This window comes from Schistocerca nitens, chromosome 9 (assembly GCF_023898315.1).
Source record: "Schistocerca nitens isolate TAMUIC-IGC-003100 chromosome 9, iqSchNite1.1, whole genome shotgun sequence".
Taxonomy (NCBI): domain Eukaryota; kingdom Metazoa; phylum Arthropoda; class Insecta; order Orthoptera; family Acrididae; genus Schistocerca; species Schistocerca nitens.
In genome coordinates this window covers 34376338-34520516 of record NC_064622.1, presented here as the reverse complement: position 1 = coordinate 34520516, position 144179 = coordinate 34376338, and the positions used below count along the sequence as shown (strand labels likewise).

Here is a 144179-nt window from a genome sequence, read left to right as displayed (position 1 = left end):
TTTTTTATGACTTTCTTAAAGTCTATAGTCTTTCCTGATTACGTTGATATATACATTACAGGGTTTCAAATGAAAATGACCTATATATATATCAAATTTTAAAGTTACGGTCATGTATGCCGCCACGCCCCCATTATTTCTGTTACAGAAACCAGTATTATTTCGAAAAAAGCTGTGAACTTCCTGTTTCCAGCGATTACGCGTATGAAACATTCTATATGTTGGTAACAGTGCAGGTTTTTGTAGTGTCTGTAAATTATTATCTTTGCTAGTATGTACTATTTACTTTTGTTTCGCTGAAGCACTTTGTTCACATACTACTGAATGTTTGTTGCCCAAGTGCTACATGTATTAGTGGAAGTACAGGGCTATTACAAATGATTGAAGCGATTTCATAAATTCACTGTAGCTCCATTCATTGACATATGGTCACGACACACTACAGATACGTAGAAAAACTCATAAAGTTTTGTTCGGCTGAAGCTGCACTCCAGGTTTCTGCCGCCAGAGCGCTCGAGAGCGCAGTGAGACAAAATTGCGACAGGAGCCGAGAAAGCGTATGTCGTGCTTGAAATGCACTCACGTCAGTCAGTCATAACAGTGCAACGACACTTCAGGACGAAGTTCAACAAAGATCCACCAACTGCTAACTCCATTCGGCGATGGTATGCGCAGTTTAAAGCTTCTGGATGCCGCTGTAAGGGGAAATCAACGGGTCGGCCTGCAGTGAGCGAAGAAACGGTTGAACGCGTGCGTGCAAGTTTCACGCGTAGCCCGCGGAAGTCGACGAATAAAGCAAGCAGGGAGCTAAACGTACCACAGCCGACGGTTTGGAAAATCTTACGGAAAAGGCTAAATCAGAAGCCTTACCGTTTACAATTGCTACAAGCCCTGACACCCGATGACAAAGTCAAACGCTTTGAGTTTTCGGCGCGGTTGCAACAGCTCATGGAAGAGCATGCGTTCAGTGCGAAACTTGTTTTCAGTGATGAAGCAACATTTTTTCTTAATGGTGAAGTGAACAGACACAATGTGCGAATCTGGGCGGTAGAGAATCCTCACGCATTCGTGCAGCAAATTCGCAATTCACCAAAAGTTAACGTGTTTTGTGCAATCTCACGGTTTAAAGTTTACGGCCACTTTTTCTTCTGCGAAAAAAACGTTACAGGACACGTGTATCTGGACATGCTGGAAAATTGGCTCATGCCACAACTGGAGACCGACAGCGCCGACTTCATCTTTCAACAGGATGGTGCTCCACCGCATTTCCATCATGATGTTCGGCATTTCTTAAACAGGAGATTGGAAAACCGATGGATCGGTCGTGGTGGAGATCATGATCAGCAATTCATGTCATGGCCTCCACGCTCTCCCGACTTAACCCCATGCGATTTCTTTCTGTGGGGTTATGTGAAAGATTCAGTGTTTAAACCTCCTCTACCAAGAAACGTACCAGAATTGCGAGCTCGCATCAACGATGCTTTCGAACTCATTGATGGGGACATGCTGCGCCGAGTGTGGGAGGAACTTGATTATCGGCTTGATGTCTGCCGAATCACTAAAGGGGCACATATCGAACATTTGTGAATGCCTAAAAAACTTTTTGAGTTTTTGTATGTGTGTGCAAAGCATTGTGAAAATATCTCAAATAATAAAGTTATTGTAGAGCTGTGAAATCGCTTCAATCATTTGTAATAACCCTGTACATATCCTTTAGTGTGCAATAAATACGAACTATGCCACGCATCAAGAAATTCAATAAAAGGAAATTCCGTGGTAACCAGTTCACAAACAAAGCATGCTACACTGTTGAAAGTAACCTACGTATCAGTTCTTCAGGGAAGAAACTCCCATATGGCACGCCTCCTGGTGATTCAAATTTTTGTGTTAACAATGACGCTGTTTGTAGTGGATTTGTTGTTGCTGATGTGGGCATCTAACCTTCTTTGATAAAGGAAGTGGCGAAAAGTAAACAATGTGATGGTGTAGGCTGTCTGGAAATAACTGAAGAACAAAGTAGCAGGAAGGGTTTAGCGTCAAAATTACTTGCTCTAGGTAGATCCTGCAATAAATCTACCTCAAAAATCACTTAGAAAATTGGGCATAGTTCATATAATGTGAATTTGAAGTTAAGAGTATCCAATGCGTGCAACAGGAAAGGTATAAAAAGGCTGCTCAAATGTTTTGTGGTTTGATGGACCTTTCTCCTCCTCCCAGTAGGTTCAGAAGATACATACAAATACTTTTAGGTGTCTTGACAGTTGTGTCTAAAGCATCTATGAAACGTGCTATAGATCAAACTGTAAATATTAGTGGAACCAGGGACATTGCTGTTGCACTTAATGTGACATAGCAACGTCGAGGACATTGTTCCTTGAATGGTGTTGTAAGTGCTACTTCTCTGGAGAATGATAAAGTTGTTGATGTTGAGTGCTTATCCAAGTACTGCCACACCTGTCATGGTAACACTGAAGGGCATACTGAACATCAGTTTTTCAAGAATTATGATGGTTGCAGTAAAAGTATGGAATGTGATTGAGCTCTAAAAATATTTCAGAGGTCTATGACGTTAGATATACGAAGTACCTAGGTGATGGAGACTCTAAAGCTTTCAATAAAATTAATGAGTTCAATGTTTATGGTGATACCTGGGTAACAAAACTGGAGTGTTGTGGACATGTGCTAGATTGAGGAAGCTACGAAGAAAAATAAAAGGAAAGTTGCCATTTGATGTAAAATATCTGCCTGGCGAGGCAGATTGACAGAAACTGGAACAGACCTTCTTCAGATTTATTATGGACTGGCCATTAGACGAACTACGCCTCTGAATGATGTTACAGCAATGAGAAAAGCTGTATGGGCCACCTACTTTCATAAGTTGTCCACAGATGACCACCCTCATCACGGACTTTGCCCTAAAGGAGCAGATTCTTGGTATGGTTACCAAAACGCAAAAGAAAGTGGTCAAATATACCATCATAAGCATTCTCTTCCTGATTGTGTTATGAATGAAATAAAACCAATTTTTAGAGACCTGAATGACCCTATTTTGCTTAGGCCGGTATTACACTATCAAATTTCTTTGTCAAAGATTTGATCAAAGATGTGATCCAATATTCCGTCAAATATATTGGACAAAGATCTTTGACGTAGCGCTAGACGGGGTATTACACTGTCATCAAAGTTTTTGTCAAAATTCAAGATGGCTGACAAATACAAATTGTTATTTACCGCAGCAGTTGCTGCTTGTGCCACAATTGCTGTGTGTGCACATGTGATACAGAAGCGGGGGAAAAAAGGAAACGTACCTGGGTGAAGCCGTGGGTTTCACGACGAGACGAAAAAAGCATTCAGCAAAACTTGTTACGTGAGCTAATAGTGGAAGACGTCAAGTCATACATCAATTTCTTGCGAATGGATGAGCATACTTTTCAGTATGTTCTCAGTGAAGTGATTCCTCATGTCTCAAAACAGAATACTCACCTAAGAACTGCTATATCTGCAGAAGACAGTCTCACTGTACACTTCGATTCCTTGCTACAGGAGAAAGTTACTCTAGCTTACAGTACAGCACTCGAATTCCACAATGCACATTAAGTAAAATAATACCTGAAAAGTGTGAAGCAATTTATAAAGCACTAAAGGACCATTGTCTGAAGGTAAATAAATGTTCGATATACTTTATGTTCATGAAGATAAATTGTTATTATTTTATTTATTTTATTTTATTTACATAGAAAATTTCAATTGATGTGTGATACCACAAAATTAATAGAGATGTATGAAGCTGATGAGACGCTTTACAATATGAGGCACCCTGATTATAAAAATAGATTACGAAGATTGGAGAGATACAAAAATTATATACATATATATTTATAGAATTGAATCCTCTTCTTCTATTCCAGCCTGCTGCAAGGCAGCCTGGATATATCCAGAGGTGGACGGTTGTGCACGGGCTGTCGCATGCAGCAAATCCCACCTGTCCATTAATGTCCGCTCCAGACTGTGCATAGTGGCAGTGGTGTATTCCCTGCCGCCCACTTTTTCCATTTCACGCAATTCTGCTGCGATGTGGGCGCCAAGGGTACTGTAGCGGTCTTCATGGACAGGCATGGTTCTGGCAGTGTCCTGCTGGCCTCCACCACGACGTTTGTTGCCACGTCTGGCGTGACTTTCCTCCTTTTAGTGGGAGGCCGCTCTTGACGCAGGGGCTGGGGCTGTGGCTGTGCCTCGCTACATGCGACAGGCTCTTGCATCTCATGCTATAAAATAAAAGATAAAAGCCATTAGTTACGTACTTCCTTGCACATACATAAATCTTATTTATTTACAGGTACCCACAAGCAGAGGAGGGTGGGAGTAAATTGCAGAGGATTTCGAGAAGAAGTTGAACTGTTATAACACTATAGGAGCAATGGACGGAAAGCACATTCGTATTAAATGTCCACAAGCTAGTGGATCTCACTTTTTCAATTATAAATCCTTCAACAGTATCATTTTATTTGCCATGGTAGATGCTTCCTACAAATTTTTGTATGTAGATGTAGGAACTAATGGGCGTGTTGGTGATGCTGGAGATTTTTCAAAAAGCAAACTACATGTCTCATTGACCGATCTATGCTCAATATTCCTGAAGGCAGGAGGCTTGGGAACACAAACATTACAACTCCAATGGTAGTTCTGGCAGATGACGCTTTTCCTCTGAGTTATAACATTATGAAGATGATGCTGGAGATTTTTCAAAAAGCAAACTACATGTCTCATTGACCGATCTATGCTCAATATTCCTGAAGGCAGGAGGCTTGGGAACACAAACATTACAACTCCAATGGTAGTTCTGGCAGATGACGCTTTTCCTCTGAGTTATAACATTATGAAGATGATGCTGGAGATTTTTCAAAAAGCAAACTACATGTCTCATTGACCGATCTATGCTCAATATTCCTGAAGGCAGGAGGCTTGGGAACACAAACATTACAACTCCAATGGTAGTTCTGGCAGATGACGCTTTTCCTCTGAGTTACAACTTAAAAGGAATCACAAAAGAAGAAAAGGTTTTCAATTACCGACTGTCACGAGGTAGAAGATTAGTGGAGAGCAGCTTTGGCATTCTTGCAAGTCGTTTCAGGATTTTTCTTACTACCAGTAATCTGCCTCCTGAAAAAGTTAGCCAGCCGCGGTGGTCTCGCGGTTCTAGGCGCGCAGTCTGGAACCGTGGGACTGCTACGGTCGCAGGTTCGAATCCTGCCTCGGGCATGGATGTGTGTGATGTCCTTAGGTTAGTTAGGTTTAAGTAGTTCTAAGTTCTAGGGGACTGATAACCACAGCAGTTGAGTCCCATAGTGCTCAGAGCCATTTGAACCATTTTTGAAAAAGTTACCACAATAACACTGGCTGCCTGCACATTGCACAACTTGTTAACTGAGAGAAGAAAACACTTGTACACTCGTCAGGAAACAGTGTCTGCCGTAGTAGGAGACTGCACTTCTCTTGAGACACAAAGCACTGAGGACCTACGGCGAATGGGACCAATAGCTTGCCAAGCTGCTTCTGGACGTCCAGTACACGGGAGAGCAGTCAGGGAATACTTTAAGACATTTTACAATGGCGCTGGGAAAGTGCCCTGGCAAGATAATCACATTTAGTAACGTAAAATGTAAACAAATGTACATACCTCAAACATTTCCTCAAACGTCGGTGTGGCACGTTCACTTCCAGTTTCACTTTCCGTGCTCTCCATATTGCACACACTCTCGTCCGCCTCTGTTGCCTGGTCGAGAAATTTGAGCATTTGGAACCAGTACACTTGTGGTGTATACGCCGCCTGTGCACTGGCTCCACTTTTGCTTTTATGCATCTGCAGTATTAGTAATTAAAATAATTTAAACTACTTGTAGGTTACGTAAACATTATTGTATGCTTCAAGTCGCTGCAGTGAACAAATTAATGCTTTACTTGCATAAATAAATATAAATGAATATGTCAATACGTACTTTTGCTTTCTCGTACGAGTAGCTATTGCGGAGGCCATTTATCTTTCTCTTGATATCCTCGGCCGTACATCCAGGCCGTATGTCACGGCTAATAATTTCTGCTATATTTCTATAACTCTCCAATCTTCTTAATCTATTTTTATCATCAGGGTGCCTCACGTTGTAAAGCGCCTCGTCCGCTTCATACATTTCAATTAATTTTGTGGTAGACGCCACACCAATTGTATTTTGCAGCCATGTTTACAAACACAAAAGATGACAGAACGCTCCAGCGATGCTGGCTCTCCACGTGGTAACATATCGCATTGCAGTGAACAGAAGACAAGCGATTTCTTTGATCAAATCTACGGCCTCGCCCTAGATTTGTCAAAGCTCCCTATTACACTATCAAATATGTTTGACAAAGATATTGGACAAAGATATTGGACAAAGAAATTTGATAGTGTAATACCAGCCTTAGTAAATGTCTTCATGGGGGCACTCAGAATACAAATGAAATTTCAACCATTGCATGCGGGAAAGATTACCCAAGAATGTTATTGTAGGACTAAATAATACATTAAAAGTTGGTGTACTAGATGCAGTGATATGTTTCAATGATGCATTAATCGGAAGGTTGGAAGTCCTGAGAAATTTAGGCATAAAATGTGGCTTTAATATGGGAGATCAATTGCTTGCGTGCGACAGACAACGGATGCATGAAGCTGAAAGATTCGCTCTTCAAGTTACCAATGAAGCATGAACTGCTAAAAGGAATGCCAAGAGGAAGCTTGAAGATGAAGAAATGCTGCAGGATGAAGACTATGCTTCAGGAATGTTCTGAGGCACAGTTTAATTGGACTCAAGTTGTATTTTTCAGAATTTTCTAAAGTTTATAAAGCATTGCTCTAATTTTTTTCTATAACTTGCAATAGTCCATACTTATGTAGTATATCTAAGCTTTGTTGCAGAATCAACTAAATTATACAAAAAATAACATTTTTATTAGGAAAAAAATTAAAAAGTAAGATGTGACTTTTTTGTCCTTGTATATACATAATAGGTGGAATTAAATAAGTCTAGTACCTCAGCCATCATGTCATCCATATCTGATAAAAATTTGATCTCCTTCAAATGTATAACTTTGGATTAATTGGTACCTCAATTTGAGGAAGCATTTTTGAAAAAAATTGCATAAATTTCTTTGTAATCTTTTTAATAACGCTGAGTAGGTTCAAAAATATTCAAAATACTTCTAATTTGTTTAGAAAGTGTGCTGCATTACCTGATATCAACAAAAAACTCTGTGAAACATATACATTATAAACAGTGCCTGAAATAAATAGGTGTTGATTTTTACATAATATTGAGCCGGAAAAGTACCCTGTATCCTTAAATCTTTAACGTGTTCCCATCAGGGCAATGAATATCTGAAGATGCTGTAGTCTGAAGAGAGAAACTAGTAATGGAACAAAAACTTTCGCGATGTGAGGTGGTTTCTCTGTACATTAAAGCACAAAACTGCGCAAGCAGCAGTGTGTCCAGCATGCGTCGTATTTGTGTACCAGAGGTTGTAGGTTTGGCTGAAAAATTTTGTGAGCACGTTCTAGGTGGAAGTCACAATCTAGTCTGGCTTCTCGCAAGTCGTCATACGAAGGGCAGGTACTAAAACTGTTGGAGCAGAGCTGCCTGGATTCCAACATCGTGCTTCGTCCCGTGCCCGCATAGTAACAGCGTAAGACAGGCCACCTAAAATATATGCATAACGAGTAAATACATTGAGACGTGTGTTTCGTGAAGCTATAGAGGGCAGTGTACTGAGTTATCTAACGTACAAAAGTAATTTTTGACGTTTACATCTGCTATATTATAGCACCGATATTTTTTATAAATGGAACTATATCATTTTCCTGTGGCTTTCTCGTCGGAGTCTTCTGTTATATAACAAGTGTGGAACTTTGCCAGATAGAAGCAAGACAAGAGCACTGCAGATTATTGTCTCGCTGTCAGGAGTGGAGGCCCATCAAATTTCTGCTACCTTACTATACCAAAGGTAACCATACTTAGATACAATTCGTGTGGTTTTCTCTGTGCTTGAAGCCTATTAGTCTGTGCTCTGCTGTCGTAGCTATCAGTAAACCTCGGATTTTAGGTAAAAACCTAAAAAAGACTAACCAAGAAACAATTGCTCACTTTGTTAATAAAGCCCTCAAATTACTTTTCCCCAACACTCCAGATGAAAATAAAGTACTTGTAATCTACACTGATGCAGCCGGATACATGATAGCTGCTGTTAAATTGTTGCAAGTATTTTACCAAGCCTTGCTCCATATCACATGTCTTGCTCATGTCATGAATCGTATAGCTGAGGCGATACGTCTCGAATTTCGACATGTAAATAACATAGTTTCAACCATCAGAAATGTTTTTATTGAAGCACGTACAAGAATCCAGTTACTTCGAGAGGAATTTCCCAACGTACCACTTCCGCCAGAACCCGTACTTACTCGCTGGCGAACGTGGCTAGAGGCTGTAGAATATTACAGCGAGCATATTGAAGACATTAAGAACATTATTCTTAAATTGAGGGAGGAGGCAGCGAGCATTAATTCAGCTAAAGATCTTCTAAAGGACCCAACGATTTCTAACGACATTGCATACATAAAATCTTATTATGGATTTTGGCCCCTATTATTAAAGCTGTAGAGTGTTCAGGAAAACCAGTCTACACGCAACTGCAATTGATAGTAGAGGTGACAGAAAAAATCAACTTGGTCCTAGGTTCTGTTGGTATGAAAGTAAGTGAGAAACTGAAGAGAGTGCCGCAAAAATACCAGGTCTGACCAACCTCTGCACTGTTGCTGACATGTTATCAGGCAAATGAACAGAACACGAGTGTGCGCTCCCATTGTGCCTAATACGCTCCGGCGACATCGGTTGACGTGGAACGCTCATTCGCGGCATATAAGAAGACAATAGATGCAGCTTCTCAACGCAAAATCTGGAGAAAGTACTACTTATATATTGTGACTGTAATTATGGACATGGACAGTGATATAATGTGGATTTTTGTCAGTCTATTTATGTTTCTAGACAATAAAATGTCAGATTTTGGACACCTATGTTACGGTTTTTATAATCTATTTTTGTAAGTGGTAGAACCTATATTAGGTACCTAATTTATGATTTTTAGAACGTCCGTGGTCTAGTTGTCAGACAACTTGCTCGTAAAGTTGTTCACAGTTTCAAAAAATGGTTCAAGTAGCTCTAAGCACTATGGGACTTAATAATCTGAGGTCATCGGTCCCCTAGACTTAGAACTACTGAAACCTAACTAACCTAAGGACATCACACACATCCATGCCCGAGGCAGGATTCGAACCTGCGACCGTAGCAGCAGCGCGGTTCCGGACTGAAGCGCTTAGAATCGCTCGGTCATAGCGGCCGGCTCACAGTTTCACGGTGTATAAGACAAACTATTAGAGGAGCAATGGTGTTGTCGCTGCAAGGTAGCCTGACCGTACCAAGGCCTCAAGGTGTGCCTAACTGCCTCTATATTAAGGCACTCATACAGTTAACCTTTCCCATTCTCTAGTTGGAAATACTGGTGAGCGTTATCGCATAACAGAGAAATTCGAATATCAAGAGAATAAAAGTGGACACAGATTTCACAGACAAGGATTAGCCCTTCAGTACTTTATACAGCCAGAGACAAATTGGCTGACTTTATTTATCACTGTAATTCATCACTGAATAACATAATTAGTAGACTGAATCGACCGTCCAGCTGTGTTTTTTCTCTGGCTGTGGAATTACATCTTCTCCTAATAGGAAAATTACGCGCCGCTTAGCAGTTTGTTTACGAGAGTAGCTCGTTTAATCCGTATCTACTGTGTTTATAAACAACAGACTGCACTGAGAGTGTGTTTGCAAAATAAACAAAGGAAATCTGTCGCGCTCGATGTGAAAATAAATCATGCTTTGAGCATAGTGGGGCTAACCAAAGATATGAACTGAATTTTTATATTCGTCACTCCAAGGAAATAAGTAAACTGTAGAATACGCCAGGAGTAACTTCCCTTATATTTAGGTTCCAGTAAACTCTCGATTCTTTTAAGATCCAAATCCTATGCATAAAACAGCTTCTAACGTCTGATTACTTTACAAATCAGTTAATGTGTTTAATATTTGACTTTAAACATGTAAGCCGGCCGCTGGTGGCCGAGCGGTTCTGGCGCTACAGTCTGGAACCGCGCGACCGCTACGGTCGCAGGTTCGAATCCTACCTCGGGCATGGATGTGTGTGTTGTCCTTAGGTTAGTTAGGTTTAAGTAGTTCTAGGGGACTTATGACCTCAGCAGTTGAGTCCCATAGTGCTCAGAGCCATTTTTTTTTTTAAACATGTAAGCGAGATTACTGTTAGAAGAGTTTTGAAATTATGCTTAAATCGTGTTGAAAATCACCACGTGCTTTTTCTATGAAATGTTGGATGAATATAGTATGGGTAATTTTAAGCAAAAGCTAGATTTTCACGCATCTAAATGTTCAAGATGTTATATCACATGACGTATGTGTCGCACAATAATATAATTTTGCAGGTACATTCAGCGGTACATGATCATACTGTCTACAAACTGTTTTGCGAATAAAGTCGCTAGTAAAGATGCAAACGTCATGCCTGATGCTGAATATTGGCTTCTTCAGCAGCGAAAATTTAGTGAAGGATAAGTTTTATTTTCATCGTTTTGTGGGGTGTGTCAGCGCGAAAAAGTTTCGTAAAGGTTGGAATTTACGTGTCAAGTTTGTTGTACATCGCGAAGTGGTCTCACTCTCAAATAATGTATGAGTAATGTCCGGCTATCTGCACGCGGTCAGTTACACTGTCCCAAGACAAACGCACAGTTTCTAACTGTAATACTTGTCTTACTGTGTTAAACTTTTAACCTAAGATTATAGCCCCTAATGAGTAGTATACGACGGCCTTTTAAAGTTTTAAATTCGGTCAGTAATTACGCAAAATATTGAAAATCAAAAATTTTTGTTGCCCCTGCAAGCGGTTTGTAGGCAACCTGCTACTGGTTCTGTGTTCCAGTTTCCGGGATGATGGTTCAGTAATACCAGCGAAAAATACTGCCATTGGAACACAAAAAGGGCGAATATGCTGATGTTTAAAAGAGCTTGAATGGCAATTTGAACACCAGCTGCCTCATTCTGCCTTTCTCGATAACTTTAAAAATTTTCCCAAAATATTTGGAATGCGAAAGTATTCTCGCAAATTTTAAGATGCAACTCATCTCCCACTTCCAAAAGCTCCCCTAACAGTAACTCGCTCACATTCACTTGTCCACCGCTGTAAGTCACTCATACCCGTTCGCTCCTAAGTGCCCATTCTCACTCAGTCATTCAGCCCAACTCTTTATCACTATCTCTTTATTCCTGTCTAATTGTCAAATTCTCCTGTCTGCCACAATCTCCTTCGTTCTGTCCTCCTAATACTATCTCCTCGCATTGTCTCCCTCTTGCTCTCTGTTACTGCTACCATCTCATTCATTCCTTTCACTGCTGCTGTCTCTTCTCACTGTGTCTTCCTCTATCTTCCTCTTTGTCATTGTCATGGACTCCGTCTCTCATTATCACTGTCTTTTACCCACTTCCAATTTCTCCTCCCCTTTATTCCTCTTCCACTGGCACTGTCTCTTTGACTCTTTACCTAGCACTGTTCTGTTTCCTTTAGCTTCGTTCCACTGCCACCGTCTCCCTCTCTTTCCCTCACTCTGCCATTGTCTCCCTCCCTACTCGCTATTTCTATACCACAACCACCGTTTACTTCAGTGGTCGTCAAAGAGCGGTCCGCCGGCTGCAGGCGGCCCGATTGAAGTATTCATTCGTCCCACGGTTCTCAGACGTATTTTATAGTAAGATACATCTAGCAACTAACAGCCGAATCCAAAGACGTCAATAAGAGAATGAGAGCATATTTGTAGTTCTCATGCTCAGCAACAATCAAAGATACAGAGACAGTACGTCAAGATGTGGTGAATTTTACTTTACACCGGTTAATCCACCAAGGACTGAATAAAGTTGGCCGCTTAACTCAGGGACTGACGGATGAGTAACACATCATCTGCAGTGATTGAGGGTATGGCAAGGGGGGAATGTTTTGTTGTTTTTCTTCCAGTACTAACAAGTCACGGACGTGCGCTAACGTGCCAAGAAGCTGCTATGACATAAAAAGACCAGTCAGATTAAAGTGACCACCTTTCAGAATCCTGAATAACGAAGCTAGTGAGTGAGGTTCTGGCAGGTACCGACAGGGCTGCTGAGCCACGTCGTCCCCACTGCCGGGGCCAGCTGCGCTGTTTCTCGGTTGAGCACCCATCAAGTGAACATTCCATCATGGTGCTCCCACAGATTCTAGAATGGGTTTAAATCCGGAGAGTATGGTTGTCAGGGGAGTACGGTAAATACATCACGGTGCTCTTCAAACAACGCACGTACACTACGAGTTGTCTGACACGTTGCATTGGTTCAAATGGTTCAAATGGCTCTGAGCACTATGGGACTTTAACATCTGAGGTCATCAGTCCCCTAGAACTTACAACTACTTAAACCTAACTAACCTAAGAACATCACACACATCCATGCCTGAGGCAGGATTCGAACCTGCGACCGTAGCAGTGGCGCGGTTGCGGACTGAAGCACCTAGAAACGCTCGGCCACCGCGGCTGACACTTTGCATTGTCCAGCTAGTACATGCTACAGTGTCGAGGGAAAAGAATTGTGTGTTGAGGTAGATACGTCCTCCAAGGATAGATACATACTTGCGTTCATCCACTGTGCGTTCCAGAATGCCGAGATCACCCACGAAATGCCACGAAAACATTCGCCAGACGATAACACCCCCTCCTCCGGCCTGGACACTTCTGACGTTTGTTTCACGGCCTACAACCCTACCTCTACTATTGTAATTTAGAATGCTTTTACCTAAATGGCAGAAAAACGTTTGTCTGTGTTGTCACGTATACTATACCCCAACAGAACAAATAGTCATGTTACGGGAAAAGCCATGTATAATCCTCTTAATATAATTTAATTTAGTTCCCAACTAAAGTACACTATCGGAGGACAGTCCTGTTAATAAGAAAAGCTGATCAATAGAGTTACCCTTTCCACAGGATTTGACCGTGTGTTGTGTCTAATGGATAAGTGAACCAGACTATTCAATTTTTTCCCTAAGATTTATCCAGCGGTTAAATAGAAACGCAATATGAGTAATATTATACTGAAGCTGGGACAACTCAGTTCCAACTTCATTTAGCGGTTTGCCGCCCGGGATTAGCCGAGCGGTCTATGCCGCTGCAGTCATGGACTGTGCGGCTGATCCCGGCGGAGGTTCGAGTCCTCCCTCGGGCATGGGTGTGTGTGTTTGTCCTTAGGATAATTTAGGTTCAGTAGAGTGTAAGCTTAGGGACTGATGACCTTAGCAGTTAAGTCCCATAAGATTTCACACACATTTGAACATTTGATTTAGTGGTTTAAAACATGTACTAATGGTCGCCAGCCTATCCAGATAATAGTGAAGTATGGGAAAAGTAGAAGTATGAGTTTTTGCCCACTTTCTTCCTACTGTTTAATTTTGTTCTTCAAATTAATATTAATCGACGTAAACAATGTTAGTGCCGACACTGGAATTTCCTTTTGACTACTACACCCTTATATATTACGTTTTAAAAAGAGATAAAGCACATGTAGATAACTTCAGGGAAGCTTAAAAAAATTTGGCCACGGAGGATATACAGAAAATCATTTACTATAATAAACGTACTTAAATACTAGAATACTTAGACACTAAAGCACACACTTTTTATACTCATGATTTCACTTCAAGAAAACATCTTTCTTACTGGAATTTACTTTCAAAAGCTATTAGTTCAAAGAATAACTCAGTATCGTCATTTATCAGATTCTAGTAACTTGGCCTCACTCTGAATTTTAAGTAAGCAAACTTTTACTATAACGATTTGCAATAGTCCAGAAACGATGAATACAATATAATTGGTGCCTCTGTATATTAACTTGGCACTTCATAAGTGTGTAAAACAGGATAATCGGATTAGTCAAACACCAGGAAGGAACCCTATATAGGTGTATGATCAGGATGAAATAACAGGGTGAACCAGTTTATTTAAAGTTCAAGAATGACTATTAAAACACAGTTTAAATTAATGGTTCACGCTGTACAAAAGCAAATTTACTATTAAAAAAATCTTATCTGGTGGCTGCTTGGGTGTGGCAAACAATTATGGCAGCTACACTATTCTCAGTACGGCCTGCAAGTCTCTTGCAGTATGGGCTCAATTTCTCTTCTTGGTGTCAGTCAGTTCTACATACAGTGGCCCAACAACCTGCAGCTATGCCGTAAGCCGTTACAGTCTCCATCCGAGGCATGTTGTGCGAATTTACAGGCAAAGCTTCTCCTGCTCCACAAAGGTGTTGCCCCAGTCACTGCTGCCTACAGACTCTGCGCCATACTTCCAGGTAGCGCGCCAATTCGCCCTTGCCACCTCTTCCACTCCCAAAGGCCACTTTCGTTTTAAACAAAAGCACACTGGCTTTTACATATCACCTATTTCTTATATCTTTTCTAAGCGTGACGATTTCTTAAATTATCAAATTTACATCGACATGAACAATTTATGCACACAAAATTTTTAAATACGGAAGGTCATCAGAAAATTAGTCAACGTAATAAACAATTTAAATAGTATTTTACATACAGTCCGCACGTACAGTGCAAAGAACTTCAGTCTCCAGTATAGTACACTTTACATACACAAAAAATATGCGAAAATTTTAAAGCAAAAAAAAAAATAATGAAAATTTGAATGAATCATAAATAAGTATTGTTGTTGGCCATACTGCCAACGGCCATCCTATGGAGCGTGAAACGTGATGCGTCTGAAAAGGCCAGCTGTCACTACTCAGTGGACGTCGAGATGCGGTACCGGCTTGCAAATACCAGCCTCCGTCCCCGATGAAGAGCAGTCAGCACGAGTGCATGAGCCACGCGTCTCCTGCTCCGGAGACCGAGACGCAGCAACGTTCCCTGAACGCTCGTTGCGGAGACACTGTTGGTGGCCCCTTGATCCATCTAGGCTGTCAGTTGCTCAACAGCTGCTGGTCTCTTCGCCCGTACACACCTCTGCGCCCGTCGTCCAACTTGTCATGTGTGGCCCTTGGTTAACCACAGTCGCCTTGTCGCCAGTTTTGGATGGTGCCATTCTACCACACACGGTGTGCTGCAACCATGGCAGCACGAGAACAATTTACAAAATAACCATTTCGGAAATGCTTCATAAAATGACTTTTACTTTAATAATATGAATATTTATATATGTGTTTGGAGAGAGAGTGAGAGATTGATTTTTGATTGGGATTTTTACTTTTAAGTCGTAACTGGTACCTGAATTTTGGTTGCTGCCTCCTTGAATGATCAGCTTCTGCACCAGTTGGTGACGTATTCCAATACTGAGGAATTTATTGTTCTTTAAGGCTTAAATACCACTCTGTTAGTTACTTAGCCGTATTGAGGGTATCTTTGAGCCCAAAGTTTTCGTAGCTTTTCATGCCTACGGGACCACTGCTGTAAGTAAATAAGATCAAACAGCAATCTGCTTTTCGTGAGAAAAGGAGTTTGCTTGGCACACAAACTTCCTTCAAACTACACGTCCTGCTACATCAAAATTGGTCAGTGGAGTTCAGCACCATAATATTGTACAAGAACATAATCCAATTACTGTAATTAAGAAATTATGAGAGATTGTTACTTATTGAATGAAAATTATAGAGAATACATTTCTTTTCCTGTATTTTACTGAACTTTGTACACTTACAACTCTGTCGATTGATAGATGGCGACGAAAACGAAGTTCCCCTTCTTTTCCAAAAACAAGATATTTCTATTCTTCATTTCCAGAAAATTCGTATACATAAATGTTTGGCAACTCTTACACACACTGTACTCACTTTTATCACTAAAATATCAATTTTCATTAAATATAACAATACGTTCTGAGCGACGCCCTAACAACACGTTGTCTTTCCACAACATATAGATTAACAGTCCTCTTTTTTTAATAAATCAGTTGTCTTTTTTTTTAAAGTCAATACTCAAAGATTCACAACTACTATCGTTGTGGTGGCCCCCCATGAACCATAGACCTTGCCGTTGGTGGGGAGGCTTGCGTGCCTCAGCGTCACAGATAGCCGTACCGTAGGTGCAAACACAACGGAGGGCTATCTGTTGAGAGGCCAGACAAACGTATGGTTCCCGAAGAGGGGCAGCAGCCTTTTCAGTAGTTGCAGGGGCAACAGTCTGGATGAATGACTGATCTGGCCTTGTAACATTAACCAAAACGGCCTTGCTGTTCTGGTACTGCGAACGGCTGAAAGCAAGGGGAAACTATGGCCGTAATTTTTTCCGAGGGCATGCAGCTTTACTGTATGGATAAATGATGATGGCGTCCTAGTGGGTACAATATTCCGGAGGTAAAATAGTCCCCCATTCGGATCCCCAGGCGGGGACTACTCAAGAGGACATCGTTATCAGGAGAAAGAAAACTGGCGTTATACGGATCGGAGCGTGGAATGTCAGATCCCTTAATCGGGCAGGTAGGTGAGAAAATTTAAAAAGGGAAATGGATGGGTTAAAGTTAGATAGAGTGGGAATAAGTGAAGTTCGGTGGCAGGAGGAACAAGATTTTTGCCCGCATCTCGTGGTCGTGCGGTAGCGTTCTCGCTTCCCACGCCCGGGTTCCCGGGTTCGATTCCCGGCGGGGCCAGAGATTTTCTCTGCCTCGTGATGGCTGGGTGTTGTGTGATGTCCTTAGGTTAGTTAGGTTTAAGTAGTTCTAAGTTCTAGGGGACTGATGACCATAGATGTTAAGTCCCATAGTGCTCAGAGCCATTTGAACCATTTTTGAACAAGATTTTTGGTCAGGCGAATACAGGATCATAAATACAAAATCAAATAAGGGTAATGCAGGAGTAGGTTTAATAATGAATAAAAAAAATAGGAGTTCGGTTAAGCTACTACAAACAACATAGTGAACACATTATTGTGGCCAAGATAGACACGAAGCCCACGCCTACAACAGTAGTGCAAGTTTATATGCCAACTAGCTCTGCAGATGACGAAGAAATTGATGAGATAAAAGAAATTATTCAGGTAGTCAAGGGAGACGAAAATTTAATAGTCATGGGTGATTGGAATTCGAGAGTAGGAAAAGGGAGAGAAGGAAACATAGTAGGTGAATATGGATTGGGGCTAAGAAATGAAAGAGGAAGCCGCCTGGTGGAATTTTGCACCGAGCATTACTTAATCATAGCTAACACTTGAATCAAGAATCATAAAAGAAGGTTGTATACATGGAAGAATCCTGGAGATACTAGAAGATATCAGATAGATTATATAATGGTGAGACACAGATTTAGGAACCAGGTTTTAAATTGTAAGACATTTCCAGGGGCAGATGTGGACTCTGACCACAATCTATTGGTTATGAACTGTAGATTAAAACTGAAGAAACTTCAAAAAGGTGGGAATTTGAGGAGATGGGACCTGGATAAACTGAAAGAACCAGAGGTTGTACAGAGTTTCAGGAAGAGCATAAAGGAACAATTGACAAGAATGGGGGAAAGAAATACAGTAGAAGAAGAATGGATAGCTTTGAGGGATGAAGTGGTGAAGGCAGCAGAGGATCAAGTAGGTAAAAAGACGAGGGCTAGTAGAAATCCTTGGGTGACAGAATAAATACTGAATTTAATTGATGAAAGGAGAAAATATGAAAATGCAGTAAATGAAGCAGGCAAAAAGGAATACAAACGTCTCAAAAATGAGATCGACAGGAAGTACAAAATGGCTAAGCTGGCATGGCTAGAGGATAAATGTAAGGATGTAGAGGCTTACCTCACTAGGGATAAGATAGATACTGCCTACAGGAAAATTAAAGAGACCTTTGGAGAAAAGAGAACCACTTGTATGAATATCAAGGGCTCAGATGGAAACCCAGTTCTAAGCAAAGAAGGGAAAGCAGAAAGGTGGAAGGAGTATATACAGGGATTATACAAGGGCGATGTTCTTGAGGACAATATTATGGAAATGGAAGAGGATGTAGATGAAGATGAAAAGGGAGATATGATACTGCGTGAAGAATTTGATAGAGCACTGAAAGACGTAAGTCGAAACAAGGCCCCGGGAGTAGACAACATTCCATTAGAACTACTGACAGCCTTGGGAGAGCCAGTCCTGACAAAACTCTACCATCTGGTGAGCAAAATGTATGAGACAGGCGAAATACCCTCAGACGTCAAGAAGAATATAATAATTCCTATCCCAAAGAAAGCAGGCGTTGGCAGATGTGCAAATTACCGAACTGTCCGTTTAATAAGTCACGGCTGCAGAATACTAACGCGAATTCTGTACAGACGAATGGAAAAACTGGTAGAAGCCGACCTCGGGGAAGATCAGTTTGGATTCCGTAGAAATATGGGAACACGTGAGGCAATACTGACCCTACGACTTATCTTAGAAGCTAGATTAAGAAAAGGCAAACCTAAGTTTCTAGCATTTGTAGACTTGGAGAAAGCTTTTGACAATGTTGACTGGAATAATCTCTTTCAAATTCTGAAGGTGGCAGGGGTAAAATACAGGGAGCGAAAGGCTATTTACAATTTGTACAGAAACCAGATGGCAGTTATAAGAGTCGAGGGACATGAAAGGGAAGCAGTGGTTGGCAAGGGAGTGAGACAGGGTTGTAGCCTCTCCCCGATGTTATTCAATCTGTATATAGAGAAAACAGTGAAGGAAACAAAAGAAAAATTCGGAGTAGGTATTAAAATTCATGGAGAAGAAATAAAAACTTTAAGGTGCGCCGATGACATTGTAATTCTGTCAGAGACAGCAAAGGACTTGGAAGAGCAGTGGAACGGAATGGACAGTGTCTTGAAGGGAGGATATAAGATGAACATCAACAAAAGCAAAACGAGAATAATGGAATGTAGTCGAATGTAGTTGGGCGATGCTGACGGAATTAGTTTAGGAAATGAGACACTTAAAGTAGTAAAGGAGTTTTGCTACTTGGGGAGCAAAGTAACTGATGATGGTCGAAGTAGAGAAGATATAAAATGTAGACTGGCAATGGCAGGGAAAGCGTTTCTGAAGAAGAGAAATTTGTTAACATCGAGTATAGATTTAAATGTCAGGAAGTAGTTTCTGAAAGTATTTGTATGGAGTGTAGCCAAGTATGGAAGTGAAACATGGACGATAAATAGTTTGGACAAGAAGAGAATAGAAGCCTTTGAAATGTGGTGCTACAGAAGAATGCTGAAGATAAGATGGGTAGATCACGTAACTAATGAGGAAGTATTGAATATGATTGGGGAGAAGAGGAGTTTGTGGCACAACTTGACAAGAAGGGATCGGTTGGTAGGACATGTTCTGAGGCATCAAGGGATCACAAATTTAGTATTGGAGGGCAGCGTGGAGGGTAAAAATCGTAGAGGGAGACCAAGAGATCAATACACTAAGCAGATTCAGAAGGATGTCGGCTGCAGTACGTATTGGGAGATGAAGAAGCTCGCATAGGTTAGAGTAGCATGGAGAGCTGCATCAAACCAGTCTCAGGACTGAAGACCACAACAACAACATCGTTGTGGGGACTGCGTGCTAAAGAGTTTCTTGCTGTCCAGCTACGCTTCACTTCACTTCAAGTACTTTTTGAATTACATTTACATTTACGGTATTTGCGTACATTACTGAGCTTCTCAGAATAAAATCCGGCACAAATTAGTTTAATAAAAGGCCAAAAAGGCTCACATAACATTACAGCTTCCACCCTTGCCCCGAAAATCAATGCTAATGTCCTTGTGGACGGCGGATTAAGCTCTCCGTTTCGCATTACGACAACGACTGCACTGTTTTCCTCATCACCCTGGCAGACTCTGTATACCCTCCGCAGCCAGTGCTGCCAACTGCCGACTGTGAGTGGTTATTGGCTGTTGACATCGAATACAGTCAATGGTCACATTAATGTGACTGGCCCGTGTGAATTTTGACATGGAAGTAAAGTGGGTTCGTGATGCGCATTGTGGAGACGATCATCTTCAAACGCGGAACACATCTCTAGAAAGGTACATGAAAAAAATTAAAGCTGTTATATTACAACGCAATAAACAGAAGAAAAAAGACATTCAGAACATTTATTAACCATTTGTGATCGTGTCTCATATTACATAATGCATGTAACTGCAGCACAGTTTCTGTTATTAATCAATTAACCATCCGCTCACACAGACAACACAACACTTCGTCAGTCAGTTACAGTTTCACCAGTATGAGGTCGCTGAGAATGGGAGCACTCAAACAGAGAACAGACGACATGAACTGTTCTGAATGGTGCCGAGTTTCAACACTCAGTGCTTGGGACTGGCGATCTGCTTATCGGGGCCTTACTACAACTAGTTTTTTGTGGTCTCATAACGTACTAATTTATGTAAGGTACCAGTTAATATAGATCGGCACATATGCTGCGCGGGTAGCCACCCTAAAATGCCAGTTTTGGCTCTTGAGTGAAAAAGTCCGGCGGCCACTGGTCTGCTTCTTTCCAGTATTTAACACTTTTCTGTCTCTTTCCCTCTGCCATCGTCTCCTTCTCTCTTAGGATAGAAAAGCGTGACTATGTTCGCGTGCCGAAATTTTTGGGAAAGTTTTTGAGAGTACTGGGAAAGGTAAAATGAGGCAGCTGGTAGTCCACTTTTCAGTCAGAGTTTTTTAAAACAGGAGTTTATTCGCCTTTATTGTGCTCCGATAGGAGTATTTTTTCGCTAGTTCTTTCTTTTCCCTGCTGCAGCAGGGTATATCATATCCATATGGGTCAGCAAAATTTTGGTAGTTTGCTTAAGTAAAATTGAAATAACACAAAACTAATGTCAGACCCGATTTTACGTGCACAGAAGTTTTGTATTTGCTTCAGTAGTACAACATGGGGTTTCCAGAATCCTTTCGATTATAATGTAGATACTTCACAGTGTATTTCTCACTGCTACGTCTCTCGACAAACTTCGTTTTCGTCTCACACTAGATTTTACGTGCGTATTTTATGTGTACAAGTAGAGTAACTTTGAACCTCTGTATCTCGAAAACGGATTAAGATATCAAGAAAATTTTCAAGGTTTTTCGAGTTCGGGATCTTAGGAATTCATCGTAAAAATTTCATCGATTTGCTGTGCATAGCCTTCTTGCAATCCGCGGTTTGGTTTTGGTAGTCAGAAACCACGTTCTTCGAATGTTTCTCTACAACGGATAAAGACTTTTGAAAACGGGAAGCTGACACTTCTAGATAAATTCTTGGAGAATATACCGATAAAATTTGAGCATTTTCTTCTGTTAGTCATTTAGATATCCGCTGCCGACGACGAAAAACCGATGAAAAACACTTTTTCGGGTTTTCTCACGCACTTCCCGTGGATTAAATAATGCCTCCATAACCTCTTAAAGCACAACGTAGACCACATCTACTGTGGAAGGAACGAACCGATTTGCTCCATGTGCCAAAGCTGCAGGCGTGTGTAATATTCAAATGTTCAAATGTGTGTAAAATCTTATAGGACTTAACTGCTAAGGTCATCAGTCCCTAAGCTTACACACTACTTAACCTAAATTATCCTAAGGACAGACACAGACACCCATGCCCGAGGGAGGACTCGAACCCCCGCCGGGACCAGCCGCACAGTCCATGACTGCAGCGCCTAGACCGCAGGGCTGATCCCGCGCGGCTGTAACATTCAGACTTTGAACCTATCCTGCAGGGCAGTTATAATAAGTAGACCTTTTGCCGGATATGCAGACGGTCCCTAGGCCAATTATATCTAAAACACTTGACTCTACGATTCTATCACCAACAGAACCCGAGATATGAGCCCCGGAAAAATACCGTTTTATAGGCGGCGTTTTGGAACATATTGGTAGCGCATGCTGTCGCATGCGTCTCCATGGATTACAAATGCTTTCAAGTGCGGAATCCAAAAAGTGTCAGAGCAGCGCTTACGACGGTCCTCGTTTAGACTCCCGTCTTCACCGGATTCAGAAACCACGTTTAAAACGTACTTGTGGTCGTTTGTGTATCTTTTTCGCTAATAAATGTGAACTTCGATCTTTTACAACGAATTAAACATTAAAATGTTCCAAAACGACGAATAATGGCTAACGATAAGAGTCTGGACAGCTTCTCATCGCCGTATAAAATTATTAAATCAGACGCTAGAACACGTACATGTTCATGTAACACGAATGACGGGATTTCGCTCCCTGATTACGTAATGGAGTCTTAAACTTATTGAAATAAATTTTTTGTTGATTTTCAGCTAGAGGACGTTAGTGTAACCTCCGCTCAGCAAATGTCGTTGCTACCGCACACTGAATAACGCAGGGCGGTTCTGTGAGTGCAGCTCCAGTCAGCGATGGTGCGCTGGGAGATCTGTGCCGTGCAACAAAAAGATTAGTCTGTTTTGCAGTGTGACAAACTGAAAGAAATGGAAAATGTTATAGCCCGGAGAAAGGCTTCGAACGATTAAGCTTCGAATGGATAATACAATACAAGAGAATTCCTAAGTACAGCAAAATGATCATTTTCAGAGTGAGTAAGGTCTCTCTAAGGTGTACACTTCAATCTTGTGTTACAAGCCCTAAATATTTCGCTTGCATGCCGAAGTTTTATGTCTATATTCCAATAACTACCTTTCAAAACGTGCTTCACAAATGTTCCAATAACTACCTTTCAAAACGTGTTTCATAAATGTTTGCCGCTCGGGCTTTAGCCGAGCGGTCTAGGGCGCTGCAGTCATGGACTGTGCGGCTGGTCCCGGCGGGGGTTCGAGTCCTCCCTCGGGCATGGGTGTGTGTGTTTGTTCTTAGGATAATTTAGGTTAAGTAGTGTGTAAGCTTAGGGACTGATGACCTTAGCAGTTAAGTCCCATGAGATTTCACACATATTTGAACATTTGAACATAAATGTTTCCCGCTGCGTGCCTACAAGACATAGCTCAAGCATGAGTTTAAATACGAGCATATGCTTCCTTCCCCCATGAACCATGGACCTTGCCATTGGTGGGGAGGCTTGTGTGCCTCAGCGATACAGATGGCCGTACCGTAGGTGCAACCACAACGGAGGGGTATCTGTTGCGAGGCCAGACAAACATGTGGTTCCTGAAGAGGGGCAGCAGCCTTTTCAGTAGTTGCAGGGGCAACATTCTGGATGACTGACTGATCTGGCCTTGTAACATTAACCAAAACGGCCTTGCTGTGCTGGTACTGCGAACGGCTGAAAGCAAGGGGAAACTACAGCCGTAATTTTTCCCGAGGACATGCAGCTTTACTGTATGATTAAATGATGATGGCGTCCTCTTGGGTAAAATATTCCGGAGGTAAAATAGTCCCCCATTCGGATCTCCGGGCGGGGACTACTCAAGAGGACGTCGTTATCAGGAGAAAGAAAACTGGCATTCTACGGATCGGAGCGTGGAATGTCAGATCCCTTAATCGGGCAGGTAGGTTAGAAAATTTGAAAAGGGAAATGGATAGGTTAAAGTTAGATATAGTGGGAATTAGTGAAGTTCGGTGGCAGGAGGAACAAGACTTTTGGTCAGGTGATTACAGATTTATAAATACAAAATCAAATAGGGGTAATGCAGGAGTAGGTTTAATAATGAATAAAAAAATAGGAGTGCAGGTTAGCTACTACAAACAACATAGTGAACGCATTATTGTGGCCAAGATAGACACAAAGCCCATGCCTACTACAGTAGTACAAGTTTATATGCCAACTAGCTCTGCAGATGATGAAGAAATTGATGAAATGTATGACGAAATAAAAGAAATGATTCAGGTAGTGAAGGGAGACGAAAATTTAATAGTCATCGGTGACTGGAATTCGTCAGTAGGAAAAGGGAGAGAAGGAAACATAGTAGGTGAATATGGATTGGGGGGAAGAAATGAAAGAGGAAGCCGTCTTGTAGAATTTTGCACCGAGCATAACTTAATCATAGCTAACACTTGGTTCAAGAATCATAAAAGAAGGTTGTATACCTGGAAGAATCCTGGAGATACTAAAAGGTATCAGATAGATTATATAATGGTAAGACAGAGATTTAGGAACCAGGTTTTAAATTGTAAGACATTTCCAGGGGCAGATGTGGATTCATACCACAATCTATTGGTTATGAACTGCAGATTGAAACTGAAGAAATTGCAAAAAGATGGGAATTTAAGGAGATGGGACCTGGATAAACTGAAAGAACCAGAGGTTGTAGAGAGTTTCAGGGAGAGCATAAGGGAACAATTGACAAGAATGGGGAAAGAAATACGGTAGAAGAAGAATGGGTAGCTCTGAGGGATGAAGTAGTGAAGGTAGCAGAGGATCAAGTAGGTAAAAAGACGAGGGCTAATAGAAATCCTTGGGTAACAGAAGAAATATTGAATTTAATTGATGAAAGGAGAAAATATAAAAATGCAGTAAATGAAGCAGGCAAAAAGGAATACAAACGTCTCAAAAATGAGATCGACAGGAAGTGCAAAATGGCTAAGCAGGGATGACTAGAGGACAAATGTAAGGATGTAGAGGCTTGTCTCACTAGGGGTAAGATAGATACTGCCTACAGGAAAATTAGAGAGACCTTTGGAGAGAAGAGAACCACTTGTATGAATATCAAGAGCTCAGATGGCAACCCAGTTCTAAGCAAAGAAGGGAAAGCAGAAAGGTGGAAGGAGTATATAGAGGGTTTATACAAGGGCGATGTACTTGAGGACAATATTATGGAAATGGAAGAGGATGTAGATGAAGATGAAATGGGAGATAAGATACTGCGTGAAGAGTTTGACAGAGCACTGAAAGACCTGAGTCGAAACAAGGCCCCGGGAGTAGACAACATTCCATTAGAACTACTGATGGCCTTGGGAGAGCCAGTCATGACAAAACTCTACCATCTGGTGAGCAAGATGTATGAGACAGGCGAAATACCCACAGACTTCAAGAAGAATATAATAATTCCAATACCAAAGAAAGCAGGTGTTGACAGATGTGAAAATTACCGAACTATCAGTTTAATAAGTCAAGGCTGCAAAATACTAACGCGAATTCTTTACAGACGAATGGAGAAACTGGTAGAAGCGGACCTCGGGGAAGATCAGTTTGGATTCCGTAGAAATGTTGGAACACGTGAGGCAATACTAACCTTACGACTTATCTTAGAAGAAAGATTAAGAAAAGGCAAACCTAAGTTTCTAGCATTTGTAGACTTAGAGAAAGCTTTTGACAAGGTTAACTGGAATACTCTCTCTCAAATTCTGAAGGTGGCAGGGGTAAAATACAAGGAGCGAGCCGGCCGAAGTGGCCGTGCGGTTAAAGGCGCTGCAGTCTGGAACCGCAAGACCGCTACGGTAGCAGGTTCGAATCCTGCCTCGGGCATGGATGTTTGTGATGTCCTTAGGTTAGTTAGGTTTAACTAGTTCTAAGTTCTAGGGGACTAATGACCTCAGCAGTTGAGTCCCATAGTGCTCAGAGCCATTTGAACCATTTTTTACAAGGAGCGAAAGGCTATTTACAATTTGTACAGAAACCAGATGGCAGTTATAAGAGTCGAGGGGCATGAAAGGGAAGCAGTGGTTGGGAAAGGAGTGAGACAGGGTTGTAGCCTCTCCCCGATGTTATTCAATCTGTATATTGAGCAAGCAGTAAAGGAAACAAAAGAAAAATTCAGAGTAGGTATTAAAATTCACGGAGAAGAAGTAAAAACTTTGTGGTTCGCCGATGACATTGTAATTCTGTCAGAGACAGCAAAGGACTTGGAAGAGCAGTTGAACGGAATGGACAGTGTCTTGAAGGGAGGATATAAGATGAACATCAACAAAAGCAAAACGAGGATAATGGAATGTAGTCAAATTAAATCGGGTGATGCTGAGGGGATTAGATTAGGAAATGAGACACTTAAAGTAGTAAAGGAGTTTTGCTATTTAGGGAGTAAAATAACTGATGATGGTCGAAGTAGAGAGGATATAAAATGTAGACTGGCAATGGCAGGGAAATCGTTTCTGAAGAAGAGAAATTTGTTAACATCGAGTATAGATTTAAGTGTCAGGAAGTCGTTTCTGAAAGTATTTGTATGGAGTGTAGCCATGTATGGAAGTGAAACATGGACGATAAATAGTTTGGACAAGAAGAGAATAGAAGCTTTCGAAATGTGGTGCTACAGAAGAATGCTGAAGATAAGGTGGGTAGATCACGTAACTAATGAGGAGGTATTGAATAGGATTGGGGAGAAGAGAAGTTTGTGGCACAACTTGACTAGAAGAAGGGATCGGTTGGTAGGACATGTTCTGAGGCATCAAGGGATCACAAATTTAGCATTGGAGGGCAGCGTGGAGGGTAAAAATCGTAGAGGGAGACCAAGAGATCAATACAATAAGCAGATTCAGAAGGATGTAGGTTGCAGTAGGTACTGGGAGATGAAGAAGCTTGCACAGGATAGAGTAGCATGGAGAGCTGCATGAAACCAGTCTCAGGACTGAAGACCACAACAACAACAACCCGTCCGTGTTTGCAGTTCACTGCTATTCTCCTCCACTTTACGCTACATTACTGCTCTTTCTGGCAATCAGTCCAGATGTAAATTAGTACCCCCATACGGCAAATATTAAGAAACATTTCACTATAGAACTGAGGCAGTTCTTAACGTTTGCAAATTTAATTTTTATACAGCAAGTGATACTTCAAAAGTGTGGTCAGACTCATTAGAATCACAGACAGCGAATACCCTAACTAATCTACAAAATTCACACAGCACTCTTAATAAAAACTAAATATTTATGAATAACAGATTTTGAAAGAATATCTGGACTCCCAGAACACTATGACAATTCGAAGTACCTTTGCTCTCTTCAAGTACGCTAGCGAGATAGTGATTTTGGATTTATTGAAAAGAGCAAGGAATGGAAGAGGTTAGGTGAAAAACCTGGTATTTTGACTTCTATGTCCACATCAAATTAAGTCATCTGAAAGCATGTATTATATTTGATAACTATATTTAAAAAACTTCCCGACCCAACTAGTACTGCAAGTGATATTTTATCGCCAGATAGAAAGGAAAACATCAACCGTTCCTTTCTACCATTTCAACACGTTACAGTGCATACATTTTTGTTCCATATGGATGATCGATGATTAACATGGTCAGTTGATGGATCATAATACACTGCAGCCTCAGTACAAGCCTCCCACGGTCTACATGTAAAAGCACGTCTAGTTCGCCGTACAGCCTTTAAATAACAACGTTCACGTATACCATACTTAAAAATATTACTAATACTCAAAAAGATAATACTATTTTCTGAAGTGACTTATGCTCTTCCTCAAGGTTCAAGCTAGGTCCTTACTAAATTTCATCGAAATCGGTTGAGCGATTTAGTCGTAAAAACGTAAGAGTTACTTTAACACTGATAATATTAGTATAGATGCGCCCTGTGTAAAACCGTTCGAAATAGGGCATAAGTGCCGGCCGATGTGTCCGAGCGGTTGTAGGCGCTTCAGTCTGGAACCCCGCCACTGCTTGTGTCGCAGGTTCGAATCCTGCCTCGGGCATGGATGTGTGTGATGTCCTTAGGTTAGTTAGGTTTGAGTAGTTCTAAGTTCTAGGGGACTGATGACCTCAGGTGTTAAGTCCTATAGTGCTCAGAGCCATTTGAACCAATTTAGGGCATAAGTCAAAACATGTTGTTCCAGGCCTTTAGGATCAAAATAATATAGAGGCGTACTGACATCGCAGTGAAGGTCTTTACATACGAAATAAGCCATGAAGATGAAGCTGTGACTTTGGAATGCACTGTCATCCCCAAAGCATTCAAACGACCTGACTGCGTTTCGGCTGATTGTTATGCAGCGCACAGAAGTAGCTTTCTTGCAGTTCCTCTAATCTCTTTGAGGTACAGTCGTCTGACTACACGAAATTGTTACCACAAGAGACCACGAGAGAGCACTGCTCTTTATGCAGTCCAGATGTAAATTAATACCACCATACAGCAAATGTTAAGAAACATTTCATCAGAGTTGAGATAGTTCTTAACGTTTACAAACGCAATTTTTTTACAATAAGTGATCCTTCAAAAGTGTGGTTAAAATCATTAGAATTTGAGACAGCGAATACCAGTAACTCAGTGACGTAATTCATACTGCACTCTTAACCAAAACTGCATATTTTTATGAATTAGAGAATTTGAAAGAATATCTGGACTCCCAAAGTGCTATGACAATTCGAAGTACTTTTGCTCTCTACAAGGTTCAAATGGCTCTGAGCACTATGGGACTTAACATCTGTGGCCATCAGTCCCCTAGAACCTCGAACTACTTAAACGTAACTAACCTAAGGACAGCACACACATCCATGCCCGAGCAGGATTCGAACCTGCGACCGTAGCGGTCACGCGGTTCCAGACTAAAGCGCCTAGAACCGCACGGCCACACCGGCCGGCTCTATACAAGGGTTTCCCATCGCCTACAAACCGGGGGTAAACGATAACTTTCAGAACCGTCACTGACACACGCACTGATCAGGTGGACTGAAGAAAAGCGAAATCGCTTACGCGCAGTTCAGTCTTTGTTCCGTCTCCTCAGCTTCGGAATGCTGAGACTTACCTTAAGATGAGATGTAACCACTAGTGAAGAAGGGGATTTCCCCACAGCTGCTACATATAGAAGAGAGATTCCCAGGCCTTTAGAAAACCGGAACACGAAAAACGCGAACTGAAAAATGAAATTGTATTAAGTTTTTACCTTTCATTATATACATTTAGTTCATATGCGTTTGAATACTCGAACCTCTTTTCCGAGGTAGTAGGTACATTCTTAATATTACTGTATGGTAGACGTTGCCGAAATCTGATTAATACCTTACAGACTGCACTACATACGTGTATTGCGTACGTTTTTCAGAATTTCGTTCATTATTCTTATCGGAGAGACATCTTCAGATGTAATAGAAACTCACGTCGCAATGCTAGACAATTGTTGTAAAATGCAGGAACACACGAAAAGGATCGATGCTTCGGACAGGAATTGGCAGTTGACCGTCGGCATTAACAAATGTAACTTATTTGGCATAAACAGGCTTGTAGATCCGTTACTGAATGATTACACAATTGTCGAATGAGCACAGGAGGCAGTCAATCTGTTAAATGTCGGGGACAGTGCTTACAGAGCAACTTAAAGTAGAACGACCACATAAACGGCATTACGGGAATGACAGATACCAGACTGAGGTTCACTGAAAAAAATCTTCGGAATGTGAAGGCCACCCACGAAGCAGATAGCTTATAAAACCCTCGTTCGACCCTACATCTCATTTTAGTGTCCTGGAACCTTTACCTGAACGGATAGATAGAGCATTGGAGAAGATCCTAAGAACGGCACCGTAAATCGTGAGCAAACGTGAAGTTGTCGCGCACACGCTCGTCCAACTCCATGGCAGAAGTTGCAAGGGAGGTGTTGTACGTCACGGTCTGGTTGAATGTTAAATTACTGTGAGCGCATCTTCCCAGCACAACCAACACATAGGGGGTATAAGGGCAGGTATTGTGATCATTGATTCCTTAACATTTACCCACTTCTTTGTTTTAGTTGTTTTTTTTTCCCCTCTGCGTCTTGTCACAAACAAATGGTTCAAATGGCTCTGAGCACTATGGAACTTAACTGCTGAGGTCGTCAGTCCCCTAGAACTTAGAACTACTTAAACCTAACTAACCTAAGGACATCACACACATCCATTCCCGAGGCAGGATTCGAACCTGCGACCGCAGCTGTCGCGTAGTTCCAGACTGTAGCGCCTAGAACCGCTCGGCCACTCCCGCCGGCTTGTCACAAACACGTCATATTATTTTCTACCTAATGTTTTCTGTATGGTCGTAACCGCACCACTAAGCGGATTATACCTATAAAAAAAGCCGTTTTGCACCCACGTGTCCACAATTCAACACCTGGCCTGCTGCCCAGTATTTCTACAAGTATTACAGTAACACATTTATTCAATAAAACGAAAACATACGGCATTGGAAACATCGATACAGTGTATCTTATCAGTTCATACCTACCCTTGTGCCACAGACTAATGTTGTTCAGCGAGGCAGCCTATCTTACATAAGAGTCTGTGCCAGTTAAGTGGCGCTAAATGCAATTTTACTTTTCAACTAAAATTCAAATTAATGTCTGCAAATTAAGCATACTGTCATTTAAAAAAATCATCTATAAAAACCTGTACAAATTGAGCATACATTCCTTTTACAAAAAATAACCTAAAAATAATAAAATTAACAATTGTGACGATGAAAACAATTTAACATTTGTGTTGCGGCGCAGTAGAATGAAGTATTATATCTTTGTATGACACTTTTTCTAAGAAAATATTCTTGTTGTTGTGAAAGCAAGCAGCGCGGCTTACCTATTTAGTTGGAGCTATGCTGAATATTTACTGCCGAAATCCAGAGGAGAATCGCCGCAGATGGCACGTGGAAGAATTTCTGCCAGAAACACTCCTGCCTTGGCTAATAAGGGGGAGCAGACACGCAATTACATTCACGCTCGTACAATTGGACTGTTCCACACCTGATACATAATTCGCCATAATCTACTTTTCGAGGAAATGACAATTCCGTTAGAAGTCCATTATTGCTATTAATACTGCTGTGTGAAATTTACTGTCATGGGGTTATTAATAAGGGGAGTTCTCATGACATCACAATCTTGAAGGCGATGTCCGCCATGTGAGTAGTTCCAAACATTAGCTTCTGGTGGAAGTGTATTGATTAAAAAAAGTTTGTATCATTTACAGGTGTACTAGTCATTCTGATTATAGTCCAAAGTACAGACGAATCACATTTCAATCACTATTAGTTTCTCAACATTAATTACTATTTAATTAACTCAAAATAATTTTACACCAAACGCGTTTCGCTTTTAGTTACAGTACATCTTCTGTGATCATTCTGCAGTAACCTTAAGACGAAAAAACCAATAATAATTGATTTCAATAGCTGTTACGAAAGTGGCCAAGCAAACAAAAATAATATGAATCACATTCCATTCGTAAGTGAATTCATTCAAGCGATATTTTCTTTCATAAACATGACTTTTAGTTACACCGTTTACTTTTACTGTAGTGTTTTTATTTCTGTAATTCGACTTTAGATTTGCTATCAATACATCTCGAACAGCGCTCTGGTTGAACGCTGAAGGAAATATTGCAAACCGTCCAGACATAGCGAAATACACTGAAGCGCAAAAAAAAGGAAAAAAACAGTAAAAGTGCGGTGTTTAGGTCGGCAACGCCTATATAAGACAACAAGTGTATGGTGCAGTTCTTAGATCGGTTACTGCTGCTACATTGGCAGGTTATCAAAATTTAAGTGAGTTAGAACGTGGTGTTATAGTCGGCGCACGAGCGATGGGACACAGCATCTCCGAGGTAGCAATGAAGTGGGGATTTTCCCGTACGACCATTCCACGAGTGTGCCGTGAATATCAGGAATCCGATAAAACATCAAATTCCGACATCGCCGCGGCCGGAAAAAGATCCTACAAGAATGGGACCAACGACGACTCAAGCAAATCATTCATTGTGACAGAAGTGCATCTCTTCCGCAAATTGCTGCAGATTTCAGTGCTGGGCCATCAACAAGTGTCAGCGTGCGAGTCATTCAACGAAATGTCATCGATATGGGCTTTCGGAGCCGAAGGCTCACTCGTGTACCCTTCACGACTGCACGACACAAAGCTTTACGCCTTGCCTGAGCCCGTCAACATACACATTGATTTGTTGGTGACTGGAAACATGTTGCCTGGTCGAACGAGTCCAGTTTCAAATTGTATCGAACGGATGGACGTGTGCGGATATGGAGACAACCTCATGAATCCATGGACCCAGCATGTCAGCAGGGGACTGTTCAAGCTGGTGGAGGCTCTGTGATGGTGTGGGGCGTGTGCAGTTAGAGTGATATAGGAGCCCTGATATGCCTAGATACGACTCTGACGGGTGACACGTTCGTAAGCATCCTGTCTGATCACCTGCATCCATTCATGTTCATTATGCATTCCGGCGGACTTGGACAATTCCAGCAGGACAACACGACACGCCACACATCCAGAATTGCTACAGAGTGGCTCCGGGAACACTCTTCTGAGCTTAAACACTTCCGCTGGTGACCAAACTCCCCATACATGAACATTATGAGCATATCTGGAATGCCTTGCAACGTGCTTCGCAGAAGAGATCTCCATCCCCTCATACTCTTACGGATTTATGGACAGCCCTGCAGGATTAATGGTGTCCAGCATTACTTCAAACATTAGTCGAGTCCATGCCACGTCGTGTTGCGGCACTTCTTCGAGCTCGCAAGCGCCCTGCACGAAATTAGGCAGGTGTACCAGTTTCTTTGGCTGTTCAGTGTATGTTCTCAGCATTTTAGCGATGAGAACATAGATGGATCATCAGGTTCGTCATTCCGTGTTAAGGGAAACGCTGGGTTACGAAAGGAGTCTATTCACTGTGTTGTTCACGAAGGCACTGTAATATTTACTATTTAAAATAACTGTTGCGTGGACACGACAGACGTTAAGAACAAGAAGCAGTTGTAAACAGTAGTCTAGTAATATTTAGGGGCTACAAATATGATGACGCCGGCGTTAGAACAATGAAAGCGTAGCGCCGTAGCGCCACCTTCCCTTATTACGCGTCCGTGTTTACTGCAGATCTCGGTGTATTGAAAGTAGGCGTAGCTTGCGTTTGTTATTGTCTCTGGTTGAATTCTGCTGTCTCTGTCGCCAGTATGTTTACTTGCTGCTGCTATAATTTGGATTTATACTTGGCAATCACTGACTTGTCAAAAGATTACTAAGTTCTGATAGTACTGAAGACATCTCAGAAGTTTTTATCACGTTCAGAAAGTAGGCAGAAGCCAGAAGATTAGAATTGGCGACATCGTCCTTATCCAAGAAGACGGCTTTCCGCGACATTAATGGAAAAGGGTGAGGATAAAACACTTACGAACTGGTCGGAACAGAGTTTACTGGAGTGTTATTCTTATTACGCCAGAGCAAAGAAAGTTTAGCAGCCCAGCCAAACCTCACCCTGCTAACCATTGTAGGTTTTCCAGGGTTGGGGAGGGGGGGGGGGGGCATGTCGTGGCGCAGTAGAATTATGCGTTATATCTTTTAATGATTCTTTTTCTCTTTGCGTCAGCAAGTTTCTTGTTGTCAGAGAAAGTAACGCGCCTTATTTATTTGGAGCTACACGAAAGAGTAGCGCTTAAAATAATGCATGGCAGAGCTTGACGTAAATCTTACTTCTACTATACATTATGTAGAGCTGCATTGCAACCATTTTCTTTTTGTAAAGCAGGGACACAAAACATGATTCTATTATTAAAATACACATCGAGGACATTTAAACATTAACGTAAAAAAGGAACTGTAGACTTGGTATTGTCGGCATCTCGCAACTGTCGTGTTAACTTATGGTATTGATGCTGAAAGTGCCGGCATATTTGCCGTGGCCCACGACCAATGTACACACAATGCACGATAGCCAAGCACTGTAATCGGTCCAGCCGGCCCCACTAGCTGCCCCGTTACACTAGTATTTGACAAACTGCCTATTGGCTTCTGTCTCGGGTTCTTCGGCCGACGTTCATCTAATGATTTTTCTGACGTTTCGCCAGCACGAGTGGCTGGCATTGTCAAAGCTTCACCCTCCATTGCCGGTGGTGAACTGGAGCCGAGCTCGCGGGCGCAGACTATATGTACCTGGCGCGCCAACGTCCGAGGGCTTCTCCGCGGTAATTTCCGGTGCGGTTCTCCTCTTGCTACCTGCGACGGTCGTTCGCTGCAGTACGGGAAGCCAGGATCCGTTGACCTTAAGGCTTTCCTCTTTCTTGTTCAAACTGTTCGCGTGTTTTTGTATTTCTACAGCTTCTCTGAACAAGCGCGTGTGATAGTGGTTCTCTACAGCCAGAACTTCCGTGTCGGCGAATTTTATTACGTGGTCGGTCTCATTCAGTGCGTGTTCTGCCACGGCCGATTTCTCCACCTGCCCCAACCTGCAATGTCGCTTATGCTCCTTGATCCTGGTGTTAATGGATCGTCCAGTCATCCCGACATAAACTTTTCCGCATGTGCATGGTATGCGGTATATTCCCGACATTGAAAGTGGGTCTCTTTTCTCCTTCGCCGATCTAAGACACTCTTTGATCTTCCTTGTCGGTTTGAAGATCGTCTTTACGCCATGTTTGCGCAATATACGGCCGATTCTGTCCGTCACTCTGGGAATGTATGGCAGAAAGGCCGTACCCGACATTTCTTTTTCTGGTTCCTTACTTCGCCGAGTGTTTGGCTCAGTTACACTTCTAATATAATTTGTGGAGTACCCATTGCTCCTCAGGACTGTTTCCAGGTGTTGCATTTCTCGTTTGAGGTGTTGCGGCTCACATATTCGTCCTGCTCTCGTTACGAGCGTACTAATCATGCCCCTTTTCTGGCTCTGGTGGTGGTTTGACAGTTTGTGCAGGTATCGGTCCGTGTGAGTCGGTTTTCGATACACGCTGTGTCCCAGGTTTTCGCCGTCCCTTGTGACCAGCACATCTAGAAATGGCAGTTTCTTGTCCTTTTCTACTTCCATGGTAAATGTTATGTTGGCATGGAGGCTGTTTAAGTGTCTTAGGAAGTCACCGAGCTGTTCTTCACCATGGCTCCACACCACGAAAGTATCATCGACGTACCTGTACCACACCTTAGGTTTGCAAGTGGCCGAGTCCAGTGCCTGTGCTTCGAATTGTTCCATGAAGAAGTTGGCCACCACTGGACTGAGAGGACTACCCATGGCGACGCCTTCCAGCTGTTCGTAGAAGTCGCCATTCCACGTGAAATAGCTCGTGGTGAGACATGCATGGAAGAGCTTTCTGATGTCTAGCGGGAAAATGGAACCGATGTGCTCCAGAGCGTCACTGAGTGGCATTTTCGTAAATAACGAAACAACATCAAAGCTGACCAGGATGTCGTTTGGTGCAAGTTTCAGTTTCTTCAGCTTCTCAATGAAATGTCCTGAGTCCTTAATGTATGTGTCGGTCTTCCCCACGTGTGGTTGGAGCAGAGAGGCCAAGTGTTTTGCCAGCTGGCGAAACGTCAGAAAAATCATTAGATGAACGTCGGCCGAAGAACCCGAGACAGAAGCCAATAGGCAGTTTGTCAACAAGTGGCCACGAAAGCCTCAACAATTTTTTACACTAGTATTTCTTAGAAGCCCAATTTAACTTGAAATTGTTTTCTTCGTCAAGCAGGCATTGTTCTTCTCCTATGCCGCGAACACAGATTTCCTTTTCTTATAGTAAAATTTCTAAATTATCTTTCACACGACCTGTTTTATGGTTATCAGTGTTCAGATGATTTTATGCCATTTATAAACAAAATCAGAGAGGTTTCAGCTCACACAGATTCTACCCCAACAATCGTTCTTACCTCGCTCTACTCGCGACTGCAACAGGTACGGAGTCAACATCTATGTGATCACTCTGCACTTCACACGTAATGCCTGGCAGAGGGTTCATCGGAGCGAAGTGACAGTGGTGCACAAAGTAGCCTCCGCCACGCATCATACGGGATATGGATGTGGGTGTCTATGCAGGTCTGGCTGTAGTCCACAATCTGTTATCACATCCATCCTTAAATATGATTATCTCGAAAAACTAGTGTCAGACGCCTCTGTTCTTTGTCTAATGGCGTGATAGCAGTATGTCTACATTTTTTTAAATTGCCATTAATCCGTGTAGAACTGGGAATGACTAACGAACCTTGGGGGTTCCCTAAATAGCTTCAAGCTTACACTGGTACAGTTCCATTTAAAAGACAACGATCGCTTCTCTTCTCATTTTTGATCAATATGAACTTGAACTGGTTCACTCTTCGGAAAAAGGGATGGAGGAATTTTGGAGTTTAATGTCTCCCCCCCTCCCCCCCCCCCCCAATCCTCCCTCCCGGCCCTTCTATATTGAGGTGATTGGTAGTTAAGAGTCGGAAGCCACAAGCGCCAATTAGAGAAGGTAATAGGCCGCGTCGCTTTAAAAGGAAGGCCGGCCGGGATGGCCGTGCGGTTCTAGGCGCTATAGTCTGGAACCGCGTGACCGCTACGGTCGCAGGTTCGAATCCTGCCTCGGGCATGTATGTATGTGATGTCCTTAGGTTAGTTAGGTTTAAGTAGTTCTAAGTTCTAGGGGACTGATGACTTCAGATGTTAAGTCCCATAGTGCTCAGAGCCATTTGAACCATTTGAACTGATGACCTTAGAAGTTAAGTCCCATAGTACTCAGAGCCATTTGAACCATTTTTTAAAAGGAAAATCAGGTCAGTGTTTACTTTAAGTGATTTAATGATACCATGGAATACATAAATGTGGACAGTCGGAAGAGGATTTGAACCACTGGCCTCCCAAATACGAGTCCATACCCACCACCTTGGTCGACCTGTCGCACTACAGGCCCCACTGTCGCTGGGACGTTTCCAGACTGAAGCTTGTGTAAAGGAACAGGCAACAATAGTTGGTTAAATTACCAGTACCGATTCGACAGGCCATGGAAGGTGCCATCGGCTAAGACGGCTTATGCTCCTCTGCTGCAAAATATGTACCACTATACTAAAAATTCAAGACACGTAACTCAAAAGACGTAATTAACAGTGACATAAATTATGACTAAACAGATAAATAAACCAATTAAGGAAATTGGCAAAACTATAAGGGACATACCGACGTACTACAGATAAGCAAACCATACACAGCAAAATCTAGAAATGAACATAAAAAATCAACACTAAAATGTAGTAACCATCGACAGAATCAGAAGAGACAGACAGAAAAGAACTAACGCTTCAAAAAACGCTTAAGTTCGGCAGAACTGAGTAAAATGAGTTTAGATAAGAAGTGCGTGTTCAAAGGTGTAATCTCTTTACCTAGTGATAATCTCTTCAGAATTGTCTTGACACTATGTTTCTAATTGTTTCAGCTTTGCGTAATAATGTTAACTGGAGATTCTAAAATAAAAGCTACAATTTCATATCAACTAAATATAGAGACCAAGTGAGGTTTATCCAAACTTGTGCTCCGTTCTAATGCTCACACAGACGACGGGACGTTAATCTCTAATCTTCTATCCTTTCCTGTATAAACAGGGCTTGAGTGAAACAAATATTACAAAAACGAATATAAGTTTTATTTTCGTTAATAATGTTGAGAGGAACGCCTCCGAAATTCGTGGTAATAGTTTTCTTATTAATACAGGATTGATCAAAGAACAAACCATTCCTTAATTGCTGTGCTTCAGGGAATGAAATTACATTTGTGACAAAGAAAAGTAACTTGCCATAAAAATTTTGGTTCAATGTATTAACAAAGTTTAATTTCTGTGACCAACACCTCGAACTTCTTTTGTTGGTCGTTAATATTAAAGTAAACAAATAAATTTAAAAAGTACATTTATTTTTTTAAGTAAATAACAATATGACTTAAACCATCACTATAAATTTCACTAATAAGTTTTTATAAGGAGCACATATTTTTGAGCGTTTTTCCATGTCTTTTCTGAGTGTATTCGATTGTTTGTATGCATATGTATAAGTTTTGAAGTAGTTCCTTATACGCAGTCTCTTGCAAACGTACTTTGACCAGACAGAGACCAACGTATTCATTTTTCGTAATTGTTATTTGGAAAGCAATTGGGGACATTTTATGAAAATCCAGTCTCCACTTGAGAATATAAATAGTTCTCTGAGATTTGATAAAGGAATCGTGACACAAGTTTACTAAACGGACAGAGAACTATGAAAACACTTTTCTAAAATTAGTGTAGCAGTGTGCATTTCAAATATAGCACTTCCACGGGATACAAGTTTGCGACTATGTCTCCTTAATGTTGAACGAATTTTAATATTTCCTATCATAAGTAATTCAAAACCGATATTAGAGTGAATTTTATCCAAAATGGATGCAGCTGAACTCTGAGACTGTTGCTTTGTAGAATGTAGAATAGTAACTCCAGTACAGCACTCGTGCCTGCCGCATCGCGGTCGCGTTGTGGAGTCGAGGCAGTGCCAGATAAGTTTTACAGTCTGACGATAATTTATGGATTTGTAGTTTTAGCTTGACGATGTCCACTATGGACAAACGATAGATACTGTTATTCTGAAGAAGGTTGGGTTATCCCGACTGAAACCTAGGTAAATTCTAGGTAAACGGTGCAACTGAGGCTGTTCATTATTGAAAATTAAAATTAATATTTATACAGTTGCTGACAGGGCCGCAAAATGTTGAAGATATTTAAATCACCTTGTGGATTGATTGTACTTCCCCTGTATTCTGCCATTAAACCGAATTCTTCCACCTGCTGTACCAACGATTGACCCTATGTGATCATTCCATTTCACATCCCTACAAAGTGTTACACCCAGGTATTTGTATGAGCTGGCCGATTCCAAAAGCGAGTCATTGATGTCAAAGTCATAGGATACTGCATTTTTCCACACAATACTGTGCTCCAGACGTATGCTATAAAAAATTTCATGCTCAAATTAACACCTGTGTTTGATGCCAGTCAACTTCTTTTGCTGGCAAATGATCTCTTCGCTTTGCTGGTCTACTTCTTGCTTCCTTGCTTCACCATTCCTACTTTACTTTCCTTCCCAGACTTTAGAATTCTTTAACTTGGTCTGCTATGTGGTCACAAATTTTGATATTTAGTTTGTGGCTAACTTCAGATCGCACTACTCTCGTACATGTATTCTCAATCCATAAGTATTGGAGCAAGCAGGTTCTGAGCCACTCTACATTGTTACCAGATGTATGCAAGATGGCGGCGATGACATCATCCAAGATGGTGGCGTGTAGACTTGCCAAAGTGCATGATGTGATCCAAGATGGCGTCTGTGACGTCATCCAAGATGGCGGCTTTTGGTGGGAAAGTGCCACGCCCCCCCTCCCCCCCCCCTTCTCCAGAAAAATGGCGGGTTGTTCCAATTCCAACAGGACAATGAATGATACCACAGTTATCTCTACTGACCTAACAAACTCGCGGGAAGATAGGTCACTTGGGCTACCTCCACTAACCGAACTCATCCAACTGCCACCTCTTCCTAGGAACTGGCGCCAAGTTTGAATTTTGGTAGTAAAGAAAGTTACCCTGGGGTGTCTCTACCAAGCTAAGAAAATTGCGGGAAACAAAGCTCACCTCCACTAACCTAAGCAGCTGACTGCCACCTCTTCCTAGGGATTGGTGGGAAAAGGATTCAGCCTGCACTGGGCTGGTGGAGAGAGGAAGGAGTGTACTTTATTTATTTTGTAACAATTTATTTAGGGCTGGAGTATATTTATCACAGTGATACAGAACACATGCTCTGACATGCCACACAGCAAACTACTCGTAAATAGCTCATGTACAATGATCTGCACACGCGCCTGCTAATTGTAAACTGTCAAAATAACACATTGCACAGCCTACAGACCTGCAAACCACTCGAATAAACAATGCAATACATTTATGTCCAGAGAGCCAAATAACTTCTAAGTTGTCAAAATAATAATCCATCTAAAAGACTCTGCAAACGTGCTTGCTACTCGTCAACTCTCGAAATCATGCACCAGTCTTTATTTAAACAATTAGAGGCAACACCACCATCCAGTGTGTTCGCCATAAGGTCTGGACTCCAACTGACCCAGTACGCAGTACCACCACTAGAGGACACTCGTCCATTCCATGACATAATCCAAGATGGCAGCCATGATGTCAGCTGATGATGCAAGTATCGTTATCCAAGATGGCGGCAAACAGTGTGTTCACAATGAGGTCTGGACCTAGTAGACAGTACCACAACAAGAGAGTGCTGTCGTCCGTTTTCGTAATGTAATCCAGGATGGTGGGGGGAAATGGCACGAACACAACTCTGCCTGTGCTGAACATAAGTTTTTATTTTGCAGGCAGTGTCTCCACCACAAGATCTAGACTCCAACTGATCTAGTACACAATACAGCCACCAGAGGGTGATGTCATCCCTCCTATGACATAATCCAAGATGGAGATATGGAGGGGGAAAAATGGCGCGAAAATGACTCAGCCCACACTGCACTGCTGGAGAGAGTATGGAAGGTGTGTACTTTATTTATTTTGGAACAATTTATTTAGAGAACGATTTTGAGAGATAGTATATGTGGTGTCACCGCCAGACACCACACTTGCTAGGTGGTAGCTTAAATCGGCCGCGGTCCATTAGTACATGTCAGACCCGCGTGTCGCCACTGAGTGATCGCAGACCGAGCGCCACCACAAGGCAGGTCTGGAGAGACGTACGAGCACTCGCCCCAGTTGTACGACGACGTTGCTAGCGACTACACTGACGAAGCCTTTCTCTCATTTGCCGAGAGACAGTTACAATAGCCTTCAGCTAAGTTAATGGCTACGATCTAGCAAGGCGCCATTAACCATTTGTAACGTTGCATGTACCTCAAGATAGAGTCTCACTTGTATCATCCAGAATGCTGTATACCAAAGGACAATATAAAAGTTAAGTGTTCTAGTAGCTACGTTCTTTTCTTTATCACATTCATTACGAATCCTGTTCCAGACTTAACGCCAGACGGCGTGAGTTGACGCGTGCCCTTTCGGCTACTTCACTGTGGACTGGCTGCCTTAACAGTCCACAACAGTATATTTATCACACTGACACAAAACACATGCTTGGTGTCACACCACACCACCCACAGACCTGTAAACTACTCCTAAATAACGCTTTGCAGACACTCAAACAACTCCTAACTTACCGAAATAATTTCAGTACAGACCTGCAAACTGCTCCTAAATAATGCAGCACAGTGATGTGTAGACATGCTGAGTATTCCTAAACTGTCCAAATAGCGCATAGCACAGTCTACAGACCCATCACAAACTAATGCAATCAACACGCACAAGCACCATCCGCCACCCCCTCTGCACTAGAGCGCACAGGAGGCTACTTGCAGAGCCGCAAAGTGACTCGGCTGTCAGCTGTCAAACTACACACAGGTGACCTCAAGCATGAGGTGACGACATCCCTTTCATACTTGATACCTGAGAAATTCCTCTCGAAATATGTGTTCACCTAGACACTGTTGCTGACGTGACCACGCAGGAGCACAGGCCCTCCAGGGGCACGTGGGACATCACAGACGTGAGCCACTGCCGGACACAGGCGAAAGGTGCCTCTATTTTTGTGTATACAATCAGTGTGATACTGACATCACAGAACTCCAAGGTGCACTCACACCAGTCTCATACGCGAGACGCTTCTGGACAGCACGTGTCTTTACAGTTGATGACAGAGTAGCACAGAGTGCATTGTTCCTACCTGGACTTGAGAGACATGTCTAACCATGCTTAACTGCCCAGCGTGACTGACGCAACGCCATGAAGTGCGAACGCATAGCTACAAACCATCGGAAGTGCATCTAACAAGGTTCTCAATCTTATACTGATGTCACATGGCTAAGTAAAATCAGAAACAAGTCGACCTCTTGGAAATTGTATAGTGTCCCAGAAATAGTTAATGCTCGCTTTCTTGATATCTCAGTTTATATGCACGGAAATTCTTGTTCTAATAGGACCTGTTTACGAAAATAATGCAGAATAATATAGTTTGCAGTTTTCCCCACAGGCCTAATGTGGTACCCCATCTATCATGTGCTACCCTTCCTGCTTTCAGCATACACAAAAGCTCCCTCTGCTATGTCAACACTCCTATATCCCAGCACAAAAGACCATATTGTGAATGAATCGAGCCTTTCAGCGAGAAAAAACTATTTTACACAGATAGGCATATTGCATCGACAATTAAGCCCTGCAAAGTATCCTACATATCGTCAAGTATGGGAAGACTCATTTCCCCTTTACACTACTCTCCCACCAAGGACAGGAGCTTGAATATTAGAACATAAAACTGATCTTTGACCCATCAATATATCACCGTGTACTGTGTCAATGTAATAAATATACAAAATCACCCCTTTTACATCATTCATACATATACCGCGAAGACAGACATCACAGTAAGTATTCTCGCGGCACTAGGGCATCCACACCAGACGAATGGCCACAGCACCCTCAGTGCATCGAAGTCACTCCCAGAACTGTTGTGCAAAGATTGACTCGTTTCTCCCTCTGTACAAATGCGCTACTGTTTCTGGTCTGTACCTGGGTGCTTGCTTGCATTTCTACACCCATCTCCAGCCTCTGCGATTATGCAAACACAAGTATTTCCATGTCATTTGCCATAATATTATACCATTTTCGCTGTACTTCTAGATATCAAGCACACAGCAGTATTCTACCGATCGCTCGCGCAACATAATTCTGAAGATATAGACAGGAAATTATTGCTCAACAAACCCCTAACTTTAGCGAGGTGCGGCATGCTGTAAACCACTGAGTAACTAGAGACAAACAGAGGAAACTGATACTTCCACTCTTGAATACCGATGTCGGTGACGTAACAGATTCCAAATCATACCTATAATTTACAAGGCCAACTAAGATCTTTCTCGTGTCTAGAAAACAGGCAAATGTGTCCTCCATGTGCTAGATGCACACACCACAATCGATCTTCTCTCAACTAAATAAAGGCGCGAAATGTGCAGAATTCGTTCACATATATATTTTATTCCTGTACTTACAACTAGATGTTACCATTGCAGTCTCAGTTTAATGACACTCTTCAATGAGCGAAGTATTGGAAATACACCCTGCTGACGGCTGTGACTCTGGAAATAGAAATATCTGTACCCATTCTTATGACTTGACATACTCTTCCTTCTGCTATCACAGTATTCCACAGCCATCTCCTTTGCACATGTCAGAACACAAACACATACTTTACCAACCTGATGCTCAAATGCGAACATATCATGCACCCAATATTACTACTAAGTACAATACTTCGTCAATAACTGATCGCTGGCGGTACGTAATAGTACTGACATAAAATCAGTCAAGGGTGGACATGTCTCATAAGGTTTTCCTGTGAGTGATACCACCGTGCCCTACACAGACATGCAGAAAACAGAGCAAACGCTCTCCAAATGTGTAGGTGACTGGATACAGTCACGCACAGTACTATACTACACCTCCTGATCAGTGCAATTGGGCTATGTGTTGGCGTCTTTGCTACATTTACAAACAATTAATTTCAAACACAGGGACATTATAGAGAAACACGGGTATGCTGCCGCATCCACCAGTGATGGAACGTGACAATTTCTTGTTCAGCAGCAGGTGGGAAGAATCAGACGTCATTGCGTTATTTCCTGCCACATCTATGTCATTAAGACCACCTGCAATAGCTCATTAACAGCCAGTCGTTGCCTCAGCAGTAAACCTTCACGCTTCCCAGACGCAGGCGCATCGACTTTACATCAGTGGTGTTAGCCGTAATTTGTGTTGATCTTAATAAGTGAGTGTTAGCTGAAACGTAACCGTCTCTGTCATATTTCCGAGCAGTTGAACTTACAAGTTCCTGTGTTTAAACTGATTTTGCCTGGTGCTGAAGGTACATTGACTGCTTGTTTTCACATGTCAGCTTTTCTCTACGACTATAGTATTAATGTAGTACAGGTTGCAACGTTACTTTCGCGTTCTCCTCAACACGGTATCAGAATGTTTAAGTTCTACTTCGGAATGTCAGAACTGTGTAGTAAGTAGCGGCAAGAACACCACCACAAAATCACACAGCACTAACACTCCAAACCATCGACTCTCGGAGAGAGATTTTAACCGTGTTCTACCTAATGCTAAAGTATCGAACTATTTTTCTCCGAATCATACAGTGTGTGGGAAAAGCAGTGACAACAATTACTTTTGGAAACCTTTTATCAGACAAAGCCTGTTATAACAATAAACTGTTTCGCTTAATAAATCGGCCGCCAGCTCAAATCGGGCACAGTGTCTACACAAAACAATGAAGTCAATTTTCGACACTGAATAAATAACTACTTTCACTTACTACGTAATTTAAACACAACAACTTAATTTCCATTTACTACGGTCACTTGGCAGTAAGTACTATTAATTCCACTTTCTGTTACTTATGGAATTTATCACTATACTTCAGTAATTATTTAAAGAAGACACACATATGTTTCAACAAGGATACAAAAAGAATATTAAACTTATAGCTATCATTCATATGACGAAAACTGTTATTTAACATGACTAAATTTCATTTCTTTAGGACTGTTATTTGTTAATGTTTTACTAACACCAATATTTGTCTGGCTTTCTTTGACATGGAGAAGCAACACGAACAATTACTGTTAAGATTGTTGCAGTTAAACAATTATGTTACTTTACTTTCAGAAACGCTATTGAAAACTTATCCTCATGGTCACGCAAAGTGGTGGCCCTCAAACTGATACATGCAAACTTTAGTATTTAAGAATGATTTTCAGAATTTACTACCAAAACAGTACTATTGCCAGTAATTTACTATTATTCAAGCTTCAATAAACATCAGGATACTCGGAATAACTTCGTTTAGGTAAGGACCCTACTGAGGTAAATGAAATAGGAAAATTACGATTATACACAAAGTTACATTTAACACTTATATTCCACTGATTGAAGATGGATGGTTCATACTGTGATACACTTCGAAATAAAGTATTTTGCCTGTTATTGATGTCGAAGGTGGCGTGAGGCGGTGCTGCGTAGTAACATTGCGCAGGTACGGCTCTTGATGTACATAGCTCTGTCTTCCTCTTGGTGGCGAGAATAAAATTGCAAATTTGTGAGCTATTAATTTATTACCGTACTGCGCCAATCATGTAGAACATGTCCGAGGCCAAAACCCAGTCTTCAAGGTAAATTCGGTGCCTCTAGTGCTTGACCAATGTAATGCGTGTTCACCACTTGCAAGACAACTACCGACTGTGTGTGTCACTTGCGCGTAAATTCTCACTCGCGCGCCCCACCATCGTTTCCATTCCACCACAGAACGGAGTTCCGTTCTACCTATGATCCCTACACCTTTTCAATTTACACTTCTGCTTACAAAAACCCTAAGTATGAACCATCTACAATTGCATGACAGCATATACATACAAAATTGACATAATAAATTACAGTTGTACTTGAAATATTACATAATTATTTGCAAAACATGTTTTAATACATTTATTCCACCTACATCAAAGAGGTTATTTTAAACAGATAAACAACACTTAGCAAAAGCTTACTCTTGTTATGGTACTTGCTTAATTTTTCAAAATAATTACAGAACAAAAAAATGTTTAAAATATACAGATTAATGGTAGTATTATATTTACAATAGCATTACAAGGTGTATTGCTAAAGAGGTATTTTTAAATTTTCAGAAATGCCACGTCGTCGTGGATGTCGATATAAGCCACACTACTTCTGCTATATCTGTGCGACGTTCACCTTTTTCAGAAATAGAAAGAAAATTTGAACAGTCATAAAGAAGGCATGTAAACATTACTTTGGAGTAGATGTAGGAGACCAAGGTAAAGAATGGGCAACCCATTTCTGTTGTGCTACATGTTACTGCAAACTAATTCGATGGTGGAAAGCTAAAGAGAATGTGATGTTGTTCGCTGTGCCCATGGTGCAGAGACAGCCCAAAGACCACATTACTGATTGTTATTTCTGTCTAACAGAAATTCAGGGTTTTTATAAACAAAAAATCGAAGAGGCACATTGTTTACCCAGATCTGCCTTCAGCGAGAATGCCAGTGCAGCATTCTGACAGCTTTCCAGTACCTTCAATAGCTCCAGTTCAAATTCGGAGGGACTGATGACCTTCGCTGTTTAGTCCCCCTTAAACATCCCAACCTCAAATTCGGAGTGACTGTGAAGTAAGTAGTACTGAAGAAATCACAGATGATGATTGCCGTATTTGTTAACACAAGCAGATTTAAATGATTTAGTATGTGATCTAGGACTAAGTAAATAAAAAGCGAAGCTGCTTGGTTCAAGATTACAAGTGCATAAACTACTCCACCACAGTACTAAAATCAGTGTGTTCAGACACAGAGAACATGCCTTTATTTCCCATTTTGCAGCTGATGGAGCACTGACGTTTTGCAATGACGTTGCTGGCCTAATGAAAATGCTGAACTTCACCTATATTTCACAGAAGTGGAGACTTTTCATAGATGCTTCGAAAACAAGTCTCAAGGGTGTTTTGCTACATAACGGAAATAAAATACCTTCTGTTCCAGTAGCTTACGCCAGCTTGACTGAAGAGCATTACGAATTCGTACAAATAATGTTAAATTCACCACAATACAATGAATAGAAATGGAAAATATGGGCAGATTTCGAAGTAATTGGTATGGTACTGGGAATGCAACAAGGCTACACGAAGTATGTCTGTTTTCTTTGCGAGTGGGATAGTCGAGACAGAAATTTTCACTATGCAAAAAAGAAATGGCCTAGGTGGAGACGGAAAGTGGGCAGAAAGAATGTACAACGTGATAGTCTGGTAGCTCCTGAAGATATACTATTACCTCCACTTCACATCAAACTTGGCCTAATGAAACAATTAGTAAAGGTCATGGATCCAACAGGCAGTGGGTTTGCATATCTAGTTATCACTTTCTCTTTGCAAAAATAACACTTTCACAGAAGGATAACAAGATACCTTTACTAATAATATTTACATCGTTTGCTTATATATACATATATATTCCTAATTTAATGGTCACGTCCGGTACAGAACTGCTGTCGATCATTATCTTTATGGCTCTCTCTAGCTTACCAGTTAAAATTTACGTCTTCCACTTAAGACTATTTTTCAATCTCCTCTTATAAACTCAGCTACCAGTTTCATTTATTATTTACCGTCAAATGCTTATTAGATTTTTTAATTGTCTCAAAGACAAACTAATTGACTTCCTCTTTGAGAATACGCCCCTTTTTATTACTCTTTTCACTTATGTGTCCATTAATTTGTGTTTACTGCGTTATTTAAATTGAGGACAGCCTCCAGACAGAGACTGTCTCCTTTTCCATGCGGAATACTATTCGCTTAAAAATGTACGGGCGATGACAAACTAATCACGCGTTACAAAGACAACAGACTCATTTGCATGCCAAACAAGTGGCTTGACTCTAATGGGCTTCAATAGGCAAAACTTAACTGTTCTCGCGAACCTACACGCTTTTCATATGAGTCGCTTCGCTCAGACAGTACAAGTAAATCTCTACGAGCTGATCCTTGGAACAGGATGTTTGAAAGATTATCAGGGGTCGGTATCTTGGATAAGATTTTATAAAGGAACACAAAAATCAGCATTTAAATAATCTGCACATTATGAAAATTATCATACTAAACACGAAACGTTTATATGCGAGCGCTTATGCTGGTGCAATTGCGTTTTGCGTGTCATTCACTTAGAAAATATAATTGATTCACTTACATACCTCCATGCATGTGCTTGTTTGACAATTATGCTCTGTAGCCTTCTACAAGAAGCTGTCATCAATATTTTTTTTTTTTTTCGGACTCCTGTTCTTAATCGCTACATTTAGTCTTGCGGCTGGCATTTTCTAAGTATAATATTTCCATGGAACTTATAATATAGCGTTATCTCTACCTCTTCTTTTACTTGCTACACCTTCGAATTTGCGTCAGCATAACTTATCTGCCATAGACTTTAAAACTCTATTCCTAATGAAGTTTTCCATATACACTACTTCTTCTAAGCATCAGATCTTACACATGTTCTTTAGTATATTATAATTTACTCCTTTTTTAGGTTATTTGTTGCTCTCATTACGATATCCTCTGTTATTCTTTGATTCTAGTCACGAAAAGTTATGACCCTTTATTTTACACAGGACTACAACTTGTCCTCCGAGAGACTTTAAATTATTCATTATAAGACTGAGAGAAGGGCACTGATCACTCCTTCCTCTTTGATTTATACATCTCGGGAGCTGATTACCACACGAGCATCGTATACTTATATACTAACTTAAAACTAGTACTAAGTTCTCTCTTTTCCATTTTCCTTTACCTGTAGTCAGTTAACAGATCGGTACAAACTTTCCTCATACAGTCAGCACTGTATGATGACCTCCAGACGTATTAACTGCTGGCTTGTCATTTTTCTTGAGTTATCATTCGACGTCGACGACTTAACTTGTTCTCTGGTGATGCTTTGTAATTGCCTGGTACTATTAACACTTGTAAATTTCTTATGTTACCATTGTGGAATTTTCTTAAGTCACTATGTTGGAACAGACCTCCTGTGTGCGGCTTCTGACAATAACATATGGGCCTTCATAAACGCGCTGCCACCTACGATTTTTCTTTCGTAGCTTCGATGGTTTGAAATGAGTCCTTAGTAAGATTCTCTCACCTTCTCTATATTCAATAACCTTATTTACCTTTTTGTCAAATGCTTTCTTACGAGGTTTGCATACGTTGTCAGTGAAATCAACGACTGCCTGATTTTGGTGTCAGCTTCTTGTGAAGGCTAAAAAAATGCTGTTTCTAGTTTTCCTGATCGTGGTGGTTCTCCCTACCGGATATCGCCCTTAACGTCTCCCCCGTTTCGTGTTGGTGTTGTGACTGTGTCACGAAGGGTGGTGAATAAGGATCTTGTCCCGTGTACGATCCACTTTGTGCATAAAAGATTTGTGTAGTCCTTTGCCGTTTCGGCTTCGGATTTCCTGCATAATCATTTGAGTGACCGGAAAAATTTATATTTGTCAAGAGGTCGGAGTGTATTCTGGGCCATGTAGTGTAATGTGTTGTCATTATTAGCAAAATGTTGTTGTCCTCCACTTGTCCCATGCCATTTATGTGATTTCCACTCACGCGTCCTGTTGAACGCTGCTCCGCTCTGATAATTTCCTTGCTGTAGTGGTTTGTTTCCGTACTGATTTTGTGGATAATTGTGTGTTGAGTTTCCGTACTGTGGCCGTTGTGTACTATCCATTGGATTGCACGGTTGTTTACTATCATTTTTCGGTCGAAACTGTCCATTTCCGTACGACACCTGTTGATTTTTGTAGCCGCCGGACTGTTGGTAGTAAGCGTCGCTACCGCGCGCTCTTCTCTAATTGCCATTGTTGACCGCGTAACCTCCACTGTTTCGCCTGCTCACTTCATTCCGAGCGCTACCAACATTTGCTACAGCGTATTCGCGAATCAAATCCAATGAGTCCAATATGGAAAGTAATGCTTCGGTATCGTCCTCGGAAACATTAACTAATTTCTCCCTTATAGAGAAGGGCAATTTAGTTTTCAAAATCATGATCGCGTCTTTATTTGTAATTGGCGAGTCCCAGAATTTAATTTTTGCTTAATATTTTTCGAAATATCTTCTGAGACTGCCGTGTTTCGAATTTAACATTTCGGCATTGAACACTTATTTTCTTAAGCGCTGCTGAACACCATCACTCCAAAATTTGTTCAGAAACATCCGCTCGAATTCATTATAGGTCCTGCACTTGTCTGTCATTTCTATTCCCCATAAGCCGGCATCTCCTGTTATATGCTCCGTTACAAACTGTATTCTTTGCTAGTCTGTCAAACTGTTCAGAAATACTCCAAAGAAGTTTCCCAAAAATACGATCGGGTGTATGTCACGTTTTTGCGGGTGAAAGGTTGGAAATGTTTTGTGTTTCAGTACACTTTCTTCCTACATTTGGGTTATGAGTGTTGGTGGGCTGTTCACTTCAGTGTGGTTATGCACTGTGGTATGACGTGTGATCAAGTGGAGTGCTGTAATGAATTTGCTTATTGTCATTTCAGGATGAGGAGTGATTCCATTCGCTATCCATCGGATGTGAGGGACTTTCCACTTTGTTCTTTAGTGTCTGCACCTCTTCAATGAGGAAGGTCTTGTGCCAAAGTTCGCCTTATCTGTCCTAGCTCAGATAACACGGTGTCTCCCGATTTTCCTGGTTCCGCCAAAAGATCATAAGTAACTTCCCTTACTACTTCCTTCAGTTCTCTCTTTACCTTTTTTTCCATCAGATGGTCTTCGGTTTTTATTCACTCTGTGTAGTGATCGGATAACGCGTGAGCGTGAGCCTTTACCGTAATTTTTACCTGCTCCTCCATGTCAAGTGATTCTACTTGTTTCATCAAATCATCTATCTCCTTTCCCATATTATTGACAATCAGTTTCTCGGCGCTGACCTCCTTTGACTTGGTATCACAATTACCCCTTATATGCTACAGTTTCGTTATGGTATGCTTCTACCGTGGCATTAATTTCACCCTTGGCAGCTCCTAGTGCTGCATCAAATTTACTAGTTACCTGCTTGATCTCAGCCTCAACCTGTTACCGAGCGAGGTGGCGCAGTGGTTAGCACACTGGACTCGCATTCGGGAGGACGACGGTCCAATCCCGCGTCCGGCCATCCTGATTTAGGTTTTCCGTGATTTCCCTAAATCGCACCAGGCAAATGCCGTGATGGTTCCTTTCAAAGGGCACGGCCGACTTCCTTCCCCATCCGCCCCTAATCCGATGAGACCGATGACCTCGCTGTCTGGTCTCCTACCCCAAAAACCAACCAACCAACCTCAACCTGTTTACGGATCTCAGCTTTTACTGCCTCGATTTGACCATTTATTTCCGACTTGACCTCGCCCAATTGGGTATTCAGAACGGTAGTTATTTCAGCACTTCAAATTTTTCATTTAAATCGGTAAAAGCTCGCATTAGTTCTTTTTTGTTTTCCTCCTCTCGTTCAGCTCTCTCTCTTGCTTTTCGTTACTTTTCCCTATCATTATTTGCGATCCAATTTCGGATTTGAAGGACCATTGCATTCGTATCTACAATTGGGTTGCTACCTGCGGGATCGTTTGAATTGTTTGGTCTGTGTCAGTCATATCACCGGTGTTAGCCTCCGCCTCCACTCGCATGCTAATTGCATGTGAGCGCAACGAATATTGAGTGCTGTTCATATCGTCACTGTCACCTGCTGTCGGGATTAATTTCTGTTTACCCTCCGCCATCTCGCGGTGTCTGTTAGTCAAAAGTATTACGTCAGCTACACTTGGTTTCCTATGCAGTTCGTGACGTTAGGTCACGTGCTGTCTGCCAAGTATGGGAGTTGCACTCGCCTAACAAACGATTGCAAGGATGGCTAGAGGACAAATGTAAGGATGTAGAGGCTTATCTCTCACGAGGGGTAAGATAGATACTGCCTACAGGAAAATTAAAGAGACCTTTGGAGAAAAGAGGACCACTTGCATGAATATCAAGAGCTCAGATGGAAACCCAGTTCTAAGCAAAGAAGGGAAAGCAGAAAGGTGGAAGGAGTATATAGAGGGTCTATACAGGGGCGATGTTCTTGAGGACAATATTATGGAAGTGGAAGAGGGGGTAGACGAAGATGAAATGGGAGATATGATACTGCGTGAAGAGTTTGACAGAGCACTGAAAGACCTGAGTCGAAACAAGGCCCCCGGAGTAGACAACATTCCATTAGAACTACTGACAGCCTTGGGAGAGCCAGGCCTAACAAGACTCTACCACCGGATGAGCAAGATGTATGAGACAGGCGAAATTGCCTCAGACTTCAAGAAGAATATAATAATTCCAATCCCAAAGAAAGCAGGTGTTGACAGATGTGAAAATTACCGAACTATCAGTTTAATAAGTTACAGCTGCAAAATACTAATGCGAATTCTTTACAAACGAACGGAAAAACTGGTAGAAGCCGACCTTGGGGAAGATCAGTTTGGATTCAGTGGAAATATTGGTACACGTGAGGCAATACTGACCCTACGACTTACCTTAGAAGAAAGATTAAGGAAAGACAAACCTACGTTTCTAGCATTCTATGGATGTGAAACATGGACTTAGAAAAAGCTTTTGACAATGTTGACTGGAATACTCTCTTTCAAATTCTGAAGGTGGCAGGGGTAAAATACAGGGAGCGAAAGGCTATTTACAATTTGTACAGAAACCAGATGGCAGTTGTAAGAGTCGAGGGACATGAAAGGGAAGCAGTGGTTGGAAAGGGAGTGAGACAGGGTTGTAGCCTCTCCCCGATGCTATTCAATCTGTATATTGAGCAAGCAGTAAAGGAAACAAAAGAAAAGTTCGGAATATGTATTAAAATCCATGAAGAAGAAATAAAAACTTTGAGGTTCGCCTATGACATTGTAATTCTGTCAGAAACAGCAAAGGACGTGGAAGAGCAGTTGAACGGAATGGTCAGTGTCTTGAAAGGAGGGTATAAGATAAACATCAACAAAAGCAAAACAAGGATAATGGAATGTAGTCGAATTAAGTCGGTTGATGCTGAGGGAATTAGATTAGGAAATGAGACACTTAAAGTAGTAAAGGAGTTTTGCTATTTGGCCAGCAAAATAACTGATGATGGTCGAAGTAGAGAGGATATAAAATTTTGACTGGCAATGGAAAGGAAAGCGTTTCTGAAGAAGAGAAATTTGTTAACATCGAGTATAGATTTAAGTGTTAGGAAGTCGTTTCTGAAAGTATTTGTATGGAGTATAGCCATGTATGAATGTGAAACATGGACGATAAATAGTTTAGACAAGAAGAGGATAGAAGCTTTCGAAATGTGGTGCTACAGAAGAATGCTGAAGATTAGATGGGTATATCACATAACTAATGAGGAGGTATTGAATAGAATTGGCGAGAAGAGGAGTTTGTGGCTCAACTTGACAAGAAGAAGGGATCGGTTGGTAGGACATGTTCTGAGGCATCAAAGGATCACCAATTTAGTACTGGAGGGCAGCGTGGAGGGTAAAAATCGTAGACGGAGACCAAGAGATGAATACACTAAGCAGATCCATACAATATTTATTGTTCCATGGATAAATAAATAAATAAAAAGATTCACAAGGATGTAGGCTGCAGTAGGTACTGGGAGATGAAGAAGCTGGCACAGGATAGAGTAGCATGGAGAGCTGCATCAAACCAGTCTCAGGACTTAAGACCACAACAACAACAACAAACGACTGTGATCTGAAACGCAGAAGACAAGATGGAAGACGGGCACACTGAACAACTGAATTAGCACACAGCGCTAGGATTTTACATTTAACACGACACTGAAACCAAGACTCAACGAAGGGATCTAGACACTACGTTGTAAATCCTACCAAATTTTGACTTAATAAAAATAATTTTAAGCTGATTTTTTAAAATGTGCAGAAGGAAATAAAAGGAAGAATGGTAATGTAGCTCGAAAGACAACTGTACTACTGAAGCGTCACAACTGCATATGAAATTTTTTCGTAACTTACGTTTGGTGTCTTGAAGATCGGCAACTGGATATAAAATTTCTCCGTTTCCCGCCGTCGGCTCGTCTTTCCTCTTTGAAATTTTCGTCCACAATTTTTTAAGCGCGTAGCGTGCACATGAAAAATAAATGTATTGTTAGATACTGGTACATCTATATTAGCAGCAAACACAAGAGGACTTATTTTCGTGATTTAAGTCACGTCCCTGTTCAGTCGCCAAGTGTGGTGTATTTCTTTTTTTAAAAAAGATATTTATATTTTGATCAAATTATTATTCTCTTGTGAAGATTCAGAAATCTGTTGCGAGTTTTGCACCACTTCTTGGCGGGAAGAGCAAAGATTTTCAAAAAACTTAAGTACCGGTACTGTAAGTGATAGTATATATTTCACCTGAAATCGTTTGCAGAAGGCGTAGCGTTCTCAAGATTAAGAACACGGTTCGCATTGCCACTTAATTTATTTGTGTCGTGATCATGTTCGATCACGACTGGATATGAGACATAGCAACTACGAACTGAGAAACCTAAGGGACCAGACAGAGCTGGAAATTTTCTTTGCTATACAACGCCACACATTAAAAGAAACTGGATTTAAATCACGAACAAGGTAAATAGCAATGCACCTTCTGCCTTAACTACGACGTTTGCCGACATGCAGTCGGTTCCTGGTAGCTGTATGAAAACTATAAAAACACCGTTATTTCTGTTGCTATTAATAGGAGATGGATAGCATAGAAATACTTTAAGTAATAAGCAGACACTACAGCATTTGAGAGCACAATAACCAGTTTAATTACCTTAGTCAGTATTGCTAACAGTAGGCTCCGTACATTTCAATTTTATATCTTGCTGGCTGTTTCTTTGAATAAAGTCCATTAACATTTTCGACATTTCATCTTAGCTGCACACATAAATTCTTACATAGCACTGCACAATAGTAATATTTTATAATAAGTAATTAGTGATAGCGAACCACGCTATACACGCGTCCGCCGTCTTAAAAAATATCACGACTGTGGTAACAGAAGAGGATTACAATTCTTCAGCTCTTAAAAAAAAAAAAAAAATAAGAAACACAAAATATCTCTTTCGTAACAATTTATGAACAGTTAGTATTCTGCGCCGTGGCGCGTAAGGTATTCTTTGAAATATCAGGTGGTCGCTGCTCAGTGACGAACTAAGAAATTTTTACACAAATTTTATGGCTTTTATGGTTAGATTATCGAATGTAATTTTATTTAAGCTATCGAAACAGATACTAATATTACAAGTAGCATACTGAAGCTTGTAAGATAATACCCCATCTTTGCATTTGTCATCATGAAACACAGCCCGTAATAGCTGTAACTTGTATGGTTTCATAACCAACCTACATCTCAAAACACACCAAATTGTTTTTGCAGACAGCTGTAACTCTCAAATGGCTTCATAAGTTGCTTTTGTAGGATTACATTGGAAAGCAGTTTGAATTCATGTGACATTACTCTTCCTCTATGTACACATACTGCTTCTACAAACTGTTGATATCATCTGCAAATGTTCCATCCATTCAGAGGATCAGTGTGGTACATCAGTCTGAAACATCTTTGTACAGTAAGCATGGAATTACACTTTGCAAACTTAAGAACACAAAATGATTTCTACTGCGGATTAGCCATTTTGGAACATGTTATGCTAACCAAGCAAACAGAAGAAAACCAGCATCTAATCTAGACAATGTATTCATTCCTCCAGTAATCATGCTGTGACACAGTGATCAATGGTTTCAGCAACATAATATTTGTAATATGTATATTCTTTTTGAAACACTTTGTACAATTGGCCCTTAGGCTCTCAACAGTTTTCACTACACACCCACCCACCCACACACCCACACTCACAATTGTAGATGCCTTTATGACCACAGCCAGCTACCATGTCGCTGTTACATCTCCATGTCTTCCCTTTTGCCTGTTTGGAAAATAGTCAGCATCACCTCAAGATGAGAGATGTTGAACTCAGAAAAACAGTGAAACATTAGTATTATGCTCTAATGATCTTAGATGTTGGATTTTCTTTTGAAAAGCATTGTCTTTTTTTGTTTTGTTAACCTCCACTCTGAATTCTCTTAGTTATCCTAAATTCTATGTTGCACGTTGTTGAAGTGTACTCTTTGACTGTCATTTTAAAGAAATGGATTTCAGTTATCACTTTAATCTCTTTGGGCAGATTATTGTACAATTTTAATCCGTGATAGACAGCACAGTTTTGGAATTTTTAGCCCCCTCCTTTTAAGTAAATGCAAGTCTACACTGGCTCTTGAATCATGATTGCATGTAGAACTATTTGTGACATACTTACTAATGTTTTTCCTGGTGTGCACAAGAGATTGGTAGATGAACTCACTTGGAAAGTTAAGGAAGACTGATTTGTGGATATATCTTTACAATGAGTTTTACTACAACTTTTAGTTATTAATCTTATGGCCATTTTTTGCAGTTTTGTGACTGTATGCAGGTTTTATGCATTTGATACCTATGAAAAGTTTCCATAGCTAAGGAATGAGCACAATGGGAATAATATGTCACAGCAAAACAGTGCCTTTTACCCACTGATATTAGGACCCTAAGGCCATCACATGCTGAAAACTTTCTCTTTGCCACTATCTTTTTGTGTTCATTCCATGTCAGCTAACAGTCAGTATTCATCACCAAAAACACTATCTTTGCTACACAGTCTATAAATGTATCATTTATATAGTAGGAAAGTTCTGCTGAGATTGCATGTTGGCAGGAGGAGTATAGTGGAGTTGGAATTGTGTCAGATGGGGTGGGTAGATGGAGAGAGACGCAGAGAGAGAGAAACAGGGAGAGAGGCAGAAGCCCGAAGAGCATTTAGGATGGAGGGAGGCAGCAGGTTTTCTGGTTGGGAATGTGGGGGACAGCAGTGACAGGTGTGTGGACTAGGCACATGATGCACAGCTACTGGAGCCAATATGGTGTGGCACACAATGAAGATGACATGCCGACTTGGATTGGGAAGGAGTGACAAGACAGAGAAAGGGAAAACTGGTAGGTTAAGGGTGTGCAGACAGTGGCTAAAATCATATTGATGTGAGGAGGATTATGGTAGTGAAGCATGTGTTGCAAGGATAACTCCTATCTGCGTAGTTCTGAAAAGTTTGGTGGAAGAAAAGATCCAAATGGTCCAGGTCTTTCCCCTTCCCATACAATCAACACAACATCATGATCCACCCCTATACCTTAAGAGTCATATCCCTCTGAAAGACTCAGGTGCCCTGTCCACATACCCACCTTTTCCTATTCCAGTCCTATCACAGGCTCATTTTACCCCACCAGAGGCAGGGCCATCTGTGAAAGCAGCAGTGTCCTATACCAACTCCGCTGCAATCATTCCACAGCTTTTTATGTCACCATGAAAACCAAATAGCTGTCCATCAGGACAAATGGTCACCACCCAAGTGTGGCCAAGGACAAATTGGTCACCCAGGTATGCAACGTTCAGCTGAGCACAACATGCTCAATTTGAATGGCTGGCTCATAACCTGGGTCACCTGGATCCTGCCCTCTACCACCTGCATTTCTGAATGATGGAGGTGGGAATTATCCTTGCAACACATCTTTTGCTCCTGTAACTTTCCTAGCCTCAATTTCTGTTAACCCAGTGTCTCACATCCTGCACTCAACAATTTCCCCTTCCTCTGCCCTGTCATCCCTTTCCTACCCATGACTCCACATCACCTTCATCATGACTGCACCCCACCAGCTTGTTTCCCGTGCAACATGTGCCTAACCTGCACACCTGCCACCCCTCGCTCCCACAGTGCTCACCAGCAAACCTGTTGCTTCCCTCCGAGCTGCCAGCTGCCAATCCAGACTGCTCTTCCTGCCTCCCATTTCTCTCCCCCTCTATCCACACCACCCAACGGAATCCTCAGCCCACCCTAGTCTGTCTCCTGAAATGCAATTCAGACATTTTCTATCCAGTTGCCCTGTTAGAGATTCTGCCGTTCAGTGAGTGGTCACCTTTACTCCTAAATGATTTATCATATTTATGTTTGATGTGAAGTAATTTGTTTTTATGTTCATTGTTAATTGATTACATACTGTGTGATTGTATACATCCTTCAGGATTTTATTTGCCTGCTCTGCCAAGAATTCTCATATTTTATCAGTGATTATAATGTTGCTGTCATGAGCAAAAAGAATTCTCCTCTGTGTTTTATGTTATCTGGAAAGCTACATGACACATGAAAGTGTGGTGTATGATACTACAGTTAGTGACATCAGTGACCTGGACAGCACATTCGTAGCACCTGTGTAGCTGTTTCACAGGAGACATGCACCATTGAACACTGCTGTGAGATAGCCACTGTACATCCAGTAATTCTGAAGCATGAATTTCAATAACAACAGGTATGCAGCATGCATACATAGGAGCATTTTGTATTATTTTGCTGTCAGGAATCACTCTCCCACTATTTTGTTACAAATGTTTAGAAATATCAACACCATTTAGTTTCATGTAGTTCCTAAGTGTTCAATAAACTTGAAGCTAAAAATTTCTAAAGTAATCCCAATGAAATAACGATTAGATTTTTTCTAGAAGTAATGAATATCTTTTTTTTCTACAGTTTGTTATGTAATATGCTTGCTATCTACACATATAATCCATTCTCTATTAACCCACACCTAGATAAAAATTTAAATTGGAATAAACATTTTGATTACCTGTTAAACAAATTATGTACCTTTGCATTTGCTATGCAAATATTATCTGGTGCAACAGACATGAATACAAGGAAAATTGCATACCACAGCTACTTTTCATCAGTTGTAAGGTATGGTATTGTTTTTTGGGGAAATTCAAGCAATACATTGCGCATACTACAGTTACAGAAAAGAATTATAAGGAACATGTGTACTGCCCTTCCAAGGACATCATGCCGCCCACTATTTGAAAACAACAGTTATTAACAGTTCCCTCCTTATACATCTATGATATTATCATCTTTCTACACAGCAATTTAGAGTTATTCGAGAAAAACTGTTTCAATCACACATATAACATGAGAAACAAAGACAATTGTATGCTTCCCACTCATCGCTTAAACCTATATGCGCAGTCTCCTCAGTATATGGCAATGAAAATTCATAACAAGCTAAAAGGAAAGAATGTTCTGAGTATGAACCTAGAGACACTGAAAACAAAGTTATATGATATACTAGTCAAACGCTGCTACTACACTGTTGAGGAGTTCATGAAAGATGTACTGAACATTTGAGCAGGATAAATTTACATATAGTCTTGTGTGTAAATGTAGCTGTCATTCACAAAAGGGAGGAAAGAAAAATAAAATTTTATATTAATGTTAAAATTCTTTGTACCAATTAGGCCTAAGTTGTGTTATCCATTTTTTTGACTTGTCTTCTGTACGCTAATCATATTATTAGAAATTGTATGTGATGAGACGAATAAAACACTATTCACTCTTCTTTCCCTCTAATCAACCCATCCAACACAACCCCCAACCCACTCTAGTTGACCTGCCAAAATGAAATTGTGTGTTCAGCTGACACAATGTAGGGGCACAGGTGTGTGTGTGTGTGTGTGTGTGTGTGTGTGTGTGTGTGTGTGTGTGTGTGTGTGTGTGTGTGTGTCTTTGTATTCTTACTTGACAAAGGATTCATACCAAAAGCTAGCAAGTTTTCATCCTCTTTTGTGTGTGCTTGTTGATGACTCAATGCTTGTGCTATTCCTAATTATTTAGATTCCATCAAAATTCCCTACAATTTTTATATACCAATTTTTGTTCTTGCCTTTTCCTTCATAATCAGCACAATTCTGCTGTTAAGTATAGCGCTTTTAGAGTAATTCCTTTTCTTGATACATATGAATGTTTCATCTGAAGGAAGGCCTTATAAGAACACTGAATTCTCTACAAGTACAATCAGTAACACGTATCTTTAGTGCAGTTGTGTGAATAAATCACTTTATTTCTCTTCAAGAGAAAGGGCAAGTACATGGATTACCGTGAATGTCAGAATGTAGCATATGCTCATGTTCCACGTACTTTTGTATTGGTTATATACTCATATGAACCTTTATGTCACCTGTCGTCTGAGGTGTCTGTCATTTAGAGACAAAAGTTCTTCTATTGGAGCCCTTACACAGATAATGATTTTATACATTGTATGGTATTGTAACAATACAGTAACATTCTCATTTATTCAGTTTTTCATTCATTTATCCCTCCAGGGATCTTCTCATAATGAATAAAGGGTTTGTCATCATAACTCTATCTCCACCCGAACAGGCCATGAAGGCCCAATAGTACTGACCAGCCATCATGTCATCCTCAGCCCACAGGCATCACTGTATGTCGATATATAGGGGTAAGTGGTCAGCAGACCATTCTCCTGGTCATTTGTCAGTTTACAAGATCAGAACTTCTACTTCTCAATCAAGTAGCTCCTCTGTTTGTCTCACATGAGCTGGGTACACCCTGCTTGCCAACAGCACTAGACAAATTGGGTAGTCACCCATCCAAATGCTAGCGCAGCTCGACAGCACTTAACTTCAGTGATCTGACGGGAAACGGTGTTACCAGTGCGGCAAGGCCATTGGCTTGTCATCATAATACAATGAAAATAAATAGTTCAGGTATACATACACATAAAATATGTAAGTTTATTTATAAGGATAGGACAGAACTCAGGCATGGCCTTGCTGAAGGAACCATCCCAGCGTTTGCCTGAAGTGATTTAGGTAAGCCATGCAAAATCTAAATTAGGAGGACCGAACTGATCAATCTCCATCTACCAATACAAAGCCAGTGTCTTAATTGCACTTCATCATTCTTTTGCTCTGTACTGTGCAGTGTTCTCTTGATTATACACAGTTTTGCACCTAATACAGAATGATTATGTGATTACGTTTCAAACTTTCAGGGATTAAGGGAAAGCATTAATACATCAATCTGAGGTGAGGGACCCTGGTCTAGAGATTATTGAGTCGAAAGTTATAAGTGAAATTGTTCTGATTGCTCTAACAGTGGATCTTTTCTGCTGCAAGCTCTTTCCATTCCATATTTTGGGAGGTGGTAGTATAGACCAAAAAAAGAAAATTTTAGAGCATGTTTACTAGACATAGTAGACATGAGCTCTGAAAGTTTATAACATCCCCATGGAATCACTCTGTATAATGAAAACATAGTTTTGTAGTGTACACACTTTGGATGCCCACTGATGACTCCAGGACCATGAACGTGCATGTCTCTATGACTTCCCTTCATCTGGAACACTGAGTCTCTCCCTGATGAGTGAGATGACAAACTCAAGAGTATGACAAGACATTACTATCATGCTCTATAGATCCTGGCATATGATTTTCTTGTAAAAGATTCATTGGAATGATCTACTGTAATGTGACAGAGTTTTGTAGTTATCCACTTTCATTATTAACCACTAATCTCAGTCCTCTAAATAATCTTCAAGTATGTAGTATGCTGCACTTGTGAAGAATGATTCAGCTGCATTTTCAAATGAATGCATTTTAGGAATCTTTTTCATGCCCTTGAGCAATGTAGTATACAAGTTTATCCTGTATTAGAAAATGCTGTTATGAGTTTTCGTGTGTTTTCTGTGGTAAATGTAAGTCTAAACTGGCTATTGTCCCATGTTTATGTGTAGAACTATTAATGAAGCACTGAGTAATTTTTCCCATGATATTTGCAACATTTTGGTAGATTTGTTCATTTGGTACAATAAGGGTTCCCAGTATTTTAAGCAGTTTTGTACAATGAGCCCAACTGCTATCAACAGAGCATGTCAAATTGATTCTATGTTTTTAGATTCCATGAAGGCTTTTGACATCATTCCTCACAAGTAACTCGAATCAAATTGTGTATCTATGGAGTGTCACCTCAGCTATGTGACTGGATTCATGAATTCCTATCATAAAGGTCACAGTTCGTAGTAATTGATGGAAAGACACCAAATAAAACAGAAGTAATATCTGGCGTTCCTCAAAGAAGTGCTATTGGCCCTTTCACGTTCTTGATCTGCATAAATGATTTAGGAGAAAATCTGAGCAACCCTCTTAGATTGTTTGCAGATGATACGGCCACTTATGTCTTATAAAGCTATCAGATGATAAAACAAGCTGCAGATCTATTTAGGTGGGATATCTGTGTGGTGCAAAAAATGCCAATTTACTCTAAATAATGAAAAGTGTGAATTCATCCACATGAGTACTAAAACAAATTTACTAAAATACAGAAATCTAAAGGCTGTAAATTCAACTAAATACTTAGGGATTACAATTACAAATTACTCAAAATGGAATGACCACATAGATAATGTTGTGGGGAAAGCAATCCAAAGATTGTGATCTATTGGCAGAACACTTAGAAAATGAAACAGCTCTATTAAAGACACAGCTTACACTACACTTGTCCACAGCCATCCGAAGTATTGCATCGTGGGACCTGCTTCAGATGCAGTTGATGAAGGACATTGAAAAAGTTCAAAGAAGGGCTGCTCCTTTTGTATTATTGGAAAATAGGTGAGATAATGCCTTGGAAATGATACATGACTTGGGATGACAATCATTAGAGCAAATCCGATTTTCGTTGAGACAGGATCTTCTCATGAAATTTCAATAACCAACTTCATCCCCAGTTTGTGAAAATATTTTGTTGGCATCCATTCACATAGGGAGAAATGATAATCATAATAAAATAAGAGAAATCAGAACTAGTACGGAAAGATTTAAGTGTTCATTTCTCATGCATGCTCTTCAAGAGTGTAATAGTGGAGAAACAGCTTGAAGTTGTTTCAATGAACCCCTCTGCTATGCGGTTAATTGTGAATTGCAGAGTAATCACGTACGTGTAGAAGCAGATGTAGAGCTGCTACTTCAGTTACTGTTCTTACAATCCTATTCTGCAGTTTAAAAATTTTGTACCTGTTTTATGCCTTTGATCCCCAGAAAGAAAAACACATGGCCAAGATCTGAATGTACATAAATGTAGTATGCCACCATAAGACATTAGTGGTTATAAACTGATGACAAGAGCATAAGATGCTCATAACGTTCTTTTGCCAGTATCTTTGTGAGTTCATTCAGTATTAACTGAAATACATACTGTTCATTTTATGTTCAGTATTAATTTATTAGTTACTGCCAAATCATAACCATCCTTGAAGATTTCATTTGCTTTCTCTAGTAGTTCTGTTGTTTTTTTATCAGAGACTATGATGTTGCTGCCATCGGGAAAGATACCACTAGCTATAACTTTTGTAACACACTTTTTTATTTTGAAAATGTGTCTCTCTAAGTTGGAGAAACTCTAATTAAACGGATAGTATTTTCAGAATACATAAGTGTGTTATAATGTATCTAAAAACAAAGATGATGTGACTTACCAAACGAAAGCGCTGGCAGGTCGATAGACGCACAAACAAACACAAACATACACACAAAATTCAAGCTTTCGCAACAAACTGTTGCCTCATCAGGAAAGAGGGAAGGAGAGGGAAAGACGAAAGGATGTGGGTTTTAAGGGAGAGGGTAAGGAGTCATTCCAATCCCGAGAGCGGGAAGACTTACCTTAGGGGGAAAAAAGGACGGGTATACACTCGCACACACACACATATCCATCCACACATATACAGACACAAGCAGACATATTTAAAGACAAAGAGTTTTTTAAATATGTCTGCTTGTGTCTGTATATGTGTGGATGGATATGTGTGTGTGTGCGAGTGTATACCCGTCCTTTTTTCCCCCTAAGGTAAGTCTTTCCACTCCCGGGATTGGAATGACTCCTTACCCTCTCCCTTAAAACCCACATCCTTTCGTCTTTCCCTCTCCTTCCCTCTTTCCTGATGAGGCAACAGTTTGTTGCGAAAGCTTGAATTTTGTGTGTATGTTTGTGTTTGTTTGTGCGTCTATCGACCTGCCAGCGTTTTTGTTTGGTAAGTCACATCATCTTTGTTTTTAGATATATTTTTCCCACGTGGAATGTTTCCCTCTATTATATTAAGTGTGTTATAAGAATTATATCTGTTTTAAATTCTAGAACATTCTGCAGAGATCTTCAAACAGCTTTGTATTTTTACACCTGTGTCACATTACATGTATTCACTAATGTTCTGTGCCTTTACCAGTGTTCCTGTGTTCAAAAAAATAGTGAAAAACACAACTCAAGCTTGTTTAATATAGTCATGTAGAGTTTCAGAAATGTTCAGAATGAAATTACTGTCTGTACCACTTATCCGTCTCAAAGTAATGTCTAGCCACATAATATATGCAATTACATTAAATTTATGGTAATTATAAATGAAATCTGAATAGCTTCAGCTGTTGCATCCAGTGTCATTAAGGTCTCAACGCGTTTGATATGTTATCAAGTGCAGTCGGACACAATATTATGAGGAAAACGTTAGTAGCAGCTGCTTTCCAAGTTCACTTGGAACAGAACCAATGTTTATACACCAAGAGGCTATATAAAGTCACTGCCAATGTTGGAACAGGCCAGCCACCAACATGGAACTCAGGCTGCTGGTGGTTTGGGGCCTGCTGTGGCTGGATGGCTGGCTGGTTCAGGTAAACTTTGTGGATGTGAACTTCTTGATATATTTCTTGACTTCACTGTATAGTCTATTATCTGCATGCAATATGAATATTATTTTTCTCCCATGTCTCTCTTAAAATTATATCCCTGAAAATCATGTTCAGTTCAACATTTTTTTCAGCATTTTATACATTTCCTTTTCAGTTCTGGAAATGATATTCTCTCTGATTGATTTCTCCAACTACACGTATTTAATGTGCTCCTTTTTTGTCCATGGCAGTTATTGCCACAATTTTGTTTCTCTGAAGTGATTATTAAGATGTGCTATAGGAGTGGAACTGTCATTCATGCATAAAATTTTAGACTTTCAAAGTGTTACTTTTCTTCCCTGAATTGTGTGTTTCACTCAGGTAATTTTGAATGGTGCATTTGTTCTTTGATAATTTACATCCACTCACAATACTCTCACTTTTGTACTGCATTAACTATTAATAGGATGAATATGTAATTGAAAGCGGTCACAAATTGTGGTTACTACATGTGGAAGCATTACATTGGTGTTTGCTTGATTTTTGAAGCATAACATGGGAGTGAACTCAATGAAGTGCCGTTGAAACCAGTAGAGTGTTTATAAACCACAGGAATAATTGTTCATGCTGTGGTTTGCTTGCTTCTTCCATTTACAACACTTGATTGTGTTGGTAAACAACACAGCCTATTTGGAACATAATCCTCTCCATCTGTTCCTGCCCTGTCGGGACTAATAAAACAATTCCCGTATAAAACAAATAATATATTTTACTCACTGTCAGTGTGGGTCATCCAAAAACCAATTTTCATAAAGTTAGATCTAATAATCCAGATAATTTCATGTCTAGAATATATTATCAAATATTTAATGGATTTGTGTTAGTTAACTGACAGTTTGGATCCTTTGTTATCTCCATCACTCTGTACCACTTAAATTCACAGATGTATCTTCAGAGATGTGAAATGAGTCAAGATACACATGTGATGTTCTGAACTATTCCACTTCTCATTTTTGTTCTTCATGGTCTAGGCCAAATGCATTGTGTGACTTCACATTCAGAGATGTTCCCATCTTTTTGAATGTCTTCGAGAATACTGATCTCCTTGTGGCTTATAATGACTTACATGTTTTGGCAATTTATCTGCATTCATTCTGTTAATATGTTCATCCCATTTGCTTCTGTAATCACTCACCATTTTTCAATATTATGAACACTAAGTACCATTCTTATGTCTATATTATGTATTCTGTCTAATCTTGAGCATCCTTCTACCTTTCTTAAAAATCTCATTTGTAGTGTTTGGATGATACACAAGTTCTTATGTGCAGGCATACAGGTCAGACACACATATATTAAAACTAGTGTTGCCATTATTTTATAAATTTAATTCTGGGCTCTTTTCTTATCTTGTTATTCAAAGTTCTATTTATGATGCCATATACATGTTCAAAATGTTGAATCTTAATTTTTATGCCTTGGTCTTTATTTTAACTTGTGGCTGTTCCTAGATAGTAGACCAGTTTACTAGCTGTCCAATAAATTGGATGTGTGTAGGCACTTCCTGACCAGTTTTTCTTGTTGGACAGATGGTTAGTTGCTTGGATCTGTCCATCCCATCAAATAGTGCCATGTATAGCACTGTCTGACCAGTTTCCCAACAGAGGGTCAACTGACAAACTGCCTATTGGCTTCTGTCTCGGGTCAACTGCCGTTTGTGCACACAAAACTAGATGTTGTATAAAATGGCTAATTAGGCAGACGACAAGGCAAATTGAAGTGTGATGACAGAGTTTTTTATTTATCAGCAATGAGGTATCTTCCGTTTCTTTCATTGCTATTATTTATTATGACTGTTTATGCTACCAACGCGTAATAACAAAGTGTACTTCAGTGTCTCTTTTTTTTCATTACTTTGATATGTTTCCTCACCAGGTGTCAGGAATCATCTTTGATGATTGTGGAGGTGCAACAACAGTGAATTTGAGATCCTCTAATTTCTTCCAGTGGCTGGAAAATGTAACATACCATAGCTAACAGCATCTCTTCACAACTTACAGCCTCTCTCATGACTGTATTTTGTTTCATTAAGAATGATTTCATAATGTTCAACAGCTCTGAAAACCATGTTTCATACTTTCTGAGATAATTACAAAAATCAATGTCTCTGAGCTCCTTAACTAATAGAGCATGGATCAATTTTAGTCTTTGTAAAAGACACTTCTTTGCACACTGCTTTCTTTTGGCTTTTCTTGGGCTTGTTACCTCTAAAACAGCCAAGACAAACCCCAGTTTTTGTTGTGTCAAAAAACGTGGCATCTCATCAAATATAATCTTAATGAAATTACTATAAGCAATTTGCAACCAGCGATAGGAACTGTGCAGCATTGCAGTCTCTGAGTGCAGTTGGTCAGGATATGTGTAGTCTGCCACAAAATTGGCTGTGACAGCAAATAAATTTTTATTGAGCATGGAAGGAAAACTGGTGGTTCCTAATTAAAAGTGGTTTACCTTGAAGACAATTAGGTAAATTCAAACAAAAATGCGGAGAAAGATTATTTAATATCTGCAATCAAAGAATTACATCTTAGGAATAAAAAAACTTATTTAATTCCTATAACTAGATATATCAAAGAGCTAAATAAATAATCAGTATGCTTCAGATTCCAGATCTGTTTTTGGAACCTTTGTCTAATCATAACGTAATCCAGTTGGTATCTTCTTATGTCTCCAGGCCTATCCCAAGTATACCACCACCACCTCCTCCTCCTTGTCCTCCTCGAGTGATTTTTGAACAGTGTATCCACTATTACTGCCTAAAATTCATTTCTGAAATAGTCTTTTTCCTCTCTCATTCCTGCTGCAGAGCCCATATTCTCCAGTAACTCTGTCTTTTATTTTTTCCCCTACCATGACATTCCAATCCTCCTTCCTGATATAATTTTACTTCCACTGTCTTCTACTTATGACGTTGGCATACATACAAGAACTGTTGTAGTTGGTTCTCACTTGCTGATGATTCTGATGCGAATAATCTTATTATTGAACTGTTCACAGTAACTCATTCTCTGCTTTACCTTCTTATTCATACTGAATCACACTGTCATTGTATCATTCTTTGTCACTGTTTATACTATCTGATGCTCATCTAACCAGAAATTCTTGTCTTTTCTCATTTCACTTCACTGACCTGCATTGTATCTAGACTAAACCTTCACATTTCACTTTTAATATTTTCTGGCTTCCCCACCATATTTAAACTTCTGACAGTCCACACTTCGACTCATAGGATGTTACGTTTCTGTTGGACACCCAATCTTTCCCTCATGGTTACTTTCCCTGTGGGAGTGCCCTCCCAGAGATCTGAATGGGACACTAAAACAATATCATCATGATGCTTTTTCAGTCATAGACAACATGTCCTGTGGATACATATTGTGTGTCTTTCATGTATTGATTTCCATTGTCCTCTGCATTGTTGTGCCATTGATCACCACTGATTCTTCTGCCTTTTAGGAGCAGTTTCCCATCCTAATGGAAGAAGGTGCCCTGATCCTCTGTTCACTCCTCTGCCTCTTTGACAGGGCCAGTGGCAGACTAAATGTGATTGCTTGTACTGGAAGTCTTCAGCTGTCATTGCCGATGATTTTTATCCTAAATTTAAGCAGTCACTGGTTACAAACCCGGGATCCAGGACATTTTGATTACTAATCAAAAATGTTACACCCAGACAAAAGTTATTAAAAATAGTACAGTATTACATAAGTTATTAGCTAATTCCTAAATATGGTTACCTACAGTTTTATAATATGAAAGAGTTATGTTAAATTTACAAAATACATTTGGTCAGCATGAAGAAACAGAATTCTTTTGCCCTCTAGATGCAGTCCTTTTACTACTGCATTTGACTTTCTATTATTCACACTTCCCTAGCTACTTAATATAACTTCCAGTAATGGACATTTACATAAACAGTCACATAACATATAACCAACAGTCAACTTTAGGTAGTCATTACCTGGGATAATCAGGTGAGGAACTAGATAGCTCAAGGTGGTTTCATACTTTACAGGGCTTGTGGAGGATTTATGGCTGTCACAGTTGCATATCTAACTTTTATAAAGTCATATATAACATTTTATATGAATGCTAACAAAGAGATAGAGGGGCTGGCCAGTACTTACCTCAGCCCAGTACAGCCAATAGATACACAAAAAACAGAACCAAAAATTTACGTTCCTAGCTTTCGGAACAAATGTTCCTTCATCAGGGAGGAGAGAGGGGAAAGAAAGGGAAGAAGGGAAAGTGGATTCAGTTACTCACAACCTAGGTTATGAAGCAATAGGGAAAGGAAAACAGGGAGGGTAGCAAGGATGGAGGTATGGTTGACAGAGGGAAGCCAAAGATATTCTACTGTAAGTACTGTGCCAGCTTCAAACCAAAGAGGATGTATACAGAAGAAAAGAGGTATATAGTATACAGATAAACACCTCCCTGTTTTCCTTTCCCTGTTGCTTCATAACCCGGGTTGTGAGTAACTGAATCCACTTTCCCTTCTTCCTTTTCTTTCCCCTCTCTCCTCCCTGATGAAGGAACATTTCTTCCGAAAGCTAGAAACGTAAATTTTCGGTTCTGTTTTTCGTGTATCTATCGGCTGTACTGAGCTGAGGTAAGTACTGGCCAGCCCTTCTATCTCTTTGTTAGTGTTTGTTTCACATCTTTATATGAGATTTTCCATTAATCATTTTATATGAATGCTGTACTAGAAATGTAGTTTATTTGCTGTTTGCAGATATTGTCAGCTTTCATTTGCTGCTTCATATGATGTGATCACTGAAATGGTATAAATTTTCCAATTTCTATTGCCCAGTGTAAATTTCATAATTAAAACCAATTGTAACTTTCTTGTTGCTTACCATAAAATCATACTTAAAGTGGCAATGAGCTTGTCCTAGCACTGCAATTTTTATGCTGTATTTCGTTTTATTGTGCCATGTTTGTAAGGTCTGTAATGCAGTTTTCTTGAAAATGCCATATGCATCTTATATTTCTTTCACTATAGGCACCATGAGGTCTTTCCCAGTCACCTCAACCATGCCTGAATGGACTTGTCAAGAAAAATCCCATGTCCATTGGCACTGATTACCAGAGATAGCCCTGTGCAACTACTGCACTAACTGTTGGTGCTTCCTCTGCCACCTCTCATTCCATGAGCCTAGTGCTTGTATTGTTAAAAGCTCATGAAGTATGATTGTAGACTTCTGTGGCTATGGTCTCCTTCAATAAAGCAATTCTAGATTTATAAAGATCTCATCGGGTTGTTTTACTAACCAGGGTTGCTGTTATAAGCTCAATTCACTTCATCACTTTATGTATTTATGACAGTAGGGGCTATACCATCCTCATGAAAGCTACTTGCAGTAATGGCCAAAAAACTGGTGTATAAAACAATGTGAGAGACTGCTACAGCTGGTCAACTGATATTCATTTATAGCACTTGGAGAGCATGAAAATTTTATTCATGTCCACCTGTTGTGTTTGCAGTACTAGAACCAGCCCAGACAGAAAGGAGACTATGTCCTCAGTTCCCTTGGGTTATTGGTTTCCCACAGTCAGCTGAAACATTAAGACTTCTTGCCAGTATCTAGTTCTTCTTGAGCACAGCTTTGTCTATTGTTTTAAGATTTTTACCTTTTGGTAGAGTTTAAGCCCACCATCCAACACCCTTCATGAAAGTAATCTCCATTTATGCAATCACAGCTGCCCTTTTTTTTTAAATTCTTCCCATGAGATTTATTACATAGATGTTTCCTTCCCTTATAACTGTCAGAAGACAAAGGATTCTGACAAGTAGTGATTGCAAACTCATGCATTGCCTTTGAACAGTAGGCCTACTGCAGGCCTACTACAACATAGCAGTTGCTATGTCATCATTTAATCAGTGTCTGCCTCTGCATCAACACTCATACCCTGCACACCACTTTGAAGTGTGTGCCAGAGGGTAATTCCCATTATTATGACTTATTTCTATGCTGTTCACTTATGAAATGCAGGAGGAATGATTGCTTAAACACTTCTCTGTGTGCTGCAGCTAGCCTAATCTTGTTGTAATGGCAGCTGTGGGAGCAATATATACAACGTTGCAGTAAATTCGAAGGACCCTCACTTAAGCAGGTTCTTGAAACTTTGCAAACAGGCTTTCACAGGATTGTTTGTGTCTCTATTCAAGCATCTGCTAGTTCAGATATTTTTGCAATTGTGTAACACTCTCCCTTGGGTCGGATAAGGCTGTGACCATTTGTGTACATACTTTCAATTCCCCTGTTAATCATATTTGCTTCATATCTCACACTCTTGAGCAATATTCTAGGATAGGTCACATGACACATGAATGTTTTTTGCTAATAATATTTGTCATTTTTTTTCCAGGCCCAGACTTTCTCTTCATCAAAGTCAGAATCCAGTTCATTCTCATGGAGTGGCCTGAACATACCACACAATTTCTTGAATTTAACAGGGCCAAAATCAAACCCTATTTCATTCAGTAACCCTAAAAATCTGTATCTCATGTTTGATCGTCCAACAGAACCACTTTTTGTGCCTAAAGGAAAAGACAGCAAAATTGTATTCAAGCTGCCAACTGACTATCTGGTGAGTTTAGTTTAATGCAGTAGTTTGATCTGTTGACAACTGTCTTTCGGGCAAATGAACATCCAACCATTTACTAAATATTCAAGAAGTATTTATTTCTATATTTTCTAAAAAAAATATCAATAAATTTATCATTTACTTGAATTATAACACTTCCTAATAACAACAATCCATAATCACAATTGTTATCACTGTAGTGTATGTTGAAAACCTTGACTTGCAATTAAATTAATGCCACCTTACATTTCTACATTGAAAATTTGGGAAAATTTTGATATATTTAAATCATCTTATCATTGAATGAAAATGAGTTAACAGAGTAATCTGCATGCAACATCTCTCAGAGAATGATTTTCCATGTTAGATTTGAGTGTTAGAGCAAGTCATTATTTTAGTCCTTAACTTTATTCTGAATAACCACCATTGTACAGTTTACAAAAATGTCACATAATCTTAGCTGCTGTATAAACTTCTCCATTGGAATTTACATGACATTGTAAAATGTGTATAAAGCTTGCTATTATGATTGTATAAAAAGTATACTTTTATCTCTTTGAAACAGATGATTTCTTGAGCATTATGTTAAGGAGACAATGACGTGCTATAATAAGACCACAGTGGTAGGCATATGGACAGTGGGGAGTGGTGGAGGGGTTCCTGTATTTAGTACTATTATAGAAAGAAGGGGAGCTTTAAAATGGAACTATGGTCTTTCATTAATAGGTTATGAGAGCCCTTGCACAGAAAAATATAGTGATGTGATTCATGTTTCTAGTGCAGGCACAGAGGCTAAATGTAATGGCCAATATTCATGACAAAATAACTTTTCTGATCCAATGTTTGCATGGTAATATAATGAAACTATCTAGTGTCTGCAAAATACACATATAATTTCATCATCTATAGTTAATTAATTGTTATTTTATCCTACATAATGTAACAGTTTTTGTTTTTGTCAATTTCATATTCCAAGGAACATTTGCTCAATAAACTGAAATAGTGTGGAATGAGTTATTTGACATTCACATCACAAATTAATTTGTAAATATGGCAACATGCTAAACATCTGGTTTTCTTTAATATACAGATGTGAATTGTGGTAATTCCTACCCTCCATCTTTCACACATTACAATAACAGTTCTTCTACAGAAAACAACATGATTTCAAAGAGAGCTTGTTCAATTTGTTTTAAAATTTTGCTTTGCTGTCCATCAGACATTTTATATCATTCAGTAAGTTACGAAAAATTTAGCTGCAGCTTTGTGCCATCTTCTTGTGCTAAATAGTATGTTAATGTGGAGTAGTGAATGCCATTTTTTTCATATTGTAATTATGTGCATCATTCTTCCTTTTGAACTGCAGTGGATTATTTACAATGAACTTCATCAAGGAATAAATATATTGTGAAGCGGTAGTCAGAATGCCCAACTCCTTAAACAGGTGTATAGAAGATGATCATGGATGAGCACCAATTATTATTCTTACAGGATGTTTTTGAGCAATGAAGACTTTCTTTCTTAAAGACAAGTTACATCAGAACATTATTCTATATGACATTGTTGCATGAAAATATGCAGAATACGTCAGCTTACTGTTTCGTCTCTCCCCAAAACAGCTTACTGATGTCTCTGCTATTATTTTTCTTGTAAAGGTGTTTAACAATGGCATCTTTCAGAGTCTCTGGAAAAATATGCCTCAAGCTAATGATGCATTACATATTTCAAATAAGACTGGGCTTACTAAATGGGAACAAATATTCACAATAAAATTATGAGAAGGATAGATTGCTACTCACCATTTAGGGGAGATGTTAAGTCACAGAGAGGCACTGTTATATATTTAAGCTTTCAGTCAAAAGACCTTCCAAAGTAGAAAACACACACATTCACACAAGCACAACTCACACAGACATTGCTGCTGTCTCTGCTCACTGAGGTCTGACTCAACAGTATGTGGATCTGAATTCCGGCCAGGGATAGGGACACTTCCTGTATTGGCACAGATGGAAGCAGCAAGGCCTCATTGGCCACAGACAGAGGCCACATTTGTGTGAGTAGTTTTGTGTGTGTGAGTGGGAGTGTGCATTTTCTACTTAAAATAAGGCATTTTGGCCAAAAGCTCAAATGTATAGCAGTCTTTTTTTATGCGTGCAACTTCTCCTCCATATGGTAAGTAGCAATCTATATTTTCCATAATACTATCACTATTCCAGCTTGGATTTTCCATTTTATGGAAAAAAAAATTGTACTCCATTAAAAACGCCATCAAATCCCGATATGAACTTTTATGTTTCAGAGAAGATATAATTTCCTTAATTTCAGAGGAGAAGTTGGTGATACATTCATATAACTGAATTTTATGAGGTGCTTTTTGGACATATTTCTGTGATTTTTCTTATGAATTATTTGCTCTGTAATTTATACTATGTTTAAGAAATGATTATTAAACACATTTTCTACCTGCGACTGATCATTTATAGTCCTTCCATTCAATTCAGTAGTCATGATATCCTGCTCTTTCCATGGTTGTCCTGTCTCTCATTTCACTACATTCCATAAGGCCTTAAGCCTGTGGTTGGAGTAACTGATTTTTAACATAATGTGCATATTCCTTCATTTTTTTTAAAAAAACTTATCTCCATAATTTTGAGTAAAAAGTTTCTAACTGTTATTTTACCTATCTGTCTCACTAACAGTTGAAACTTTTACTGGTTTGGTAAAGACAGTTTTACTGATGTTAATGGAACTTGTAAATCATTGACATACCCTTTGATAGCTCTGACTGTAATAAACAAGTATGAGTGAAATCAGTATTGTCCCCATGCTATGCATAGTGCTCTGATAACAGGAATTCAGTATAATGTCCGTGATACTAAATATCTTGAACATAATAGAGGGAAACATTCCATGCGGGAAAAATGTACTAAATATCTTATATGGTTATAATAGAGGGAAACATTCCACGTAGGGAAAATATATCTAAAAACAAAGATGATGTGACTTACCAAATGAAAGTGCTGGCAGGTCGACAGACACACAAACAAACACAAACATACACACAAAATTCAAGCTTTCGCAACAAACTGTTGCCTCATCAGGAAAGAGGGAAGGAGAGGGAAAGACGAAAGGATGTGGGTTTTAAGGGAGAGGGTAAGGAGTCATTCCAATCCCGGGAGCGGAAAGACTTACCTTAGGGGGAAAAAAGGACGGGTATCACTCGCACACACACACATATCTATCCACACATACACCTAAAAAATTAGGTTAGGTTAGGTTAGGTTAGGTTAGGTTAGGTACACACACACACACACACACACACACACACACACACACACACACACACACACACATATATATATATAAAAAGAAAGAAAGTGATGAGACTTACCAAACAAAAGCAACAAAAGCGCTGGCAGGTCGATAGACACACAAACAAACACAAACATACACACAAAATTCTAGCTTTCGCAACAAACGGTTGCTTCGTCAGGAAAGAGGGAAGGAGAGGGAAAGATGAAAGGAAGTGGGTTTTAAGGGAGAGGGTAAGGAGTCATTCCAATCCTGGGAGCGGAAAGACTTACCTTAGGGGGAAAAAGGACGGGTATACACTCGCACACACACACATATCCATCCGCATAGTGTATATGCGGATGGATATGTGTGTGTGTGTGCGAGTGCATACCCGTCCTTTTTTCCCCCTAAGGTAAGTCTTTCCGCTCCCGGGATTGGAATGACTCCTTACCCTCTCCCTTAAAACCCACTTCCTTTCATCTTTCCCTCTCCTTCCCTCTTTCCTGACGAAGCAACCGTTTGTTGCGAAAGCTAGAATTTTGTGTGTATGTTTGTGTTTGTTTGTGTGTCTATTGACCTGCCAGCACTTTTGTTTGGTAAGACTCATCACTTTCTTTCTTTTTAGATATATTTTTTCCACGTGGAATGTTTCCCTCTGTTATATATATATATATATATATATATATATATATATATATATATATATATCTAAAAAGAAAGATGATGAGACTTACCAAACAAAAGCGCTGGCAGGTCGATAGACACACAAACAAACACAAATATACACACAAAATTCAAGCTTTCGCAACAAACTGTTGCCTCATCAGGAAAGAGGGGAAGGAGAGGGAAAGACGAAAGGATGTGGGTTTTAAGGGAGAGGATAAGGAGTCATTCCAATCCCGGGAGCGGAAAGACTTACCTTAGGGGGAAAAAAGGACAGGTATACACTCGCACACACACCCATATCCATCCACACATACAGACACAAGCAGACATATGTCTGCTTGTGTCTGTATGTGTGGATGGATATGGGTGTGTGTGCGAGTGTATACCTGTCCTTTTTTCCCCCTAAGGTAAGTCTTTCCGCTCCCGGGATTGGAATGACTCCTTATCCTCTCCCTTAAAACCCACATCCTTTCGTCTTTCCCTCTCCTTCCCCTCTTTCCTGATGAGGCAACAGTTTGTTGCGAAAGCTTGAATTTTGTGTGTATATTTGTGTTTGTTTGTGTGTCTATCGACCTGCCAGCGCTTTTGTTTGGTAAGTCTCATCATCTTTCTTTTTAGATATATTTTTCCACGTGGAATGTTTCCCTCTGTTATATATATATATATATATATATATATATATATATATATATATATATATATATATATATATATATATATATATATATATATATATATATATATATATATATATATACCTTAGCCAGCTTCATCCTGACCCACAACTTCTTCACTTTTGAAGGCCAGACATATCAACAATTAAAGGGAACAGCCATGGGTACCAGGATGGCCCCTTCGTACGCCAACCTATTCATGGGTCGCTTAGAGGAAGCCTTCTTGGTTACCCAGGCCTGCCAACCCAAAGTTTGGTACAGATTTATTGATGACATCTTCATGATCTGGACTCACAGTGAAGAAGAACTCCAGAATTTCCTCTCCAACCTCAACTCCTTTGGTTCCATCAGATTCACCTGGTCCTACTCCAAATCCCATGCCACTTTCCTTGATGTTGACCTCCACCTGTCCAATGGCCAGCTTCACACGTCCGTCCACGTCAAACCCACCAACAAGCAACAGTACCTCCATTACGACAGCTGCCACCCATTCCACATCAAACGGTCCCCTCCCTACAGCCTAGGTCTTCGTGGCAAACGAATCTGCTCCAGTCCGGAATCCCTGAAGCATTACACCAACAACCTGACAACAGCTTTCGCATCCCGCAACTACCCTCCCGACCTGGTAGAGAAACAAATAACCACAGCCACTTCCTCATCCTCTCAAACCCAGAACCTCCCACAGAAGAACCACAAAAGTGCCCCACTTGTGACAGGATACTTTCCGGGACTGGATCAGATTCTGAATGTGGCCCTCCAGCAGGGATACGACTTCCTCAAATCCTGCCCTGAAATGAGATCCATCCTTCATGAAATCCTCCCCACTCCACCAAGAGTGTCTTTCCGCCGTCCACCTAACCTTCGTAACCTCTTAGTTCATCCCTATGAAATCCCCAAACCACCTTCCCTACCCTCTGGCTCCTACCCTTGTAACCGCCCCCGGTGTAAAACCTGTCCCATGCACCCTCCCACCACCACCTACTCCAGTCCTGTAACCCGGAAGGTGTACACGATCAAAGGCAGAGCCACGTGTGAAAGCACCCACATGATCTACCAACTGACCTGCCTACACTGTGACGCATTCTATGTGGGAATGACCAGCAACAAACTGTCCATTCGCATGAATGGACACAGGCAGACAGTGTTTGTTGGTAATGAGGATCACCCTGTGGCTAAACATGCCTTGGTGCACGGCCAGCACATCTTGGCACAGTGTTACACTGTCCGGGTTATCTGGATACTTCCCACTAACACCAACCTATCCGAACTCCGGAGATGGGAACTTGCTCTTCAATACATCCTCTCTTCCCGTTATCCACCAGGCCTCAATCTCCGCTAATTTCAAGTTGCCGCCACTCACACCTCACCCGTCATTCAACAACATCTTTGCCTCTGCACTGCTTGGGACAACAGTACATTTTCAGGCAGACAAACTTTCGAAATTACAGTAGTTACAATTTTCAACAACAGATGGCGCTGCGGTCTGGGAAACTCTATAGTACGATATTTTCCACATATCCACCATGCGTAGCAATAATATGGCGTAGTCTCTGAATGAAATTACCCAAAACCTTTGACAACGTGTCTGGCGAAATGGCTTCACATGCAGATGCGATGTACTGCTTCAGCTGTTCAATTGTTTCTGGAGTCTGGCAGTACACCTGGTCTTTCAAGTGTCCCCACAGAAAGAAGTCACAGGGGTTCATGTCTGGCGAATAGGGAGGCCAATCCACGCCGCCTCCTGTATGTTTCGGATAGCCCAAAGCAATCACACGATCATCGAAATATTCATTCAGGAAATTAAAGACGTCGGCCGTGCGATGTGGCCGGGCACCATTTTGCATAAACCACGAGGTGTTTGCAGTGTCGTCTAAGGCAGTTTGTACTGCCACAAATTCACGAAGAATGTCCAGATAGCGTGATGCAGTAATCATTTCGGATCTGAAAAATGGGCCAATGATTCCTTTGGAAGACATGGCGGCCCAGACCAGTACTTTTTGAGGATGCAGGGACGATGGGACTGCAACATGGGGCTTTTCGGTTCCCCATATGCGCCAGTTCTGTTTATTGACGAAGCTGTCCAGGTAAAAATAAGCTTCGTCAGTAAACCAAATGCTGCCCACATGCATATCGCCGTCATCAATCCTGTGCACTATATCGTTAGCGAATTTCTCTCGTGCAGCAATGGTAGCGGCACAGAGGGGTTGCCGCGTTTGAATTTTGTATGGATAGAGGTGTAAACTCTGGCGCATGAGACGATACGTGGACGTTGGCGTCATTTGGACCGCAGCTGCAACACGGCGAATGGAAACCCGAGGCCGCTGTTGGATCACCTGCTGCACTAGCTGCGCGTTGCCCTCTGTGGTTGCCGTACGCGGTCGCCCTACCTTTCCAGCACGTTCATCCGTCACGTTCCCAGTCTGTTGAAATTTTTCAAACAGATCCTTTATTGTTTCGCTTTTCGGTCCTTTGGTTACATTAAACCTCCGTTGAAAACTTTGTCTTGTTGCAACAACACTGTGTTCTAGGCGGTGGAATTCCAACACCAGAAAAATCCTCTGTTCTAAGGAATAAACCATGTTGTCTACAGCACACTTGCACGTTGTGAACAGCACACGCTTACAGCAGAAAGACGACATACAGAATGGCGCACCCACAGACTGCGTTGTCTTCTATATCTTTCACAGCACTAGCAGCGCCATCTGTTGTTGAAAATTGTAACTACTGTAATTTCGAAAGTTTGTCTGCCTGAAAATGTACTGTTGTCCCAAGCATATTGCAACAAACAGTGTATTTCTATCGCTGCTCGTTTAGTTTTTATTGCCGTTTCAAATATACCGGTCATTTTTGAAACACCCTGTATATATATATATATATATATATATATATATATATATATATATATATATATATATAAAAACAAAGATGATGTGACTTACCAAATGAAAGTGCTGGCAGGTCGAAAGACACACAAACAAACACAAACATACACACAAAATTCAAGCTTTCGCAACAAACTGTTGCCTCATCAGGAAAGAGGGAAGGAGAGGGAAAGACGAAAGGATGTGGGTTTTAAGGGAGAGGGTAAGGAGTCATTCCAATCCCGGGAGCGGAAAGACTTACCTTAGGGGGAAAAAAGGACGGGTATACACTCGCACACACATATCCATCCACACATATACAGACACAAGCAGACGTATTTTTAGATATATTTTTTAATTGCCGCCAAAACACGTTAAATATGTCTGCTTGTGTCTGTATATGTGTGGATGGATATGTGTGTGTGTGTGTGCGAGTGTATACCCGTCCTTTTTTCCCCCTAAGGTAAGTCTTTCCGCTCCCGGGATTGGAATGACTCCTTACCCTCTCCCTTAAAACCCACATCCTTTCGCCTTTCCCTCTCCTTCCCTCTTTCCTGATGAGGCAACAGTTTGTTGCGAAAGCTTGAACTTTGTGTGTATGTTTGTGTTTGTTTGTGTGTCTATCGACCTGCCAGTGCTTTCGTTTGGTAAGTCACATCATCTTTGTTTTTAGATATATTTTTCCCACGTGGAATGTTTCCCCCTATATATATATATATATATATATATATATAAAAAGAAAGATGATGAGACTTACCAAACAAAAGCGCTGGCAGGTCGATAGACACACAAACAAACACAAATATACACACAAAATTCAAGCTTTCGCAACAAACTGTTGCCTCATCAGGAAAGAGGGGAAGGAGAGGGAAAGACGAAAGGATGTGGGTTTTAAGGGAGAGGATAAGGAGTCATTCCAATCCCGGGAGCGGAAAGACTTACCTTAGGGGGAAAAAAGGACAGGTATACATTCGCACACACACCCATATCCATCCACACATACAGACACAAGCAGACATATTTAAAGACAAAGAGTTCATATACTAAATATCTTAGTATATGACATGGTCTCCACAACACCATAGGTCTACTGACTGCAGTCAGCTTGAAGTAAGTGCCTTTATGGCAGATTCAGTTAACATAAGATACTTCAAATCCTACCTACTAAACGAATCTCGAAAATTGGTTACCTTTCCCTTTATGCCTGATGCAGATGAACAAGGTAACATATTCACACATGCAAATTCATGCTTACAAAACAATGGATGCAAATAAATACATACATTATATACATATGCTGGAAAGATCTGCTGTCATAATGATTAGTGGGAAGATAACTGTTTCTTATAGTAGGTGAATATGTGGATACATATCTCAATTATGTTTCTATGTGCTGTTGTGCAAAGAGTAAGTGGACATAAGCCTGCCCAGTTGGCCGTGCAGTATAACGCACGGCTTTCCAGGTGGGAAGGAGCGCCTGGTCCCCAGCACGAATCCGCCTGGCAGATTTGTGTTGAGGTCTGGTGAACCGGCCAGTCTGTGGATGGTTTTTAGGCAGTTTACCATCTGCCTCAGTGAATGCGGGCTGGTTCCCCTTATTCCGCCTCAGTTACACTATGTCGGCGATTGCTGCGCAAACAAGTTCTCCACGTACGCGTACACCACCATTACTCTACCACGCAAACATAGGGGTTACACTCATCTGGTGTGAGACGTTCCCTGGGGGGCCCACCAGGGGCCGAACCGCACAATAACCCTGGGTTCGGTGTGGGCAGCGGATGGGTGAAGTGGACTGCGGTAGTCATTTTGAGGTTGTGGATCACTGCGAATCCGGTGGGGATGAAGTCTCTCCATCATTTCTAGGTCCCCGGTTAACATACAATACAATACATACATATAAGTGGGCATAAATGCTCTCCTAATATGTGTTAGCAGATTGGCATTGTACGCTGTACATATAGATCAAACGTAACAACAAAATGTTGACTATTGTAAATGTTGGTTACATACTACAGTGAGAATTCGTTAATGTATTGCCACAAATGAGATTGTCACATCCGTATGAATTCTGAATTCAATGTTGCTGTCAGTTAAATGTAGCCTTTGCTTATATTTCACAAGTCCTAGCTTTAATTTTATATGTTTAAGCAAAAGTTACTGTTGCTTTAATCTTGTTTTCCAATTCCTCAAAAGTATGTAATTAAATTTCATTAAAGACAGGCAGAGGTAAAAGATTGGAGAAAGATGATATTCTGTGCACATCTCTAATGTTAAGAGGATATGCTCGTGAAAATGACCAAAAATTGGAAAAAAAAATTCTTGGTCTATAGAAAAGAGCATTTCATGCTGATTTCAAACATGTATAGTTTATGGGGATTATCATTTTCCATTCATTCTAAAATTGAGGTTGAATGTAATGTTGCACAGGGGCCACACCTATCTGTCAGTTTGAAGTGCATCAGAATACGTGATACTTTATTTTGTTATTCCATTTTTTCCATTGTTAGTTATGGATTGTTAACACAGGCGTATTCTAAAAGGCACTGACTCCTGGAACCAAAGTACAGGCATGTCTAAAAGGCTATGGTTCGAATGTAAATAAAGATGTTCGCTTTTAAAGTTGATCTGAGAATATATGATTTTGGAATTTCATACGCGTGTGGTTTTGTGGTTATTGGGTGTTGTTTTGTTTCTGTGTGTGTGCGTGTGTGTGTGTGTGTCTGTGTTACAAATGCCGAGAGTAAAGAAATTTAGCACCAAACGAAATGTTTCGCGGCAAGCAATTCCAAACACAACCGAATAATACGCATCAATTGCTTCAAAAGTTGTCCGAGGAAACTGTGTCTACAGGCAGTGCTTCTAGACATAAACTTTCGCTTTCTGAATGCAATAATGACGGAAATGTTATTGTGAACCTAAATATGCTGTCAAGACTTTTGAAGGCTGCTGTGAAATGTAAGTACTACAATTGCAAAGATAATATTGACGTGTCTGAGGACATATAATTAAGGAAGGGTCTTTACGTCAGTTACTGATTGCCTGTAACTTGTGTAAGATGCACCGTGATACTATGACATCACCAGTAACTGATAGTCGACATTACAGTGTAAATATTCAGCTTGCTTATGGAATGTGATGTATTGGAAGGAGAAGGAGAGCTGCTCAGACTTTTTGTGCAGTGATGGATTTCCCTCCACCTCTACTGAGGTTTGACAGATACAATAAATTAATACATAATGCTTTATGTGGTGTAAGTGAACATTCAACGAAAAGAGCAGCAGAAGAAGCAGTAGCCTTGTCTGAGAATACAGACATTGTAGCAGCATTTGATGGGTCTTGGTAGAAGAGAGGTCATACTTCTCTGAAAAGGGTTGTAACTGCCACATTTATTGAAACTGGTACTAAATTATGAATGTCCAACAAAGCACTGTCAGGGTTGTTCAAGTAAATTCATCGGCACCCATGTTTATGTAAAGAACTCTGATGGCCCAAGTGGAAACATTGAAACGAAAGGAGTTTTAAACATTTTTAGAAGATCAGAGGTCAGTCGTGGTGTGAGGTGTGTAGGCTACTTTGGGGATGGAGACTGTAAAGGTCACACTACTGTTGTTAATGACAGACCATATGGGGACACACCGATAGAAAAGCTTGAGGCATGTACAAAAAAAAAAAAAAAAAAAAAAATGACTGGGAGTTTGGCTGAGAAAATTATGTAAAGACATCAGAGGAAAAAAACTGTCAGATGGAAAACACATACGTGGTCCAGGTCATCTTACAAAAAGTGAAACTGATTCTTTGACTCAATATTATGGACTAGCAATAAGGAGAAATGTAGGATATTTGGAGCACATGAGACGAGCTGTTTGGGCAACATGGTTTCACAGAGTGTCAACAGATGAAACCCCATAGCATGGTTTGTGTGCAAAAGGGGAAGATTCGTGATGCAAGTACTGGTTGAGCAATGCTACAGGCATACAATATACAAACAAGCATTCCTTACCACTTGCTGTAATGGAGGCAATTAGGCCTATATATAGGGATCTGGAAAATAAAAATCTGCTTAGGAAATATATGCATGGTCTCTCTCAGAATTTAAATGAAAGCTTCAACAGCTGTATGTGTTAGACAATATACAAAACTGTATTTGTTGGGCTGACAGTGCTGAAGATTGGTGTAATGGATGCAATAATAACATTCAAAGATGGAGCAATTTCAAAGATCAATGTTATGAAGAAATTGAACATCCAGACGGGAAAGAATATGGTTTCAGCTCTAACTGCTGTTGATAAGCAGCAGGTAACCGAAGAGAGACAGCTGCTACCAAGGAGTCTAGGGTAAAGAAAAGAATGAAGAGAAAGAGTATGGAGGATAAGGAAACAGAAGGACAACTGGAGTATGCAGCTGGAATGTTCTAAATGAGCATAGTCGTAAGTTAAAAAATCTGTAAATCTTTTTTTAAGCGATTTACCGAAAACTTGAATTTTCATCATTCAGGTATAATTTATAACATGATGATGATGTCGGTGATATTTGAGCTACATTTTTAAATATTTTTGTTGTAGTAAAATAAATTACTTGTCTTTTTCACACATCAGCATCAGGGAAGGAAATTAAGGAAATTGGAGGTATAAAACATTTATGTGAATGCTGTCTGTACTCTTTTTCCAAGCTGTGCAGTCAGTGGTTCCAAAGAAAATGGTACCGCAGTGAAATAGTGTTCTGTTTTTTGTACTATTATAAATATTGTTGTCAGTGCCAAAATATAATAAATGTCTCAATGATTTTTTGGGAAGTGCTTGGACTAATGACCCTAAGTGTGTGTTAGAATCTTGAGCTATCTCTCATTTATAGATCAGTTGCACTATGAGGGTGAAGATAATGCTAAAAATGCAGCCTGTTCAGGGCATGTCTCCTTATGTGCAACTCCATTATAATATATGACTGCAAAAGTTTCACTGCAAGGGAGATTTATGTGCTGCTGATGTGGCTGATATTCAGTATAACACTGTTAATTAACTTTTTAGTATACTTTAAATAAACTGCCTGTCAAATGTTTGTTTTGCAATATAAAACAATGATGATGATGATTTTGAAGTCACTGATATGTTCACTTGTCTAACATGGTACTGCCTGTCATGAAGGCAGTTTCTCTGTAAAGCCATTCTGCAGTTTTTGAAGATTGTTGTGGCTATTTCATTGATGAGAAAACATTAATCATTGAATTTGAAATAAAACTCCTTAGTTGATCTGGTATGACAGTAGCAAAATAGACTCAAAATAAAACTTTTAACTGTTTACAAGTAGGATGCAGGACGGGATATTTTTAATTAGTAAATTTTACAGAGAAAGATTTTGCACTTACAACTGTGTCTGCGTAACTGAGTTTAACGGGCAGAATGCCCAATTAATAATTCACTCACAACCAATCAGTGAGAAGCTTAGGCCCTCACATTGTTTAGTTAAACTTTTGAAAAAAATTCACAGTTCAATACTCTAACCCATTTCAGTCAATTTCTATTTGTAAGTCCTTAGTATAGTAAAATAGTAAAATTCACAGTTTCTGTCTCATCTCAACTATCATATAAAATAATTAGTTTATTAAAAACAGAGATTCCATGACTTACCAAATGGGAAAGCACTGGTAGATAGGCACAATAAAAAACACACAAACACACACACAAAATTTCGAGCTTTTGCAACCCCCGGTTGCTTCGTCAGGAAAGAGGGAAGGAGAGGGAAAGATGAAAGGATGTGGGTTTTAAGGGAGAGGGTAAGGAGTCATTCCAATCCCGGGAGCGGAAAGACTTACCTTAGGGGGAAAAAAGGACAGGTATACACTCGCACACACACACCTATCCATCCACACATATACAGACACAAGCAGTCACAGCTTCAGTTCCTTTCACCCATGAAACAACCATTTCAGCTATTTCCAACAACTTTCGTTTTATTTCCATTCCCGTTTCTTCCCACATAACCGATCACTTTTTAGCAGCTTCCCACAGGTTTAAACGTTATTATTTCTTCGTCAGACAATTGCTAGCCTCATTTTCATAATCTGCCAGCACATAACCAGTCCTTTGAATACATTTACACGCAGTTTTTTCGAAATTTTCCTGAATTTCCCCAACCTTTAACGTGTTTTTGAGGCAACACAACTACCTAACCTTTGTACCCATCATTGCTCCCCAACCTAAGTTCAGCACAGGATCAACATAGCTCATCTCAAACCAACACTTTTTCGACTTTTTTCACACCTTTATCTCTCCCTATATTCTTTTATTTTTTTATTCTTTTATTTTTTTTATTTTCCACTTTAGTCTCATGTTACCCTTTCCCCCTTCTAATACCATGTCAACCTCACACCATCCCTACAACGACCCCATTAAATTTTATTTACATTCCCTCCACAAACATGCCTTCACCCTAGCCAGATTATGCTCCCATATTTTATTTACTCAGGCTTGTCTGACATTTGGCATTACCCCCAAAGGCCTCACACTCAAAGTTCCCATCTCTGGCTGTAATCCTTCTTTCCATCAGTCCCTATACCTGTTCCAAACTGCACAATTCATAGCCCTCACTCGCCTAATCCTTCACCTATACATCAACTCAGCCAATGAACACACCCGTCAACTCCTATCCCTAATCAAAGTCCTCAGTCTTTCCTCTCCCACATCCACACCGGCTGTTCATAGCAACCTCCTACAGGCCAACCGCAAATTAGAACAGCATGCCACCCTCCACCTCAAAAAACTATCCAATCTCCTGGTTTCCCACCTCCGGAAAGGCAACTCACTCACCCTCCAAAATAATTTGGTCTTTAAATATGTCTGCTTGTGTCTGTATATGTGTGGATGGATAGGTGTGTGTGTGTGTGCGAGTGTATACCTGTCCTTTTTTCCCCCTAAGGTGAGTCTTTCCGCTCCCGGGATTGGAATGACTCCTTACCCTCTCCCTTAAAACCCACATCCTTTCATCTTTCCCTCTCCTTCCCTCTTTCCTGACGAAGCAACCGGGGGTTGCGAAAGCTCGAAAGTTTGTGTGTGTTTGTGTGTTTTTTATTGTGCCTGTCTACCAGAGCTTTCCCGTTTGGTAAGTCATGGAATCTCTGTTTTTAATATGTTTTTAATATATTTTTCCCATGTGGAATGTTTCTTTCTATTTAAAAAATAATTAGTTTGCTGCTTAAATTAATCATTATGTGATAAGGCTCTCCTAATGTGATTACTTCAGCTTATTGATTGTTTGGCATTTTTCACCCCCTTATTTTCCCATTGTTTTCTGCTGTGATACTGAAAATTCTACTATGTCATATGATTCTGGGTTTTCTTTGGGTATTCATCACATGCACTTCCTCTTCTGCATGGATCTTTGAAATAAATCTACTCCTTGAAATATTAATAGTGATGGCAGCTATTGTGCAGCAATCGCCTTTCAGAATGTTCAAAGTTCTATTTCCCTCTCCTTGGAAATTTATGGCATTCTGTGTGTGATGAAACAATCTCTGATATCTTCCAATCTTCTCCTTCATCCATCACAAATGTAACTATTTTTCTTTCCACAAATGTACATCACATACTCCCTCACAGTATTTTGTTACACACATAAAATATTCCCTACTCTGCCAAAACTTCGAGAAACACACACACACACACACACACACACACAGACAGAGAGAGAGAGAGAGAGAGACAGAAAGTCATAACATAAATATAGGAAATTGGTGGGGAAGATGTTGTTCAATGATTGAAGGGGCTAAAAATATGCCCATCACAGTAAGTTCAAAGTAAATTGACCCATTATTACTGCAGCATAATAAACAAGTGCAAGAAAAAATGTTGAACAGAGAATAGTAGTCATCCGCCTTATGCAACTGCCATAGACTAAATACATAAAAATAGCTTTTAGTAAATTTTATTTATTTCACTCATAGTTTCAGCACTTGATATGTGTGAGACTAGCCTGTAATGAATAATTATATAAATATGTTTGGAGGACTTAATTCAGATACATGGACAATTCTAATACAAATTTAAAGTCTAGTTCAAAACAGGTCTATATACTCTCATCATGTTTTGGTTTTGTCAACCAGTTTCCATAAGCAGTTCTTCTAGATGCTGTTAATTAGATTTATATAGTTTAACACAGCATCTATTAGTGTTTCTAATAGAGCCACTGATAATATTCACTGCATTTCTACCACCTAGACATACATATGAGCAATTATTTTTAATCAAGTATAATTTGAGATCTGATTGTAGAAACCAATTCTGCAAACTGACAGCTAGCTCTCATTCAGGAGCATCAAGTCTCAAAACTCCATCTGGGCATACTGAGTTAGGTTTTTTTAGTTTCTCTGCCTCCTGTGGTCCAAATTGACCAAATTGACCACAACAAAATTGACGAGTTTTGTATGTGTGTTAGGCTTACACACACACAAAATAATGTAGACAGAATTCAAGTGCACAGAATTACATTTTATATCTAATGACAAAAATACATGTCCGTAAATGAACATAAATATCTTGACACTGAAAATAATTTCAGAGGCACCCCTTGTACCAGAAATACCCAGCAACTGCCCTCAATGCCCTTTCCCCTCTCTGACATAGTATGGAACACCTGGAATGTAAGGAAATTAAAAATTGTATTTGCGAACTGACTTCTTGTGTGGACTGCTGGCCATGGCTTTGGTGCAGCTGCTGGATGTGGCAGTGATGGAGCCTGCTGATTGGTGGGTGGGATGGTAACAGCAGGTGTACGGGGGCCTATGAGATTGATGAAGATCTTGCTGGAGAGTCTTGAAACTGCCCAATGTCAGAATGTACATGCCATCTTCCTTAGCATTGCTGGTATTGAACACATGAACATGACCTCATCAGAAGTGTCTTTTTTAATCAATGACCGCCAAAATGGTTGTTCATTAACTTGATGGCTGTGTTTGCTCCTGGTTCTGACTAACTGCGAACACTGTTGAAAGCAATTCAGAAGAATTTTAGCGAAGCACAGGATGTTGGCTTCTGGTGAGACACATCACATCATAATGTTCACTTGTTTCCTGCAGTCCTGTGGGAGGGTTGGCCAGTAAATGAGCTGTTGTGGATCTGAAATCTGAGTGGTGGCGAGTTCTTTGATGTCCACAATATGTAACAAATTACAGATGTTTGAAAAGTTGCTTTCAGCAGTGTTCATAGTTTGTTGCACTCAGGAGCAAACATGATCATCAAATGGGCCAATCTTAGCCTTTGTTGTTTCTCATTTGAGTCAGCATTTCCTTTCCATTGGAGTCAGCATCCTGAAATGTCTAGTGTAAGAAGGTGAATGTAAGTTAGACATATCCATTATGGTTTCTAAGCAGAACATTTGCTAGTAAAATGTGTTATACTGTGAAAGTATATTGTTCAATGACAGAAAGATTCTTTTATTAATTTGTTTTACAAGTTGGACAACCTCTACTGTGCATTATCTCAATAACCATTGACTGTACGAGAGGGTACCCCAAAGAAACCAAACTTATTTATTCCCATTGAAGCACAAACATTCAATTCCCTTTAAAGTACTCTCCACTTGCAGTAACACAACTGTCTGATCTTTTATTCCATTTTTCAAAACATTGCTTATACTCATCTTTTATGATGCTTGAGAACACCTCTGTTATTTATTACTGTACCCCACTTTTCCTGTTAGGAAACAAAGTCACATGGGACAAGGTTAGGTGACTATTTTGGGGGGTGGGGGTTAGGAGCATGTGTCATACCATTTTTTTATGATGCAAAAGCAGTCACCCAACTGCCAGAATCAGACCACTTCCGTCACACTCTGTTGCTCAGTCTTTTCAAACTTCCAAGTAAAAAGCCTGTCAACTGTCTGATCCTGTGGAATGAACCCTGAATGGGCGACTTATCTCACATTAAAAAAAAAGATCAATGTTGTCTTAATGCTTATTTTCATCTGACTAGCTTCCTTGAGATGAGGCAAGTTGGAAGTCTTCCACTGACTTGATTGTTGCTTTGATTCTGATTTGTAAGCACAGCACCAAGTTTTTCCACTTGTGAAAATTTTTAAGAAGAAGTTTGAAACATTTTGGGATCCTTTTTCAAAACACAGCATGCTTCTATGCAACCTAGGCTTTGTTCAGCAGTCAGGAGTCATGGCAGCACCCTTTTCATTTCCAAATCACAGCATTGAACTCCAAGCTACTCCTGCCAGATCCACAATTTTTTCAATGGTCCATCATTGACCTTCATTGATGACTGCATGAATATTTTCAACATTTTCATGTGTTTGGGCCATGGAAGGATGACCAGAACAAGGTTCATAATCAACTGACATTTCACTATTTTTGAAATGGGAAAACCGCTCAGACACTTGACTTTTCCCCATAGCACCATCCTTGTACACCATTTTTAACATTTTAAGAGTTTCTGTTCCACTTTTTCTGAGCAAAAAGCAGAATTTCACCACTGCACACTGTTCCTGAAAATCAGCCATTGCAAAAACAACAATAGCATAAAACAAGTTGTTGCTATTAACTCTGTTGTAACTATTACTGACCTTCTTAACTGACAGCACTTGACTTACTGACTCTGGAATGTTCAGTCTGTGTGCTCCTAGCAGCAAAGCATGATATTACAAAAGCTCTGTCCACCAAAAAATTTGTTCAGTTTCTTTTGGGTACACCCTCATATAATGCACTCTATTTAAGATAGATGCCTTATATTTCATAACCCCCCATGAACCATGGACCTTGCCGTTGGTGGGGAGGCTTGCGTGCCTCAGCGATACAGATAGCCGCACCGTAGGTACAACCACAACGGAGGGGTATCTGTTGAGAGGCCAGACAAACGTGTGGTTCCTGAAGAGGGGCAGCAGCCTTTTCAGTAGTTGCAAGGGCAACAGTCTGGATGATTGACTGATCTGGCCTTGTAACAATAACCAAAACGGCCTTGCTGTGCTGGTACTGCGAACGGCTGAAAGCAAGGGGAAACTACGGCCGTAATTTTTCCCGAGGGCATGCAGCTTTACTGTATGATTAAATGATGATGGCGTCCTCTTGGGTAAAATATTCCGGAGGTAAAATAGTCCCCCATTCGGATCTCCGGGCGGGGACTACTCAAGAGGATGTCATTATCAGGAGAAAGAAAACTGGCGTTCTACGGATCGGAGCGTGGAATGTCAGGTCCCTTAATCGGGCAGGTAGGTTAGAAAATTTGAAAAGGGAAATGGATAGGTTACAGTTAGATATAGTGGGAATTAGTGAAGTTCGGTGGCAGGAGGAACAAGACTTCTGGTCAGGTGACTACAGGGTTATAAACACAAAGTCAAATAGGGGTAATGCAGGAGTACGTTTAATAATGAATAGGAAAATAGGAACGCGGGTAAGCTACTACAAACAGCTTAGCGAACGCATTATTGTGGCAAAGATAGATACGAAGCCCACACCTACTACAGTAGTACAAGTTTATATGCCAACTAGCTCTGCAGATGACGAAGAAATTGAAGAAATGTATGATGAAATAAAAGAAATTATTCAGATAGTGAAGGGAGACGAAAATTTAATAGTCATGGGTGACTGGAATTCGAGTGTAGGGAAAGGGAGAGAAGGAAACGTAGTAGGTGAATATGGATTGGGGCTAAGAAATGAAAGAGGAAGCCGCCTGGTAGAATTTTGCACAGAGCACAACTTAATCATAGCTAATACTTGGTTTAAGAATCATGATAGAAGGTTGTATACATGGAAGAACCCTGGAGATACTAAAAGGTATCAGATAGATTATATAATGGTAAGACAGAGATTTAGGAACCAGGTTTTAAATTGTAAGACATTTCCAGGGGCAGATGTGGACTCTGACCACAATCTATTGGTTATGACCTGTAGATTAAAACTGAAGAAACTGCAAAAAGGTGGGAATTTAATGAGATGGGACCTGGATAAACTGAAAGAACCAGAGGTTGTACAGAGTTTCAGGGAGAGCATAAGGGAACAATTGACGGGAATGGGGGAAAGAAATACAGTAGAAGAAGAATGGGTAGCTTTGAGGGATGAAGTAGTGAAGGCAGCAGAGGATCAAGTAGGTAAAAAGACGAGGGCTAGTAGAAATCCTTGGGTAACAGAAGAAATATTGAATTTAATTGATGAAAGGAGAAGATATAAAAATGCAGTAAATGAAGCAGGCAAAAAGGAATACAAACGTCTCAAAAATGAGATCGACAGAAAGTGCAAAATGGCTAAGCAGGGATGGCTAGAGGACAAATGTAAGGATGTAGAGGCTCATCTCACTAGGGGTAAGATAGATACTGCCTACAGGAAAATTAAAGAGACCTTTGGAGATAAGAGAACCACTTGTATGAACATCAAGAGCTCAGATGGCAACCCAGTTCTAAGCAAAGAAGGGAAAGCAGAAAGGTGGAAGGAGTATATAGAGGGTCTATACAAGGGTGATGTACTTGAGGCCAATATTATGGAAATGGAAGAGGATGTAGATGAAGATGAAATGGGAGATACGATACTGCGTGAAGAATTTGACAGAGCACTGAAAGACCTGAGTCGAAACAAGGCCCCCGGAGTAGACAACATTCCATTGGAACTACTGACGGCTTTGGGAGAGCCAGCCCTGACGAAACTCTACCATCTGGTAAGCAAGATGTATGAAACAGGCGAAATACCCACAGACTTCAAGAAGAATATAATAATTCCAATTCCAAAGAAAGCAGGTGTTGACAGATGTGAGAATTACCGGACAATCAGTTTAATAAGCCACAGCTGCAAAATACTAACACGAATTCTTTACAGACGAATGGAAAAACTAGTAGAAGCCGACCTCGGGGAAGATCAGTTTGGATTCCGTAGAAATATTGGAACACGTGAGGCAATACTGACCTTACGACTTATCTTAGAAGAAAGATTAAGGAAAGGCAAACCTACGTTTCTAGCATTTGTAGACTTAGAGAAAGCTTTTGACAATGTTGACTGGAATACTCTCTTTCAAATTCTAAAGGTGGCAGGGGTAAAATACAGGGAGCGAAAGGCTATTTACAATTTGTACAGAAACCAGATGGCAGTTATAAGAGTCGAGGGGCATGAAAGGGAAGCAGTGGTTGGGAAGGGAGTAAGACAGGGTTGTAGCCTCTCCCCGATGTTTTCAATCTGTATATTGAGCAAGCAGTAAAGGAAACAAAAGAAAAATTCGGAGTAGGTATTAAAATCCATGGAGAAGAAATAAAAACTTTGAGGTTCGCCGATGACATTGTAATTCTGTCAGAGACAGCAAAGGACTTGGAAGAGCAGTTGAACGGAATGGACAGTGTCTTGAAAGGAGGGTATAAGATGAACATCAACAAAAGCAAAACGAGGATAATGGAATGTAGTCGAATTAAGTCGGGTGATGTTGAAGGTATTAGATTAGGAAATGAGACACTTAAAGTAGTAAAGGAGTTTTGCTATTTGGGGAGCAAAATAACTGATGATGGTCGAAGTAGAGAGGATATAAAATGTAGACTGGCAATGGCAAGGAAAGCGTTTCTGAAGAAGAGAAATTTGTTAACATCGAGTATAGATTTAAGTGTCAGGAAGTCGTTTCTGAAAGTATTTGTATGGAGTGTAGCCATGTATGGAAGTGAAACATGGACGATAAATAGTTTGGACAAGAAGAGAATAGAAGCTTTCGAAATGTGGTGCTACAGAAGAATGCTGAAGATTAGATGGGTAGATCACATAACTAATGAGGAGGTACTGAATAGGATTGGCGAGAAGAGGAGTTTGTGGCACAACTTGACCAGAAGAAGGGATCGGTTGGTAGGACATGTTCTGAGGCATCAAGGGATCACCAATTTAGTATTGGAGGGCAGCGTGGAGGGTAAAAATCGTAGAGGGAGACCAAGAGATGCATACACTAAGCAGATTCAGAAGGATGTAGGTTGCAGTAGGTACTGGGAGATGAAGAAGCTTGCACAGGATAGAGTAGCATGGAGAGCTGCATCAAACCAGTCTCAGGACTGAAGACCACAACAACAACGATGTGTAATAATTATTAATGTTTCTGTTATTATGGGCAATAAATTGGTACATGCATTCACACTCTCTGTTTCCAAGTAGAGCTTTAAATGAGGTTGAGTACTTGTTTCAGCTGTTATTCATATGAACTTTATCCATAATTTGATAATCAAATCCATATTTCTTGCATTTTGACCCCAACAATATTCCATACCTATGGATGCAGTGTAAGTGGGTAAGAATAGTATGATTATGACAGTATAAGACTTTACACTATATTATACCTATTAATTGACATTCAGAAAAACAATCATCAATCTATAGTACAAAATTATATGAATCTTTTTCCTTCCAGCCATCTCGTTTCCAATCTGCAGTTTCTGAACTAATAAATCGATGGAGTGGAGTTAATAATGCACAAGAGTTAGAAGTGAAGCCTATCAAGCCACCAGACATCTCATTCCCCCAGAGCCTGGGTCGTCAAGAGAGTTTCTCTCCTTTTATACCACATCACAGAAGAATGGCTACATATTTGACAGAAACACTTGTAGGTAAGTAAACAGTCCAATTTTCACCATAATACATTGTATTTTAATGTGGAAGCATAAATACCATTATGTGAAGAAAGTCATATTCCAGAAATGCCAAGAGCTGCTGATTAAATAAATAATTATTAACTACCAGTTTTGATCATCTGATCACAAACAGGTTACTGTGACAGTGTTCTTTCTGTGCCCTCCACTCTGAAAGATGGAATGTGATCATGACAGTGTGCAAAGATTAATTAATTATAGTAGTGCACTTTATTATTGGCTAAATATTGCAATTTACTTTTGACAGCAGTGGCAGAGTATGGTTTATAATGTGTTTGATACCACAGTAAGAACATTGCTATTCAGGCTACTGTAATTTTATGAAACTCAATAATGATCAACTAACAAAGATTTATTTCATCAGTAGCTCTTTCTGTCCCTAAATATGACATTTTTTTTAAATATTTGAAGTGAAAGATTATTAGCAGGAGGAAATTGTTTAACAATTCCCTGTGCTACATTCTTAGAAATTATTTTGAATTATGGCATTTTGACCAAATGGCATTACACACTGTTTTGCTACTTTTTTATCATGATTACTGTGTATCATAAGGATTCAGAAGGATTTTGATCATTAGTAATTTTCTGTAGAATTAAATAGCTTGTCTGCTAATTAGAATGACTTTTACAAATAAGTATTTTTTACATGAATTTTAACACTTAAGATATGTGTATTATTTTGCATTGTATAAAAATAAAATTTTCCAAGAATAAAACAATATTGATCTCAAGCATCAGTAAAGATAAAAGGAATAAAACAAAATGGATTCACCAACACCTGTAGAAGATACTGGCACATTTAAAACATATACTGTTCCAAACTAGAAAGAAATCATTTAGTTACATATTTTCGCTAGTGGATTCTCCTTTTGTACAAAACAATTGTTTATTCAGTATTCTACTGCAGGATTTTTCAGACATATTATCAAAAAACTATAATGTTGCAACTAAAATCCATAAGCGTGTGAGAAGTGTTTGGAGAGGCATGTTGTGAGGACGTACTCTGAAAAAGTATATTATTGACACTAAAAATGGTATGATAATTGAACTTCACCATAGCTCTAAACTTTTGGGGAACGAATTCATCCATGCCCATATATTGTTCTGTAAATCTCATCATGAATGAGAGCATTCAGGGATGTGGACTGTCTCAAGTTATATATCATACAATAGCAGACAGAATCAGCTACTTACAATTGGTTATGAGAAGTGCTAATGCACTCACACTGATAATTACAGCCGGCCGGTGTGGCCGAGCGGTTCTAGGCGCTTGAGTCTGGAACCGCGAGACCGCTACGGTCGCAGGTTCGAATCCTGCCTCGGGCATGGATGTGTGTGATGTCCTTAGGTTATCTAGGTTTAAGTAGTTCTAAGTTCTAGGGGACTGATGACCTCAGATGTTAAGTCCCATAGTGCTCAGAGCCATTTGAACCATTTTTTTGATAATTACAGGAATTACTTCTTTACTACTTTTCATAACTGTATTTGGAGAAAAGAAGCTACTTTTCCAAAAGCTTCTGCTCTTTCTCTTATAGTATTCAGGTACATTTTATTTACTTGTAAATACTAAGAATTTTTGTAAGTTTACTGACTCCAGCTGTTGTAGATAGCTCTTTAAACAGTTGGACACACTGACAACAGCCTTACAATACATTTAACCCCTTATGGTATTTTCTGCCAACAAATCAATCATACTTTGAAAACAACTGTAACGTTAAAAAACATAAACTACAAGGAGAAATAATTTATACCACTAATCACCCAGCATTAATATAGTCCAGAATGAGTGAAGTAATCAGCAATAAAAATCTTTGACAATCTATCCACTGATGTAAAGAACTGAATGGATAATAAAACTGACATCAAACACAAACTGTATCTGCTTGACAACTCCCTCTACTCCACAGAAGAATTCTCTCTCTCTCTCTCTCTCTCTCTCTCTCTCTCTCTCTCTCTCTCTCTCTCTCTGTGTGTGTGTGTGTGTGTGTGTGTGTGTGTGTGTGTGTGTGTGTGTGTGTGTGTTGTCTAATTCGGAAGAAGGCCTGTTTGGCCAAATGATAACTTGTTTGGCAGTCTTTTTGTTGTGCCTACCTGTGACTCGACATCTCCCCTAAATGGTGAGCAACAACTTATCCTTTTCGTACTTTTGCTTTATGATACATTCAATTTTGAGCATCACAGTTATGTTCAGAAATGGAACACTACGTGCCACAACAATTTTTGTACGTTCAGAAATGGAACACTACGTGCCACAACAATTTTTGCTGTCCTATGCTGAATCTGTCTGGCTCATAAAGCTACAATTTGTGTAGCTATAGAACTTTGACAAAATTTCCAAGGGAATAAGATATCTTTTAGACATCAGGAACAAATATACACTGCTCAAAAAAGGTTTTTCATCACTTGGATATCTGCAAACACGTCAACTTAGATTCAAGGGGGAGTAAAATAGTTAATCATATGGATAGTGGATACTTTTCTGTAAAATAGAAACTGAACGATAACCACAATAATTTATTATAATACATATACGTATTGTGTGCAGAAGGTTCTACAAATGGCTAACAAATGAAAACCTACAATTTAGGAAACTTGTTAGCATGAGTGACTATAGCTAAGAAAGACTTTTAAAAAATTAGGTAAATTATGTATTGTGTTAAATAATTGTTATCAATAAAACTCACAATAAGGTAGAATTCAACATACACTAAAATAAAGTACTCGTTTAAGTCAAACATGAAAATATTATGTGTGTGTGCGCGCGCGCGCGCGCACACACACACACACACACACACACACACACACACACACACACACACACACACACACACACATATATATGGAAAGAATGATATGTTTACTAAAATAAAATATTCTGTATTGTAAAAAATGTTCTCTTTTCCTTTAAAGGAATGCGGTCGTTTGAGGATTTCTTTTCCATGTCAGTCTACTGTCATGACCGTATCAACCCATACATGTATGCTTATGCATTATCAATTGCCATGATAAATAGAAAGGACACACAAAATCTACCTCTGCCACCACTATCTGAAGTGTTTCCAGACAGATTCATGGACAGTGCAGTTTATGCACGGTGTCGAAGAGAAGCTAATGTTGTTGGTGAAGGAAGCAGGGTAAGCTATACAAAGAACATGTAAAAATAGCAGTATATTATGTCAAATTGATAACAACTTGTATTATTGCTTCTCATTAATAACTATGAACTATGAATGATGCACATATAAGAGAAAATTTGCAGTGCTAAAGATGTAAGTCGACTTTGACAATGTTCTGACATAATTTTAATTCTCATTTGCACAGCTAACTGGTGTGTCTATATTTGTTAGATACTAGCTTTCACCTGAGCAATATTGTTTGGTGCTTGATCTCATTTCACATAATCAGAAGTTGTTGCTGTCTTACAAAATGTCAGAAACAGTTTTTGGACTAGTTTTATTTTGTCCAGCTGGTATTTTTCAAACAAGCATACTGATTTCAAAGTAGATGCTATGTGTGTATTTGTGTCAGACAAATGATAAAGTCCTTATATCATGTAAAATGCTACATTCATTGATGCACACTGTGGGGAAGAAGACAGATTAACTGGAATTTATATGATTATGATGAGTTCAGATTGAAGGATGTAAAAGAGTGCTTTTACAGCATAGATCACAACTCATATGTCATGTCATATACTTATCAGTTTGCATGTGTTTCTCATCAGTATCTGACAGATTTCAAGAAGAAAGAACTAACTAGCCTCTAGTGTGTGCCTCTTTACTTTTCTTTTCCTTTTAAGTAAGTGCTGATCCTGTAACATGCTTTACACATTAGGGGGCAATTTTTCAGTAAGCAATAAACCAATCTGTTCAGGTATGATTGCAACAGAAAAAGAATGACTTTCAATAACATACTGCTATATTTTATGACTATATTCTGAAGAATCAATGAATATATGCTTCAGAACAAGTGTAAAATCTTTAATTTTTATAATGTTAATTACTCTTTTAGAGACCAATTGTGATTCCTCGTGACTACACAGCTTCTGATCTGGAAATAGAACATCGTATTGCATACTTCAGAGAAGACATGGGTGTTAATCTGATGCACTGGCAGTGGCATCTTGTCTATCCAAACACTGGATCAATCGATCTCGTAAATAAAAATCGCCGTGGTGAACTTTTTTTCTATTTCCATCATCAAGTTCTTGCAAGGTATGTACTGTTCACTTTTGAAAATGAACAGAAGTAATGATTATTCGCAATATATTTAACATAACTGTTAAATTAATTACTTTTCACCATGATTGTTTTGGGACAAGGTTAACAGAAGTAACATTTTTTAGCCAAAATAAGTTGCTACAGAGTATGAGGTAATGCCTTTCCTACATGGGATGAAAGCTAAAGTAATGTTTATAACTGTAAATTACACATCCATGACAGACAGCTTGGAAGCATTTGATGATAGCATATCTGTAAAACATTTGGTGATAACCTAATTGTTTCAGAATAAATTAGTATGGTACTTACAGAGAATTTCTGCATATTTGTAGTACATTAACAGAGTGATTAATTCACATAAGTTGTTCAATATAACAGCAAAATCATCCCACTCACACTGTTTCTGTAAAATGTACTGCGTATCAGCCTGTTTCTGAGAAACAAAGTTTTCTTCACATGACAGTTGATAGTCACTACGATCATTTGTTTACTACCTACATAAGATTTGTTCAGCATATGTGTTTTGTTTTATGACAGTAATCATATTCAAATGTGCCGAGGAAAAGGAAAAGGTTGACAGAAAAATTCTTTTTGAGCATTTTAGCAGCAACAATCATTCATGAGGCAAATGGTGTTCAGTTGGATCTGTCTGGTATTTATAGAATAAATGTTTACCAGTACATCAGTTGTTACTTTCATACCAGTTAAAACAACATTGTCACTGAACCATACGTATTACACAAATGATAAGTTCCACAATGGACCACATAACATTTTTAATAGTTTCAGATTGACTAACAAAATAGCAAGTTCTCACCAATCAATCTCATTTGTGGTTGCTTCCAAAAAAATTCAGTTTTTATTAAAGTGTTTTTCTTTGTGTCTTTTTAATTTCAGTCATTTAAAAAAGTTGGTACCATAGAAAACTTTACATGGCCAGGATATTCATGCCTGAAGCGTTTCTGATTCCTTTCAAATCAATTACACATGTGCATTGTACTCAGCTGTCATTTTGCCATGCAAGCAATATGCAAATTTCATTTCGAAGTGTGTTGTGTTGCATACTTCATATTCCTTCTGGAACTTTTAAATAATCAACACAGTCCTGGAATCTTTTATCTGGTTGGAAATTGAACACAATAGCCTATTACACATAATTAATTGTTTAGTCCTTCCTAGGCTGTTACTCTCTGGATGATGTGTAGCTCGACTCTGCTCTGTGTCATCACTACAAAGTGCATGAAGGATTTTGCTCAATGAATAAATTTCAGTAATTTTGTTGTTCCTATACTAACATAGATAGCACTCAAAACAAAAGGACTGAAAGCCCAACCTAAGACAATGATCTTGCATTCAAGAGTTGTACTCAATCTGGTGATTCAGATTTAGATTTTCTGTGGTTTTCCTAAATTTTTTAAGCCAAATTGTTACAAGGTAGTTTAATTGAAAAATAATATGTCTGATTTCCTTGCACAGCTTTAATCTATACTCTACTCCCTGTCTAATACTCTCATCATCAGTAAAACACTATCTTTTTATTCCATAGAGCTACAAACAACACTGAATGGTGTGATAAATTACTTGAATGGATTTGTTTTAAGGTTTCAAAAGGGTATTTGAGATGCTAAAAATATGGTTCAGTATTTCCAGATGTGAGTAATAAAGGGTGTGTTTTATCACGGTTGATCAGCAGACTGTTGTGAATACAAGTAGATAAGGTAAATGAGATCTGTTTCTGGGTGATTCTGGTTGGATAGTTTCAGTTTGTCAGAGTGTTGACAAGACAGTCAGAATACGAAAGAGAGAGAGCTTGTATCTCTATACGTGATTCCTGCAGGTGACCAGATCACTTAGGAGGGCCTTTTGGTGTGCAGTGGGTGGTAGCTGTTGTGTGGATGATTCGCTAGTGATGTGATTTAATGTCAAGAGAGATTCTTATAAAGCCATCATTGAGGTGAAATCTGGCTTGGTGACCTGAGGATCACCACGGAAGGAGGAGGTTGTTTGTCCTTGCCCTGATCCCAGATAACAAAGGTGGTCTCAGTGATTATGAAACAGTTGAGTGTTTTAAGACTCTGTTTACAAATAATTCTTGAAGATGACCAAAGGGAAATTTTGCATTGGACATGTATGAGATGTCCATGGCAGCATTGCAAATTTGTTTGTTAGTGATGTCTTCAAAGTGGAAGTATTTATGTGTGAGAATTGGTCACACTTACCAGAAAAAGTTGTGGGTTTGGTGATAGTCAAGTATTAATAAAGGCAGCCTTCCTTGAGGCCAGGTGTAGGAATGTTGAAGTAGCAGGAACTGGTGTAGCCAGTGACTATAAAAGGTGTTGGCACATTGATGTAGAGAGTATTTCACTGTGGGTGTAATAGGCAGTTACAGTGAATGTCCCTGATGGTATGGTTTAGGGACCTTGGAATGCATATGGAATTTAAAAGTCTGAGGAATTATGTAGAGTCTTTGTCTGCAAGGAAAATGACTAAGATTGTATTTGTTTGATGGTAGTGAATGGTATTTGTTTATTGTTTGCACTAAGGAATTTACACTACTGCAATGACATTAAATGTTTTTTTCTTATTCTTCACATGTCTTTATTTCATCCTTACAGATACAATTTTGAGCGATTATCCAACAAACTTGGTCGTGTGAAGCGTTTGCTGAATTGGCGTGAACCTGTAGAGGAGGGATACTTTCCAAAGCTGGATAATGTTGTCTCTAGTAGAGTTTGGCCACAGCGTCATTCAGGTGCTATCCTAAGGGTAAGAGATTCCTCTTCCATATGGTTCCAGAGCAACGTTGTCATTATTTTTCACAGAAGAGTTTGTGTTTTTATAGTATATGCATAAGAACTTTAAGAAACTTCTGACATAAAAGATAGATTTACAAATGTCCATATTGCTTTTAAGAACCCAGATTCCAGCACAAAATCTTGATAGTTCATTTAGTCATCCTGATCAGTAGCTGCAAGTAATAGTTTTGATTAAAAAACACAACATCTGACAAGGTTGATTATGTCATCTTCCAAAATACTGAACAGAATAATGCGACTGTCAACTCACAGGACACACACCAATATATCATCTGCCAGTCACACTAGGGAAAGTTCAGAAATCACAAGTTATAAGGTTTTTAAATTTTATATGAATAAATGTTGTAAAATTAATAACTTAAGGCATCCTGTGATGAACGACATTCAGCATATTTAAAACTGTAATGCTTTTACTTGTGGTATTACCCTGTGATCTTAAACTTAATTAAATCTATTATTAAACTACAAGTAGTCATTTTTATTTTAATATTATTTATGTACACATTAAATTATCTATAGCTGTTTGCTCCCCCACACCTTGTCCATTATACAGTTTCATTCAGCCAATATCAGTTAATGTTATAGTGGTGTTTGCAAAACAGTTATGTGAAGAACGTAATTCTTCCATAACAGCATGAGTAACATTTGTGAGGAGCTGACTAAATATTATTTTCAATTGAGATATATATCTAAATTTATGTGGCTGGATAAAGATATCAAGAGTTTTAATTCTTCATGCAGGATGTAAATCGAGTACTCCAGCGACTTAAAGTTGACATCCAGGACATGGAAAGGTGGCGTGACCGGCTGTACGACGCCATCCACAGTGGAGCTATTATAAATGTAAGTATTAAAATTATGGAAATTCTAGGATCAAAATGATTATCAAACAAGGGATAAGGCAACCGTATATCTATAGCTGACTGATGCTTGTTACATAGACATGTGTAAGGAAACAATGTCACTAGCTTCTGAGCTATAACTGTTTTCCATTTTAAGTATACAAACACTCTTTCTCTCTCTCTCTCTCTCTCTCTCTCTCTCTCTCTCTCTCTCTCTCTCTCTCTCTCTCTTCTCTCTCTCTCAGATTCATTTTCAATTCACCTGAGGAGAACAAAGTACATTCTGTCGAGATTGACGGTAGAAAACTCTTGGAGTTGATCAACTTGTCAATGATACATAAAGATGTCTTCTACAGCGTGGATAGGGACCAGTGGACAGGGGCCAGTGAGGTCTCAGGGTGTTGTACCGATCCCCCTAACAAAGAAGTTTGATGTGCTGTCTTTCACTGAAACTGGGCTAGTGAGATTCACTTCACATCTTTTGGGAAACCTGTTTTGGCAGGCATCAGGAGGAGGCAAACACGAAATTTAGGGATCTACTAATCATCATCAGTTAGAACTTACAGCAAATGCTGGCACCCTTTAGGGTAATAGCAGCAAGAATCTTGAAAGGACACCAGTATGTATGCCTGGGGGCCTCACTTCAGCTTGTTGAAGAGGCTATTCAGACAGCCATTGAGGGAACAGGGTGCAACCAACTGCAGATTGTAGTACACATTGGAACAAATAATGCCTGTCATCTGGGTTCCGAGGTCATTCTTGGGTTGTAACACTGACTGTCTGAGAAGGTTGAGAAAGCCAGCCTTGAGCATATAGTTTCAACAAAGCTGACAATTTCAGCATTGTTCCCAGAATTGGTCATGGCCCTTTGGTTCTGAGTCAAGTGCAAGGACTGAACCAGAGGTTCTGTGACAATCTAAGCTGCACCTTCCTGGACTTGTTCCATAGGGTTGACAACTGTAGGGCTGCCCCATATTGGTCAGGTGTGCACTATACATCAGAGGCTGCTACTCAAATAGCTGTGTGTGGATTGCACAGAAGGCTTTTTTAGATTAGGCAACTCTCCATCCAATGCGGATAATGATAGTTGTAGGAAACTCCAAAGTATAAGTGTAAGATTGAAAGACACGCCTCCAACAGGTGAGAGTATTAAAATCCTAATTGTAAACTGCTGAAGCACTCACAGAAAAGTGCCAGAGTTTGAAGTGTTAATGAAAAGCAGTGAAGCTCACATAATGCTAGGTACAGAAAGCTGTTGAAAAGTGAAATTTATAGTAGTGACATTTTTGAGGAAAATTTAAGTGTATATCAAAAGGATAGGCAAATGGAAAATGGAGGTGGTGTATTTGTTGCAGTAGACAAGAAATTCAAATCCACTGAGACAGAAATTGAAGCTGCATGTGAGATTGTTTGGGCAAGACTCAGTATCAGTTTTAGTCATAAAATGATTATTGGATCCTTCTATAGCCCACCAGACTCATCTCCTGATGCAACTGAAAGCTTTAGAGAGAACCTCAATTCATTTGTACATAAGTTCCCCACTCATACTGTAATTATCAATGGAGACTTAAATCATCCAACAATTAATTGGGAAAATTAGAGTTTTGTTAGTGGTTGGCTGATAAGACATTCTGTGAAACTTTACTAAATGCCTTCTCTGAAAATTACCTAGAACAGATAGAACCTCTCTCATAATGGAATGGATTGGATCTAATGGCAACAAATAGACCTCACTTCTTTGAGTATGTCCGCATCGAAACTGGTATCAGTGACTATGAAGGTCAGTTGTGGCAACAGTGATGACCCAAGCAGAGAGATATATATGAGCAGTAAACTACATAAAAAATCAGTAGTTCAAATCTCAATGAGGAACATGAAACTTTCAGCACAGTCCAGGAGCATGTACAGGAACTTTGGCTCACATTTAAAAGAATATTTGACCATGCACTGGAAAGATATGTAACCAGTAGGACGTTCGTATTGGGAGGGACCCTCCATGGTGAACAGTCACTCTAAGGAAATTTCTAAGGAAGCAGAGATTACTGAATAATAGGTGTAAAACAAAGCATGGGGCTATAGATAGAGAGATGCCGAATGAAATGGGTTTGGCTGTCAAAAGATCAATGCCTGATGCCTTCAGTGACTACCATAGCAGAATATTGTCAAGTGATCTTTCACAGAACCCAAAGAAATTGAGGTCATATGTAAAGGCCAGTATTAGCACCAAAGTTAGTGTCTAGTCCCTAGTGAATGAGGTAGGAATTGAAAAAGAGGATAGAAAAGCAAAAGCTGAAATGCTTAACTCCATTTTCAAATGTTCCTTTGCAAAGGAAAACTGAGGAGAATTGCCCCAATTTACTCCTTGTACCACTGAAAACATGAATAAAATAAGTATTAGTGTCACTGGTATTGAGAAACAGCTGAAATTGTTAAAATTGAACAAAGCTCCAGACTCTGACGGAATCCCTGTCGGATCCTGTACTGAATTTTTGGCTGAGTTAGCCCCTCTGCTAACTATAATCTACCATAGAACCCTCAAACAAAAAATGGGGCCCAGTTCTTGGAGAAAGGCAAAATTCACACCTGTCTACAAGAAGGATAGTAGAAGTGATCCACAAGACTGCTGTCCAATATCCTTGACATCAATTTGTTGTAAAATCTTGGAACATATTCTGAACTCAAACATAATGAGGTATCTTGAGCAGAATTACCTTCTCAATGCTTACAAATCACTCATGCAACTGATTCTAAAATATTGCTCAAGTGTGTGGGATCCGTATCAGATAGGACTAACAGGGGATATTGAATATATACAGAGAAGGGCAGCACAAAAGCTCACATTTTTGTTTAATCCAGGGGACAGTGTCACAGAGATACTGAAGGAACTGAACTGGAAGACTCTTGAAGATAGGTATAAACTATCTGAAAAAGTCTGTTAACAAAGTTTCAAGAACTGGCTTTATATGATTACTCTATGAATATACTGCAACCCCCTACATGTTGCTCTCATAGGAATTGTGAGGATAATAATTACTGCATGCACAGAGGCATTCAAACTAATTTCTTCCTGCTCTCCATATGTGAATGGAACAGGAAGAAACCCTAATAATGGTACAATGGGATGTACCCTCTGCCATGCATCTCATTGTGGTTTGCAGAGTATAGATGTAGATGCAGAAGATTATCAGAAAGATATGTACATCAGCTCATAAGGAAACTTCATCCAAATAAAGATAGTTACAAAAATTGTACTAATATTTTTGAATATACTTTCTGTCTTATTAAAAAAATACACTGTTTTTCTTCACATCCAAATATGTTATGCATTATTGTGGCATCTATTGCATTACTTTGTGGTAGAGTAGGCACATTACAGAGTTGTAATTTACCAGGATATCCTGACAGCATATTGTGTTCCTCATTTTACCTCTGACATTGGAGGAATCCAACTTAGCCAAGATATTATGTAGCATCCTCTACAAATGGAAAATTGAAATTTGTACTGCATTTTTATGCAAAATTTAACTCTGTAATGTGTCACTGTAGCATACAATAATTCAACAGAATCACTAGTGTGCCCATTGATGATACTACAAAAATGGAAAAACATGATTAGTAAGAAGAAGATAAAACTGTGTTTTTGCATGACATATACCTGCTCTCGAAAAATATTTATATGTGTATACAGGAAAAACTGTGAGTAGCCTGTAGTTACAGTTATTCAAGATCACCGTCTTCTTGCTGAGATATAAGGTTCTGTTAGTGTCACAGGGAGGAAAAATCTCAGACTTTCAGAATAGTGGTACTAGAGCATATGCAGAAGAGGGAGAGCAAAATATGTGCAAGCATTTTAAATGTCAACACAGGAAAGTCATTCAGGACCACAGCTCAAGGTAGAATGAACTGGAAGTTAACCATGGAGTGTAAAAGTAGAATTGGTACTGAATGAAGATGAACTCAACGTCTTCTTTCCAGTCAGCAGAAAACTGAAGGATGATTATGAAAGTTAACAGATTTATGAAATTTCAAAAGAGTCCGACCCTTTACCCTATTTTGTTTGACAAAGTAATCCCCATTATAAAAACTAGTGAATATCAAAACATTTTGCATTATTTTCTCAGAATACTACCCTCTGGCCAGAAGACAAGAATTTTTCTATTATTACATAATTGAATTTTTGTGTTTGGATGTACCCTACAAATTTTCTTTTATGGTTGATTGCATCCAATAGTGCATGAGCGTAGTGGAAGGGTCAGAGCATCATACAGTTTCATATAAAAACAGAATTTTATGTAAATTGAAGGTGGAGGGGGGAGAAAGGGAAGGGACTATTGATATCAGCTGCATCACGACTTTATGCATAATGAGTGACAATGAGTGAAAATTTGTGCTCGACAGCGTTTTGAACACTGGATCTCTTCCTTACTAACCATTTACCTTAACCACTGTGTCACCCAGACACAGTGTTTATCAGAGCTGCGCAGACTATCATACCACACCTCTTAGCCTACCCACATTCTCACATAGTGCCACCTATCCAAAATACCTTTCCATGTCCTCCATGCTTGCTACTTTGAGATTACCACAGGAGATTGGATGTAACTGTGCATATGCACTGAAGGTGGTGGATTTATTTTCCATGAAGACGAATAAGTTATATATAAATGCATGGTGTCTGATCTTTCGGACATGTCCAAAAGAACAGACACCACATGTTCATATATGATAGAATTTTGTGTTTATGAAAACTGAAAAATGAAATTTATAGAAAAACAAGGAAGGGAGATTGGGTTTAATGTCTCATCGACATGAAGGTCGTTAGAGCCAAACCACAAGCTTAGATTGTGTCAAGGGTGGGGAAGGATATCAACTGTGCCCTTTTAAACAAACCATCCTGGCATTTGCCTCAAGCAATTTAGGGAAATCACAGAAAACCTAAATCTGGATGGCCAGACATGGGTTTCAACTGTCACCCTCCTGAATGCAAGTCCTGTGTGCTAACCACTGTGCCACACCACTTGGTAAAATTTATGGATGTAACATGCTAACAGAATGTTGTATTTGAACCTGCTGTTCACATGTATTAATTTCAGGCTTAAGTATTCATACTAAAAATTCCTAGAGAGTAATACCAAAGAATAAACAGAGGTAAAGAAACAGAATATATGACAGAGTTTAGCAAGAATGTAATGATATTAATGAAAAGAAGAAAAGCTGATATTCTGTAAGACTCAACTGGCAAAACATGAGACAGTTTGAAAAGAAGAGCTAATAATAGGTAGAAAATTATTCAAACTCAGAATAAGTGTATCTTTTTATAGAGTGGACAAGATGTAATTGAGTAATTGTAATAAATGCATCACAAAAAGGATAGAATGAAGATTATTGTTCAACGTCATGACAGTGATAAGTCATTAGAGATAAAGGACAAATTCAGGTTGTCAAAGAGTGTCAGCATTGTCCTTTTCAAAGCAACAATTGCATAATATGCCTTCGGTCACTTACCCAAATACCGTAGAGAACCCAAGTCTGGTTGGCCAGCTGGAGATTTCAAACTCTATCATCCTGAATTTGAGTCCTATGTCATGTCACCCAGTATCACAAAACAGGGGCAGCTAGGAAAAGGGAGGGCAGTACAATATAGTGAAAGATCTGTCTTTAGTTTCAACTCTCCTTGCAATTCACATTAGACAAGTATCCTTAATGATTTTGCTAAATAGCTTTTTTTTCAATTAACAGTGTTTTATCTCCTCTAATCACTTGTTCAGAAACATCTGGCACAGAAGGATAGAGATATATTTGTCTCTTCTCTTTTACTGTGCAGCCACTGTGTCACTTTTCAAGCCAGTAAATTGATTTTTCATCCACCTGTACTCGCTCCTCCATCTCTCTCTCTCTCTCTCTCTCTCTCTCTCTCTCTCTCACTCACTCACTCTCTCTCTCTCTCTCTCTCACACACACACACACACACACATGTGTCTTTTACTGAAAAGAGAAGGAAAGTTGCTACTTACCATATAGCAGAGATGCTGAGCTGCAGATAGGCACAACAAAAAGACTCACACAATTAAAGCTTTCAGCCATTAAGGCCTTCATCAACAATAGACTCACATATGCACACGCATGACCACACACACACACAAATGCAACTCACACACACGACTGCAGTCTCAGGCAACTAAAACCACACTGCGAACAGCAAGACCAGTGCATGATGAGAATGGGGACTGTGTGGTGATGGGGAGGAATAGTATGGTGGGGGTGGTGGCCAGTGAAGGGCTGCAGGTTAGGCAGAGGACACGGGAGTGGTGGTGGGGGGGGGGGGGGGGGGGTGGAAGTAGCGGAAAAGGAGAGAAATAAAAAGACTGGGTGTGGTGGTGGAATGACAGCTGTGTAGTGCTGGAATGGGAACAGGGAAGGGGCTGGATGGGTGAGGACAGTGACTAATGAAGGTTGAGGCCAGGAGTGTTATGGGAAAGTAGGATGTATTGCAGGGAAATTTCCCACCTGCACAATTCAGAAAAGCTGGTGCTGGTGGGAAGGATCTATATGGCTCAGGCTGTGAAGCAGTTATTAAAATGAAGGCTATCATGTCTGGCAGCGTGTTCAGGAACAGGGTTGTCCACTTTCTTCTCGGTCACAGTTTGTCAGTGGCCATTCATGCGGAAGACAGCTTGTTGGTTGTCATGCCCACATAGAATGCAACACAGTGGTTGCAGCTTAGCTTGTAGACCACATGACTGGTTTCACAGGTAGCCCTGTCTTTGATGGGAGAGGTGGTGGTGGGAGGATGTATGGGACAGCTCTTGCATCTAGGTCTATTGCAGGGGTATGAGCCATGAGGTAAGGAATTGGAAGCAGGGGTTGTGTAAGGATGGATGAGTATATTGAGTAGGTTCAGCGGACGGTGGAAGAAGACCACTGTGGGAGGGGTGGGAAGGATAGTCGGCAGGACATTTTTCATATCAGAGCACAACGAGAGGTAATCAAAACCCTGGCGGAGAATGTAACTCAGTTGCTCCAGTCCTAGCTGGTACTGAGTTACGAGAGGAATGCTCCTCTGTGGCCATACGGTGGGACTGTGGGAGATGGTGGGAGACTGGAAAGATAAAGATAAGGCACGGGAGATTTGATTACTGAGAAAAGATTTGATTACTGAGAAAAGACAATCCTATAATAAAGTGGAAGAATATAAACAATATTTGTTTGTAATATTTGTGGCAATTTTAAAAAATCTTGTTTCAATATTTTGTCTTAGTTGAAAACATTTTACCATAATACAAAATGGTTTCTCCATTTTTAATTATTTGTTTTTTATTGTCTTCACATGTTATCAAAATCTCATGATCAGTCTAAGCAAGACATTGATAACATATTATTTCAGTCATTAATCCTGACAGTACTACTAGTTAATTTTGTAGCAATTACAACAGATAAGCTAAATCTATTAACATTTTGTGTAATTAGTATTTATTTTTCTTCTTTTTTTAACCTTTCATTTTAGTCAAGAAATGAAATAGTTCAGTTGACAGAATTCGAAGGCATTGACATCCTTGGTAACCTGCTTGAAGCAAGTGCACTTTCTCTTAATCCAAACTACTATGGTGACCTTCACAATTTTGGACATGTGTTGATGGGCTATTGCCACGATCCTGATGGGAGACATCTGGTGAGTAACGTTCTATGTTGTAACTGTGAGCTGCCAAGGCAAGTGACTCATTAAATAATAGTTACATGAAACATGTGTAGAAAAAAGAAAGATATATGTCACTTTGTGTGTGTGTGTGTGTGTGTGTGTGTGTGTGTGTGTGTGTGTGTGTGTGAAAAGTGTGGCAATATTTGAAAGACAGGTAGGGTAGGTGAAAAACTCTATTAACCATGGAAGGAATGACTAACAGATAAAATACACTGAAATCAGATATGGAAGAGAAGGAGTCTCCAATAAAGTGGTGGAAAGACAAAATGACTTTTGTACAGACGAACTGATGACGTAATTGAATTTTATGTTTGAAATCTTGAACTTTGACATACGTAGTTAAGAAATAATTTTGACTTACCAAAGCTAAATATCAATTACAAAAATATATAATCAAAAAAGACAAGCATGTACCGTAAACAGTAGTAATGCAAGAAAGTGATTTTCCAGTGTTGTATCTATGATGAATTGTCAGCAACCAAATGAAATGAAAAATACAGAAAAGCAATATAGATGTGATATTAAATTATGAGACTTAAAGTTCTTGAATAACAGTGTATGCTGACACATTAAAGATGACTTCAATAACAGTTCCATATGAATGAATATATGGCAAAAAAATTTAGCTTGGAATAAATGAAAGAGAGACAAGGCAAAATGAAAACTCATCATTAATAATGTCATTTAGAAACTAACATCATACAGTTTGGTCAGAGAAAGCAAGATATGTTTTGAAAATACAAATATAAAAAAATATCAATGGTGGTGGACAATTTCTTCTGTTAAAGAAGCTGACTGAAGCTATATTATGAAGTCAGACTAAGGAGTGAGGGAATTGTATCAAAAGACTGTAAGTTATCCAACAAGGCTTGAAGTCCAGGATTGAGATACAAAACATTTTGATCATAAAACTATCCCTATCTTGCAGAGGCAACATGAATTAGTGTAACACAGCAAAGTGAAAACACAGGCACTCTTTACTGTACATTAAGTGTAGAAAGAGAGGGAGCATCTGAGGATAACACCATTGTCAAACAGCATCTAGCACACAACAAATAATTCTGGCAAGAAGAAAAATCAGCATATGAGAATCAGCCACCGACCAAAACTGTACTAGACCATTAAACAATGGATGTAGTATCAGAAGTATTGTTATCTAGAAATGACAGAAAGCCACTATTGAGTGTATAATCTTCATAGCTTATTTTGGTATATCACTTTTATTATTAGTCAATCCCTAAATAATAATAATTGTTATTTGCTCATAATAACTGTACCATGTTGGACATTGTCATTTTTGTACATTTACTCTTATACCATAAATATAAGCTGTACATACAAAAAGTTGCACATTTGGTACTGTATCTTCAAATGAATATTTACATTGCTAATGTACTGATCCTGACTATATAAAAAAATACCACCAAAGATAATCTAGTTGAGATATCTGATACTGATTCCAGTGTGGATGGAGTCCAGTATTCATGTTTATGTTGTGCTAGGCACTCTACCTGCGGTCTGCGCTGCATCATGCACTCTATCTGTTGTATGCGCCAACCAATAGTAGTAACTGTGGTGCTTTCTTCTAGCCGCAGTAGTTCTGAGCATTGTGCACATACTTTGTGGTTATCATCCATTATTAATCTTACTGTATGATGTCCAAGTTGCACTAGTAATTTTACCTTCTGACTGTTTCCATTTAAGCCCTCTTGTGATCTAGGAAGTTCCATTACTGTGGTGTGTCAGGCATTCCACCCAAGGGCTGTGTTTGCCAGGAGCGGCTGCAGTGTTATTTTCAGGCTGATGGCGTCCAGATTGCCACTCTAGACTTGGCAGAACATTCTTGGGGTTGGGTCTGTTGTCTGAGGTACTATTTCAAGTACATCTTTTATTATATGTACTGGACAGTTGTATCTTACTACATCTTTATACTTGTGTCCCCTGGAGTCTTGATGTTGCCTTGATTGCATCTACACAAGTATGAAGATGTAGTTAGAGAAAACAGCCTAGTACATGTAATAAAGGAGACACGTGAAACAGTATCTTAGACAATAGACCCAATGTCTGAGGACTTTCTGCTGAGTCTTGTGTGGCAATCAGAACACCATTGGCCTGAAAATAACATTGCAGCTGCTCCTGGTGGGCACAAACATTGGACAGAATGCCTGACACAGCATACCATGGCAACAGAACATCCTAGATCACGGGAGGGCTTAAATGATGGCAGTTGGAATGAATAATAACCACAAAAGTATGCACACAGCATTCAGAACTGCTGTAGCCAGGTGAAAGCACTACAGTTGTTGCTACTGGTCAATGCATACCATGGATAGAGTTCAAGATGTGGCACGAACCACAGATAGAGCACTTAGCACAACATAGACATACATATCAGACTCGTTCCACACTGGAACTAGTATAAGACGACACCTGAAGAAAATTGCAAGTCATACAGTTGAAATATCGTGCAACAAAACTGTGTTGACCTAAAGATAAGAGTGTTGGTTTATTCTGGTAATTTTCACTTGTTGTAAATAAATGTATATCTTGCAGAAGCCTTTTTTTAAAGGATTTTGGAATTCCCAGTACACTTAGTACACTTACTTATTACTGACAATAAAAATCTGTTTCAGCTGAGCAATTATACACACAATCAGAATACAGGACACAAAAATAATTTTTATGTAGATTGTGTCCTCCTTGTCTATGGTTCAGAGTTCAGTGATGTAGTCTGATGCAAAGTTTCACATCTAACATAAAGCAAAAAACTGGGAATCCCAACCATTTCAAAAAGAAAATAAAAAATATACCTCATTAACTACACTTTCTACAAATTATCAGAATATCTGGACTCAAAAATTGAAAAGTTGTGTTAGTTATGTCGCCTAGTAACAGTGTTCATTGTAAAGCTGCATGACAAGTATGAGGGGGAGTCAAATGAAAAATTAAAAGTTTAATTAGAAAATCAAAGTTTCTTGCCAGTGTTCTGTAAGTACACAGTACTGTTAGCATAAGTTCACAGTACTGTTAGCAGTAATGTAAGGAATGCCCTACAGGTGGCAACATACTACAGACAACCAACATGGGCACAATACCAGTTAAGAATGGCTGCCCCACTTCCAACATGCACCAAGGAAGGACAGTGTTCTGTCATATATATTCTGAGCAGTGAAACTGCAAAACCTATTGAAATCCATTGGCATATGAATGTCCATTATATTGATGCAAGTGTATGAGTGAAGAGGGAAGTTCAGAAATTGTGTGACTTTTGTGGCAGATGCTCAATGCCCAGGTCACAACCCTGTGTTGTGACACCCTAAGTCTACTGCAGCGGTTGAAGCTATTGTGATGGAAAATTGCCATGTGATGAAACAGTCACAGATCCTAACGTTAGCCATGGCTCAGTGCATCACTGTGGCCATGAAATGCTTACCTTTACCAAACTGTCTGCTAGGTGGGTGCCACAGCGGATCACTTTAGACCTGAAAGAGCCACCCATTGACACCTGTGAAGAACTATTTGGCACTTTGAAGCTGAAATTGAATATCTTCTTCATGAGAGTTGTTACAGGAGATGAAACATAGGTACACTACCATTAACCTGAGTCAAAGAGATCTAACTGTCTTTCTGGACAAATGCGGTGTTATCTTGCATGGACGGTGCAAATGCTATCACCAGTGCATCATATTTCAATGTGTTAAGAAGTCAGCTTCAGTCTGCAATGAGACCAAAGCGACATGGACTTCTAAGTGCAAGTGTCATTTTGCAACATGACAGTGTTCAGCCTCATAGCCCATGAAACTCTTGCAACCATCGATAACCTGCCCTTTGATACTCTGCCATGTGCGCTATACTACGGTTCTGATGAAGAGGTGCAGCAGGCAATGCACAAGTGGCTGCGCACACAAAGAAAGCAAATTATTATTATTATTATTATTATTATTATTATTATTATTTATGAGAGGGAGATTATTATTATCTATGACACGGAGACTGTCAAAAAATGATACACTTTTGTTCAATAAAAAAATTTAAAAAGATATTTAGGATTTTAATTCCACTCCCCGTTGTAATAACATACAGCATAAGTGAAAATCATGTGAACACTATTTGAGAGAAAGCATGTTCTCACCTGACTACCAGCATGATTAACACATTCAAGTCAATGTTCAACAGTATAATTTTTGAGGAAATATTAGATATCACACCTTTTATTCTGTCCTTTAGTTCTTCAAGGTCTCTCACTTTTATACTGTATATGCATTCCTTTACTATACCCCATAACCACCCATAACCAGAAGTAACGGGGTGTGAGATCCAGAGACTGGGGGCGGGGGGCATAAAAATAGTTTGTCAAGACCAATTGAACGATTCGGGAATGTTTGATCAAAATAAGCATAGCCAGAACTAGCAAAATGGGGCAGTGCACCATCCTGTTGGAACTAAGTTGTAGGGCATGTTATCAATGGCAAACTCTTTCAGTATTTTCAGATAGTTATCTACATTCACCATTGGGTTTGTAAAGAAAAATGGGCAAAGTACACCAGTAGTGGTCCCAGCATTTATCTTCGAGATGCACCTTCTCACTCATGAATGATACCTGGACTTTCAGTCATCATCATCTTGGACAGTTTCCAGCCACTGGCTGGGTCTGTCGGGAACACAAGCCTCTCCATCGTGTTCTGTCTTTCCACCATTCCCCCTCTTCCACCTTCGTCCAGTTCTCTCCTCTTCTCATCACACATTCCTTCACTCCCTTCACCCATCTATCTCTTGGTCTTCCTCTGGGCCTCTTCCCCTCCATTTGCAGATCAAACATCCTCTTTGGAATTCTTCCCTCATCCATTCTCTTTATGTGTCCATACCACTGCAGTCTTGATTTTTCTATCCTGTCCTGTACTGGTTCCTCCTTTAGTCTTTCCCTCACATACACATTTCGCAATCTGTCTCATCTTGTTACACTCAACCTGCTCCTCTGGAACTTCATTTCACTAGCCTGTATTCTACTTTTGTCGCTTTTGTGCATTACCCATGTCTCACTTCCGTATGTCAATATGGGGACAAAGTAGGTTCGGTATATAATTCCCTTGGATTTCTGTGGCACCTCCTTGCTCCAAATAAGCCCCCTAATGCATTTGTAGAACTGCCCTGCTTTTCTGCACCTTTCATTTATTTCCATTGCGTTTCCCCCCTTATTTTCAATCATGCTTCCCAGGTACTTGAAGTTCTCTACCACTTGTAGTTTTTCCCCGCCACAAGTTATATCCACATTTGGCCTATTCGTCTTCCTTGTTGTGACAATTATTTCACTTTTCTTTGCAGAGAAATGCATTCCATATTGTGCTGCCGTTGCCTCCCATACATCTAACTGCTCTTGCACCTCCTTCTCGCAATTTCCCCATAACATCAGGTCATCGGCAAAAAGCACTGCTTTCATTTTATGATCTCCAATTGCATCTGATACTTGCTGTAGGATTTCATCCATAACAATAATAAACAATAAAGGCGAAAGTGCACTTCCCTGTCGCAGCCCATTTTCCAGCTTGAACCATGCAGTACGTTCCCTCCCCACTTTCACACAACTCTCACTTCCCTCATACATTTTTCTGACTTTTCATGTTATCTCTTCATCTATCCCTTTTGCGTTCAGCACATCCCAGAGCTTGTCCCTACAGATACTGTCATACGCCTTCTCAATATCTAAAAAGGCCATGATTAAGTCCTTCCCGTACTCATAGTGCCTTTCCTGCAGTTGCCTTACCGCAAATATGAGGTCCGTTGTTGATCTTCCCGGTCTGAAACCGTACTGCTCCTCTTGCAGTCTACTTTCAATACTGCTTCTTATTCTCTTCTCCAGGATCTTTTCATAGATTTTTCCACAGTGGCATAGCAGGGTGATTCCTCTGTAGTTCTCACATCTCCTTTTATCCCCTTTCTTGAAGATCGGGACTATAATTCCTTTCTGCCAATCCTCAGGAATTCTGTTCTCCTTCCACACCACCCTCAGCACTCTGTATAGCCACTGGGTTCCTACTACTCCTGCTGCTCGTATCAAATCCACTGTTACTTCATCCCAACCTGGTGCCTTGCCCCCTTTCATCCTCTTTAAGGCTTCATCCACTTCATTCCAAGTTAGATCATCAATTTCCCCACTATTATAATCGTCTGCTGCCTTAGGCTCTCCATCGCTGTTAGTTACCCGCTTGGCGGCATTCAACAGATCTTCAAAGTACTCCTTCCAAATCTTTTTGAGCTCATGCATTTCCTCCACAACTCTTCCATTATTATCCATGATCCTCAGGCACTCGCTTCTGTCGTTCTCTTATTTCTTACCATGGTGTAAAGTACTGTTTTGTTCCCTTCACTGTCCTCTTCTAACATTCTTGTCCATTTTTCCATCCACTTCTTCTTCTCCGCCCTTACTATGGTCTGTGCCGCTTTCTTGCTTTCCTTATATTTTACCCTAGCTTCCTCTGTTCGGGTCTGGAACCATTCTCTGAAGGCTTTGTTCTTTCGAAGTACTGCCTCTTTACATATGTTGTTCCACCATGGGGTTTCCTTACTTCTCCTCTTTGTGCTAGTTCTTCCACACACAGTCTCAGCTGCCTCAACTAGAGCCCTCTTAAAATCTCCCCATTCTTCTTCCACTGTTCTCTGATCTTCCTTTGGCAGCTTCTTCCTGATCAGTGTCTGGTACTGGGTCCTCCGTTCATTTTCAGTACATTGTGTTAATACGATTAGCATGACCACTGGCATAAAAGGTAGCTTTGTGACTGAAAATCACTTACCTAACAATACCTGGCTGGCTGCCAGAATGTCACAGTGTTCTACAGATACAAGTTTCTGGTGCGCAGTCAAACCTTGAACGATTTGTAGCTGATGTGATCACATACTAAGGTCCTTGAGTGGAATATGGGTCACTGTTCTCTATGGAATCCCTGTTTCCAGACTGTAAGGTCTCGTCAATTTTGATGGACTTCTTAGTATAGATTCCTGCACGACAGCAATGTTTTCTTCACTTCTGCCTGTTCGAGGTTGTCTTGCATTTCCCTGATAATTGTCTGCTACTGATCCAGTTGGTACAAGCTTTTGGTAAATGCAATGAATTGTTAAATGAACAGGTGGCCATCTGTCTGGAAATCTTTCTGCAAAGCTTCAATGCACTTCTGTCATTGAGTGCACAAGTTCCTTTTCACTTGCAGTCACTCTTCCCTGCTCCAGTGTGAGTCTGTCAACCATGTGTACTAATAACATGAAATAGAAAACATAACAAAATTAAGAATGTTCACATAATTTTGATTCAGCCATGGGTACTAACAACCTGTCATAGAAAATAGAGCAAAATTAACATTGTTCACATACTTTTGACTCAGCCTTGGACACTAACAACTGGGAATAGAAAAAGGAAACAACACTGACATTGTTTGCATAATTTTGGCTCACCCTGTGCTACAAACAATAGTCAGTATTGCTACGAAGTCTTTCGCGACGTATTTCTTGAGTAAAAATCTCTCGGTGTACATGCCGCGTCAATTCAGGATAAAACTCCAAGCTTTCGACCACTACCTCCATGGTCGTCGTCAGGGCTAAAACTGACTGTCGTGAACTAGCGAGGTTCCCACTTTTATATGCAAAGGACGGTTTCTGATTGGCTGGAATACGTCAGCGATATGGCGCGTAGTGAAGTGGTGCCCTCTACTTCCATAGATGTAGTTGCTATCCCGCGTTGCTTGCAGCGCCATCCCTTTAATCAGGAAGTAAAGTGCGAGAAGTTTTTCTCTGCGATTTTTCTTTGTCCAGTGCACTCTTCCAAGTATTGCTAAGTGCATAGCCGTTGTCTCTATTAAAGTTATTATCGCTAAGTCTAATTTCGACTGCTTCCCGAATCACAGAGTCCCAGTAATTTGATGCGTGGGCTATTACTCTGGTTTCTTCAAATAAAATCTTATGCTTGTTAAGCAGGCTATGTTCAGCCACCGCTGATTTTTCCAAATATCTGTATTTCAGGTGGCGTTGGTGCTCGATGCAGCGGTCGGCAACGGTTCTTACAGACTGGCCCACGTAATTCTTGCCGCATTCGCAAGGAATAGTGTAAATTCCCGGCACTCTTAAGCCGAGACTATCTTTGACTGGTCTCAACATTTCCTTAATTTTCCTAGGTGGTCGGAAAACTGGTTTTATTCCTTGCCTCTTCAGGACTCTGGCTATCTTGCTCGTTGTAGCACCGCAAAAAGGAAGCCGCGCTATGTGTTGGTCCTCTTCTTGTATGTGGCCGGCATCGTGTCTTACTTTCTTGGACAATACTGATTTAATTTCACCGGCAGAATAACCATTCCTCTTGAAAACAGTCGTCAAATGGTTAATCTCGGGACCGAGGTGGTCCTTGTCGGAAATAGTCCTGGCTCTGTGTACTAAAGTATTCAGCATAGCTCTCTTCTGAGACGGATGATGGAAGCTATGGCTATGCAGATATAAGTCTGTATGGGTTGGCTTCCTGTACACAGAATGGCCCAGTCGTCCATCCGGCTTTCGCTCTACCAACACATCTAAAAAAGGTAACTTCCCTTCCTTCTCTACCTCCAATGTAAATTTTATGGCCACACGGCAGCGACACGCTGCAGCAGTTCGTCGAACACCTGAATGGTGTACATCCAAACATAAATTTTATGTTTGGATGTACACCATTCAGGTGTTCGACGAACTGCTGCAGCGTGTCGCTGCCGTGTGGCCATAAAATTTACATTGGAGGTAGAGAAGGAAGGGAAGTTACCTTTTTTAGATGTGTTGGTAGAGCGAAAGCCGGATGGACGACTGGGCCATTCTGTGTACAGGAAGCCAACCCATACAGACTTATATCTGCATAGCCATAGCTTCCATCATCCGTCTCAGAAGAGAGCTATGCTGAATACTTTAGTACACAGAGCCAGGACTATTTCCGACAAGGACCACCTCGGTCCCGAGATTAACCATTTGACGACTGTTTTCAAGAGGAATGGTTATTCTGCCGGTGAAATTAAATCAGTATTGTCCAAGAAAGTAAGACACGATGCCGGCCACATACAAGAAGAGGACCAACACATAGCGCGGCTTCCTTTTTGCGGTGCTACAACGAGCAAGATAGCCAGAGTCCTGAAGAGGCAAGGAATAAAACCAGTTTTCCGACCACCTAGGAAAATTAAGGAAATGTTGAGACCAGTCAAAGATAGTCTCGGCTTAAGAGTGCCGGGAATTTACACTATTCCTTGCGAATGCGGCAAGAATTACGTGGGCCAGTCTGTAAGAACCGTTGCCGACCGCTGCATTGAGCACCAACGCCACCTGAAATACAGATATTTGGAAAAATCAGCGGTGGCTGAACATAGCCTGCTTAACAAGCATAAGATTTTATTTGAAGAAACCAGAGTAATAGCCCACGCATCAAATTACTGGGACTCTGTGATTCGGGAAGCAGTCGAAATTAGACTTAGCGATAATAACTTTAATAGAGACAACGGCTATGCACTTAGCAATACTTGGAAGAGTGCACTGGACAAAGAAAAATCGCAGAGAAAAACTTCTCGCACTTTACTTCCTGATTAAAGGGATGGCGCTGCAAGCAACGCGGGGTAGCAACTACATCTATGGAAGTAGAAGACACCACTTCACTACGCGCCATATCGCTGACGTATTCCAGCCAATCAGAAACCGTCCTTTGCATATAAAAGTGGGAACCTCGCTAGTTCACGACAGTCAGTTTTAGCCCTGATGACGACCATGGAGGTAGTGGTCGAAAGCTTGGAGTTTTATCCTGAATTGACGCGGCATGTACACCGAGAGATTTTTACTCAATAGTCAGTATTGACAGGGGGTGGGGGTGACTGTTTTGTTTAAAAGAATACCATTCTCAGCAAGTGGATATTAAGTTACTAACTGGAGACAAACAGCAGCTGAGGAGGCAGTAGCTTACTTCAAAGTAGCACCTTTATTTCTAATTTTCTTGTTTAAAGTAATCTGAAATAAACATGAACAATATTAAGTGATGTACTGATTGTTTATTGTTACTGCAGTATACGGATTAATGTTCTATGATTTACTTGTCTTTTGTTAATGTACACCTTGACTCATTCCAACATCGTGAAGGTTCTTCTTCGTGGCAGGATCTATATAACACTATGAATGAATGAACAACCCTCCAGGACACTGTCTCCAATTACAAAAGTTCTCGGAATGTTGTCTTTCAATACTTACGATGAACTTATTGTGACTATGTCTGCTAATATAATAAAACATATGTTAGATTTATGTCTGCAATAATATTGTAATAAATGGCATTGTCTTTAAATTCTATATTTTGATAACAGGAAAGCTTTGGTGTTGTTGCTGATTTTGCAACAGCCATGAGGGATCCCATATTCTACAGATGGCATGCATTTGTGAATGGCATCTTCCTGGAACATAAGAATCTTCTACCAAGATACACAGTTCAGCGGGTATGCTTAAAGCTGTAGATTATTTGTAGCTACTTATTATGTTTTGCTTTTAGTCATAGTACTTTACATTTATAAAGTGTACCTTTTTTTTTTAATAACACTGGCTTATATATTTACACTTTCATGTCATTAAGTCAAGCGGTTTTCAAATTACACACAAAAAATGAGATGTTACAATAATGCATCCAGTAAAGTGTGCCCTTGCTATAAAATGGGACATACGCCATGAGTGGCTCTTACTGTGCTATGCCCTTTGCCGGTGGCATTCAGAATGTCAGTACTCAGTGTGATGTCCAGCATGGCAATATACATTGTGACGCTGAAGTCTGTTAACATTTGAAAATACACCAATTTGCAGAATAATGTTGGCAGAGATGAAAAACTTGGCACACTTGCCTGAAATGACATGGAGTTTTATTGAAACCAAAAGTGAGTGCAAAAACTGGCCAACAGATGGTGCTTGACAGCAGTACATCAGTGATGCTGCATGAAAATGCCTACAACTTCCGAATTACGGCTACCAAAAATCCTAGAACTGTTGTGGAAACACATACATGGTGAGAAAGTCATGGTAGCGTGCAGATTTACCTCATCAGTCATGGCCAGATCCTTCTGACTTAAAGAAATGTGGGGTGCTGATTTTCAAATTGTCAGCATGAAAGATGCAAGGTACACCAATATATTAGAGAATCATATCATCCCTAGACTGGCTGATAAACACTTGCTGAAAGGTATGATTTTTATGCATGGTAGTGCTACACGCCATGTTGCTACATATGTCAAAGAGCTCTTGTGCACATCATATGGTGAGGATCAATGCTGAATCATCCTTCTAACTCTCCAGACCTCAATCTGTGTAATTATTGCTTTGTGGGATAGTCAAAGTCGCAAGTCTGATGTGATCATTGACCTCATTAGCAGAGCCAAAAGACAATATTAGATGGCAATTTCTCACCATACCTACTGATATGCTGTACAGTGCTGTTCATAACATTGTCCTTTGACAAACAGGTGTTGCTGACGAATGATGGCTGACATTTTGAGCATTTGTTATAAAAAACATTGTCTTTGCTAAAAATCAATTGCCATGTTAAGTATTGCTTTTGTATCACGTGCTGGTGATTTTGTGCACTTATCTACATTATTCCATGAAGTTTTGAATTTTAAATTGTTGGTGGACATTTGGGTTACTCTGTTTAATGCGCAATAACCCCCCCCCCTCCCACCACCACCACCACCACCACCACCACCACCATCACCACCACCACCACCACCAATCCTGTGGATAAGGCTGTGTGGCAGCAAGCTCTAGGCCAGAAATTCTTTGACTATGGTGACCATGCACTTTCAGGTCTAGGGAATGAGCTAGTCCCTCTACACACATAATGTCCTCGCATTGTAAGCATTTGTCCACCAGGCTGGTCCTGTATGATTAGCAGTAGTGAACTGGAATCCAGGCCCATATATGCTAAAAAAAAGTTGAACATACCTTTCCCATGGTATTTGCATGGTTGTGGTATTACCCTAGAGAATGAACATTTGGCAAGGTTCATACTCCCTACAAACCCACTACTTATCCATGAGCAAGATGCTTTGCTATTTTTTTAAATATTCTCACAGTGGACAACAAACAATATTCATTGAATCATACAGTGCCTTAATGCCAGGGGATTGCATCTGACAGTAGGTCATGCATGCTGGACAATCTCTGAAAGTAAATGATACATAGTCTGACAGAAGATACGTAATCCAAATGCTGCAGCGATACCTCCAGTTCTGGCAGGTGCTGTGATCTTCAAATGTCTTTGGGTACTTAAACCAGGATACTAATCCTGGCATTGGGTTGTAGGGCCTAGTTGACATTGCCTGTTTGCCTTTGAATGTTTACTCCCTACTGGCTTCTTCTCCACAAACATAAAGTAATTCTGTGGGAGACATCCAACTGCAAATCTGTAAGCCTGTAATCTTACAATGATTGGGTATGGATAATGTCATCCAAAAGTGTTTGCTGTACCCTGTACCGTCTTGCTTCTCTCTCATAAATGCATATAATACATTATCAGAACCCTTAACCTTAGACCTCTAGATACACTGACTGTTGTAAGCACACAAAGTGGCCTCATTGTATTTTCTTGTTATGTATTGCAATGGTTCTTTTGGGGATCCCAATGGTGCCTTAATTTTACATCTCTATGATAAAGAGAGGAGAATAGTTTATACTAGATTATTTCTTTCATTTTGTTATTTGTATGTGAAATTACATTTTATTGTCTTTATTTAGTTTCCACTCTTTAAATAACTGCTATAAAGTTTTTAACATGTGACATATAGAAAATAATGTTTAAAATAATTTTTACCCTTAACCATCGAGCAGATTTTCATAACATTGAGCGGACGCGCGGCACAACTTATACACATGTTGTCAAAAGCTGTCATTATGCTAGCAAGGGCAATGTATGAGCTAAATCACAGTTTAATTTTAGTTTAACTAAACAACAATACAAAAAACTATATTACATTCCTAATTTACTATTTGATTAAACATATAAGAAACTTCCATATCATTCTATTGCTGCAGCTGACAAATCAATCTATTCGTAAGCACATACTGAACAAAAACAATCTTTCATTGCAATATAAAGGGACAAAGGCTTTATATATTGAAGAAGTATCAGTCATCACAAATTTCCTTCCCCCTACACAATTAATTGTCTTGTGCATTTTCGAGAAATGCTTTACACTTCTCACATGTATGTGCTGTTTTTACATGTTCTTTGCAAACAAAGCTATGGCATGAGTTAGACCTTATGATATTAGATGCGTTTCTTGCTCCTCCACATGTCACACACCAGCCTCTTTTCTTGGTGGTAGGCTCCTCTCAAATCTTTCAACATGTTGATTTTTGTATTGCACGAGGAAGGTTGCAATGTCAGCAGGAAGTGAAGGAATATTAGCTCCTTCCACTATTTGAGGCTTCATAAGGGACAGAGCTAAATTTTTCAAGAAAATTCTTCTCTTCTTTTTTGGGTTTGCCTCATTTGCATGAAAAATTATTTGAGCATTGATTCCTGCTATATCCATTAGAGCATAGAATACAGCCAATGGCCATCTTCTTGTCGCCCGTGTGATGGAATACGCACCTCCCAGCTGATTGACTGTCGACTCCTCCCTTTGTTATATCATAATCCAGACCTACTTCTGGTTTACCTGTAACTTCGTCAATGGTTCCAAAATCGTGCATAGTTGAAAGTAATATAACTGCCTTGTTTTGTTTCGGCACATACAAAACTAGTGTCATATCACTGTGAAAACCATATAAAGAGGGGTGGATAGCAATACATTTCCCAGGTAAAAATTCTTGTGGGATCTCGTGTTTGTACTTTCTCAATGTGCCAGTGCATGTTAGTTGTTTTTTCAAAAGGCAGTCGGCTAAGGAATAGTTAGTTATCCATTGTAACGTTCCTTCCTGAGACCACTGTGAGTAACTAGCCTTCCTACAATATCACAGGGAGAATTAGAAACATTGTATAGTCCTTTGGGTTATTTTCCACAATATACTTCAATATTACTATTGAAGAATATTTTAGCATCTGCTAAAACAAAAATCTTTATCCCTTACTTTGCTGGTTTGTTTGGAATATACTGAACAAAAGAACAGTCACCCCAGAAAGGTCACAACTCTTTGGCTCCTTTCACAAATTGTCCTACATATAAACGTTCTTGCAGTGCACCACAAAGGCGTCCAATATTTGCCTTATTACAGCAACTTTATCAGTTACTCTTCTTTCTTACCTTGTACTCTTGTCGTCCAAATGGATACATAATAAAAGGAACAGAAATCTTCTGTAGCTCATCACAGCTCCCATAATCTCAATACCAGTACCATCTGCTGTCCACAGTTCAGTGACATTTGTGTGGTTTGCTTTCTTAGTCCTGATAAGATACAGCAATCCTAACAGTGCCATTATTTCACACCTTGTAGTTTCGTTAGCATCCGTTTCTCTGGCATATAGTCCACATTATTTCTTAGATTGAATGTATAGATTGAATTTCATCAACCATCTACAGGCTATGTATTTTCCATAAAACCTCTGTTTCACTTGAGACCCCACTGGCAACACGTGTAGACCCAGGGGATACTTCCACAATATTTTTTCTTTTTGTTTTCAAAGTCACATTAAAACATTTTTTATTCCATTTACACATACCCCTCTCCCCCCCCCCCCTCCCCCACCAATAACAATGCCACCAGTGGAGAGTGGTTATTCAGTCATCTTCTGAATCATGGACTTGATCAGAATCTGAATCACGGTCACTTCGTGTGATAAATTCCTCTTCTTCTTCAGAGTCATCGTCTTCTTCAGAGTCGTCATCGTTTTCGTTGTCTGGTACAGAGTTGAACTCTGGATCCTCATTGACTAACCAATAAAGCTTGTTGTCTGTCAGCTTTGATCTTGCCCTGCACAGTGATATACCCACGTGCTATGTGTTATCTTTCGATTCGATGAGAAAGGAACAAAATAAAAGTGAAGGAAAAATTACTTACATGACTGGGCGCACAGCGTACTCTGTGCACTAAGATGACACACTCGCAGTTTATTTTAAATTACTGTAGCTCATGTGAACCTATGACAACACAACTTGTCACAGTGCTGGCTGAAACAATAATGCAGGAATAGGTAGGGGCTTGCTATTGTAAAACAACAATGGAACTGTGCACGACAATGTTATTTGTGGTTGGCACACTTTATACACAGGCATGCCCGCTTGAGGGTTAACAGTCTGCAAGCTATATTACTGTACAAAGGCCCACTGAATTTTAGATTTAACAATTTATACACACATTAGTAAATACAGATGTAATGTAAGGTAATGTAATGTAACTAAAATCATATGTAGTCTATACATAGCTTAAGGGTTGTATCAAAGATTACTATACATTATCATCATTTTATGTGCTAAACTGATACCAATAACATCACAGTTGTTACATATACAAACTTAGTTCTAAGCCACAAAGCAAGTATTTTAATTATCTCTGGCACTGTAAATCAGCATTTGAATCAGGCATGTTGTTAAGCTCTGAAAAATTTAGGGGGAAGATGATACATGGTTTCTTGGCCACACTGAAAATTTCTCAGCTAAGTTGTTTGATATTGAAGGCTATCTGCTATCACTGTGGTACCATCCTTCTTTTCTCATCTGAAAGTGTCTCTAGGATACTGGGTGAACTCAGCCTTATCTCTCCTAAACTGTGTATCTTCTGCTGCATTACTGGGCTTTTAAAAATCATTACTGTCATGTCAATGGGGGAGATGTCTCTGGTTCTTTAATTGTATATTTCTGTTCTGAAACATCAGCTTTGGATCTGCTGTTGAACCTATTTTCCAGTAGTTTGATAACCCACTGAAGGTCCTGTGCCAGAAGATTAAAACATATGTCATACTACTTTTGAAAGATTTGATGTTGACTGCATGTTGTAAGAATGTCCAAATCTCCTCTTTCATTTTTCATACCTACTTGATATGACTGTGCAGGCTTTCAATCTTGTTCCAAAAACATATTCTGTCATCTTCTTGTGATTTATTATACCTGTGTGGTACTGAGCATAAAATCACTTAAATGTTAAGCTGTTATTTACGGGAAGGCAATGAGAACATGTATGACGTCTTTCAAATCTTTTCTAATGTCGAATACCATGCGTATAGTCTCACAGTAATATGCATTACTGAAATTTTCTCCAGTTTTGAGTAACCATAAGTGGCTAACTTAAAACACTTTGCACAGGCAGATCTGTGAGAAAGTTGTTCTAGGATAATGACACTACAATTTTTGACAAATTCTTTCATCTTTTCATCATTTTGATTGTAGTGCCCTGTCACAATGGTTTTGTTATTCCACAAGTGCCCCTCCCCCCCCCCCCCCCCGGCCATGGTTTTATTTTTTACTGTAGATAACAAAACTGTTTATCCTTTGTAAATTTGTTTAACATTTCTATGTAAATTGCTTTTCCTTCTATTGTGAACACTACAGATAGCAAATTTATATCAAAAGGAAAAAAACTTAATTTTGCTGCCTCTGCTTCAGTCACCATGAACTTTCTAGCCTCTAGCTGCAAGATCCTTGCTTCTGATGTGTTCAGTTGAGTTACCTGAATTTTATGACAACATGACACTAACAATGAGCGTAACCAGTGGCAACTGTGACTACAGTATCATTTTAGACCTTCTTGGACACATCTAGGATTGTTTCTAGATGAAAAATATTTATAAACCAGAGTAAGAAAGATGTTGTGAAAGTACAGCTCATGTATGTCCAAAGATGATGACACCAATAATAATAATAATAATAATAATAATCATGACAAAAATTACCTAATTTAAAAATTCTATGTGAGAAGAAATTATTTTTCTTCTGTGTCTGTAACTTCACGGTATATATTCTTGTTGTTTGTTCTGCATTAACTGAAGTATGGCTTTCTGATCTGCATCACTAAAAGTAGCAATCGGTACTTTAAAATTACACAACTGACAAGGAAAAGTCTCATGGGTGGGATTGACTTTTTAAAACCACCTACATAGTAATGATTAATGTCCCAGGTGTCAAGACCCCCCCCCCCCTTTTCCCCTGCCTTTCACCCTGATGGGTCCTACTTTGCAAGTGGCAAGTGATTGACAAAACAAACTTTCATAATTTCTTGTGACTGAACACAACCTTGACATTAGCAAAAATTTATAGCAGTGCAATGGTGTAATGGTTAAGTTTTTGGCTAGTATGCTGGGAGGCTGTGGGTTAAAATCCTGTCAAAAACATTCTACTTCTTTCTTATATATTTACTGAAACCCCTGCAGTCTTTTTTCTCAATTAACTGATTTAAATACAATTTGTTTCATTTCTAATCCTTTGCTGTATCATTTTATTCATCGTTATTAACTTTTTATGTGCTCTGATCTTCTTACTCAATTTTATTCTTTTCTCATTTGGAATCTTCATTCATGTGACTTTAATTATTTTTATGTATTTACTTTGATTTAATTTCTTCCTTCTTGTTATTTTATATTTTTGTCCATGTTACTGCAATTGTTACTCCTTTTATTCATTTTCCTTAAATTTCGTTTTGATTACCATCCAAAAATATGAATAGGTTATTATGTCTTTTATTTTTTATTTGATAGGACATTATTTTCAAACATTTACAACATATAAACAAAGACATTTAAAATTACTTACACAAAGATTCCAAATGAAAGAAGAAGAATGAAACATAGCAAAAAAGACAGCAAATAAAAAAGTTAATACAATGGTTAACATTATGCAGCTAAGTATTATAAATGAAACAAATTTTATTTAAGCATTTAATTAGATTAAAATAGTAATTTTAGTCCTGTCAATCTGCAACCTTCAGCATAACTTAACCTCAATGCTATGGCGTCACTTAGAATTCATTGCTAATTTCATGGCCGTAGTCATTCACAAGAAACTGTGAAATTTTGTTTTGTTGTTGCTCATAAACATGGTCCCACCAGGGTGAATAGCGGCAGAGTGTGGCACCTGGGATCCTGACCTACACCACCATATAGATAGTTTCAAAAACTCAGTCCCTTCATGGTGACCTCTCCATGGCAGTTCCACAGTATTTGTGGGTCACTATTAATGACATATAGATAATATAACAGTTTTATTGGCATAGTCAATCACTGTTGTTAGTCACTCTCAGGGGAGGAATCTCTGCTTCCATATACTACTTTCAACTGAGCATTAATTTCCTCCTCAGTAAAAAGATAATCTTGTGATATGGTGCACATTACCATAAACTGAAGTTACAACCAAACAACTGCTCTTGAACATAGAGTAATACATAATAAGCAACAAAACAATCTTCAGTCACTGGACACACTTTTGCATGTGCTTTGAATTGTTTTCCATATCAACTATGCTCATTCCTTTGGCATTATGAGACATTTCAACCTATTTTTCCCATGTTTCACTTTGCAGTGTTTTTTCAGTTTCATTTTTCTTCTAAAGAATAAAAATTCATCATTCCAGCTATAAAAGCAAGTACATTGAGAATCAACAATACCATAAGATAAAGAAAGCAAAAGTGACAAGAACTTATTTTTCCCGGAATGAGATTATATTGTTTTATATAGTTCATTAGGTATTAGTTTTACATATAGTTATGAACAAAAAATTGTTGATGTGAGCTTTGTGGGACATAATTTGACTAACAGAATTACTCTTTCTGTCTTTTCCCAAATGTAGCTTGGCTTTGACAAAGTTCGTGTAACAGGTGTAGAAATCATAGCAAAAGAGTCAGAAAGGAATACATTATTCACATTCTGGCAATGCAGTGATGTGGATACCTCAAGAGGAATTGATTTTGCACCACGAGGATCAGTGTTTGTTCGTTTTACTCATCTGCAGCATTTACCATTTGTCACTAGAATTTTGGTAAGTGTTAGTGGCTTGTCCTGTATTTATTTCAGGGTTAGTATGTCATCATTTGGTTCAAACAATAACTATTATTTTTTTAGATTGAAAATAACGGTGCTCCGCGACTGGGAACTGTTAGAATTTTCATGGCACCTAAATTTGATGAACGTGGTCTTTCAATGCTCTTTGAAGATCAGAAGGACCTTTTCATTGAAATTGACAAGTTTGCTGTGCAATGTAAGTCTATAATATTATGGAAATATATGTAATTAATATATGTAAATATGTAAATATATGTAATTAATATGTAAATATATGTAATTAATGATACAAATATAATAGAGGGAAACATTCCACGTGGGAAAAATATATCTAAAAACAAAGATGATGTGACTTACCAAACGAAAGCACTGGCAGGTTGATAGACACACAAACAAACACAAACATACACACAAAATTCAAGCTTTCGCAACCAACGGTTGCTTCATCAGGAAAGAGGGAAGGATAGGGAAAGACGGAAGAATGTGGGTTTTAAGGAAGCCTGCTTGTGGCTGTGTATATGCGGATGGATATGTGTGTGTGTGCGAGTGTATACCTGTCTTTTTTTCCCCCTAAGGTAAGTCTTTCCCCTCCCGGGATTGGAATGACTCCTTACCCTCTCCCTTAAAACCCACATCCTTTCGTCTTTCCCTCTCCTTCCCTCTTTCCTGATGAAGCAACCGTTGGTTGTGAAAGCTTGAATTTTGTGTGTATGTTTGTGTTTGTTTGTGTGTCTATCAACCTGCCAGCGCTTTCGTTTGGTAAGTCACATCATCTTTGTTTTTAAATATGTAATTAAATATGTAGCCTTTGACAACTCTGCTGTTATTTACATCATGATTCTTAGTACTGGTCATGGCTAGCATAATGTTCTTTATTAGACTCTTGATTCAATACTTTTGAATTCTGTATTGAAAAGAAAGTGGTTGAGTGCTAAAGAAGCCATTCTAATTATACTTGTCTCATATAAGCTGCTTTCTTGAACAGTGTGACAATACCATCATTTAATTTTTAGTAAATTACAATAATAAAAATTTCAGCATGGAAATAATAATCTGAAAATAAAAATATGTAAACAGTATCCTGCAGTTGAATAATAAATTGTGCAAAGGTTCACACAAAAAATGAGGAAAACATACCAGCTTTCACTCTTTTCTAAGATTAGTATTCTCTCTATCTCTCTCTCTCCACACACATGAAATAGTGGAAGGCCAAGAGACAGAATTAGGGGAGAAATAGACTGTTCACAGTGGTCACTAACCTGTGAGGAAGAAAGATTGAGAAACATGAAGGGGAAATGGGAGAACACTGTCAGACAGATGAGGAAAGGCATAAGGCATGGAAATTACAGGAGAGAAAAACGTGAAGGTGTAGTCAAAGGACCCATATATCATGGGCAGTGAATCAGCTGTTGAGGTGGTTAATGCTGTCATGCGAGCTTGTGTAGCAGCTGGGTGGTTTAGTTGGACAGAGGCCAGTCATGTGGATGGGCAGTTGCGTAATGGAAATAATCATGTAGAATGCTGCATGGTAATTGTAGCCCAACAAGTACATGATGCAGATCCTTTCATATGTGGGACTACTTGTGATAGCATAGGAAATGCCTGTATCTCGCCTGTAGTAGGAGATGGTCTTATGCATAGGTCATCCACAGAGGCATGAGCCATGGGAGTGGCAGAGATGAGAAGAAACTGTGTAGAAAATCTGTATCTGGACTAGTTTGGCAATTGTTCATTGGGTACTGAAGAATAACAAAAGGAAAAAGCATCTATGAATAAAACAAGTCAACAACTGCAGGCAAATAACTGATTATATATTTAACCAGCACTGAGCAGTTAAAGAAAGAACTAGTAAGACTTAGTAGAAATAATTGGGAAGTATTAATATATGGACATTTCAATACTGAAATCGCCTTGGATAATGCTGATGAAGGACAGTGATGTCCAAAATTGGCTTCTTCCCTGCAATAACTTTCCTAACAAGAGTAAAAACATATGGTTCAACAGCAATTGATAATTTATTTCTAAATACAAGTCTTATTAATGAAACATATGTGAGCCCAAAGTTAGCAGTGTATCAGATCATGATAATCAAATGGCAGTAGAATGCATTCTCATCAGTAGGTGTAGTTAAGAACCAAAAAGTGCAGTTTCATAGAGTTATAATTGCTCACATAGAGACATCATTCAAAAACAATTTACTGGATGAACAATGGCAAGAAGTCTACCAGGAGCTCACAGGTGGTAAGAAATTTAATAATCTCCTAAAATAATCATACACTATTATGAATTCTGGTTTCATTTCAGTGGATCTAGTACAATTACAGAGGACTAACTGTAATCAGGATTTAAAGGTGAACAATAAGCATTATTACAAAATTGTCCATCACATAGTCAAGAAAATAAAAACCATGCACTGTGTACCAAAACTCTAAAATTTCAAGGGCAAAGCGAAGGCATGATATGAATACACTCAGTAAGGCAAATTATTCAACTCACTGATGACAGTAGCAGCAAGAAAGTTGATATTATATTCAAGTCTTTGGCAGTGAAATGCAATTAATTCTTCAATACAGTGCTGGAAACATAAGGGCACACACACAGCACATCAGAAGCATATCCATTAGATTTCCTTATTCAGGGACTGCATGTTTCACCAACAGACAAAATTTTAGTCAAATTAAGCAGTTAACAGATCATAAACATCATTACATGACTGAAAAGCAGTAACACTTCTGACCAGTATGGTATTTCAATCAAAATACTAAAATTTGTGCTTACTATAGCCTCCATCCTTGCCACCTTCCACCTTGAGTTATCTTTGCAAGCCAGTTGATAAGTCAATATGTATTTCCTGAAAGGTTGCAGTGGATAGCAGGACCACCCAGTTATTGAAGTGGAGATAAGCTAATGACTTCTAACTATAGGCCTGCCTCTCTGCTTCTCATGATACCAAAAAATTTTAAGAAGGAAGCCCATAATAATAGCCTTTCTGTCAATAATCTTTTGCCAACAGCTCAGTTCAGCTTATATAAAGACTTCTCTGCTGAGAAAGCAATGTGTAATATCACATACCTAGTTCAGGTAGAACCAAACAAGAAACTGTAGCCTGTTACCATTTTCTGTGATCTCTCGCCAATGTCTTCAGTTGTGTAGATCAGAAAATTCTGGTTGTGAAACTAAAATGTTAAGGCACTAATGGCATTCCTCTTGCATGAATGTAATCATACCTTAATAACAGAAAGCAAGAGGGACACATTAATACTCGTAAATGATATGAAAAGAATAAAACTAAATTTGAAGTGGGGGATATTAAATATGATTTCCAGCAAGGTTTGGTACTTGGCTCACACCTGTTCTAGATCTGCATACTTGGTTTAATGTAGACATTGGATGACTCTTCAAAAACCATAGTGTTTGCTGCTGATGCAAGTGTACAGACAGACAATCTAAACAAATCCACACCACGCAAAGCCAGGAAAATGATCCAGTAAATGTACACATGGTTCACAACAAGCAACTTAACCCTTAATCTCAAAGAAACTCATGTTAGTCAATTCCATACAGATAAAAATGACTGTCAGGACCAGGAGTAGAGATCAGTGGGCACACACATTATGTAACTGTGTATGTGAAATTCCTGTATATGGCATATGGTTCTGGGGCAGTGCAGATAAAGTAAAAATGAGAATTTGCTCCACGGTAAGAATATTGTATAAAGTTAATAACTGAATACTTTAAGGAGGCTTCTGCAGTTTCCATCGGATTTTTATACTATGTGCTAATATAGTTACTTCGTAATAATATTTGTAGTTATTAATAAGAGTGAATTTACGAACGCGTGACAAATATTAAATTAAAATATTAAAAAAATCCATGTAAATTGTACGTTCCTGTCTAAGATTCAGAATGGTGGAATAATCCATAAAAGTTTGCAGGTAGACCTCATGCAGCAAACTGGAAATCGCGCAGTTCCAGACTGTAGCACCTAGAACCGCTCGGCCACTCCAGCCAGCAGCTTTTTTCAAGGAACTTCTTTCTGCTAATATACACACATATATTCCAGACATTTCTCCTAAGAGTCTCCGGGTATATTTCTTTGATGTGTATCTAGATATCTGCAGTTTTGTTTCAACAACATGTAGCTCAAGTCAACCAAGTAGTTACTGCTGATTATGTGTGTCAAGTGATGCCCATTGTTCCCTGGAAACACTGACTTATTTCTCATTCCAAAAATATCCCCACCACCACCACCACCACCACCACAAACACACAAGTGGGTTTTTACATGCCTAACTAACAGAGCAGCCCCAGATGAGTCGAGTGTAGTATTCAGTTTAGCAATATATATTAACAAAGCAGCAGAACGATAACAACCAGTACTCGATCAACAACTGAGAGCTCTGCTGCATGAAGGCAGCAAACAGTAAGTGAGTGCACAGCCAGTACACAAGCAAGGGCTTGTTCAAGGTGTTTTTGCATATTTGTTTGTGAGTAATACCTGTACTGAGCTGCACTAGTGTTGTGACTATGTGACTTGTGTATGGTTAACCAATAACAGCAGACATTGAAAGAGCAGGAAACATATTTTGGCTATGGCTCCCTTGCCTAATTCTGTGTGCTCACCTACACCAAGTCCTCTCTCTATTACCGTCATGCAGCAACACTACTAAGTCACTGCTGGACTATTTATTCTTTGCATTTTTCTGCTCCTGTTAATATACACAGCTAAACTAAATACTGCATTATACTGATTTCGAATTACTCTGTTGAATTGGTGCATAAAATTCCACCTTAAAAAAAATTCTGATTGAAACAGGAAAGAATTCGACAGATTCTGTTTATATGGGATATCACATTACATGCATTTTGAGTAGTATTTGTTTGGACTGACTCCATCTACACATTGCAAAAACCACATTCTTCTTGACTTGTTCCACATCCCTCAAGGTTCTCCTTCATTATGATATTTATGTAACATATGTGGATGAATAAATGGCAGGACTGCCAAAAAATTTCAACAAGCATTGTGCCAACCGAAATGAATCCAAAGACATAACAATGGGCAGTAACAAGGAACAAAAAGAAGACACACTAAAGAGGGAAGTGCAGAAGTCCATTTGAGTCTTTAGAGTAAGTTATATCACAGTTAAGCATTGTACCACAGCAGTTCCACCATCAACATCTAACAGACAGAAGACTGCCTTTCTGGCAAATACAGTACACAACTGTAATAAAACTGTCTGAAACATGAATTTGCCAAAGCCATTAAACAGAAATTGTTTTTGAAGTTATTTTTTGTTTAGAGGTATTTTAAATTCTCAGTACCCAGTTAATACTTAAGTTAATCTAAGTGTTAATGTCAGAAATACAGTTTGTGTTATTTCTCTCTCTACTTGTATTGAGGAACATTTTGTTACAGATTTACAGTGTGACAATTGTTGAACTACATGAAATCAAATTGTCATAACTTCTGAACGGTTTGCATTAGGACATTCAAACTGCACGGTTGGATGTGGGGTGTTAGTATGCACATGCACACACATCTTGTTGTTGTCAGCCATTTGCACGTGAAAGAAAGTAAAATTTGCACATTTGAGGGACTGAGAATCAGCGCTTTGTGACCGAGAAGTCTCTTCACCCTCAATGGGTGACTGTGTGGTGTGCAATGTCCAGTCATTGGTGCGATATTCCTTGATGGAACAGTGACTACCAGATGATACATGAAGATTTGGAAGATGATTTCATCTCCTTTATCCAAAGTGACCTTGATTTCGACAAGATGTGGTTCACACAAGATGGAGCTCAACCCCACTGAAGCAGGAGAGTGTTTGATGTCCCAGTGGAGCACTTTGGGGACCACATTCTGGCTCTGGGGAACCCAGAGGCCACTGGCATTGGCCTCGACTGACCGCGTGGTGCAGTGGTTAGCACATAGGACTCGCATTCGGGAGGACGACGGTTCAATCCCGCGTCCGGCCATCCTGATTTAGGTTTTCCATGATTTCCCTAAATTGCTGCAGGCAAATGCTGGGAAGGTTCATTTCAAAGAGCATGGCCGACTTCCTTCCCCATCCTTCTCTAATCCGATGAGACTGATGAACTCGCTGTCTGGTCTCCTCCCCCAAAACAACCCTCAAATGACCGCAATATTCTAGGAATCCAAACACATGCAATTTCTTTTTGTGGGCTACATTAAAGACAAGGTATAGATCAATAACCCCAAAACTATTTCTGAGTTGAAAACAGCCATTCAGGAGGTCATCAACAGCACTGATGTTCTGATGCTTCAGCAGGTCATACAGAATGTTGCTATTCGTCTGCACCACAAAATCATCAATGATGGCAGGTATATCGAACATGTCATAACATAAATTTGATTATCTTTAGTGATGTTTAAATTATGAATAAAGTTCAATAATTTTTGCCCTGTATGTAACACAATACACAATAAGGTAAAAACTATAAGAAAATAAGATGAGGTCCTTTCTTTAAGTTTCGCTTTCCTTGTTATGCAGCTGTAAAGTAAGAAATAATTTAAAATAATATATATTTGAATTTTTATTTGTGTTAGTACTTTGCTACAACAGTGAAATATATGTTTTTAAATTTATTTACTAGATGATGATCAAAAAGAATATGTTCCTTTAGATTGTAAATGTCATTTGAAAGTCTATGACTTGCAACTGCATTTCAAGAGAGTAGGTGGTAGATATATGTTAATAAATTAAATAAATAATAATTCTGATATATGTGACCACAAACAAAAATTAAATAAACATTCTCGGAGATATGCTGCCAAGAAAAATAAAAATCTAATGTAAAATTTTAATGTTTGCTCACATTTATCGAATTTGTTAAAGTCTCTTTTGTATGCAGTCACTTAATGACAGTTCATATGTAGTAATTTACTTGTGGGCAGTAATACTACAAATTATTCGTTATATCTAAAAAAAAAAGTTCAATGCTAGATTCTGACACCTTATTCTTATTGTTGCAGTGAACAGTGGGCGAAACATCATACGTCGTAGTTCAGAGGAGTCATCTGTAACAATACCATATCAGCGTTCATTTAGGAATTTAACAGGGGTTGGAGATAAACCTGAGGAGGCTTCATATACATTCTGTGGCTGTGGTTGGCCACAACACATGTTGATTCCAAAGGGGCAGGCAGATGGATTACCAGCAGAGTATTTTGTGATGGTGTCTGATGGTGCTCAAGACAAGGTGAGTTCTCTCTGATGTCTGTGCTGCTTTCTGCATAGTTTACAGATTTCATTTATTTAAAAATGGAACACTCATAGAATTAGTAGGGGTATTACCATGGTCCTGATTTCAGCTACAAGTATATGAGAGTAATGTGGGCAACGAGCACAGTGTGTGCAGTAACTTGTGATGAGAGGTGAAGAAATAGTGTTATGATTTGAATTTGGATAGATTGCAACTCACCACATAGAGGAGGCATTGAGTAACAGACAGGCACATTTAAAAGTAAACTGTTGAATGAGGTGTTGAGCTAAGACTAATCAGATGTAGAAACACATACACATGGCCACTGTCACTTCTGAGCAGTGAGACTTGATACGTATTGTTATTCCATCCTGGATTTTCCATGTCTAAACAGTATGACACTCACTTTGAAATTAAGTAGGCCTAAACCTGTTAGTAATTATACACCTGCATGTTTGTTAACTTTTTATTATGCTTTATTGTGTTGTTAAGTTGATATGTCTGATATCACTGTAAAATGATGTGTGGACAATAAACAACAAACAAACTTGAGTCCAAGCTGATTCCTGCAGTTTTGTGGTTTGATCATTTTGAGACCCATTGTCATAAATGTTTCATGCCAGAAATCTATTTTAACATGCAATTCAGTTCGTGTTTCATGCCATATCATAGCATCCAAAGTGTAAACTTACATTATTAGGTGTTGGCTCCTCAATTTGTCATAATACATGCTGTGCAAGGGCTGTTCAAAAGGTATCCGACTTACATAAAATCAATCTTTATTCAGATACAATTGTTAGGCGATAATCACCTTCAAAGTAGTTCCCTTCAGCTTCTTCACTCCTCTCCCAATGCTGCTGCCACTGCTGAAAGCATCACTGTAAAGCCTCTTTTGGTGTGGTGCACAGCTGCTCTGTTGTATTATGTATAATATCTTCCCCATTTTGAAATCTGGTCCTTATCATAATCTTTTTCAGTTTAGGGAAAAGCCAAAAGTTACTCAGTAGTAGGTCAGGGGAACACAGAAGTTAACAAACCGCAGCTGTGTGGTATTTGGCCAAAAATCTTTGAATTAATTGAGAATGATGAGCGGATACAACATTGTGGTGAAGGTGCCAACTGTCCTCTGCCCACAAGTCTGGGCTCTTGCACTTGCATCGCACTGCTCCATGAATGCAGTGCACAACCTCTTGGAAGTACTCCTTATTGCCTTTAGTAGCTTCTGGGGTGTAGTCATGATAGACTATGCCATTTGAGTCAAAAGAGATGGTCAGCATGACTTCAACACTGCTGTGGATCTGCCTCACTGTTTTGGGTCTTGGAGATGATGGATGCTTCCATTGTGATGAGTGGAACTTTGTTTTGAGTCACATCCATACACCCAGAACTCATCACCAATGATTACTGTGTTAAGAGAATTGGGATTACTGTTCATAGCATCAAGTATGTCCTGTGTGATCTTCTAACAAAGTTGCTTTTGCTCTGATGTTAGCAACTTTGGCACAAATTTTGCTGAGATTCTCCTGAGGTTCTGTTAAAAATGGATTGAATGGATCCAATACTTATTTTAACCTTGTCTGCATGTTCTCTGAATGTGATTTATCCATCCTGCATCAGCAGGATCCTTACGTAATCAATAACAATTTCACTTGCTGATGTTGAGGACCTGCCTAAACATGCTTCAGTCTTCATTGATGAGCAGTCATATTTGAAGTGGTTGTACCACTCCTTTATCTGTGTGGTACCCACTGCTTCATTCCTAAACACTTGTCAAATCTTGAGGATTGTTTCAACTTTAGAATTAACTGGCTTGAAATAAAATTTGATGCAGTAATGTTGTCCCACTTTTTCTGTCATTTTGCCCACAACACAAAATCCAATAACTACCACTTACACATGTTCACTTGTTAATGACCAGCCAGCAACTGGTTGTTTCTGTAGTCATGAAACAAATCAGACATGTGCACTATTTATGCCAACAAACTTAGAGAGTATGCATGCTCTGACACCGTTGTTGGTTTTGGCAGTAAAAAACAAGGTAAGATACTTTTTGAACAGGCCTCATATGTCTTTTTGGTGTCCAGAAGGACAGGCATGAGTATTTTACTTTTCTCCTGGTACTTCTAATAAGCATTTTTATGTAAAAATGAGATTAATAGTTTATTTGCAATGTCTAAATCCATGTTGTTCTTACTGAAGTGTAGATTCAGAAGATTTTCTTGTTCTGTTCTCAGTGACTGACTAATAGATTTGTAGATCATGTGAAAGCAAAAGTTATACCTCTGTAGTTAGTGCATTTCTTCCTATCATCCTGTTTAAACAGTGTGATGGTTATTTCTTATATTCAGTTGCTGATTATTACATTTTATTTCCACATGATGTTGAGCCCTTTGTAGAGCTATTATTAACCAAACTATCCAAGTATTATGATCATGTCTGTACTGAAGTAACTGAAATAGCTGTCTTGTTGTTTTTCAGTTTATTTACTGCTGCCTCCATTCTAGATAATGTCAAACTATCAGCACTTACACTGCCACAAAGATGCCACCCATCACTCAAAGGAGTATCATACCCTTTGTAGTTCAATAGTACTGAATTATGTTTCAAATTCCCATAATAGTATGGTCTCATCTCTTGCAGGGCCTGTTGGTCAAGCAGTAAAGTGCTTCTCTGGAAACCAAGGTGTCACAGGGTCAAATCACAGTCACACCTTGGATTTTTCAGCCTATGTCTTAACCTAGTTTTCACATGTAAATGATGTGAGGAATTGCCAGAGAAGACATATGGTTCGGATTCCACATTAAACTGTAGTTTCCATTTTCCTGTTTGGATAACTGGGGAAAGTTAGAGACAGGCAAGTCACCAACGTGGCATCCAATTGGAAGACTTGCACCAGGCCAATGAGCCACATGAAATTATTGTCTCTTGTGACCTCATCACAGAATTTTTTTCTTAGTTGTGCTACAAAGCAAATTTTTATTCCTAATGTAAGGAAGAAGTAGACTGCTACTTACCACAAGGATGACACGTAAAGTTGCAGACAGGCACAATTGAAAGACACTTACACATTAGTTTTTGACCACAGCCTTAATCAGAAAAAGAAAGAGAAACAAGTTCACATACATTCACACAAGCAAACACACCTCTCTCTCTCCCTCTCTCTCTCTCTCTCTCTCTCTCTCACACACACACACACACACACACACACACACACACACACATGCACGTGGCAGTCGTATCTGTCAGTCAGACCAGACTGAGGTGTGCTTGCGTGTGTGTGTGTGTGTGTGTGTGTGTGTGTGTGTGTGTGTGTGTGCACACAGCGTAATGTGTCATTATGACAAGTAGCAATCTATCTTTTCCTTACATTGTTGATATTCCAACCTGGGGTTTTTATTGTTCAAATTTTTATTCCTGTTTCACATTATTCTTATAGCAACCTATTCTTAGCATATCTACACCCTAGCTACCACCAACTGTTTGACCTATAATTTTTTCAGCATCGAAACAAACAGTTTCTTTTCTCTATAACTTGAGGCCTTTTGTCTGGTACAATACACCAGTTGCTTTAAACATTGCAGCTGTTTGATATTATACAGTAATAAGCACATATTGCTACCCTGGTAATGGAGATGAATTCTGAAACCTTACTCTGGATGCTCATGCTGTTTGCTGATATCATATTAACACTAGGATATAATTATTACATCCTGAAAATGCAAAACAAAAGGTGCTGATTAAGGGGAGTGGAAAGTCTGTGTGTATGTGTTTTTGTCTACTGGTTGGAGGGTGAAGGGGTGTATATCTGAATAAAATAGAGCTCCTTACAGAGCCAGGTAGGATACAGAAGATAGCAGAGTGGATTTCTTTCAGATACATGCATAGCAGAGTGGATTTTTTTTTTCAATTATATGCATTATCTCTTTTGCACCCTACAAGAAAATGGTGCATAAAATTATTTATAAAGCAAATTACACTTAATCAGCTGTCTGTAGCCAGCAAGTATTTATTTCAGATCAACCATTGACATGTAGTTGAGAAAAGGTAGGAGCAACTGGTTATTCTATAAGAATGATTGATTGTTAATCCAAAGTTTTTATGTACAAAACTGTCTGAAATGAAATTACAATCAAATAATGAAAATCTACTTATAATAATGAATATCTACATATCAAACAGCAGCACTAACCATCACATACAAGTCACACAACTCCTTAGATTTATGAACATGTAATTACTCTGTCTGAAAGAAAAAGGATGAAGTGGACTTAATAAGGATTAGATAAATAATCACAGACTGATGTGACAAGTAATTATATAAATAATCACAGCAGCTATGCCAAGCAAAAATTAACAATGTAAAAATAAAATGCTATCTAGACAGAAGATCTGAAAACCTGAGAAACTAGAAATGTCAGAGAGACCAGCTGATAAATCATAGGAAAAACAGGATATGGAGTTGTTGGTAAGGCAGATATCAGAAAATAAAACATGCAAAAACAGTGATGAGGCTGAGAGAGAGAGAGAGAGAGAGAGAGAGAGAGAGAGAGAGAGAGAGAGAGAGAGAGAGAGAGATCCTGGAAAATAGCAGAATTACACTTTCTTTTATCACATGTTCTAATTTGTATACAATTAGAAAGACGTACATAAGAATGCAACTAGTGTACAACCATTATTTATCAGTTGTTCTGTTCATAATGTCAAATGATGTTAATTTCTTTTAGTATGTAGTTGATAGAGTGACAACTCATACATTCAGTGAAAAACCCATTTGAAGTTTAAACTATAACTAGCCTGAAATTCTGTTTTTGCAAAGACAGTCAACAGTTACTAAGCAGATTGCCTCTGGAAAAATTTTGAAGAAAGATGTTCTGCAAATGGTAGAGAATGATTAATGTCTGTCATAATTCCTCTTTGTTCATGGACCTAACAATGACATTATTGAAACTTCCTGGCAGATTAAAACTGTGTGCCCAACCGAGACTCGAACTCGGGACCTTTGCCTTTCGCGGGCAAGTGCTCTACCAACTGAGCTACCGAAGCACGACTCACGCCCGGCACTCACAGCTTTACTTCTGCCAGTACCTCGTCTCCTACCTTCCAAACTTTACAGAAGTTTGGAAGGTAGGAGACGAGGTACTGGCAGAAGTAAAGCTGTGAGTGCCGGGCGTGAGTCGTGCTTCGGTAGCTCAGTTGGTAGAGCACTTGCCCGCGAAAGGCAAAGGTCCCGAGTTCGAGTCTCGGTCGGGCACACAGTTTTAATCTGCCAGGAAGTTTCATATCAGCGCACACTCCGCTGCAGAGTGAAAATTTCATTCTGGAATGACATTATTTTCACTTATCTGGAAACACACCTTGTCCAAGAGATACAGTAAATGTGTGTGTGTGTGTGTGTGTGTGTGTGTGTGTGTGCGTGTGTGTGTGTGTGTGTGTGTGTGTGTGGTGTGTGCGCGCGCGCACATGCAAGTGTGCATACTTACAGCATCTCATACATAATTCAAAAAACACCTAAGTATATTATTTGTGTTGTTTTAATGGATTCAACTGTGGGTTTTTCAGTGACATGGTATATTGTATAGACTAAACAAAATACATTTTTGCCTTGTTCCTCAAAACTTCATGTTGGTTATGAAACTGGAAAGTCAACTCAATGAATCTACAGATACAGATTTTTATTGTTTTGTTTACTGTTCATTAAACTGAAAAATGCATTGTAAACTTATGGAAGTGATGCCAGTTTAATTGCATGTTGTTTGCTTAGTCATATTGTTCATTATCTGGACAAAATGTTCACAGGTTGACCAGCCTCCATCAGATAATACTTGTCGACCTGCTCATAGCTACTGTGGCATTCAGAATCGCAACTATCCAGACCGTCGCAACATGGGATATCCTTTTGATCGTATGCCACGTGCAGATGCCAGTACATTACGTGAATTCCTGACACCAAACATGGGCTTGATTGATGTGCGCATAGTACACCATGAAATTACCCTTGACCACAAGGGGCAACCAATGGACTGTACATGATCATCATGTATTGTCTATCCAGCACAGCAGATGTGCAGGATGGAACATTTCTTATATATGAGACATAACAGTGAAAAATTATAAGATAGTTACATTTTTAGTTTCCTTCCTTCAAGCTTTCATTTCATTATTTGTGCATATTGTATAATAATTTCCTGTTGTATTGTTAAATTATAAAGGGAGTTTTGTAAATCTCTTTCTTGTTTTTTAATTGATATCAGTGATTTTGTTTTATTCCCACTGATTAGGTTTACTGCCAAAATGAAAAAAGTGACAATTGTGTAATGAAATTATTTTATTGTATTTTTCAGCCTTGGTTCGTATAAATAGTATTGTGGCTAGTTTTGATCCTCAGTAAGTCATCATCAGATGGCACTCAGCATGAAACTGTGAGCACCCTCTTCGCCTGTACAGTTGATAAGTTGACAACTTACAAGGAAGCAAAATTGGTCATGATACTGTTTGTGTTATCTGAGGCTCAGGAACACAGTAAAAGAACTTTATTGTTTTTCTTTCATTAAAATAAAAGTGAAACAAACATGTCCCAAAATTTGAAAGTGTGCAGGTGAAACACTTAATAGATGAAAACTATGTTGTGTATGTCAAGATCTAATTTAGATGGTGTGAAGCTGCTACTGAAAAATAAACTGATGGCCCTTGCAACCCACAAACATGACACAGCAGGTGAACCTGAAATAGTTGTGGTATAATTAACACATAAAACAATTTCACAGAACATGTAGCTAAGTTAAACTCGAACTTAAAATATACAGCAAGCTGCTTCAGAATAAAAGTGAACTCTTCATCTAATCAGACACCACTAATACTGACAGAATTTCAAGACAACATGTGAATATAGTAGATGAAGTTAACTTCATCTGTTCATTCTGTAAATAGGTAATACCAGTCATAAGTACAAAAATAAAATAGATAAACAAGAAGTGGTTGTCATGATTCTCCAAAATTGGTACTACTTTATCCACCTATATAAGAAAAATTGAAGGGCAAGGCCAACAATGTCACCAAAAAAAATCGGCCTTTGTGTTTTCCCATATGGTGGAGCAAGATTATTTTCTTAATCAAGGGACAAATTACAATAAAGAAACCAACTTGACACTATCAAAGAACTAATGAAAACTAATATAGATTCTCAGTTGGCATGTTACCCCAAATTTAAGCTGCTGTCACACATGACAACATGAATTACAAAGCCAATCCAAAACAATGTAAACACCTGGAAACAAGTCAGTGAGAATTAGCACTCAGAAAACAAGGTTTTTGTATGAAACTTCCTGGCAGATTAAAACTGTGTGCAGGAACGAGACTCGAACTTGGACCTTTGCCTTTTGCGGGTAGGTGCTCTACCAACTGAGCTACCCAAGCATGACTCACGCCCTGTCCTCACAGCTTTACTTCTGCCAGTATCTTGTCTCCTACGTTGTATGTTAATAATCAGCAATAACCTTTTATAGAAGTTTGACTGGAGTCCAGAAATAAATGGTTCAAATGGCTCTGAGTACTATGGGACTCAACATGAGGTCATCAGTCCCCTAGAACTTAGAACTACTTAAACCGAACTAACCTAAGGACATCACACACATCCATGCCCAAGGCAGGATTCAAACCTGCGACAGTAGTGGTCGAACGGTTCCAGACTGTGGCGCCTAGAACCACTCGGCCACCCTGGTCGGCCCAGAAATAAATGCTCACACTTAATTACACAGATGTTAAATGATTTTATGTCATATTTTGAAGCAACATTTGGCAAGAAGAAAGGAAACATTTCTCAAGATCCTAAGATAAAGAGAGTAAGAATGTAGCTTATTAAACACAGGGGCTTATTTTCCTAATTAATAACATAGAATGTTGCTGACAAAGTGGAGCTATATGCTGTATTTTAACATTTTTAAGTAACAAAGAACAATAATGAATGACTCCACCAACAACAACAAAATCATTTTGGATTTCATAGAAGCAGAATAGTAAAAACATAAAAAATTAGTTAAGAGCACAGACCAAATATAAATGTTTGCAATAACAGGCCAAACCTCTGATCCAGATCACAAGGTCATTGAAGCAGAATAGGATACCATACCATCTAAAACTCCCAAAAATAGACATAAAATATATCTATTTAAAAAGAAAAGAAAACAGATAAAAATCACTTGAAACTTGCCTAACTAAGGCAGTTTCCATTTCTTCCATACTAACTATGTAAGCATCTGCATCTACATCTACATAGATACTCCACAAGCCACTGTATGGCGCATGGAGGAAGGTACCCTGTAGCACTACTTGTTATTTCTTTTCCTGCTCCACTCACAAATAGAGTGAGGGAAAAACAGCAATCTGTATGCATCTGTTTGAGCCCTAATTTCTAGTATCTTATCTTTGTGATCCTTAAGCGCAATGTATGTTGGAAGCAGTAGAATCATTTGGCAATCAGCTTCAAATGCCCATTCTCTAAATTTTTTCAATAGTGTTTCTCAAAACGTACATTGCCTACCATCCAGGGATTCCCATTTGAGTTCCCAAAGCATCTCCATGACACTTACGAACAGTTTGTGCTTATTGTTGTTGTTGTAGTCTTCAGTACAAAGACTGGTTTGATGCAGCTCTCTCTATGCTACTCTATCATGCATCTATTGTAACCTATATCACTCTGAATCTGCTTACTGTTTTCATCTCTTGGTCTCCCCCTATGATTTTTACCCCACGCGCTTCCCTCCAATACTAAATTGGTGATCCCTTGATGCCTCGGAATATGTCCTACCAACTGATCCCTTCTTTTGGTCAGGTTGTACCACAAATTTCTCTGCTCCCCAATTCTATTCAGTACCGCCTCATTAGTTATGTGATCTACCCATCTAATCTCCAGCACTTATCTGTAGCACCACATTTCAAAAGCTTCTATTCTCTCCTTGCCTAACTGTTTATTTTCCATGTTTCACTTACATACATGGCTACACTCCATAAAAATACTTTCAGAGAGAAAATTTAAATCTATACTCGATGTTAACAAATTTTTCTTCTTCAGAAACGCTCTTCTCACCATTGCCAGTCTACATTTTTTATCCTCCCTACTTCAACGATCATCAGTTATTTTGCTTCCCAAATAACAAAACTCATTTACTACTTTAAGTGTCTCATTTCCTAATCTATTTCTCTCAGCATCACCAGGTTTAATTCAGCGATATTCCATTATCCTTATTTTACTTTTGTTCACGTTCAGCACATATCCTCCTTTCAATATAATGTCTGTTCCATTCATCTGCTCTTCCGAGTCCTTTGCTGTCTCTGACAAATGTCATCGGTGAACTGCAAAGTTTTTATTTCTTCACTGTGGGCTTTAATTGCTACTCCAAATTTCTTTTGTTTCCTTTACTGCTTCCTCACTATAAAGATTTAATAACATTGAGGAAAGGCTACAAACCTGTCTCACTCCCTTCTCAACTTCTGCTTCCCTTTCATGCCCCCTGACTCTTATAACTGCCATCTGGTTTCTGTACAAATTGTAAATAGCCTTTTGCTCCCTATAATTTACCCCTGCCACCTTTAGAATTTGAAAGAGAGTATTCCAGTTAACATTGTCAAAAACATCCCGTATGTCTACAAATGCTGTAAACATAATTTTGCCTTTCCTTAATCTATCTCCTATGAGAAGTCACAGGGTCAGTATTGCC

General features: G+C 39.4%; 1 protein-coding gene across 1 annotated transcript; it reads left to right on the top strand.

Moving 5' to 3' along the window:
* The first annotated feature begins 63923 nt into the window (after positions 1 to 63923).
* LOC126203365 (phenoloxidase 2-like) lies at positions 63924 to 140615 on the top strand. Its single transcript, XM_049937662.1, has 13 exons — positions 63924 to 63993; positions 70420 to 70641; positions 92485 to 92680; positions 95633 to 95856; positions 96734 to 96936; positions 99558 to 99708; positions 100500 to 100601; positions 108105 to 108269; positions 118637 to 118765; positions 127028 to 127216; positions 127300 to 127435; positions 134237 to 134463; positions 140263 to 140615. Exons 1-13 carry the CDS (start codon positions 63934 to 63936, stop codon positions 140494 to 140496), a joined length of 2238 nt encoding a protein of 745 aa, XP_049793619.1. The 5' UTR covers positions 63924 to 63933; the 3' UTR covers positions 140497 to 140615.
* The last annotated feature ends 3564 nt before the right edge of the window (positions 140616 to 144179 follow it).

Bases quoted from the DNA above. Each gene is read 5' to 3' on its own strand.
- LOC126203365 (XM_049937662.1), top strand. From the start codon at position 63,934: ATGGAACTCAGGCTGCTGGTGGTTTGGGGCCTGCTGTGGCTGGATGGC. The intron at 95,857-96,733 runs GTAAGCTATACA...TTACTCTTTTAG, and splicing joins TTGTTGGTGAAGGAAGCAGG to AGACCAATTGTGATTCCTCG. The intron at 118,766-127,027 runs GTATGCTTAAAG...TCCCAAATGTAG, and splicing joins CAAGATACACAGTTCAGCGG to CTTGGCTTTGACAAAGTTCG.